This window comes from Stenella coeruleoalba (genome assembly GCF_951394435.1).
Source record: "Stenella coeruleoalba genome assembly, chromosome: 15".
In the NCBI taxonomy this organism is placed as follows: domain Eukaryota; kingdom Metazoa; phylum Chordata; class Mammalia; order Artiodactyla; family Delphinidae; genus Stenella; species Stenella coeruleoalba.
The window spans coordinates 57,661,269-57,805,447 of record NC_137161.1 but is presented as its reverse complement, the minus strand read 5'-3'; the positions used below and the strand labels follow the sequence as shown (position 1 = coordinate 57,805,447).

Sequence of the window (144,179 nt, the reverse complement as noted above, 5' to 3'; positions counted from 1 at the left end):
AAAATGCAAAGATAGTGTTGGACCCTGAGAGGTGAAGTGACTTGCCAGGATAACATGGCTAGTGGGAGATTTTTTTGCTGCTTGGCTACATGACTTGCTTTGCCAATGAAATGTGAGCATGCAGAAGCTTTTTATAGCCAGTGAGTGGTTCATCGTCTTATCTTCCTAATTCCCTGAGACCAGCAATGGTCCATATAGAGGCTGCTCCACTAGCCTGCCTCCAGAAGTAAAGATGATATGGACCCACGGTCAAAATCAACCCATAATGGACCTATATTGTGAGCAAGATATATCAATACTTGTGTTGCAAGCCACAAAGATCGTGGGATCATTTGTTATCATGCCATAACCTAGCCTATCCTGACTGATACAAAGTCTACAATAGAACCCAACCCCACCCCCCTCAAATTTAGCAGCTTAAAGCAACACACATTTAACACAGATTTTGTGGGTCAGGAAGCTGGGCAGGGCTTAACTGGGCCCTCTGCTTCAGTGTCATCAAGGTGTTGGCCACAGCTGGGGAAGGATCAACTGGGGAAGGATCTGCTTCCAAGATCACATGGTTATTGGCAGCATTCTGGTCGTTGGGGGCTGTTGGACTGAAGGTCTCTGTACCTGGACAGCTGTTGGCCAGAATTTCCCTTGGTCCTTTGCCTTGTGGGTCTCTCTAACATGGTAGTGTACTTCATGAAAGCATGCAAGCCTAGAGGGCCACAGAATGTGCTGGTGACACAGAAGTCATAGTTTTTATAACCTAACCATGGAAGTGACATCCCATCGTTTTTTCATTTTATTCTAGTCATGAAAAGTCATTACGCCCCACCCACTCTTAAGGGGACGAGAGTACACAAGACTGTGAACACCAGGTGGCAGATCACACGGGGCCATCTTATCTACCAGTTTGTTTGCAAAGGAAATGGTTATTAAATGGAAGTTAGTAAAACCCTTATCATCTGTGAAACTGACCCACCAACCAAAAGCAGTTTTCGCTGGTTGAATCACATTCATATTTGATCCATTCCCATCATGACTCTATGAATTTAGGTCACATTTTCTTTTAGATCTCCATCCTTTTTAACCAGAGCCCACATATTCTTCTCCATCAGCTCTTCTGCTACAACTCCAAGTCCTACTGGGCTGCCTTGAGGTTGGGGATCAGATTTGCCCGCAGGCATGGACATCCCAAGTCATTCTTTCTGAGAACAGAAAAGAGTCAACAGGAATAGGTCACAAGAAACTGGCAGAACCTTAAAACATTCAAGCCAGAAAGGACACACAGGAGACCACTGAGTTCTCAACCAACTTCTCTTTCCAACCCTGAACGAACGCCCCAGTCTTCTCCATGGCCTCCCATGCCTTCCTTACAGTTCTCTCTCCCCATATGAGATGATCCTTTTACCAACCAGCTACAGCTGTGAAACAGACAACCGTGGTGCCTCAATGACGTGCAAGAATAGACATCATTTCTCATTCATGTGTCTGCAGCTTGGCTGGAGCAGCCTGAGCCCCATATGGAAGTTCCGTGGGTCATGCAGGGAAGCTCTGCTCCCATGTCTCATTTTTCTGGGGACAATGGACTACTGGAGGTTTATTCTGCTTATACAAATGGCAAAAGCACAAGAGGGCAAGCCCTACCGCTCAAGCACAATCCCAGCCTTTGCATGTGTCACATCTGCTAATATCTCATTGGCCAAAACCAGTCACGTGGTTTAACTCAAGGCCAAGGGGGTGAGTATGCTCTCCTAGCCAGGAGATTATAGTTGCAGTGTGGATATACACTACTATATAGCGGGGCGAAGAACTGGGACCCAGAACTCAGTTGAACACACTCTTACTTTTCCCCCACACCATGTTGAGGATTCAAACTTATTACTGAAACACCAGGAGTGGGGATACAGTGGGTATAAGGAAGGTTTCTGCCTCCAGTCTTCCTGGAGAGACAGGTGTAGATTTGAAGAGAGAAAACTAAGAGGTGCAAGGAGCAGGTGAATTGCACAGGTAGGTGGGGCTCCGGAGAAGGTTTGGAAACAAATGAGAGATGCGATCAATCATTCCTTTCTCTGGGTCCTAGAGAGGCATCTTGGTGTCTGGCCAGGTTCTTCCTTGTGTGGGGCATGCCCCACCAGAAGGCAAATGGGAGGTGATTTTTGGAGGAGGAGGCATTGCCCAGCCTTGAATCATGGAGTGGGAACGTAATTCCCTTTTCCAGTGATCTTGCAATAGTTCTGATTAGAAGGAGAAAGTCTCCTTCTGTGCCTAGCGTGAGTCTAACACTCATCTTACTCTTGCTGATCTCCCTTTTTAATAGATCCTAAACCTCAGGTTCGTGGACTCTCTCAAGCAACAGTATCTGGTTAGAATGTACTCACACTGTTTTCTCTGGGTAGTGTTTATATTTGTAAGTTTGTCTTCTATTTTTGGTGGTTGGAATTGGTTTCCTGTTTACCGTGATGATATAGGGCTTCCTTTTTAAAAATAAATAGAGTTAAATAAATAGAGTTGACTTAAAGAAAAATATTAAGTGAATACTTGTTCAGGTGGCTAGTGGGTATGGTAGAAATTATGGCTTTACCCTGGTGAGCATTTTGTAAATAGGGATATAGTGGGAGGAGGAGAGCGGGGTTTGCCACAGTCAGTCTGACTTCGAATCCACACTGGATCCCTTGAATAGGGCCTTTGGGCGCGTTACTTAGGTAGCCTCTCTGAACCTTAGTTCCTTCATGGACTGTCGTGTTATATTGATGACAGTATTTGTAAAGTAACTGGCACAGAGTGAGGGCTCAGCAAACGGCAGAAATCCACCTGCTGCAGCCTCTACCTGGACTGTCCATTCTGGGAGAGACTTTTGGGTTTTCTCTGTCCTCCAGGTGGCCATGGGACAGGCAGGCATCACTGTCCCTGCTGGTGGGTGGGCCCTGCATGGCCCTCCTCTGCAGCAGCCAGACCCCACTCTCCTCCCCTTTTATGTGGGGTCTCAGTTCAAATGAACACCTTCCTACCCCCTCTCCAGCCGTACAAAGAATCTCTTGCTTGGGAGATGAAAGTCTTGATTAGCCATAGAATTTCAAAATTAAAAGAGATGTGGCAGGTCAGACACTAGGCCAGCTGGGGAACCTCAAGATGGGGTGTGGGGTGGCCCTTTGGAAGGGGCCTCAAATCGCCTAAGGATTTCTAATTTAGACCCAAGGAGGCTCTCGCCTTGCAGACTTCCCCAACAGGATTGAAAAAAGACGCATCAGAAAGTTTAAGCATGGCGTCCCAGCCAGACCAGCTACTGCATAATAAGTTAGCATTTCTTAAAAGGGTTTCTAATTCTTTTGTTAGTAGCACAAGTCCATTGCCTTATATTTTGGGGTGTGTGCAAATAACATCACTGTGTTCAGTTAAAAGCTTAAAATATACTGTAATATGCTGTGGTCCTGTTTTGGAATTGCTTCAGTGTTTCAATACAGTAACTCCTCCCTCCCTACTCCACAGCCCCACAGATGGGGCTCAGGCCCCTCTGGTCTTTTCCCCCATCCCATAAGAACCTCCAGGGCAGATCAGCCCTCTCAGTTCCCAGATGGGGAAACTGAGGCTGGAGAGAAAGATATTTCCTTGTCTTTTGATGTCATTGCCAGGGACAGTAGATTCCAGAACTGCGGGGTCAAAAGATGGTTTGTGTGAGTGAGACCCTGGAGGAGTCCTAAGACTGCGTCCCTGGTTGCCCTGACACCTCCCACCAAGGCCAGAGACTCTATGTCGGCAAATAAAAATAACCATAGCTAAGATTAACTGAGCACTTACTATGTACCAGGCACCGCGCAGGTATGACACTTTCAGGCCTTACAACAACCCAAGGAAAGAGGTCCTATTGTGACTTCCATTTCCAGAAGGGGATACTGAGGCAGGCAAAATTAAGGAGATCACTAAGTTAAGAAAAGTGCCAGGGAAGGGGTTCTAAAGTAGGGAGTCGGATTCCAGAATACTCGTCCTTAACCCTTACCGGAAGGGAAGAGAAGAACGGGGGAGAAGAAGGGCAGGAGAGGAGGGGCAGCTGGAAACCCGTAAGGGCGAGCGCAGCGCGGAATGCCTTCCAGCTGCGAGGAAGCTCGGATTTCTCCCTCTTTCCCCAGAACTGCGCTACCAGCTCTGCCCTAAACTTGGCCCAAGTAGCGCAGGGAGGCGGGCTGGGGCTGGGGGCGCTCCCCAGGCTCCGGCCTTTCTCTCCAGTGTCCCCCACCCGCTTCCCGCGGTCCCTCCCACTCTGCTCTCCGGGCTCCTGACATCACGACCCGGGAGGCGGGGTCGGGGAAGGAGGGGGGACGTGGGGAGGCGGCTCGGCGCCACGGAGAGGGAGGAGGGAGGGCGCGCAGTCCCAGCCCAGAGCTTCAAAACAGTCCGGCGGCCTCGCCTCGCGCCCCAGCCCGACTGTCTGTCCAGCCGCCAGAGTCCGGTGAGTCGGGGTCTCGCCCGGGAGCCGCGCGCAGGTAGCGGGGGGCTCCGGGCTGCGAGCGACGGGGCAGCGGGGTCGCCAGCCACTGCACTTACCGGACCGAGAGAGGTCCCTGCAATTGGTGGCGGACAGGGAGGGGCCGAGGCCCCTCCCTGCCGAAAATCCACTGTTCCTCTGCCAGATTGCGAGGGCGCGGACTTCCCGCCTGCGCCGAGCTCGCTCGGGACCCCGAATTCCACCTCCCCACCCCCGGACTGCTTCCTTCGCCTTTTGCGTCGAGGCGGGCGGGAAAAGTTTGGGGAGGAGTCAGGGCGACTCCCCTCGCCCCCGCCAACTCCACTCCCAGGGTTCTCGGAGTCCCGGGTAGCCCCCCTCTCGTCGTGTGAAGTCCCCCGGCGCCTTGGCGCACGGTCCCCCGCCTCACGGAGCGCGCCGGACCCGCTGCGCCCTGGCTGGGTCATTGGGTCCCCTCTCGGCCCCGGCGGCGGCTCCGTTGCGCCCCCCAGCGGCAGGGAGCAACTGCCTTAGGTTGGACGAGCGGATGAGCTGGAGGCACTGCTTGGATGACGCCTGTCCCCTCTCCACTCCGGTTGAGCTTGGGGGGCTACGAGGGCCCCACCCATGGGTCCGGAGAAGGGGGAGCCTAGAGCTCGTATACAGGAGGACTACACACTCTCCCCAAATCCAGGGTCCTAAATATACCTCAGGGAGGCCCTAATTTGGGACTGACATGGGAACCTCATAAATGGGGGTTAGTTGGGGGCACCTGTGCCTGAGGGAGACTACAGAGAGCAAAGCCCTCCCTCCGGACTACAGGACCCACCTCTTACTTTGGAACAAGAATGACAGCCCAGTTTCAGGTTTGGGAAAAGGGGCAGTGCCCCCTCCCGAGCTGCAAAGATGTGTATGTGGGGTGAGGTGGGGTGATCTTTTAACTTAGTTGTGTCTAAAATGCAGAGGCCAGTCTAAAAAGTGACAGGCAGAGTGAGGAGTAAGGTAATGGGCTTGGAGAGGGTCTTAAGCAGCTGGTAGCCCCAATATTGTATGATTTCACTGACAGGAAGCACTTAGAATAGGCAAATTCAGAGCGTCAGAAAGTGGAGCAGAGGTACCTGGGGCTGGCAGAGAGGGATGGGGAGTTATTGCTAGTGGGTACAGAGCTGGGGGGATGAAAACATTTGGGGTATAGGGAGTGGTGATGGTTCCACGACACTGTAAGTGTATTTAATGCCACTGGATTCTACACTTAAAAGTGGTTAAAGTGCTCAATATTCTGTGATGTATATTTTACCACAATTAAACAGAGAGTGTGCAGCCACCTGTGCTTCAGTTTGATTCAGTTAGAAATTCCAGAATCCGCTCACGGTTGCTGGCCACCTCTCCCCAGAATTTGGCCTCAGTAAGGAAGTGGACGGCGGGTGAGGAAGGGACACGAGCCAGGTTTCCCCAGGAGGCTGGAAGGGACAAGGAAGGGGACAGAAGCGGATGGAGCCTCTGATGGAGCCGCTACAGCTGATGGAGCTGCCACAGGGGTCTGTGGCCACTAACTGTAAATACAGGGCACAACCATCCAGCCCTCCCCGCCACTCCCCTGCACACACAAGTAGTGTCTAAGGCCCTTTGTTTCTGGAATGGAAGTGAGTGTTTCACCTAGATTTCCTTTCTCTGCCGTGCGCATGATATCTTCAGGGCAGGAACTGAAACCACAAGTGTGTGCGCACGGACTCTCCATTTTCCAGCAACAGGTGATTCACAGGGAAGCTCAGCTGGCCTTTCTCTTCCCAGGCCCATGATGACGCTCCATCAGCCTCTGAGGAGCGCGCTGCCCCGTGCCCTCCAGCGTTCCTGGAAGCCTCCCCCTGCGTCGGCCCATCCCCACTCCTGGGCTGCAGGTGGGGAAAGCCAGGTCAGAGACCTTAAGTCAGTTTCTCAAGGTCCCTGAGCGAGTGACGTGCCAAGAGCCAGGCTTTGAACCTCCATGCGCTTCCCCACAAGCCCTCCCCATTTTTCCACCCGGAGATGCCCTGGTGGGTTTTGAAGAGTCAGGGGGAGACCCTCCTGGGGAAATCAGGGCCCAGACACCCACGGGGCCCTTGGCAGATACCAAGGCCACAGCAGAGGGAGGGGCGTGGGGGTGGCAGGAGGGTGCGGAACCTGTTTTCCCACTGACGGTTTTTGGATCAGCTGCCTCCAGCCCCGCCGGGAATTGGGGAGGGGAGGCCGGGCGTGGGCCGCATAGCCTGTAGCCGCCTCTGTCCCTCCAGTGGGGAAACTGAGATTCACCCAAAATCTGGGGACAGGTGTTCGTGTTGGAAGCCGCAGAGGTGTCCCACGGTGGGGGGGGCGGTGAGGGCAGGGCCAGCCGGGTGGGGCTGACACTGCACTGCCCCACCCAGAGGGGAGGGCCCGAGCCCTCTTCTGGCTTCCCGGCCCCAGTTTAGGGCACAGCTCTTGAGGGGCTGAGGGGTCTGCGGCCACTAACTGTAAATACAGGGCACAACCATCCAGCCCTCCCCGCCACTCCCCTGCACACACAAGTAGTGTCTAAGGCCCTTTGTTTCTGGAATGGAGGTGAGTGTTTCACCTAGATTTCCTTTCTCTGCCGTGCGCATGATATCTGCAGGGCAGGAGCTGAAACCACGCGTGTGTGCGCACGGACTCGCCATTTTCCAGCAACAGGTGATTCACAGGAGGCTCAACAGGCCAATTTCTCACCCCAGGCGCGTGCTGACTCTCCTGCCCTCTGCGGCCTTCCTGGTTGAAGGGGGCACAGCTGAGGCCGCCTCTGTGTCATAGTAAACTCTGCCAGACATGACCAGGAAGGGAAGTCTGTCGAGACAAAAATACATGAATGCCTTTCCAGGCCAGATGGGGTGGCGGTAGATTGCTGGCTGCTTGGCGGGATTCGTCTGGAGGGCAGGAGTGCAGCCGCTGTCCTGGGGAGGTGCACATAGTTGTGTGTGTGTGTGTGTGTTGCAACATGCGGCCGCTGCCCAGCTCTGTGGACAAGTGAGGCCTCTGACATGGGCTTCGGGGCCTAAGGCGGGATGGGGGTGGGCTCCCCAGCTACGGGGTGGTGGCAGCCATCCCCCAAAGGTGGGGTGCGGTCCCAGGCATTGGGACTGCGGAGCAGAGTCCTTCCAGAAGAAGCAGTTAAAGGTCGGCGACAGGACTCCAGTGCAGGAGGATGGGCTCCGGGGACGTCTTACTGGGCTTAGGCAATTGGCAGCAGCAGCTGGAACAGGGAGCGAGGGCAGCTGGCACCTTAGACAGAACTGGAGCCTGACGCTTGGATGTTGGCTTCATCTTGTCCAGGGAAGGATGGGGGTAGGAATAGGGGTGGTGGGAAGAGGAGGCTCCCTTTCTCACCCCAGGAGCGATGGAGTCTGCTCCCTGCAGGAGTGACCCAAAAGTGCAGTTTTGGCAGGACTGACCCATGGGGCGAATTGTCAGATGTATCTGGCTCTTGTTAGGGACAGGCCGAGGGGGGAGTCTAAAAATATCCGAGACAGAGCCGCTACCCAGGGAGAGTGCCGGCCTGGTAACCCAACACCCGTGGCAGCACTAGCTCTGCTCTGCTCCAGCCACTGGGGCTCTTCCAGGCAGCCAAGCCTTGGGCAGAGGGTGGGAGGGGTGAGAGCACTCTGCATTCAGGGCAGCCATGGACTAAGATTTTCAGGGACAAAAGGGCCTTAGAAAGTCCCAGTTTGCCAGCTAAGGATGCTCAGAGAGGTGGAGTGACTCACCCGAGGTCACTCAGCAAGTTGGCGGCAGTACCTGGACGAGATCTGGGTCTGGGGACTCACTGCTGAGGAGCTTGATGGCTGGGAGTGGTCAGTGGGTTTCCAGGCCAGGTCCCCAGGGTCAGGGACCCTTATGGCATGTGTCGTCTGTCTGGTATGCTGATCGGGGAAAGGTGGGCCGGGAGCCATGCTCAGGCAGTGGGTCACTTCCCACTGGCATTGGGTCGCTCCCGGCCACAGCTGTCGGGCTCTGACGATGTCGTCCATCCTGGGGGCGGGGGTGAGTAGGAAGACGGAGGCTGGAGGAGGACCGTCTTCCCATCCGAAGACACGTGGTTTGTTCACGTGGTATCTCAAGGGTTTAACAAGGAGTTGTTGACCTGAATAGTTGAATTTCCAGGGCTCTCACTTTCCTGGGGAGGCTGGGTTTCTGTTGATCCAAAAGGGAACAGAGGGTGAAGAGATTGCCCAGCTTCCTGCCCTCCTCAGACAGGTTGGATGACATCAGCTTCTAGAAGCTTCCTAGCACTCCTGGGTCTAGAGCTGAGGGAGCGGTCGCCGGTGTGATATTTGGCGTCAAGATTGTTCTGAGAAATGTGGATATGAAACATCTATCACCCTGCAGGATGCAGAGATGGACAAGTTAAGTCCCTCAGTGAAAATTGCTTGTAGCCTAAGAGCAAGTAAGTTTGCCTGATAGAGAAGTCGCTTTGAAGGTTTCTCTTTCTGGCGCTTCTGATCACAAACTTCTCTGGAGGGCTCGCTTTCCTTAAAATGAAATTAGTTTAAAAATTTTGCAGAGAATAAATATGACCCAAAGTCTCATTCATCTTATTCTAATGAACGTTTCCCAAAGCGTGTTATCACTGGTGGTAACCAAGATCGTTTTAAAAAGTTCACAGCTGAACATGAAACGAAAAAGAATAATTATGTCTTTTTCTCAGTTGGTAGTTGGGAAAAAAACACAAACAGCACACAGACCCATAGTTTCACTACTGTGTAGGGTGAAACTTAAGTTGATATTTTAAACTTTAAAAATTTTTTTAAGTAATGGGAGGGTATAATTAATAAGCACAGGTGATCCTTGGATTTGGCACAAACCTTAGTGCAGGAGTAACTGACTGCCTTTTGGGAGTTCGCATAACTGAGGCTGAGATGTTCATCCTTTTGACAACATGACTAAACCTGAAATGTCTGTAAGCTCCCCACCCAAGCTCGTCTTCTGCAAAGAGGCCCCGAGGTTCAGCTTCAGACCAAACCCGCCACTCAGTTTCCAAGGGAGTCCTCCCCATCTTTGATGAGGGTCATCGTGCTGCCTGGATGACCTTGGACGGTTGTTCCAGGATTCGGAGGAGTCGGTGTATTGATGTATTATACATGGAAGTGGCTTGAGATATTTGTGGTTTGCTTGAACCAAAGGAAAGCCGAGGGAGGGGCTGGCTTGCCCACTCTCATCTTGAGGGCTGCTATTAAGTGACTGGGCAGTGAGCTGTGTAGGCAAAGGGGGATTTCCCTCTATTCAAAGCAGGTTACAGTCCAGCGAAGAGGATGGTGGGTCCAAGGATGTAGGCGCCAGGACCGGGGTCACGAGATGGGGTTTCAGGGAAGCCCATGTCGTGGTGTTCAAGAGTTTCCTTAAGGCTGTAGGACTGGAGATGGACTCGGAAGAGTCCCTAGAATTTCCCTGGGCAGTGATGTTTCCGGGTTTGCAGAAGGGAGGGAAAGAAAAGGCCGAGGTTGCAGGCGGGAGCCCTGCTTGAGAAGCCTTGAGCGTCCAGTTAGCCTGCAGTGCAAGGTGCGGGAAGGGAGCGCAGGGCTGGGGGGCAGAGCTGGGAGGGCGAAGGGGAAGGGGGCTTCCCTCCACATCCCAATGAACCTGGCTAGGGAGGCAGGCATGATGATGTTCACACAGCAATGTTGGGATGAAAAAGAGAGAGAAAAAGGAAAAAAGTGGAAATAACCTAGAAGCAACTAATCCATCAGTCATGTTACAGAAGTTAGAAAGAACAAGGTGCAGGGTGGGTGGGAGGGGCAAAATAGGTGAAGGGGATTCAGAGGTACAAACCTCCAGTGATTAAGCCATGGGATGTAATATATTGAACCACTAGACTTGGGGAGATGATTTCGAAATGTGTGCAAAGGTCAAATCACTAGGTAGCACACCTGAAACTAACATATCGTATGTCAACTGTATTTTCAATAAAAATTTTTTAAAAAATTTGGATCACAGAGAAAAAAACCTCGAGGTTCGTCTCTGTGTACCAATATAGAAAAACCTATAAGACACTATTGAACTAAAAAAGAAAGCGCAAGTAGCGAAACAACATATGAAGAAATAGGCTATTTATAAATGTCGCTGCATTCCTGTGGCCTCGTACCTATTACATGTGTGCAAGAAAAGTGGCTGGAAGGATACATCAGAATCGATCAGTGTGGCTGCCGTGGGGAGAGGGGAGAGGAAGGAATGGGCCACGGGACTCCAGTCTTGTTTGTAACAGAGAGAATATATTCACGGGTTACGTGTGTACATGAAGTTCAATAATAATGAAATAGTCTTCCCTGAATTCAGTAAGCAGTGCGAGTTTTGTAGGTTTTGGGGCGGGGAACTTTAGGAGTGGGAGGACATGGTAGACAGACTAGGTGGCAGCAGTGCAGTAATTCAGGGGCAAGGTAACCGGGACGTGTACCATCCAGCCCCCATGGAACATGCCTCTTGAAACATCCCTTTGTGGACCCCTCACGGGCGTGATGGGTTTCCTGTCTGGGTGCTGTTAACAGACAAGGGGTGGTTTGGGGAGGGGGCAACGTGGTACATTTAAGGTGTGTTAATAGGGCCATTATGAGATCTCTGGAAAGGTATCAAGGAGACCATTGAGAATGGGAGTCTGGGCCTTTGAAGAAAATTCAGAGAAACACATAAAGACCTGGGTCAGGAACTGTGCTTTAATTTTTTTGTTTTTTTTTGCGGTACGCGGGCCTCTCACTGTTGTGGCCTCTCCCGCTGCGGAGCACAGGCTCCGGACGCGCAGGCTCAGCGGCCATGGCTCACGGGCCCAGCCGCTCCGCGGCATGTGGGATTTTCCCGGACCGGGGCACGAACCCGTGTCGCCTGCATCGGCAGGCAGACTCCCAACCACTGCGCCACCAGGGAAGCCCGGGAACTGTGCTTTAGGTTGGTGTTTGAGAATAGGAGAAAATGACTTACATTTTGCCAGTCTTAATAGCAATAATTTACCATTGCTCTTAGTATAGCATTTATAGGTGCAGAGCAGCTTGGGCCATGTGCATTACATCCTCCATCTCATTTAAAATGAACAACAACCATATGAGGTAATGACTACCCCTGCCCTATAGATGAAGAAATGGGGTCTTAAAAATTGGGGGTTAGGATTGAACCCAAGTCTCATGGACCCCACAGACCCTGCTCTATTGGATGGATATATCCCATCAACATCCCTCTTCTTCAATACAGATATATGCGTCCTCTTGAAACAATCCTGCCCCTTTGGGCCAAGAAAGTACCTTTGCTGCAGATGTGCCAGTGGGTGTCTTGGAGGCCGGTGTTCTTCCTCCAAAGTCAGCTTTCTCAGTCCTAAGGGTGCTGGACCACATGAGGGTCTTTTGCCCTTAACAGCCTGGTCACAGAGAACAGAACTCATGCCCACCCCTCCCCTGGGCAAAACCATCTTGATTCCTGTATTTCACATGTGTGTGGAGTGGAGAAGGGTGTTCTGGGAACTCTGCTTTGGACAGGAACCCTCTGTCTAATCGGTAATCACTTCCATTACTTCTGATGGTCTTTGTTTGAGGGACCGGATCTGTTGAGTTCCCTGGGGTAACACCAGCATCCAGCCCAGAGCTAAGGGTGCCGTAGGTGCTCAATATATCTGTTGCATGAATAGCTGAGAGAGGGTGTCCTCCCGGCTTCCTGCTTTTTAGCCCACCCCAGGGAGGGCTGGCAGAAGGGGGGCCCTCACACCTTGGGTGAGGAGCCAGCTGTAGGTTGCAGGGGTGGGGTGGGGGAGGGGTGGGGGAGGGGCTTGGGCAGCAGCTCCCTCCCCCTCCTGTAGTTGGTCCTGCCTGGAGGGCATCAGGCCCAAGTGGCACGGTCAGCGTCCCTTTATATGAGCGTGACACGGGGTCACATTCTTCTAGGCCGGAGCCCAGAAGAGACTTAATCATCCTCCCGCCCAGAGTGTGGTCTGCACGCCCACAGGCATTTGGAGATGATTTCTGTAGCATACAGGCAAGGTTACAAACTGTAATACGCTCATGTTTTTTTTAAAGTGTATTAGTAAAATGTCAGTCTCTTGGCAAGTGACACCGATTTTCCATTTATGGTATAATACACATTGAAAAATTAATCAAGTGAGTCTCGTGGTTGGTTTGGTTTTTTTTGGCTGGGTTGGGTCTCCGTTGCTGCGTGTGAGCTTTCTCTAGTTGCAGCGAGCGGGGGCTACTCTTCGTTGCGGTGCGCGGGCTTCTCATTGCGGTGGCTTCTCTTGTTGCGGAGCACGGGCTCTAGGCATTCGGGCTTCAGTAGTTGCAGCACGCAGGCTCTAGGGCGCACGGGCTTCAGTAGTTGTGGCACATGGGCTCAGCTGCTCCACGCATGGGATCTTCCCAGACCAGGGATCGAACCCATGTCCCCCGCATTGGCAGGCAGATTCTTAACCACTGCGCCACCAGGAAAGTCCGAGACTCGTGTTTTAAAGACAGTGTGGGTCATGAATAGTACAGGTGGGACACAGGGCAGAATGATGGTGGTAGTGTTGACACCATTGGTGACCCATCCAGGTCCCCTTTACTGGATGATGTGCCCGCCCCCAGCTGCGGTGAGTATTGGCTGCTAAGGACTCGCAGCTTCCCCTTCTCCCCAGGAATTTCGAGAAGTCTGGAGATGCCTGGGAAGTTATGCTCCCCATTCCCTGGGCTCACGGCCCCAGGTGTGCCCCGGAGCCTGGCCTGAGCCCCCCCCAACCTCACCTGTGTTGTCCCAGGTGCTTTTTCTGCAGTTTGCAGGCAGGGGATGAGGGACCTCAGAATATTCACGCTCCTGCCCTCAGAGATGAGCCGGAGGCCGTGAGAATCCCGAGGGACAGGAGGGTGCCGAGCCTTCATCACCAGTGAGGGCCCCTCACTGGACACTCTCCCGGTCATCACCTCCTCGCTGCTCTGGGCCTTCCGGGTGAGGCCTGAGTCGGGAGGAGAGCACCTGACAGGTCACCATCCCTCGAGCCACCGTGTGCCAGGCACTGTCACAGCAGGGACAAAACAGACGTAAGCCCCTGCCTGCAGTCAAGAGGGATGAGACAGAACAAAAGAAGGGACTAGAGATCAAGAAGGAAACAGCAGGTGATGTGCAGTGGTTTAAGGAAAATAAAACAGGGTCACTTATCTTGGATGGTCTGGGAAGGCTTCTCTGAGGAGGGGGCTTTGGAGTTGAGGCTGGATGAAGGGAAGGAGCCATTCACCCCCAGATCTAAGAACTTTCTAGACAGGGAACAGCTCGTGCAAACATCCTGGTGCCCTGGGTGTGGGGGGGGAAAGCAAGCTCAGTCTTCTTCCCCCCGACCTTGGGGAAGGAAGGGCACAGCTTGGGGTCCTGACTCATCCCGCTGGCTCTTTGGGGCGCTCTGTGAGGGTCAGGACTGAGTGAGTGGTCCATGTGCTCATGTCCTCGAGTGGCACCTACTGTATGCTCGGGACGGCTGGGAAATGGGGTCACATGCTCCCCAACTCTTGGGGTGTCCTGGAAAGTGAGGGGCTGGATCAGTCTCAGCTAGGGGGTGGGTGGTCAGTTGTAGGTGTGGGATGGTCACCTTTGGGCGCCATGGTGGGTGGGGTGGGACTTCTCGCTCAGACCAACTCGAGGCCTGGGGTCCTGACCCATGGTTTCTACCCTCCGTCCCACCTCAGGGGCCACAGAGGGCTCTTAGGTGTCCTTGTGTCAGACCCAGGGGGTTGGGGGTGTTGAAATACCAGCCTCCAGTGGACTCAGAGCTCTCTCATTGTACTTCTTAAAATCTCTTTCTTAATGAGTTTTTAAAAGTACAGTTCAGTGTATATTAGTATATCCACAGATATGTGCAACCATCCCCACGGTCAATTTTGGAACATTTCACCACGGCCAGAAGAACACCCCCGTACCCTTTAGAGATCACCCTCCTATTTTCCCATCCCCCTGAGCCCTAATTAACCACAGATCTGCCTTCTGTCCCTCTTGATTTGCTATTCTGGACATTTTGTGTAAATGGAATCGTACTCTGTGTGATCTTTTGGGTCTGGTTTCTTCGACTTCGCATAATGTCTTCAAGGTTCATCCGTGTTGTGGAGTCTATCAGTACTTCATTTCTTTTTATGGCCTAATAATACTCTGTTGTGTGGATATAACCTGTTTGGTTTATCCATTCATGAGTTGATGGACATTTGGGTGGTTTCCACCCTTTGGCTATTGTGAATAACGCTGCTGTAAACATTCCTGTACGTTTCTGTTGCTCATGTGTTTTCGTTTCCTTTCTAAAAATTTTTTATTGAAATATAGTTGATTTACAATGTTGTGTTAGTTTCAGGTGTATAGCAAAGTGATTCAGTTATTGTGTGTGTGTATATATATATATATATATATATATATGTACATATATATATTATTTTTTAGATTCTTTTCCATTGTAGGTTATTACAAGATCGTGAGTATAGTTCTCTGTGCTAGTGTTTTCATTTCTCTTGGGTATTTACCCAGGAGTGGAATTGCTGACTCCTACGATAACTCTATGTTTAATCGTTTGAGGACCGGCCAGACTGTTTCACAAAGTGGATGCGCCGTTTTACACTCCCAGCAGCAGTGGATGAGGCCTCCAGTTTCTCTGCTTCCCCAGGTTTTAATTCACTGTCCAGTCCTGTCCTAGTTTCTGGCTCCTAAGAAACTTCCACTGGTGAAATTCCTGTAGATCTAGAGCAGGTTGCTGGGGGCCAGGGCCCCTGGGGCTAAGCGAGGCTCCTAGGTCTGGGACAGGTTGGGCCCACCTGAGTAGGCTGGGGGATGGTGGGAAGGACTGAAGGGCACATGGGGACCACCTGAGAGAGAATTGGAATCCGCGGAAGGCAGAGCCTCCGTAAGGCTGTTTTCTGCACGATGCTAGAGTGATTTTAGGTGCTGCTGGATACGACATTAAATGACATTAAATCACTCAATGACAAAGTGGTTCCCTTTTCAATGTTCTCTCAGCTCTTGTGATTCCATCAAGGGGAAGATACCTCTTCGACTCTAGTTTTCCTTTTTCTTTTTTTTTAAAGCTATATTTTTTATAAGTCGCAATGTCACAGGCAGTATGCACTCTTTGAGTCTGGCGTCTTTCACTCAGCATAAGGTTTTGTGAGTCATCCATGGTGTTGTACATGTAGTGTGTTGTTCCTTTTGTTCCTTTTCATTGCTGAGTAATATTCCATTTTATGGCTGTCACACTCTGTTGTTTTTGTTCCTTTTTTGGGGGGTGGGGCGGGGGCACGCCACATGGCTTGTGGGATCTTAGTTCCCTGACCAGGGATCGAACCCAGGTCCATGGCAGTGAAAGCACTGAGTCCTAACCACTGGCCGCCAGGGATTCCATCAAGAAGACGTCTCTTCGACCTTACTTTTCCTTCTTTAACCAGACAGAGCAGGTCTTCGCTCAGCCCTTTGGTGGACAACAGCATTGAACCAGAACTTGTGAACTTTTTTGCAGGGGGTGGCTATTAATTTTCACGATCAGTCTCTGTGGCAGGTCATGCTGATTCTCCATTCCCAGGAGCAAAATATTTCTTCCTGAAATACATGTATTTCTGTTAGAGAGTGGGTTTATTTAATGACAGAGATGAAGTGAAATCTCACGGTGGTACTCAGGAAGGAGGTAAGCCAGTGACTGAAGTTTGGAAAACCTTCTTCTAATGTTTAGGGCCCGATTATCAGGTGCCGTGTCAGGAAGTGGTGAGGTCTCCATTCCTGGGGCCCATACAAATGGAAACTGGTTGCTATAAAAATAATCCAGGCAGAGGCTGGGGCAGGGGTGGTTCTGCATGATCACACAGTGCCTTTCAGCTAAGACTGCATGAGTCTGCAGTTCTCATTGTGTGGGGTCTGTTTCCCAATTCCACGGCTGGACTGTGTCATAGCTGCAGACACATGTCATCAGAGGTTCCCCAGTCGGAAGGGCAAGAGGTTTGGGGGCCTGCCTTTCTTTCCAGCAGGGCAACCTCACAGTCCCCTGGGCCATGCTGGTGGGGAAATGTTAGAGTGTCATTTCAAGTTCATGGGGATGGCTCCCTAGCTGGCTCAGCATCTGCCTGATCTTGGGTGTTTAATAGAGGGCATCCCTTCCTGTTATTGCCCCCAAACCCCTAGTTAAAGGACATGACCTGCCAGCTCTCAGGTTAGTGAGTCTGTATGGGCTGGGTACCCCAATAGAGAGACGCTGTGTTTAAGCAGGGTTCTCCCAGAAATAGAACCAATAGGATGTGTGTGTATATGTGTGTGTGTGTGTGTGTGTTTATAGAGAGAGAGAGAGGGGTTTATTTTAAGGAATTGGCTCACGCAGTTATGAAGGCTAGCAAGTCCAAAATCAGCAGGGTAGGCTGGTAGGCTGGGGACCCAGGGAAGAGCTGATGTTGCAATTCAAGTCCGAAGGCTGCTCGGGGGTGAGGGGGATGTCAGTGTTTTGTTCTGTTTGGACCTTCACCTGATCAGATGAGGCCCACCCACATTATGGAGGGCAATCTGCTTTACTCAAAGCCCACTGATTTAAATCATCATCTCATCCAAAGACACCCTCACAGAAACTCTGTGACCCAGCCAAGTTGACACAGAAAATTAATGACCACAGATACTTCAGGTGGACTAGATACACAGCATTAAATAAGATAGAATCCCTTTTAAATCATTCTCTTTTAAATTCCCTCCCAACCCTCCAAGGAGAAAATCTCAGTTTTGTGCTAACATGTCTTTAATAAAACTTCCCAAACACACGTGACATCCTGCTTCAGCAAAGGGAAAGGAAGCTGGCCTTGGACTCAGAGTCTTGAGCAGCAGCAGTTTCTAGCTCGAATTGAATAACATTGTTCTGTTTTCCTTGTATTTCTTTCTTCCCAGCACCCTCTATTTATGGCAGGCAACTGCTAACTTTCCATTTCGGTTGTGATATAAGGTTTCTTTTTATAAAAATGTAAGTTTAAAAAGTGAGTAGGCTACTAGTAACACAGGTGGTACGTGGATATACCTGAGATTCTGCAGGTGGTGCAGGAATGGCTGACTGGGGGAACATTGACGCAAGTACAGTGAGGACGGTGCCTGAAATATCCCCTAACTGTCCACATGCCTTGAGCTGCCTGTTGTCTGTTTGCACTTCTTCCCCTCTGGAGACAGCTGGGTGATTTATTTCCGCTTGATGACTGCCACCTGAAAGTGGCAGTGGACAAGGAGAGAACTCTGTGGGGAGGGGAAAGGTCTGGACGTGGCAGTTCTAAGAAACGCCTTGACCGTGATGCTGGTCATGATCGGTGCATGTACAAAGCACTTGCTTTGTGCCAGATGCTGTTCTAAGCACTGTCACTCTGTTATCTCCCAATGGTCCTAGGAGGTGGGCATACCATTGTCATCCCCATTGTACAGATGAGGAAACTGAGGCACTGAGCTGTTAGGCTGCTAGACTGCGGTCCAGTCTGGCTCTGTCTGTGCTCTTCTGTGTTTTGCATGTATTACTTCCTGCTGGTCTTCTCGCCTTTGTCCCCTTCATGGGTTAACTTACCTGGAGGTGGAGGCCTGGGTTCCTGGTCCTGGGGCCCCTTGGGTCTGGCTGAGTTGTAGGCAGTGATTCCCAGTCCCTAACTTGCTGGCAAAGTTCACCCACAGAAATGACAGTTTAGGAAAGATGAAAAGGCTGCTAAAGTGAGTGCCTCTGATCTCCTGAGGGTTACTTGAAAGTCACTAATACGAGATGCTCTGTGAAGGGAAGAGCATTCCTAACCAAATGGCTGTGAGGACGGCAAACACCCCGAGTCTGACACCTGCCTCACCTCAGCCACCTAATCTGAATGACATGTTGAGTGCCTGCAGGTCCCAGCCTTCTCTGGGCCTGGGGTGTGGGTTTAGTGGGTGGCGTAATTATAGGGAGCTCCTTGGATGACAGCAGCCATCAGGGAGCTCTTTAATTGATGGGGTCAGACAGCAGTCATTGGCGGAATGGCGGTTGGTAGCTCTTCCGCCAAAGCCGTGCAAACTAGCAGGCATTCACCAAGTGTTTGCTGAGTAACCTTGGGCACTGGGGATGAGTAAGACATGGTTTCTGTCTTTGAGGAACTCTGAATCTAACAACGCAGAGTTTCCCCTGTGTCAGTTGGCTCTTGCTGTGTAACAAACCATCCTGAAATGCACAGGCACATTTCGTTTTATTGCCCCTTCTCTTGACTGCACTTTGCAGATACTGCGTTTTTTATAAATTAAAGGTTTGTGGCCACTCTGCTTCGAGCAGGGCTACTGGCACCATTTTTCTGACAGCATTTGCTCACTTTATGTCTGTCACATTTTGGTAATTCTCACAACATTTCAAACTTTTTCATTATTATTTGTTATGTGATCTGTGGTCTTTGATGTTACTACTACAATTCGCTGAAGGCTCAGATGATGGTTAGCAATTTTTATAGTAAAGTATTTAAAAATTAAGGTGTGTACATTGTTTATTTAGACATAACGCTATTGCACACTTCATAGACTACAGTGTAGTGTAAACGTAACTTTTATATGCACTGGGAAGCCAAAAAAGTCACATGACTCACCTTATTGTGATATTCGCTTTACTGCGGTGGTCTGGAACTGAACCTGCAGTATCTCCGAGGCTGTAATGGCTTAAAAGAGAAAACATTTAGTTCATTCTGTAGGTGGGCAATATGGGCTGGGCTTAGCTGGTCTCTCTCATGTCTCTGTGGCCAGCAGGTGGGTCAGCTGGGGGCTGGCTGGTCTTAGGTGGCCCTTGCTGGAGAAAAGCTCATCTGTGCTCCATGTAATCTCCTACCATCCAGCAGGCCAGGCTGGGCTCGTTGGCGTGGTAGCTGAGCAGACAGGAAGTGTGTGAGGCTTCCTGAGGCCTGGGCTCAGAATTGGAACTTTTGCTGCCTTCTATCGATAAAAGAAATCACAAGGGCAGCCAGGTTCAGTGGGTGGGGAAATAGATTCCACTTCTTAATAGGAGGATTCAATTTGCTGATGACACTTTGTTAAAACCTTTTGCAGGTATGAATATAAGAAATCCTGGTCTGTGTTTTTCCTGTCTTTGGAACGCCGTGCCTGGTTTGGGGATCAGGGTGATGCAGGCCTCACAGGATGGGTTGGGAGCCGTTCCCTCCTCTTCGAGTTTCTGGAAGAGTGTGTGTAGAGTTGGTATTATTCTTCCTTAAATGTTTGGCAGGCTTCACCAGTGAGGCCATCTGGGCCTGGAGTTCTCTCTCCGGGAAGGGACTCCAGAGCTTTGATAAATATTTCTTTCTTCTTGTATTGCCAAACTGGAAGGAAAAGTCTGGCTCCATTTCTTGACTCCTTTTTAATTTATTTTTCAACATTAAAAAAAAATGAAGTGTAGTTGATTTACAATGTTCGTTAACATTTCTTGACTTCTTTAGCACTTTAGCCCCTTGAAATCTGGCTCCTCCCTCCCTCCCTCCCTCCCTCCCTCCCTCCCTCCCTCCTTTGCTTCATTCATTCAGCACATTTGTTGAGCACCACCTATAAACTAGACACTGTTGTAAGTGCTGAGAATACCGACCTGCAGAACCTGCCAGGTCCCTGACACTGTGGCCGGGGGGGAAAGTTAACCCCCAAATGACAACTACAACGTAACATCGGGCCATGAGAGGTGCTAAGAGGAGAAAAATAAAGAAGGGCTTTAGTTTACTTCACTAAAATTGTTATTACCAAGTTGGCCAGTGAGCTAATTTTCCATCCTGATTCCTTTTTCCTACTCTGTCTCTCTCTCTCTGTCTCTGTCTCTCTGTCTCTGTCTCTGTCTCTGTCTCTGTCTCTGTCTCTGTCTCTCTCTCTCTCTCTCTCTCTCTCTCTCTCTCTCTCGGCTTTGGGGTCCCACCATCTGCTTTTGGTTTTCCCCCGACCGCCCCTCTCTCCCAGCCCTTTCTCCCTGGTGCTGTTTCATAGTTACTAGCGGCTGTATCTCACATCCACACACCCACGACACAGGGATTTCTGTGCCCAGCTCCTGTCTCCTCCTGGGTGACAGTGCCGCCCATATTTCCAGTTGCCCGGGAGCATCTTCACCGTTGGTAACCAGACATGTCTAACGCCGGTGAACTGTTTCCCTCACCCTTCAAATATGCTCTTCCAAGCACGTTAATGGAACCAGCGGCCACTGTGAGCCCCCAGAATCCTTTGCCCGACGCCCCACCCATCCCCGGGTCCTGCTGATTCTCCTTCTGAAGAGTCTCCGTCCCGCCCTTCTGCTCACCTCCCAGTTTTCACCTTCATCTGAACCCTCTCCTTTTCTCACCAGGGCTTCTCTGACAGCTTCCCCCAGTTCGTCTCCTTCTAATCCATCCTCCTGATTGTGGCCTGTTTCTCTTCTACAGGCAGATCTTATTCCTTTCCTGCTTCAAAGCCTTCCCCCTCTCCCCACTGCCCCCAGGATAACACTCAAACGTCCAAGGCCCATCGAGCTTTTCACCTGGCCTAGAGTTCTGGCTCAGCCCCGGGCCCTGCCCAGCTCACCCCCTGCTCACAACTGGTAATGCTTCTGTGCTTCGGAGCATCCCGTTCCCTTTGCCTGCAACACCCTGTCCCCACGGCTCTGCCTGGCAACCCGCCCATCGTTTGAGACCTAGTCCAGATGTTGCTTCCTCCATGGAGCCTCTGATGCTGCCCTGACCCCAGCATGGGGCTAGTCACACTTTTCTTTACGTTCTCACAGCACGCATGTCATCACATCATGTTTATGTATTTATACGCCCTTGTTCTTTATGTACCTGGCAGCTCCCATGGGACGTGGAGCCTGCCTTACTCACCCACGTGTCACCAGGGACTGGTAAGCGGTGGGCGCTCAGTGAGTGCTTGTTGCCTGACATGTAGTGATGGCCAGATCCAAAGCCACATGTGGCCCCAGGACTTTGGACCCATCTCCTGATCAGGCCGGAGGATGACAGGATCCCAAAAGGGAAGAGAAATTCGGATTTAAGGTGGGCAACATGGTGGCTTCTCGGATGGCAGATTGTCTAACTTCAAATCCCAGCTCCAGCCTTTACTAGCTGTGTGGTCTTAGAGGAGTTGCTTAACCTCTCTGAGCTTTATTTTCTTTACCTATAAAATGAGGCTAACTATAGCACCTACAGCATAGTGTTTTTGTGAGGAATGCATAAGTTAGTACATGTGCCTGGCACATACTAGGCAATAAATGTTGGCTATCATTATTGCTGATATAGTAGTTATTATTATTACAGTGGATTGAAAGACTCAGACAGAATCGTCCTCAGTGGCTTCTGCCCTGGAGCACTGCCAAATCCCAGTGTCCATTTCCGGACAGAGGCAAGCATTGGCTCTGTGCCTAGAAGCCCCAGACGCGGTGAGCACAAAGCTGGGCCACCCAGGGCGAAGGGCTTCCATCATCCCCAGGGCATCTTGGACGCCTGGCCATTCGGGCTGGTTGGTGTCCAGATACCAGGGCAGGAAGGAGGCTGAGCTGACCTCTGCCTTCCTGAAAACAGGCCAAAGCCACTGTCCCTTCTGAGTGCTGTGGGTGGTATGTGGTGGAGGTGCGGGGTCTCAGCCAGCCTGGGGCAGAACCGCCAGCTCTAGAGCGGGCCTTGGAGTCCCTCTAGCCGTGGGGCCTGGGAGACTGCTTACCAGCTGGCCTTCCCCAGGCTCAGCGCCCAGAGCCTCCCTGGCCTTCTGAGCGGGGAACTGTGGGTGGAGCCCTTCTAGGCTGGGGAAACCTCAGACACCAAACATCTCAGGTCTGTTTTGAAAGGTTCTAGACCTCAGGATTGTCCGTTTGCTTACAATTCCGGGAAAAGGCTCCGACTCAGCTGAGAATGGGCCGTGGTTTAGATTGCAGGGAGAACTCCCGAGGGTGGGGTTAGAATCAGGTGGTCGGGTGGTCATCCTAACAGCCGCGCGAAGCAGCTGGCTCACTCTCACTCCCCTGCACGTAATGGAACGTGGCCAAAGCAGCTTCCTTTCAGCAACAGCAGGCAGGGGCCGGGGCTCCCTGTGGTGGGGATTTGTGTTTTTCTGAAGGGAAGGAGAGGAGGGGACACTCACATCACCCGTGGGAAGGTCCCTTGGCCTTCTCTTCATGTGTAAGACCCTACTGGTGATGTCCCACCATCAACGACAGATCAAAAGTTGCTTCTGGGGGAGGGAGGGCCAGTGAGTCGCCAGCAGGACTTTCTCCACACCCAGTGCTAGATGTGCAGCGTACACACACACACACACACACGCACACACGCACACACACACATTTCAAGCAAACATTGGACCAAGGTGTATTAGGACAGCACTGCTACTTAGGAGGCAGCGAGGAGATGCCAGTTCTTGGTATATCCTATTTGTCACCGGAGGTCTGGGTGAACATTTCTGGGAGTACCATCCCTTATCCCAAACCATCAGCCGTTTTTTTTTTTAACCATCAGCCTTTAGAACTTGAAGTTCACTGAACCACGAAAACTGCCTTCTGTGTGCAGAATTTCCATAGCCCCACCTACACCTCCCAGTGCCTCGCCCCCTCCTCCCCGCTCCCCTACTCGCTCCAGGTCTGATACCCAGAGGGTTCTTGCTTCTGCTCAAGGAAACCCATTTGCTGCTCCTTCTACTCCAGCTACTGATTCTTCTTCCTTAAAAAGAAATCTTAAGTTCTAATATTCTGTGTTCTCTATTATTTTACGTGATTATTTTTATGGGTATTTTATAGAATAGGGAGTATTTAGGCCTTCGGTCTGAAAATGCTTTACCACGATTCCTACAATGCACCTAAATTAGGGTGGCGAGATCCACCTGAGTTTCTGGGTGGAAAGGGGGTGCATTGTGATAAATTTAGAAAACAGAACTGAGTCCATTCTATTGTGTCTGAATAAATCCTTTTAGTGATCAAGGAAAAACTCTACCCAAAGTCCAAACCAATCTCAGAGTAGATCAGTAAAGACAACACATGCTTCAGCTGGGCCGGTGAGCTAATAGGATTAGAAATGCAAGAAATTCTATTTTTAGTACAAATGATGACTAAAGCATAGATTTTAATGAAGTCCTCTCTTAATTAGCCCAGTCATATCTCAACTTTAGCTAATGGCCAGGGCAGAGAGACGCTGCCTTCCCAAATCCCCCCTGCCTGGTGCAAAGCTTGAGGGAAATCCAGCCAAAGGTGAAGCATGACTTGATGCTGCCTGTGCCCTCTCGCCTGATTTTCATTAGGCTCTAAGCATGGGAGCAGGAAAGTGGGTAGTATAAAAATGTCCTGGATTTGGAGTTGGAAAACCAGAGGTTAGAGTCCCAACTCTGTGAACTTTGGCGAATCATGTGATGTCTCTGTGAGCCTCAGTTTTTCATCTGTAAAATGGGGATAATGATACCTTGCCCTGCCAGCTTCATAGGGTTGACTGAAGATCCAACACAAGATACGCTGTGTAAACTGCAACTCGACCTTTAATCACGAGGAGTCTCCTTTCTTGTGGGATGACCCCCTCTGAGCACCCCCCCCCCCCCCAGGGATCTGCTTTGTCTCCTCCCTGTCTCGAGGTTATGCTGGCATCCTGTGCCCTGGTCACAGTTAGGGGCAGATTTGCTGGTCTTGCCTGAAGAATATTTGTCTTGCTTGTCCTGTGACAGCAGCAGTTGCTGAGGCTGCGCCTGGCAGAGAGCAGGGGAGGGCAGAGTTAGAAGAGAAGGACTGGCTTGAGACAGTACACTGCAAAGGAGGAGTCTAATTACAGGCTTGCGACTGCAACTGTGCATTGCTTTGCATCTGGGGTTCTGCAGTAGAAGTCCTGGAGTGATAAGAAGTTTGGAAAGAACTGAAGAAATGGGGAAAATAGACAGAGCCACAGAGAGAGCAGAGAAAAGACAATTAGTAATGCTAGGGAAGAGAAGAGTTTTTAAGAAAAAAGTGCAGTCATAGTACACTATTGGGCCCTGCAGTGTGCAACATTTGGATGGTCATAGCGTAAATGAGAATTATCGATGTGTGATAAGCCTATATTGGGGCGGTGGGAGTAGGAAGACGGACAGTGATGATGGTGAAAGAAACTCTTCCTTAGGCAGGAAGTCAGTAATGTTTATAATAGATGAATCAGGAAAGAGAAATATATGAATATTGTTTGGACATATGGAACTATGGGGAAAATAAACAACTGAAAGTGTTAAAAGAGATCGCTTCCGGGGATCAGGACTGTAGGGCAGAGGCTGTGGTTTTCATCATATGCCTTTGATTCTATTACCTTCTTTTTTCTTTTTCTTTCCTTTTTTTTTTTTTTTTTTTTGCGGTACGCGGGCCTCTCACTGTTGTGGCCTCTCCCGTTGCGGAGCACAGGCTCCGGACGCACAGGCTCAGTGGCCATGGCTCACGGGCCCAGCCGCTCCGCGGCATGTGGGATCTTCCCGGACCGGGGCACGAACCCTTGTCCCCTGCATCGGCAGGCGGACTCTCAACCACTGCACCACCAGGGAAGCCCAACCTTCTTTTTTCTTAATCATCGCATGTATTATGTAGATCAAATCATATTTTTAAAAGAGAAGTTCTGCAAATCATAAGACTTTGATTTCTAGACAGGAACTTTAAAGCTCATCTAGTGCAGTCTCCCACCTTCAGACAGGGCAACACCCCAACCCAGGTGGCCTCTCAGAATGTCCCGCTCAGCCCCTGAAGAAATCAGCAAAGGAAAAACAACGCGATTCGGACTGCTCGGTGAAAGTTGTGCTTGAAAGTGACAGAGGCTTTTGGGAAATGGTTGTTGAGTATTGAAAGATTGCTGTGCACCCTGTGAGGGGTCTCCCACTGAGGTCAAAAGGGCAATTGGAGTGGGGGCCGGGAGACCCCCTAGTCCTTCTCTTGCTCCTGCTTTGCTGTGGGATCTGAGCGTGTCATGGCCCTTTCTGGCCTCAGTTCCTGCCTCTGGACAATCAGGGCTTTGAGTTTTCCCAGAGCCTTTATAGTTCTACATTCCTAGAACTAGAAATGACAGCAAATAGCTTTCTGTGCACCCAGCACAGCAGAGAAAGAGGGGGAATGGATAACAATCAAGTGAACAAATAAGATGCTTTCTGACAGTGAAAATCTTCCAAAGAAAATAAGCCAGGGGGATGGGACAGATACTGATGGGATACACAGTACCGGAGGGGCGTGGCTACTGGGTGATCAGGGCCGCTTCTCTGAGGAGGGGATGCTTGAGTTGAGACCTGGACAGCGCGAGAGAGCCAGCTGAGGGTGGAAGGGACAGGGTGCTCCCGGAAGCTCAGCTCCAAGGAACTGAGACCAGACCTGGCTGGCAGAGCACTGAAGCCCACAAGGAAAAGGGGAGACGAAAGGGATCAGCATTCAGTATGACATTTTTGGAAGGGAAAAGAAATTTCTGTGAATGGCAAAGAGGAATTTGATGCCACCCTGGGTTTTTTGGGCTGGCCTTCATCCAACATCTATAGCCCAGGGAGCTGTCTGTTCTTCAGTATCTCCAGAGAGGGTCCACAGAGTCCCAGTGCAGGAGAAAACATGGGAAGGAGAGAGCACCGCTGGGAAGAGCCACGGGGATGACAGAGGCTAGTCTGTATAGGTCAGAATTATACTTCTGGGGGAACTAAGGGATGTTATTAACTCAGAAAACATGACATCAAGGCTTGTCTACCTAGCCAGTCCATACATAACAGTTGGTCCAGTGCTTTATACCCTTTGCAAACCCTCTGAAGATCAAGGCTGCCACAGCACTAAGTGTCCAGTTTATGCTTTGCAGTAAATTAAGTTTGAATTGAATTGAAAAATTAAAAGTAAAATAAATTAAATGTACTTATCCTTTGACCCAGCACCTCTACTTCTTGGAATCTGCCCCTCAGAAATACTAACACAAGCATGCAAAGAAATAAGTGCAAGGATGTTCACTGCAGTGTAGTTTGGAGTAGCAAAAAGTCTGGAAGCGCCCTAAATGGCCATCAGTGGGGAACTAGTGGAGTAGATCGTGGCATAGCCACCCAACCGAACACCAGGCAACCATCGCGAGAATGAGGTGGATCCAGATGCTGGAAAAGAATGATCTCTAGAGATGCTGGAAAAAAATGATCTCTAGAGAGATTATCAAGTGAGAAAAGCTGGGTTGGAGGATGGGCTCTTAGCTCCACACCCCTGCCCGCCAGGAGCCCCTGGACCCCTAAGCCAAGGGAAATTGGGGCTCTGGCGGACAGACACACCCACTCGCTGTCTAGGGAGGAGGTGTGGGGAAGGACAAAGAAAAAGCGCTGCAAGGTGGCCTCTCAGTGGTTGAGCTCCACCAATCCAGAAAGTGGACACTGATGCACCCTCCAGTCAGGATCAAAGGAGTGAGTGAGGGGCGGGACCTGAGGCCAGGAGTGTTACCGTGGGGCAGCTCCCTCCACGTGGAAACCTGGAGAGTGTGGAGTAAGTGTTCCCACCTAAGAAATATTTCTGGAAAAACGCACAGGAAACTGGGAAGAGTGGGTCACTAAAGGAAAGGAACTTGAAGAGTGAGTCAGGGATAGTGATGAAGGGGAACTTCTTTCGGTATAGAGATGCAAGGGTAGAGGATCATTTTTAGTCTCTTAAAAGTTCATGGGGGGGCTTCCCTGGTGGCGCAGTGGTTGAGAGTCTGCCTGCTGATGCAGGGGACACGGGTTCGTGCCCCGGTCCGGGAAGATCCCACATGCCGCGGAGCGGCTGGGCCCGTGAGCCATGGCCGCTGAGCCTGCGCGTCTGGAGCCTGTGCTCCGCAATGGGAGAGGCCACAACAGTGAGAGGCCCGCGTACCGCAAAAAAAAAAAAAAAAAGTTCATGGGGTCTTCTGTGTTTGTGAATAATTGACTCCAAACCCACTGGTGAGGTTACGAGCAATGCCTTAGGTCTGAAAGTTCCGTCGCTGATTTACCTCATTTTGTTTTTCACTGGGGATCTGAATTCCAGACACCAACATGGGAGAGTACTAAGTAGGTGACATGTCTGTTTTCCCTAATTTTCCTGGACTCCTAATGGTTCAAATCAAGCCACCCTTGTATGCCTCTAGACTTTTCTCTTACACTGAGCTCAAGACCTTACTTGACCTCTCGTAAAAACTTACTCTTTTCTCTCCAGGGGTTTATTTCTAATGTCTGGAATTCCAACTGGAATCACTCCCATGTGTGAAAGCAGTGTTTCATTCCAGCAGAATTCCAGCAGAATTCCAGCTGGAATCACAGACACTAGGCATTTGAGAACCACCGTCAGGATTTTTGCTGACATTGAAGACCACCTGCCCTTTTATTTACATAATATTTGTCTTAAATGACTTTTAAAACTTCAATAAAGTTGTTTTAAAAGGCGACTTTCTATCACTACTATAAATGTTATTACTTCTTATAAAAAGAAAGAACCTCAAAAAGAAATATAATAAAATCTAAACAGCCTTGTTAAATTCTGGCTACGCACTGTGACCCATCCAGAGTTCTGCTTTTTCTTTTGGTTTGAAAGAAAATTGCTAAGTGTTAGAGACAGTCTAGCACCCCAGGGTCTTTTTCCTTGATGGACTTGGAAGGATTAGAATGGGGACTTTCTTACTACGTGGTTCACTGTTCAGTGGTTCACTGTTATTTAATACCATCAATGCACCATCCCAAATCATGCCTTATAACATTTGAATTCCACACTTTAGGAAAGAGTTAGTTAAAGCCTTTCTTTCCTTTTCTAGAAAGTTTTAGTTATGTGTCCTTACGTATCTGTGTCATCCGAGCTGGACAATATGTGAAGCTATTATCACCCTGTAGTTATTGGCACTGCCTGTGATGCTCGCGCTTTGGCATTCCAGCTGATATTAAAGTAACGTGGCATTCAGTGTGGTAATGCACCTTTTTTTGTGAGGGTCAGAAACGCATCTATTTGGAGGCAGCATGGCATGGCAGCTAAGAATGACGCAGACCTAAACAAAGGGGAATTTGTCCTTTTTAAAAGAATTGGGAGAATCTGAGCTGATTCACTGGGTTCTTCCAAATGATGCGCAGAATTGCGGCTGGGACCGCCCAGGCTGAGTCACTCTGAAGCCACATGGCTCCTGGCTCATGGTTAATGAGTCCTGGGTCTCAAAGAGGGGCCCCTGTGTGAGCTCACGAGCCTTGTTCAGTCTCACGAGGGAATAATGCGTCCCACGAGTGGGAGTGAGCCTGAGTGAGTCAGAGAAAGGGTGGAGGGTTTGGAGGGTTTTGTGCAGTGCAGCTCTCTAAGTGGGAGAGTTGGTATCAGAAAAAGGCTATTTTATTCTTTTTAAAAAAAAATTATTGAAGTATAGTTGATTTACAATGCTGTGTGAATTTCTGCTGTTACAGCAAAGTGATTCAGTTATATGTACATATATATATATTCTTTTTCATTTTCTTTTCCATTATGGTTCATCACAGGATATTGAATATATTTCCCTGTGCTATACAGCAGGACCTTGTTGTTTATCCAGTCTATACATAATAGTTTGCATCTGCTAATCCCATACTCCCAGTCCTACCATTCCCCACCACGCCCCTTGGCAACCACAAGTCTGTTCTCTATATCTGTGAGTCTGTTTCTTTTTCGTAGATATGTTCATTTGTGTCGTATTTTGGATTCCACATGTAAGTGGTATCATATGGTATTTGTCCAAAAAGTCGATTTTAAATTATTCTATTTCAGAAATACCAGTGGATGCTCAAACTATTGGGGTGACATTTTGATGAGAGATTAGATCTTTACATCATCTCAAAATATCTCCCTACATGTGCTGAACCTTGAAAACACTGCTGAATAAAAGAAGGCAGACACAAAAGGACAAATCTTGTGTCATTCCGTTTCTATGAAATGTCCAGGATACGCAAATCCATAGAAGGAAAGCAGATTAGTGGTTGCCAGGGGCCAGTGGAGAGAGGAATGGGGAGTGTCTGCTTAATGAGTACAAGGTTTCCTTTCAAGGTGAGGAAGTGTTCTGGAACTAGATAGTGGGGATGGACGTACAACATTGTGGAAGTACTAACTGTCGTTAGTAGTACATTTTAAAATTATGTGCATTTTATCACACTAAAAAATACCTCCCCAGAGATTACTTTTTAATTACAAAGGAAAAATGCACAATGGAGAAATCTGGTGAACCTTAACCCCTTAATCAAAGTTAACATCACCAATAATGGACAACCTGACATCCTATGCCCCCTGGTGGGACACACTAAGGACACATGAGTATGGAGTATTCTTGCCAAGAAATCATACCCTGAATCTAATCGTTAGGAAGCATTAAACAAATGGAGGGACTTTCTACAAAATAAATGGTCAGTACTCTTACATAATATCAATGCCAGGAAAGGCCAAGAAAGGCTAAGGAACCATTCTAGATTAGATTAGATTAGATTAGAATCTAATATGTTGTGATAACAAAATGCAGTGCGTTATCTTGGATTTGTCCTGGACCAAAAACATAGCTAAGGCCGTTACTGAGATTATTGGAGAAATTTGAATATGGACTGTAGGTGAGACAAAATATTGTAAAATGTGAAATTTTTGTGATTATCATGCTGTGGTTATGTACGGGAGTGTCCTTGTTGTTCAGAGACGCACACAGAAATATCTAGACGTAAATTATGGCTGAGGCAACTTACTCTCAAATGGTTCAGAAAAAATGTGTGTGGGGGGGTGGAGTATTTGGAGGGAGAGAAAGAGACTGTTAACAAATAAAATCAATCCACTTAAAACTGGTGCTATAATGTTATCATCAATAGTGAAAACAAGGTCTGATTTGGTTTTTAAAAGTGAAACTAAAACTTAGTTTTATGTTACACAAAATTTTAGTAATAGTAACTGGTCACAAATTATTGGAATGAAAGAAGAATGAATCAAGTGTTGATTTGGGGAGTTAGTAGCATTCACTCGTCCAACAGGATTTGTTGATGTGACTTTTTTTTTTTTTTTTTGGTACGCGGGCCTCTCACTGCTGTGGCCTCTCCCGTTGCGGAGCACAGGCTCCGGACGCGCAGGCTCAGCGGCCATGGCTCACGGGCCCAGCCGCTCTGCGGCATGTGGGATCTTCCCGGACCGGGGCACGAACCCGTGTCCCCTGCATTGGCAGGTGGACTCTCAACCACTGCGCCACCAGGGAAGCCCCTGATGTGACATTTTTGCTTGACGTTTGCGTGTCGTTTGACCAAGACGATGGTCATTTTTGCAAAAATGTTCAAAGACTTCATCAGTTTTCCCAAGTGTCGCTGTTTATCCTTCGATATTCAAAGCATTCTTTTGAATGCTTGCTTTCTTTGCTTTCTTCCTCTTCTTCTTCTCCTCCTCCTTCTTCTTCCACTCCTCCTTCTCCTTTTTCTTCTTCTTCTACATCATTCAAGTTTATTTTTTTCCTCTTTTATTGTTAACTAGTTCAGCTTGGACAAGTCTTCATGTGTTAACCCCTTCGGTGCCTTTTGACCGGTTCTTCAGTGTCACTTTCATCAACCTGATATAACCCTAGTTCTTTTGCAAGATTTCCAATGTCACTTTGTTATCGCTTTCTGTTTTCTATGATTAAGACTGTCCAACCATAGTAAAAAAAGTTTACCCTGGAATCTCAGTGGTTTAACATCCAAAGGCTTATTTCCCAATCACAATATCTGTCCAAAGTGTGAGGCTTCAACATATCACGGCTCCACCATCCCAACTACTTCATCAAGGAGACGGAGCATGGAGAACTCACGCCTGCTCTTCAGCCCGGAACTGCTTCAGCCTGGAAATGACATAAGCCAATGTTGCTTACAGCCCATTGGCCAGAATTAGTCACAAGGCTCCGACCTAACTGCAGGCGAGGCTGAGAAATGCAGTCTTTTCATGTGCAGAGAGAGGAAAATGAAACTGCGGCTGTCGGCCACACATTGTGTTTGCCTTTTGTGGTTGGATGTTATTCAGATGGGGTTAGATATTGAGGGGTGTTTGAGTGGGGATGAATTTTTTAATTTTTAATTGAAGTATAGTTGATTTACAGTGTTGCGCTAGTTTCTAGTGTACAGCAAAGTGATTCAGTTATATATATATATATATATATACACACATATACATATATTTTCTTTTTCATATTCTTTTCCACTATGGTTTATTACAGGATAATGAATGTAGTTTCCTGTGCTATACCTTGTTGTTTATCTATTTTATATATAGTAGCTTGTATCTGCTAATCTCAAACTCCTAATTTATCCCTCTCCCACCCTCTTTCCCCTTTGGTAACCATAAGTTTGTTTTCTGTGTCTGTGAGTCTTTCTGTTTTGTAAATAAATTCATTTGTATCATATTTTAGATTCCACATTAAGTGATATCATATGATATTTGTCTTTGACTTACTTCACTCAGTATGATACTCTCTAGGTCCATCCATGTTGCTGCAAATGGCATTATTTCATTCTTTTTTATGGCTGAGTAGTATTCCATTATGTATACATATATATACCACAACTTCTTTATCCGTTCATCTGTCAATGGACGTTTAGGTTGATTCTATGTCTTGGCTATTGTGAATAGTGCTGCTATGAACATTGGGGTGCATGTATCTTTTCAAATTATACTTTTCTGTGGATATATGCCCAGGGCTGGGATTGCTGGGTCATATGGCCATTCTATTTTTAGTTTTTTCAGGAACCTCCGTACTGTTTTCCATAGTGGCTGCACCAACTTACATTGGGATTAATTTTATAAATGGTCAGATCATTAGGAAATATTTTCCTATTTGATCACTTTTGCTTTGTTACGCAGCAGGGCAGCAGGGACTGTGATAACGAATACTCAGACAGTGAGCTTACTCTGGTGCTGTGAAATCCCCATGGCATTGCCTGGTGGGTGGGGGATCTGGAACAGCATTTTAGCACACACAGAGCTACTCTTTCCTGCCCTGGTGCCCGCGGTGTGCTGCTTCGAAGAATTGCAATGCTTTTCTAAATTAGGGATTTTAATTGGTCCTCACCCCTCCTCCTCCACAAGAATATCTGGCGTCCGGATGCAACAGAGAAGAGCTTCTCCTGCCAGACTTTGTCCAGTAAAGTCTCTAGGCAAATGAAAGATGGGAAGAGCTGTTTAAGATTTTCTAAAACCCCATGAAAAGTTGCTTATTTTTCATTTTCCTAGTGCTTTGTCACTGACAAATTTGAATTTCTTTCAAATTTGTTTTAGCGCATCTCCTCTGGGCTTTAAACGCTACTACTCCGTGCGCCACCGTGCCCCGTGAAAATGTTGGTGCTTCTGGCTTTCATCATCATCTTCCACATCACGTCTGCGGCGTTGCTCTTCATTGCCACCATCGACAATGTAAGTTCCCTTTCCTTTTGACCGTCCCAGAACCTCTGGATCCTAGAGTCAGTAGAAGTAGGATTGAGAACTCCCCCAAGGTGATTATAATTTGGAGTCATCCTCCCTACGAAGCACACCCGTCTCCTCAGGCTGGGCCCGAGGACTCTTGGCCTAAGGGTGGTGGCTCGAAGCATCGCATGTGTCTGGACGGGCAGGGACCTGGGTCCTCTCATCCCTGAGTCCCCCACAGAGCCTGGCAAGATGCCTTGGCCGTAGGAAGCCCTTTGAGGATGTGGCTTAACTTCAGCTCATGCAGGTCATTTTCTTAACCGTGGCACGGTTGTCACTTCGGGCTGGATCACTCTTTTTGTGGACGTTTAGCACATCGTGGGATGTTTAGCAGCATCCCCGGTCTCTACCCGCGTGATGCCAGCAGCACTCTAGCCCCTAGTTGTAATGCCCAAAAATGTCTTCAGATATTGCCAGGTGTCCCGTGGGAGGCAAAATCACCCTTGGTTGAGGACCATTGCCCTAGATCTCCCAGATGACCCATCCCAGGTGATCTTTGCCCCCTCCTGTCTCTGACATCTCCTTACTGACAGGATCCCTTGTTGCCAGCCCACCTGGCCATGCCCTTCCCGGCAGAGCTCATGCTTGGAACTTTCCCCATTCTGCCCATGAGCCCATGACAAATTTTCGTTCTTTCCTTGAGTGTCCAGCTCACAGCCGTATAGCATTTGATAAATAACCTACGGGCATAGATTAACATCCCTCCTGGCAGGAAATGAAGCTTTTTACCAGAGATGCCCTATGGCCCACACCCTGATCCAAAGGCCTGGCTTCAATCCTGATGGTTTCAGACTGTGGAGACATTCAGAGTCAGAAAGTCTGCTCAGAAATCCAAAAAGTGCACCTACAAGCAACCATCCAGTCTGGCTGCATATAGACTCCTGTCAATTAATCATCAAAATAACAGCAACGCGGACCAGGACAACACCTGTCACTGAGGGAGTACTAACCCTGGCAGCACCTGTGCTCGGCCCTTTTATGTGCATCATCTCATCTAATCCTCCCCTCAGGTCTACAGGATAGGTCCTCTCCTGGCACTATTTTATGATGAGGAGACTGGGCCTCAGGGCATTTAGGGAGCCTGCTGGAATTGACATGGCAGGAAAGTGGCAGAGCTGGGATTTGAAGCATTCCAGAGGCTCCTGGCTGTACTCCTGTAAGGATCCTGTAAGGAGTGCAGTGATTGGCTCTGGGTTCCTGGAGGTTCTGGAAGAGCTGTCATGAGTGGCCAGGGCAGGGACCACATTGATGCTGTGAGTTAAAGTCCTGGGAACCTACCATTATCCAAAGGACCCACTCTCTGTGAACTAAGTGGTTTTGAATGTTCTTTTAGAATCTTCTGTTGCTTTCATCTAGTCCCTTGGGATCCTGAAAAGGTCCCAGACATAGTGAAAGGGATAGATTAACATTAAGGGCAGAAAAGCCATCAGCCACAGCAACAGCTAATCCTGTGGGTGTTTCTGTTACCATGGCCCTTACTGAGAAGACACAGGTGGGCATTTTTGCCAGTCAGTGAGTCATGCAGTGAGTTAGGAATCGCGCTTGGCACTACCCTTAGGCGCGTAGTGGGAGCTCAGTGACCGACTGTTGCCTGGATGGGGGTGGGGGGGGGAGATTCCAGTCTTCGGGTGGACGGAAGGCAGAAGGAGGCCCATCTGGGGGCAAAGAGCAGCAGGAGCACAGAGAGAAACAGAAGCATTTGGATGGAAAGCAGGAGAGCCTTTTGTCTGATTATTTCATCCGAAACAGGCTCTCCCCGCTAGATCTCATCCTTTCCCTCCTCCCCTCCGGCATTGCCCCTGCAGTTCTGTTGGAATTCACCACCGGCTGCTCTTATCACCACCAGCAGAGCCTCACCTCCTCACCCACGTCCTGGGAGGGCCTGGACCTTCCCTTTCAGCAGACTAGTGGAGTGGGCATCACCTGGGAGCCTGTTAGAAATGCAGACTCTCAGGCCCCACCCCAGACCCCTTGAACCAGAATCCGCATTCTAACCAGATCCCCGGGTGACCTGCATGCACACCGCAGGTTGAGAAGCACTGGTCCCGAATTTTCATCTACTCCTGTGCCTCACCTGATTAGGGGCCCGTGTTTTCATAATGAACGAACAGCCTTTCCCTGTGTTTCCGTTTCGTGTTACAGGCCTGGTGGGTAGGAGAGGAGTTTTTTGCAGATATCTGGAGAGTATGCGTCAACAACACAAATTGTACAGAAATCGATGACTCCATTCAAGGTGGGTGTGAAGCTGCTGGGAAAGCACTGAGTGACAAAAGATCCCTCGGGAGAAAGGCTTCCCTGTTGTATGACTCCTCACCCCTCCTTCATCACAGCCTGTGCAGAGAGGGGCCTGGCTGCTGCTCAGGGCATGCTGAGCAGGGGTCAGCATAAGCTGGGGACGGGAGCGGGTGGGGAAGCCAGAGGCCAGAGGGCACCAACTCCAGGAATGCTGGGCCCCACCCTTCTCTTCGCTCTTTCTTGGCCAAGCAGAGCTTCCCTCCCTCACCCCTTCTCAGCTTCTGCCCTCATCTAGAATCTTCTCCCCACCCCTCTAAGTAGGCTCAGAGACATCTGTGTTACTTCCCTGCATCTGAGCAGCCTAATGGGCAGAAACCTGAGAGCCGGCTCCTTTAAGAGCTGTGTGACCTTACCTTGGGCAGGTCACGTGAGTGCTCAGACTCTCAATAGCGTCAGCTGTACATGCAGGTGACAGCAGTGCCTGCCCCTGTACAGGAGCCACAGTAGACAAAAGGGCTTTGCAGATACAGAGAATCGCACCTAAAAACATGCCAACCCCTCTCCACTGTGGAGTGAATGGGTTGGTTTTCTGTTGTAGAACTGATAGAAGAGGCATTTTGGCTCCCAGTGCCTGATAAAATACTGGATGCCCAGTTAAATTTTATATCTCACATAAACAACTAATAATTTAGTATAAGTATGTTCCAAATATTACATGGAACATACTTATACTAAAAAAATTGTTTTTGTTTACCTGATCTTCAGATTTAATGAGCATCCTGTTTTTATGGTTTTTTTTCCTGGAATCCTATTTAGAGAGCAAAGGACCTTGATCACTGGGTCCTAAAGTCTTGCTATTCCAGCAATAACAATGTCAACATTCATAATAAAAGCAAAAATACCAATAGAAGGCATCATTTATTGAAGGTTTACTGGGAGGCATTGGGCTAAGTCCTTTACGTAAGTGATCTCCTGTCCCTGTCTGCAGGGACTGTTGGCCCTGTTTTAAGATGGGGAAACTGAGACACAGAGAAGAAACCCAAGTTCACAAAGTCAGGAGTAAATGACGGAGTTAGGATTCCAGTCTAGACATGACCAACTCTGAAGCCTGCATTCTAAAACACATAATGCAATCCACGCCACCTCCCCTCTGGGTCTGTTTCTCTGCTGTGCTAACCCTTGACCCTGGAAACAGCAATTCTTCCCTGTTGGAGCCCCACCGTTGCCAGGGTGCCTGGTCAGCTGGGAGCACTGGCTGTGCTCTGAGGCAATGTCTCCAAGCTTCTGTCATTTGCATACAACATCCCCTGTGTGCATTTCTTACCGCTTATTTTTCTTTATTTTTTTAAATTGAAAAAAAAATTTTTTTTGGCTGTGCCACACAGCTTGCAGAATCTTAGTTCCCTGACCAGGGGTCGAACCTGGGCCCCCTGCAGTGGAAGCGCGGAGTCCTAACCACTGGACCACCAGGGGATTCCCTTATTTTCCTTTAAAATAACTAGCTGGCAAACTACCAGCCAGATTCAGTCCAATGAGCTAAGAATGGTTTTTATATTTTTAAAGCATTGTAAAAAAAACAAGCAAAAAACCCCAAAAATAAGACAACGAACAAGGAACTGTATGGCCACAAAGCCTAGAATATTTACTGTCTGGCCTTTACAGAAAAACCATGCCAACACCTGCTTTAAAACAATTCACTTTTTCCCTACATAAATTTATTTTAAAGGGAACTTTATCTGCCTATTGTAAGTGATACACTGGTATGACTTACCATAAAAGAAAGAAAACATTAAAAAAAAAACTACATTGAAAACCAAATGATGTTATTGAATTCTGAACAGATGCACTTGCCTTTTGATGGCTTTGAATCTGTTTCTGGTTCTTTCCTGGTTAAAAACCAAAACCACCACCAGCACCCAGATACTGGCAGGTGTTACAAAAGTGCAAAAGCACCAGGTGCAGAGCTCCTCTTCCTCCTTGGGGGTCCTTGGATGAATTTAAACACGAGCAGAGGGAACATTCCTCTCTTTAGGTGAGGTTTGGTTGTTCAGTGACCTGGTTGGGTTCCACCTACGTTCATCTCATCAGCCGACAGTGGTACATGCTGCACCCACCCCCCAGCTTTGAGAAACTCTGCTCTAAAAAAAATGAATCCATCTTTTTCATTAAAGCCTTTGTCTTAGTCCATTCGGGCTGCTAAGACAATACCATAGATGGGGTGGCTTGAACAGCAGATACGTATTTCTCACAAGGTGCCAGCAGATCCAGTGTCTGGTGAGGCCTCCCTTCCTGGTTTGCACACAGCCACCTTCTTGTTGTGTCCTCTCCATGCAGAGAGCAGAGAGCAAGACAAGTTATTGTGTCTCTTATAAGGGCACTCATCCCATTAATGAAGGCTCCACCCTCATGACCTAATCACCTCCCAAAGGCCCCCATCTCCTAATACCATCCCACTGGGGGTTAGGATTTCAACATATGAATTTTGGGGGGGATACAAACATTCAGTCTACAGCAGCAGCCATGTTTTCCATATTTGCCCCATCACCTGGGTTACTTGCTAAAAATACAGATTCCTGGTGCCCATCCCAGAACGACTGTACCATAATCTCAGGGGAAGAGGCCCAGGAATCTATTTTAAGAAGCCCCTAGGTGATTCCCGGATCGGGCAAAGTTGGGAAGCTCTGCTCTAAGCCAGAGGGTCACAACCTTGGCCCCACGCTGGAATTCCCTGGGGGACTTTACACGCCCTGCCCCACTTCTTGTCTGATCCCAACACCAGAGATTCTGATTTATTTTACCTCAGGGTAGCCTGCAGGATTTTTATTTTTAATGGAGCTATAATTTACAAACAAGGAAATGCACACTTCTTAAGGGCTCAGTTCAAAGTTTTGACAATTATATATATATACCCATGTAACTATTATCCAAAGCAAGATAGAGAACATTCCCATCACCTCAGAAAGTTTCCTTGAGCCCTTTTCCACTCACTTCCCACCACCCCCTGCCCCAAGGAGCAGGGTTTCTGACTTCTGTCACCATGGTTCTCTCTCTCCTACTCTTGGGCTTCATATGAAATCATATGGTGTGTATGTGTGGGGGTGTGGGGTTGGGGCTCTGGTTTCTGTTCTCACCGTAGGGAATGGGGAGGGGGCTAGATGCTCTCTGAGAGATCCAGTGGACCAGGATCCATTGCTGTAAATGTTGGATTAAGTACTTACAAATCATGCTTCCCTCCAGTCAGTTTCAGGTAAAATTGAAAAACAACAACAAAAAAGAGGATTTGTCCTTAGGTTTTCCTCTGCGGCTTTGGGCACTGTTCCCTCACCTGTCTTAGCTGCATCCTGGTGATAACATCCAGCCCTTACGCAGGACTCCCTTTTTGCTAGCACCGCCCAAAATCCTTACATAGTTGAGTTCATTCCATGTTCCCCCACTGATGAGGTGGGAGCTATTGCTATCCCCATTTTACAGGTGAGGAAACTGAGACCCACACAGGTGGCTCCAGTCCCTGCGCTTGACCCCTTCATAGCCTCACCTGTGTCCTTCCCACACGCAGTGCCCTCCACCCAAGACCAGCTCCTTTATTCGCTGAAAATTCCCGGTGCTGAGCCCCAAGCTCTCATGCCCCACTCACTAAGTCTAATCTGCAAAAACCCTCACTTTCCCTTTTCCTAAATAACAGTCACAAGGCTCACCCTCTTAGAGGGTATTTTGTGTCCACAGAACACTTCCAGAAGGTCCCTCAGCCCTGTGAGGCCTGTATCGCCAAGAATCCCTTTGGAGGTCTTTATACGGTGCAGACCCCAATCCTGACGCAACCCATCCCATTCCAGCCTCTTGATCCAGAATCTGCCAGGTTGGAACCTGAGGATTTGTACTTTAAATAAAAAACATGACCATGAGCCAGGCACTTGGGGGCAATACCCAAACCAGGAAGACTGCAGAGTGGGTGGTTCTTGCTCCATTTTCCAGATAAGGATGTTGGAGATCATCTGGTCAATTGCACAAATGGACATTGGAGGGAGGGGGTGTCAGGAAGACTCCTTGGCTGCCCTTGTGCTCATTCTGTGCAGATGAAAGCCTGGTGCCCTTTTGCTTCCCATCATCCCTGCTCTGGAGCTGGCACTGTGCACCCCAGGGGCCCGGGTGGTCTGTGGTCCTCAGTCATGAGCTCTTGCCCTTTCCCAACAGAATTCTCCACGGTGCAGGCGGTCCAGGCCACCATGATCCTGTCCACCATTCTCTGCTGCATTGCCTTTCTGATCTTCGTGCTCCAGCTCTTCCGCCTCAAGCAGGGAGAGAGATTTGTTTTAACCTCCATCATCCAGCTCATGTCATGTAAGTAAAAGGATGGACTTCTGGAGTAAACACTCTCTTCCCAGCCAGTCATGAGTAGAAGCTGGGAAGAGTGTGGCAGGTGAGGACTTGGAAAGGAGAGGTTGGCAGCTGTGCCATGATGGGATGTTTTATACTTCAGACTTCAGATTTAGTTAGGGGGTCAAGAAAGGCGTCCTGAAGACACGAAGCCTGAGCTGGGATCTCTAGGGTAAGTAGGAGTTGCTGTCTTGGTACAGAGGAGAGAAGCATAGGTCCCCCAAGGAAAATCTGGGTACTTAACCTCATCCTACCACTAATATCTGTGAGTGTTGGTGATTCAGTGAGGATGCTTTTGGCTGCAAGTAAGAGAAAAATCCAATTAGCAATGACTGGGGCTACAAAAACCTTTACTTTTTTTCTATAACAAATCGCTTAAAGGTGGAAGGTGTCAGAGTTGGTTTAGCAGCTCAGCAGCAGCATCAAGAAGCCCCACTCCTTCCATCCTTCCATGCTGTCATCTTCAGAGTGTCAGTGATGACCTCATGGCCCCCAAAAGGCTGCTGCAGCTCCAGACATTCATCCTGGCCTAACAGTTTCTAAAACAGTAAGCAAGGGAAAACACAGCAACAAAAAAAATGCTTTCTCCTCCCACATCTCCCTCTTTTCGGGGTATTATATTTTTCACGGAAGGATTTTCTGTGGCCAGAACTGGGACACATGGAACCATAAACTATAGCAAGTAAACAGGAACAGGATTGCCAAGAGGGGTTGGCAGACTAGGGCCCATGGGCCAAATCTGGCCCACTGCCTGTTTTTGCAAATAAAATGTTATTGGAACACAGCCCCGCCTACTCATTTGTGTATCATCCATAGCTGCTTTCATGTTGCAACAGCAGAGTCGAGTAGTTGCAACAGAGACCGTATGTGGCCTGCGAAGCAGACTACTTCCTGCCTGGCTGACCGATGGCTTGGACCAATTATGACCCTTTGGGCCGGGTAGCTGGCTGCCCAAACAACATTGAGTTCAGCTAGCAAGAATGGGAAGCAAAATGGCTACAGGGTAGTCAGCAATATTCTGCTACAAAATATTAGTTGTAATCTTTCCAAGAGACTAAAGTAAATACCTACTAATAACAAAAACTGAAGTTTGTCTTCAGCTCTGACCATAGTCCCCTCAGGTCCCTGGTGCGTGCTGTGGTCTGTGACTTATTTGGACCTTGGCTTTCTTCCGACAGGCCTGTGTGTCATGATTGCAGCTTCCATTTATACAGACCGGCGCGAAGACATTCACAAGAACAACCCAACACTGTACGCCCTGACCTCGGACGGCAGCTACGGCTACTCCTTCATCCTGGCCTGGGTGGCATTTGCTTTCACCTTCATCAGCGGCCTCATGTACCTGATACTGAGGAAGCGCAAATAGAGCCCAGGAGCTGGGTCGCTTTCGCTGCAGTACAGAATCCACGTTCAGATAACCGTTTTGTATATAATCAATTTTTTTTTTGTGGTTTTTCTAGCAAACACATTGTTTCCTTTAAAAGCCAAAAGGAGAGAAGAATTTTTGCATTCTTGAGATCAGAGAATAGACTATGAAGGCTGGAATTCAGAACTCCTGCCCATCCGAAAGACTCAACACAACAAAGCCAAAAATCCAGCAATGCTCAAATCCAAAAGTGTTCAGCAGGATCTTTCTTAACCATGGGGATGTAATGTGATGTGACAAGAGGCCAAGAAAGCCAGGTCTCGGGGGACATCTTCCCCTAGGTTTGGGCTACGCTGAGCCTCCCTCACCTCAGCTCTTCTTCCTGAATCTCTCTGTGTTAGTGGTAGAAGGTGGAGTGAGGGGGGTCCAGGTAAGGGAGGAAACCTCCTCAGATGTTTAGCCAAGTTCCACATGAGAAACAGGTATAGCCCCTGGTGTTCTGTCTACATCCAGACCAGAGCCCCGACCCTCCTGTAATGGGCTGGGTCCAGAAAGTGCCACCCAGATTTGCTGACAAAGTCACCTGCTTGCCTTAGGGAAGGTGAGCTTTAACCTGGGTTTCAGATTTCGGCTCACCCTAATCTCAGCATGTGACCCCTAGTAAAATGCAGGCTATCAGGGTCCCTCCCTAGACCTACAGAATCAGTCTTCAGGGATGGGGCCGGGGAACATGCATTTCTAACAAGCTCCTTGGTGATGCTCAGGTGCCTTAAGATTGAGGACCACGGTCCCAGGGCCAGGTGAGCAGAGCTGCCTCACAAATGTTAACGATCTCATCATGTCGAGATGGGGAGGTGGGTCTAGACGCCACTGGAGGCCCAAACCTTGGCCTCCATCAGCTATTCATTCTTCACTGTCTCTTGCACAGCTGCTCACATCTGGACCATCCAAACTCCAGTCCCAGGCCTTGATCCCGATAGCCAGACACCCTGGGATGGGGGTGCAGCCTCCTCCCTACCCGAATTCAGAAGGCCTTTTCCTTCTCTTCCTGGCCTGCCTTCAAGACTGCCTGGCCTCTACTAACCCCCATTTCTGGAGCCTCAGAGGACCGTTCACCATTCCTTCGTTCATCCGTCAACATAAATGATGGGATGCTTATGCCAGGCACAGGGGAAACCATGTCGAGACAGTCTCTCTCCTCGTGGGGCTCATTGTCTAGCAGAGGAGACAGATTAAAAACCAATTAGAAAAATGAATTACAAAGAGCAGTGAAGGCTGCAGAGAACACAACCAAGGATTCAGAAGAGAGGCCCGTGGGTGGGCAGGAGGGAACCTGCCCTATGCCTGCCTGTTAAAAGCATTTAGGATTTAGATCAGCCTAAATATCTCACTCCACTCAGCCCGAACAAGGTGGCACTGATGGGGCGGTGCTGTGTGCATTACACCCGGAAAACACTTCCTTCCCTGGAGGGGCCCAGGGTCCTGACAGCAAACGAAGCCCTGGGAGGGTCCCAGATTGCCGTGGTTCTCAAACTTCAGTGGGTACAGCATCTCTCGGGGGATGCTGCCTGCTAGGGTCTGGGTAAGTGCCGCCAGGGATTCAGAGACTGTACTGAGGGGTAGGGCTCTGGGGAGCTGGTCCTCAGTGCTGTGAGGTTTGTGGCAACGCGGGGACCTCGGGAAGTGCCTACGGGAGAAGCTCTTGGCACCTCACTGTCTTTTCCCTTGTGTGTCGTGAGCCTGCTGCCGGGAGGTGCGCCTGGGACCCGTCTGCGCATGTCAGCACTGGCACCATGTAAATGACCTTCTGCTACGTGGGGCAATGGTTTGCCCTCAGTGCAATTCCAGTGGAGCTGGGGAAATGCCTGGTTTGAGTCGTTTAGGGCCACCGTGGATACCTCTTTAGTGCAGGATTGGGTTTTCTCTCCATCTACCCATTCACTCATTCATTCATTCGGCTTCAACAGAATATTAAATGCTTACTGTGTTCCAAGCACTGTGTAAGGCTCTGAAAACACAGGGGCAAGCGAATCCAGACATCTTGCCTGAGACAGGGCCCCTCCCACAGAGAGGCCACCAGCACAGTACAGGGGGACGTGGGGCCAGAGGCAGGACAAATGGTCACTTCTTGCCTCAGTGGAAAACTGTCATTACTCCTGTTTTGGGTAGGAGTGCGGGTCACACCCCTGGAGTTGGCAGGATGCTATGTATACCTCGTGGAGGAAGGTGGTTCTAAGTGCCCCAAGCTTTCTGCTCAGGCGGCTTTTCTATAATTCCCTGGTAGTCACAATGGAAACAAACAAAACCCCTTAGAACCAGAAATCTGGAAAGCCTTATCCCCAAGCAATGCATGAATTTCCATCCCCCAAAAACTTCAGGAGTGGGTATCTGAAATGACCCATGGATTTTCCTGGCTGGTCTCCACTACTGTTTAGCATTCAGTGCCCACATCCATCTGTGATGCCGGGGCTTTTTGCGAAACAGGAGTGCTGCCTTTCCCCCTGTGGTGTGACGTGCCCTGGGGAGGTGGGAAAGGGGATGGCACGAGCGAGAAAATACCCAGCCTTCTTACCCGTCAGTAGGTTCAGCCCTCACTTGGTGCTTATGATCAGTTATTCACAGACAACAACAAAGACGATTAGCTAAGACATCCAAGAAGCAAGTATCAGGACCAAATATATTACTGGTAACAACTGCATTGGAGGGAACTGTAGTTTGCATATTTTAGGACATTTTTATAAAGTACTGTAATTCGTTCATTTGAGGGGCTATGGATGGAGACAGACTAACTCATTTTTGTTACTTGCATTAAAATTACTTCGGGTCTCTGTTCAAATGAGTTTGGAGAATGCTTGATTGGTTGCTCTGCGTGAATGTCGTTCATACCCGAATACAGGGAAATTGGAGACATCCCCCCACCCTGCCACACACTCTCTGCCATGGGTGTGTGCCTGTGCGCATCCCTAATCAGGCTGGATTCATAAGATGCTCTATATTCACTGGTGATGAAGAAACCGAGACCCCCAAGCCCGTACGTAAGCACACTAAACACGGTAGCTTGAATAGAAGCTGTAGCATCATTTAAAATCTGCCTGGGTGGGAATTACTAAACTTGCTAATAGTTGAAAGGTTACTTACAATACAGCAAGTTGGATAGTTTTGTCTATTGGGGGGCAGTGGTGATGGGGAGATGCTAGGGAAAGGCGTAGAGGTTAAGTTTGAATCTTGGTCGGGGGACAAATGTGATTTTAGGGTAGTTAGATACTTTCTACTTAATGTGCCTTTAAAGTAGTCCATTTTCTATGTTTTGTATAATCTGAAACTGTACATTGAAAAATAAAGTTTAAAACCAATTGCCCGGAGCAACAGACTCTAATGTTCCCAGCGGTGCCAGTATCTAGAGGAAGAAGCTGCTGTCTGGAGTGGCAAGGGGTCATTTGATTTCTCATCAAGATCATAACATGTGGCTTTTACAGTGAGCCAGGGATATCTGACAGTTGGCCATAGGACGATTTCCCACTCCCTCTGCTGCTTTCCCGGGCCAGCTTCCTGGACGAATGACTGGCAGTGGCACAGGAGCCAACACCTTGAAGGGCCCCATGCTTGGTTAATGATCTGCTAGCGCTGTCTTAAAACTCTTCATGATATTTGGACAAACAGCCCCACATTTGCATTTTGTGATGGTCTCTGCAAGTTGTGTAGCCGGTTCTGTTCTCCAGTTTGTATCTAATAAGACTTTGGCTTTAAAGAGTTTGGTGATGATGAAAATGAGACTATTGTAATAGCGCACTCTCCAGAAAAAAAAAAGAGAGGAAGGAAGGGAGGAAGGAAAATTCAACCAGAGAGAGAGAGAGCTTTCATTTTAACCTAAGGAATGCCCAAAGTAGTAACAGCTCTCTGTCTCGGGAACTCACACATTTCCTTGTCTCCACACAGGGGTTGCTGTCCATATTCTTCGTGTTTCTAGATTTTTTGGTTTTTTTTTCCATGTGGCAATTGGATAGTGATCACCCCAGAGCACTCAATTTTATATTTCTTCCAGTCAGGAAATTAACCTATCGTTCATTCACCAAATGTTTGTGGCGTAACATATGGTTTATCCAGGAGAATGTTCCATGTACACTCGAGAAGAAAGTGTATTCTGCTGCTGTGGGATGGAATGTTCTATCAGGTCCATTTGCTCTAAAGTGTAGCTCAAATCCAATGTTTCCATATTGATTTTCTGTCTAGATGATCTATCCATTGTTGAAAGTGGGGTATGGAAGTCCCCTAGTATTACTGTATTGCTGTCTAATTTCTCCCTTCACATCTATTCATATTGGCTTTATACAGGTGCTCTGATGTTGGGTACATAAATATTTATAATGATAAAGGGGTCAATTCATCACCAGGATTTTGTAAATATTCACCAAATATTTGTGTACAAATTATGACATAACCACTGGGCTAGGTGTCAGGTACATCGTGATAAACTTAGTCCCTGCTCTGATCTAGCCTATTTGAGTCCCAATTTCCCCCCAAAAAAAGTGACAAGAAAAATAGTAGTTGGTGACACATGAAAATTATATGCAATTGAAATGTCAGTGTCCATAAAGAAGGTTTTGTTGGAACACAGGCACGCCTGTTTGTTTAGATACTGTGTATGGATGCCTTCACGCTATAGTGGCAGAGTTACCACCCAATTCACATGGTCTGCAAAGCCTTCAGTACTCTCTGGCTAGGAGAAAATGTTGCCATCCATCCCCTGGTTTAATCAGGTAAGAAGGAACTGTCTTTTTTCTAGTTGTTTTTTTAGGAACAAGAAGAGATTTCCCAGAAGCCCTTTAGCAAACTCTCCCTGGTGTCATTGGCTTGAGGATTCCAGTTTTCAAGCTTAACCCAATCACTGGCAGAGGTAATTAAATTACCATGCTTAGCATTGACCTCCAAGCTGGGGGTCAAATTCCTTCAGTGAGGGATAGACTTATGAACCACACTATTAGGAAAGAAAAGCGGGATTGACTGTGAGCTGGGCAACCAAATTATCTGCTCAAGTCCGTCCCTTTGCTGTCTAGATCCATGCACAACTTTATAAGAAGTTTAAAAATTCTTATACATTCATGAAATGAACCAACCCCTTCCTGGGAGGTACACACCCTAAAGTCACAACCACTCCAGGGTCGCTTGGTGATGTGTTAATATCCTCTCATCAGGCCCAGTGTGTCTCCTCATGGCGCAGCAACCTATGAGTAAAAGTTATATACTCCCAAAGGCACCCAGTATAGAATGGAGGAAAAGGAACAGGATTCCTACCATAAATGTTCCCCTTCGGAAAACGGATAAGCAGAATGAGCATCAATGGCCAGTGGCCCACATTTTGTGCTGGGTACCAACACCAAGAACTCCCTTCCCTGGTCGGGAGTAAGATCAGGGGTTGGTCAATGCAGGGCCCTTGGTTCCGCTCAGAGGGACGATCTCTCTAGTCCGCAGTCCTCCAGGGTTGTATCTAAGATGGGCGATGGGGAGGAGGCCCTTCCCTCCTTCCTGTGGTCATGAAGCCTAGGGTCTCAGAAGTACCTCAGGGTTGGCTAGTCACAGGAGGTTCTCGGTTCCTTTAGCCATGGAAGGCCAAGCCAGCCAGAGCTCTTATCTGGACTCTTTTTTGGTTAAAACAACAAACATTTATTATCACACGAATTTTGACAGTCAGGAATCCAGTAGCAGTGTATTAGGGTGGTTTTGCTTTACAGTCTTATATGAATGAGGTGGACCTCATCTTTGAGCCTGAGAATTCCTGCCTCCCAGTCTTTTTTTTTTTTAATTTATTTTATTGAAGTATAGTTGATTTACAATGTTGTGTTAATTCCTGCTGTACAGCAAATGATTTAGTTATACATATATATACATTCCTTTTCATATTCTTTTCCATTATGATTTATCACGGAGTATTGCATATAGTTCCATGTGCTACATGGTAGCACCTTGTTGTTTATCCATCCTATATATACTATTTGCATCTGCTAATCCCAAACTCCCAGTCCACCCCTCCCCCACCCACCCCTCCCCTCTCCCTTGGTAACCACAAGTCTGTTCTCTCTTATGACTCTGTCTCTTCAAGCCCTCGAGCCAAGCTATGTCCCCAGGCTGGTCCTTTGTCTGGTGAAGAATGCTTGAGGATTTGGTATATCTTTTCCTGTCATCCCATATGTCTTTGCTAAGCTTTTTGCCTCCACACCATGGATCCTTAGTCTAGAGCAGGGCTTAGCAAACTCCTGGCTTGTTAGCCAAAGCCCTGCCTTTTTTATGGCCCTCAAGCCAAGAATGCTTTTTCATTCTTTAAGAGTTATTTTTAAAAATGCAAAGAAGAATATGCAACAAAGACCTTATGTGGCCTGTAACAGTTAAAATACTGGCCCTTTACAAAGAAAGTTTACCAGCCCCTGCTTCAGAATTTGACTTGCTTTTCCCGGCAAATCTCCAAATCATTGGATTCTCCACCAATTTAGATTGCAGGCCTCAGGCAGAAAGAGTCTCAACAAAGCCATGTTTTCTTCCATTTTTGTTGTTAAATGGACCATCTTTGACCCAAGATTGACTTTTTCTTGTAGGAACTTACTCAAGGCTCTAAGAAGCTGAACATGGCAACACCCTGATGTGTTTCTACAAGTTTTTCTGATGCTTACAACATCCATGGGTACGTGGTTGGCAGGTGACAGTTTAAACCAGGGTTAAACCATGGACCAAGGGCCAAATCCAGCCCACCACCTGATTTTGTAAACAAAGTTTTATTGGCACACAGCCACAACTACTGATTTACATATTGTTCAAGGCTGCTTTCAAAGGCAGAGCTGAGTAGCGGCAGAAGAGACCACATGACCTAAGCATGAAACATTTACTAGCTGGCCCTTTACAGAAAGTTTGCCAAACCTTGGTGTAAACCAAATGTTTTGCAATAGCAATGTCAGGGCCACTGCTTCCCAGCATGGGAAGCGGGTCACAGCTGCCCTCTGCTCTGCCACCTGTCTGTTGCTTGTAGCACCCACATTCTGTATAAATCAGGGTTCTTAGTTGCAAGCAACAGCGACTGGTCGATTTAAATAGAAAAGGAATTCATTAAAAGGAAATCAGGTAGCCTTCTCCCCCACAGAGCACAGTTTGCTGAGGAAACCACTGCTGTCACCACAACATGACACCAAGTTCTTGCACGAAGAACTTGATCTTATGGAAAGCATCTGTGCTGCCCCTACTTCTTTAGATTTGGAGCCGGGCATGGTGCATCTGATTGGTGAAGGCTGGGTCACGTGACCATGGCTTTACTGCAAAGGAGGCTGGGAAATGATTAGCAAGCATCTTCAGTTTCTACAGTGGGAGGTAAGTTCTGCAGCCCACGGAGACTCAGAAGGAAGGGAATGCCCCAAACGAAGGAAGGACACTCAGATACTGGGCAAACAGAAAGGCCAATGCTTGCTGAATCCCATCAGAAGCCCAGTTCCCTACTGACCCACAGCCAGGCTAGTGCTTCCCAAACTTTATTGATCCATGGCCCATCCACATGCTCTTTGCTCATATGTACGTACATACTACACTATTATTCACTGAACATTTTTCCTTAAATCAACTCTTTTTATATAAATACATTTATTCAGAAGAAAAACTAAATTTATGATTTTTTGAAATTTCAGATTTCTGGAGTAAGTTGGAGATTAGCATCCGTTGTCATTAGTGACCCAGTTTAAAAATGAGATATGATTGGGCTTCCGTGGTGGCGCCGTGGTTGAGAGTCCGCCTGCCGATGCAGGGGACACGGGTTTGTGCCCAGTCCGGGAAGATCCCACATGCCGCGGAGCGGCTGGGCCTGTGAGCCATGGCCGCTGAGCCTGCGCGTCCGGGAGAGGCCGCAACAGTGAGAGGCCCGCGTACCGCAAAAAAAAAAAAAGAAGCAGCTGAGGTTTCTGACTCATTGCCCAGGGGGCAGGAGCTTTCATCTGCCTTTTTCTGTTCTGATCGCTGCTTTTCTTGCCCCTACCCAAGGCCGTGACCCAGGACTTCTGCGACCGACCAAACCCTCCCTGGGAGGCAGTGTAAACCACAGTTCCAATCCAACTCTGCAATTAGGAGCCAAGAGGCTTGAGTAAGCTACTTAGACTCTTTAAACCTCGTGTTCTAGTCTGCAAAACCAGGGTAATGCTTACTCCATTGGTCTCCCCTTCACCCAATGTTTGTTGAGCACCTACTATGTGCCACACATTGGGCTAGGCACCAGAGACACAAAGATGTACCAGACAGAAGAGTCCCATGCGCTCACGGAGCTTACATTATAGTGGGGGAGAGGAGCAGACAATAGGCAAGAAAAAAGATAAATAAAATTACAAGTTGGGATATCATCTGTGAAGGAAATACTGTCATGTAAAGAGAGCAACATAGGCCATGTGGGATGGACTCATTGATGAAATGACATTTAAGCTAAGACCTGTATCAGGACGGCTGAGAGCAGGAAGGACTGGGCAGCAGGGCCAGTTAGGATACATGGCTGTAAGGATTAAATAAGGTAATGCATACACAGGACCTGGCACCATGTAGGGAACATTGTGCTTCCAGAGATACCCAGAACTTCAGTTTACAAAGCACCTTCATGTGAATTGTATCATTTAATTTGATTCTCATGACCACTCACCAAATAGGGCAGACACTGGTGTGCCCAGTTTATTGATGGGAAAGTGATGGGAAGAACAGTTAAGTAGAGCAGGGAGGCAAAGCCTTTCCCTTTGGTCTCTCGGATCCCCAAAAGTCACCTCCTTTGATCGACAGTGGATGCTTGTAAGACAGCAGCTGGTGAGTTAGCTACTGCTGGGTAACAAATAGCCACAATGCATGGCGGCATACAACAGTCAGTGTTCGTTGTTCACATGTTTGGGATCAGCTGGAGTCTGGATGGGCAGCCCTGCTGACCTTGCTGGATGTGCTCACAGGTCTGGGTGTTGGCTGATAATGCCCTTGGCTGAAGCAACTCAACCTTGTTCATATGTCTCCTGTCCTGTATCAGACTGACTCGGGTATAGTCTCATGTGATGGCAGAGACGCAGGAGAGCAAGTGGAAACATAAGGCCTCTTAAGGGCTAGTCTTGCAATTAAGATACCATTACTTCTCTGCCTTCTACTGGCCAAGCAGTTTACAAATCTTACCCAGGTTCACAGGAGGGGAAATCAACTCCCTCCTTCAGTGAGAGGAACACAAGGAAGGGGATGGGGAGGTGAGGGTGGGAGCAGATTAGGGCCATTAATGTAATCTATTACTGCAGGCTTCCAATTAGGGCCATGCAATAGAGAATAGTGTGTGTGTACATGTGTGTGTGAAACAGTTGAACCATTTAGGGCACAGATGGAATACTTGTGAAAGTGCAGATTTTAAACCTGTTAAATCTCTAAGGGCATGACCCAGAATCTGAACTTTATAAGCCTTTCAGTTTATTCTGATGATCACAAAAGTTTGCAAACCATCATTTTAAGGGATCAGACCTATGTACAGATGGGTTTTCATTTTACATTTGGAGGTAAACACTGGAACAAGAAGTATATTATGTATGGACATGAATATGAATCTCTACTCCCCCCTCCAAAACATATGTGTCCAAAAATTAGCCTGCTTCCAATGCATTTGCTTTACGGGCATTGAAAGGCCAAGTGCCCAGGTAGTGAAATAGAAGGTAATACTACCGCCTCCTAGTGGTGGTGTGTGGCAACACAACAGAGCAATAAAGCACCGGAGCAAAGATTTTTTTCTTTCACATACAATTCAGCCAAATACAAGAGAGCTAATAAGAGCTAATTTGAGTTATTCCTCACTGCTTTAAAGTTTAATCTATTACTACCAGACATGGCTATGTAGCTATTTTCGTTGAGCTCAATTTATTAATTTTCAGCTCAGTTTTAAAATTTGTATTCTTGTTTTCAGCTAGTAGACTATTACATTGAGAGGGATTTACAGTTTGCAGCTGGATGTCAGTGTAGAATTTACTATTCTTGCATGAGAAGAAGAATATATTTTAAGTGCAAAACCACTTTGAAGCCATTTTGAGTAATTGTATTATGAAAAGTACTTGTGAACGTTTTTTCTCAAAATTTTTCCTTGAAAGAGCTTCATATTATCTGTCAGGGTTTCTCGACGCTGCCACAATCGACATTGGGGGGGCAGATAGTTTTCAGCTGTGGGGGTCTGTCCTGTGCACTGTAGGATGTTTAGCGGCATCCTGGCCTCCACCCACTAGATGCCAACTGCACCCCTCGAGTGTGACAACCCAAAATGTCTCCAGACATTGCCAGATGTCCCCTGGGGAGGGGAGGCAAAATTGCCTCCAGCTGGGAACCTCCACTTGTAGGGCTTTATATACCAGGAAATATGGTGATTGGCAACCATGAGGAGGCCACCAGGGTCCACAGCAGGTCATGCCACTGGGAGAGGAAACAGGGAGAAGCCAGTGACAGCCCACCCCACCGTGGCCCCTGGCCCGTCTCTGAACAGCACAGGATGTTCCTGGTCCCAAGGCTTAAACGGCATATTAGCTCAATATTTGTCATCAACTAGAACAAACAGAGACCGGAGGAACCAGGAAAGACTTGCCTCTCCGTGTTTGTAGAAGGACAACAGTGTAATTTCACGGGGGACTTGGACACATGTGAGGAAAGAGAGGTATGACTTAACCTTGGCACAGGGTTCCCTGAAATAACAGCTATCTTTTTTTTTTTTCTTTTTTGCCATTGGGGGAAGTTAAATTGCCATGATGTGCTGCTGCCTCGTCCAGAGATGAACGCTGCTGGAGAGGACAGCCTGGCCAGGAAAGCATCCACATCCCTAGTCTGATGCTGAGCTGGTGATGGGGAACGGGGTGTAACAAGGCGGTCGCCATGCCTCTGTCCTCTTAGTTGTGCTTAGCTTTGCATTTTCCTGAAGCCCGCTTTCTCTCTTTGTCACCCTCTGTCTCCTGGGGTGGATGGTCTTTTGTCCTGAGAAAAAGGACCCTGAAAGGTCCCCAGACGTTCTCAGAATAAGGTGTGATGTCTGGAAATATCTCACTAGGACCAATGAGACCAGCACGCCAGGGCTAACTCTTCCCGGTGAGCTGGCTGCCTGCCTTCAAACCAGGTCTCAGCATTTTCCTGCTGTATGACCTCAGGCAAGCTGCTTGATTTCTCTGTGCCTCTGCTGCCTGTAAAATGGGAACAGCTGTGACAGCAACAGCAGGGGACCTACACCCAGCGCTCAGTGAGGGCTATTCATCTTTTATTATCATCAAGTCACTGGGCCAAGCCCACCTACCAAGTAAGCGGCAGACTTGAGGATTAAAATTAGATTTTCTGACTCCAAATCTTGGGTTCTCAACCTTGCCACATGCTGGAATCACTTGGGAGGCTTCTGAAGGCTGGATCCTGCAGAGGTTGCCATCTCCTTGGTCTGGGGAGCAGCCAGGTGTGGAGAGTGTTGAGGGTCTCCAGGTGATTCTAATGTGCCGCCTTATAACTCAGGTGAACGACACTCAGCCTCAGGCAGAATCTGACCTCCCAGGGCTGGCTTATCTCACTGAGCATAATGTCCTCCAGGTTCATCCCCGTTGTAGCGTGACAGGATTTCCTTCTTCTTCGTGCCTGAATAATATCCCATCCTATGTACATACCACATTTTCTTTCTCTGCTCATCTGTCATTTCTTTCCCCACATCAGCTGATACTGCTTACATGAGGTATTTAAAGTGGTCAAATTCATAGGAACAGAAAGTAGAAGGATGGTTGCCAGGGGCTTGGGGAGGGGGGATGGGGAGTTGCTGTTCAATGGGTACAGCGTTTCAGTCCTGCAAGAGGGAAAGTTCTAGAGAGGCTGGGCAACATAGTCCTTATAAGTAACGGTATAGTTCCATACACTTAAACTTTGTTAAGAGGGTAATCTCATGCTATGTTATGAAAATTTTTTTTTTTTTTTACCACAACTTAAAAAAAAAAAGACAGGCTCAAACGGGTGGTTCAGGGAAGTGCTGAAGGCTCCAGGGTGGGCAGAGGCTGAAAACAGGGGGACTGAATCAGAAGGGCTTCCTGGATGAGGAGCCTCCAGGCTCTTCCAGGAAGAGGCGGAAAATGTGGACCCAACATGTGGGGCAGCTGCTGGAGCGGAAGGCTTTCCCAAGGGATTAATGGGAGAGAAGGGCTGCTAGGAGATCCAAGCCGGGATCTGGAGCCTTCAGTGTGAACTGCAGACAGCCAGCCTCGGAGAATTGCCTCCGCTTGTTAGCAAGGTGTGGCCTGCAGCCTCCCTGCCCCTGGCTGAGTTGACGCAGTAACCAGCGTGCTTATTTAAAGGATGGATGACTCAGCCTCCAGTTCCAGCCTCCGTCTTGCTTGGCTTGTTTTCTGGCAAAGGAGGCAGAGAGCCAGCGAGCAAAACGTGTGATTTGCCAGATTTTGCCAGCAGCTCAACTGATTGCAAATTCAGCCTAAATTTCTGTCTCCTTGTACGTGAAAAAGTCTTTATAATTTGCTGGTGGGGAAGGGGTGGGGTAGGGGGCTGATTCTTAAAGTCTAGTCCAAGGACTTGCTGCCTTGGAACTCCCTGGGGAGCATGTTGAGAATACAGATTCCTGGGTCACACCCCAGACTTGTGGAGTGGGACCCTCAAGGGGTGGGACCCTGGAATCGGCCATCTTACCGAGCTCTCCAGGTATGTGGACCAAACGATGTTGGTGGATCACAGCTGGGAGTGTTTCATGGGATGCTTAACACTGAAAACCAGGCCAGACAGCCCAAATTAAGAGGTGGTCGTGGCCCATCCAACCTGAACTTCCTTTCTTCTCTGCTGGTTCTCTTCTTTGTCTCACTGAGCAGGATAAACAGACCTCAGAGGTGGTTTGGAAATGCAGTGACCTGCAGTCCAATCAAAACTGATAAATTTTAAAAAGAAAGGAAATCTCACTTCATGGTCTGCAGGTTTTCAAAATACCTGTGAATCGCGTTGACACGGATTGCTTTCTTTCTGGTCACCTAATATGCAGTTCCCCTTGCTTTGGTAGCAACACCCCAAATTCCTTTTGGAATCATCTCTCCCTCCCAGTGGGTGGGCAGGTCGATCCATCAGGGTGTCTGGTGGCACGTGACCCAAGCCAAGTCAATCAACATTTCTCTCCTAGGCTTGTGAGGGTGGAAAACCCAACCCTCAAACAGCTGCATCTTATTCTCTCCATTAGCTCCTGTTCCTTTGATTATTCTCTGTGCTCCTTTCTGAGCCTTCTCTAGCCTACAGCACAATTCTGTGGGCTACCCCAGGCACCGCCCATAAACCCCTCTGCTGCTGAAATTCTGGTCCGCTAGACAACTCTGGGAACTAAGGTTCTCTCTCTCTCTCTCTTTTTTTTTAAACAGATGCTAATGTTTTGCCTTCTTTTCTTTTTAAATTATTTTTGGCTGCATTGAGTCTTCATTGCTGTGCACGGGCTTTCTCTAGTTGCAGCGAGCGGGGGCTACTCCTCGTTGTGGTGCGCAGGCTTCTCACTGTGGTGGTTTCTCTTGTTGCGGAGCACAGGCTCTAGGCGCGCGGGCTTCAGTAGTTGTGGCACGTGGGCTCAGTAGTTGTGGCTTGCGGGCTCTAGAGCGCAGGCTCAGTAGTTGTGGCGCACGGGCTTAGTTGCTCCGCGGCATGTGGGATCTTCCCGGACCAGGGCTCGAACCCACGTCCCCTGCATTGGCAGGTGGATTCTTAACCACTGCGCCACCAGGGAAGTCCCAGGCTCTCTCTTAATCTATGTCCGCATGCTGCTGCAGAGTTCTGGAAAGCTTTGTCCTGTTTTGACTTGTCATGGGGAGAGGGGAGGAGCGGAGATGGGGCGGTAATGTGAGTCTTTTTTATGCTATACATTTTGCCACTTTCAATCCAGTCCCTCAGAAAAGCTTTACATTTTCATCACAGACAACTAAGGGTAAGTTGCTTCCAGAGCCTCACTGAGATCTGAGTGTTTTTTTACTTGCATTGGATTTTCAGCTTAAACTAACTGCCTCTAATCTACATCAATTCCAATTTGATGAAATGAAGTGAGGATGATAAAATCCACCTGCAAGGGCTTTTGTTTCTAAATGGAACTGAAGCTCTGGAACGGAGAACACAGTCAAGGAAGAGCTTCTGACTCTAAGTTTAGAGAAGCAATTCCAGTTAAAAATTTTGACTCAAGACTCAAAATCAACTGAGAATCAATGTGGAGATCTGGGAAGAAAGGGCTGTGCTGTACCTAAATATTAGCCAAAGTCTTGCTACACTGGCACCATATTTCAAATATGTTGTTTGGTAGTTTTGTGACAATCGATTGGTTTCAACACCAAACATGACAAAAAGCAGGTTTATTTTCAGTTTCAGAAAGGTGGAGAAGGGGCATTACCGCCACCTGGTGGCCAATTTTCCAAACTGTTCGTTCAGGTCTTGTAGGGATGAAATTTGCGATGTTGAAGGCCGGCAGTAAACCGCAAACATTCCAAAGCCTCAACATTTGGCTACTGACCTGCATATTATACATTTCTATATTCAATTACAATCCCAATCATAAACCAAAACAATTTGCTTTAGTCTGGTCAGATAAAATTTCCTTTTTTTTTTTTTTTTTCAAATCGTATATTCCCAAAGAAGAGAAATCGTTACAGTGATTCCTTTTGTGGTCATTCTACATTTCCTTCTGCCATGTTATTTTTTTCCCGGAGGAAGAAGGGTGTGCACATTTATTCTGGCTTCCTTAGTGGCATCGGGACAGAATAACTGGACCTTGGGGTCTGGGGCTGGTATGTGCATTGACGTTTCCCTGGAAAGGATTTGTTCTTCAGTTCCCCTTCCTCTGGACATCACTTCCACAAACCCAGTCCCAGATGCTGTCGTGTCACCCAGACCATTGTGATGGACTTGTAATTTGTCATCCTGGTTCCCCCCTACCCATCGCCCCCACCCCAGCCCCCAGCCCATTTTCTATGTGGCAGCCAGAGTGACCACAGCCTCCACTCTGGTCCTGTCATCCATCGGGCCTGAAGGCTTCAATGGCTCTCTGTTACTCCCAAGATGATGACCAAACTTCTTAACATTGACAACAGTCTCTAGCAGTGTCCCAGGTGCTGTTTTTGCCTCATAAACAAACCCCAAACTTAGTGGCTTAAAATAACTTTTTTTTTTTTTTTTTTTTTTTTGCGGTACGTGGGCCTCTCACTGTTGTGGCCTCTCCCATTGCGGAGCACAGGCTCCGGACGCGCAGGCTCAGCGGCCATGGCTCACGGGCCCAGCCACTCCGCGGCATGTGGGATCTTCCCGGACTGGGGCACGAACCCGTGTCCCCTGCATCGGCAGGTGGACTCTCAACCACTGTGCCACCAGGGAAGCCCAAAATAACTTATTTTGCCCACAGTTTTGTGGGTCCAGATCTGGATAGGACTCAGTTTGGCTATTCGTCTGCTCCACGTGGCTTCAGCTGGGGCATTTGCAATCCAGGATCTGCTCCAAAGATGGTTTCTTCACTCACGGGTCTGCCATCTCAGTGCTCCCTGGCCTGTCTCTTTCTTTCTCCCTCTCTCCATGTGGCATCTTGTCCTCCAGGGTCTCATGGCCTGGGCTTCCCACAGCCTGGTAATCTCAGGGTGGTTGCACTTCTTATGTGGTGGCTGGTGTCCAAGAGGCAGGAAGTAGAAGCCGCCTGGCTGGCTCCCAGAGCTGGCCCAGCATTGCTTTCATTGTATTCTATTGGTCAAAGCAATCATAGATCTCCCCAGAGGCAAGGAGGTGGAGAGAGAGACTCCACCTCCAGGCAGGGGAGAGAGGCAAGTGGCCTGGGAGGTACTAGGAGGTCTAGCCTCGTCCCCGCAGGCCCCAAACCAGACTGTCCAGAGCCACCTGCCTCTTGCAAATGTCCTTTCCTGTGCACTTAACCTGGTGAGTTCTACCCATTCTGCAGATCCCAGCTAAATCAGGATTTCTAGAGGGTAGTCTCACCTGACCCTATGTGGACTCTAAGAGACCATGATCCATTGTTTTGTCCCCCCACTGCTTATTTTGAAAATTTTCAACCTGCAGAAGTGTTGCAAGAATAACATTACTTAGATTCACCGACTATGAACATTTTTGTCACATTTACTTTTATCTTTCTCATTGTATGTGTGTGTGTGTGTATAAATATTTTATGAGCCATTTGTGTGTCAGCTGCAGACATCAAGGCACTTTGCCTCCAAGGACCTCGGCAGTATCTCCTAAGAACAAGACTGTCCTCCCACGTAAGCCCAATACGATGAATACGATGATCACTTTCAGGTGATTTCACACTATTATCCATAGTCAGAGTTCACCAAGGTCCAAATAATATCCTCTAAATCCAGGATCCACTGTGGGTCATGCATTGCATTTCATTGTCCTGTGGGATCCCCTCTTACACCCAAATCCTTTTCCTTCAGAGGACTTTCCCCATGTGCGTTAAGCTCCTTGGTCAGGCACAAGCCCTTCCCCCAGGCACTCTCATGCCTTTCTCTTTATCATCCCTCAGCTTAAGTGCTTCCTCTTCCAGGAAGCTCTTCTTGACCAGCCTGTCTCACATAACCTCACTGCCCCCATCATGCCCCACCATATCTCCCTCCTTATTTTCATATGGACAACATCACATTGCTTTCTGAAAATCTCATGTGTGTACTTTCCATTTGTCTCCTGTGTCCCCCACTAGGTCAGCTCCAAGAGGGCAGGGACAGTGATAAGTCTTGTTCTCCATGTTAGCACCTGGCACGGTGTCTGGAATCTGCTAGATCCCTTGATGAATGAACACATGAATATTTCACTGTGAAATTTTAACCAATGGGTGAAAATAGAGTTTTGGGTTGCTGGGGCTGATGTCTTTACCAAACTTTTACCATGTCGTAAACCTCTTAACACAGCTGCTAAGAATTTCTCCTGTGTCTTGGGCTACAATCCAGCCTACCTAAGCTTGGCCTCTATTTCGCTCAGACGAATAACCCCTGCCCACAAATTTACCAAATTGCATTTATACAGAGTCTATGTGGCCTGAAACAGGGCCCTCAGTCCTACTACTTAAACTACCCCAAATATCTCTGCTTGCTGCACATGGGTCCCAGTCTGTGAGCAAGACATGGGTGAGTATCCCCAGGCTAAGGGATAATTTTTTTTCCTGGAGAGAGAAGTGGTAGATAAGCACAATTAGCTCAAAAGGAACTGACCTCAAGCTGTGGAGGTGATGGGGGCAATTTGTGGGTAGTTCACACTCCCCATGATCCTTACCACCATGTGTGGTTTCCATGGTGGCAGAGTTTGCCACGGCCAGAATTGGCTGTTTGCTATCATTACAGAACCAGCTGTGCTGCATCTGTATCCTTCACAGGCACTCTGGACATCCATCCCACAGATTACTCAGATCTTTAGGAACCCCCCAAAACTCAATACTCTCTTTAAGGTGAATAGTTAAAACTCTGTATGGCAAAAATCAAATATGATCTGCCTTTTGTATTGTCTTGGCCCAAATTCCATCCGAACCTGTCCAACTGCATTTACTATATTCCCCTACAGCCAAAATCCAGGGAAACATAATTGGGTTAGAAATCGTTTTAAATAAATCTTGAGTGTAGAAAGATTTTCTTCATACATCAGATGTCATTTCCCTCTATCAAAGTAAGGAAGAGAAACTTCAGGTGTCTTTGCCCCTGTGGCCAGTCATAGCATCTACAGGTATGTTTTCTGATACCATCTTCATTGATCCAACTTACTGCAATCTTTAAGGTGTTTTATTTCACTGGCATTGACAAACAGCTGTCCATCTTGTTACTGAACTGAACTCGGGTTCACTTGCCAGACGCACAGAAAAGCCCATTTGCGGACACCAGGTTGTGGTGCATTGCACAGTGCCAAGCAAGAAGAACAGGCAGCTTATGCTCAAAAGACCCGAGCTCTTCGACGGGTTTTAGTGAAGGATTTTTAAAGGCAACGTTAGGGGTGAGGGTTGCAGGGTACATGATCAGCTCATGGATGTTCTTCTGATTGGTCGGTGGTGAGGTAACAGGGAGGTGTTTGGGCAATCTTAACCATCAGTCTTCTGACTCCAACCAATCTGGGGTCTACGTGCTTGTGGTCAGCAATTTCTATCCAGTGAGGCCCTGGTTTCTGTAAAACAACTCAAGGATATGTGTCCGATTGTTATCTATATCCCTTGAGGAGGAACTGAGGTCCTGTGACTCTGTTTTACGGCTGACCTATTGTTTAAGCTATCATTAATTTTCTTGCTGGACTGCTTTTCCTTTGTTTGTGCATTCCCTCACTTCTCTAATTAGTAACTGCTTGAGTCTGCTCTTTGGATCCTGGGGAAGGCCGAGGAGACTGAATCCTTTCTCCTACAAACAAGAAACAGGGGGCATCGAGGGATCTACCACCAGGAAGGCCCTGCAGGGTCCTGCTCGCTTTCAATCTCACAAAACCCTGGCCCTAGTTTTAAAATGATAAGAAATTTTCCTTTCAAAGAAATTTGAGAAAAACATCCTGGTATATGGATGATTAATTCATTGTCTATGTATAAGAGTTGTTGCTTGTTGACCAGTGATGGTCTGAGTTTTAACTAATGTTTGTTCTTTTCCACCATCTAAATAGCTAATCTGTTAAGCTCTCCCACCACCCATCGTAATTGCTGTGGTCTCTGTCGTCTCAGACTTTGCTTGTGTATTTGGAGGATTAGATCCCAGTGGGTGCGACTCTTTAACCCAACACAGTTCTACCACCCACAGTTCACATTGTAGAGGAAGAAAACTTCCTCTTCCCTTCTAGGGGCTATGAATGGAGCCTGTGAATTAAACTGACAAAAGACAGATTAATAGGAGAAAGGAATACAAATTTTAATATTTTTACATGCACAGAGGTTTCAGAGAAAACACGTGAAACCCCAAAGAAGTGGTTAGACCTGGAGGGCTTTAACAAAGGGCAATTAAATTATGGGGAAGTGACAAAGGAAAGGGATTTGGGGCTCCTAGAGGTGGTAAATTGTGGGAAGGTGACTAGGAAATATATAGCAGATAAAGGTTTGCTTAATAGGGTTTGTTATGCAGATTAATCTCAGGTCTTCCAGGTACTGGAGAGGGAAACCCCTTTACAGAGGGAAATTTATGTCACCTTTACAAGTGGAAATTTATGCCTTGATTTTAGGCAGAAAGGGGGAGCCAAGTGAACTCTTCCTGTGTCTTCGGTTTTCTCAAATGCGTTCAGCTCAACATAATCCTTATGCCAAAGTGGCATATTTTGTGGTGGCACGTTTTGATCCCTTTCAACACAGATAAAAAAAATCAAGTAGCCACATCCTCCCCCTGAGAAAATCTCAGGAGGCTGAAAGGTAGGAACTGACTGAATTACATTTGTCTGCACTGTAGGACTCCTGATTTTTAAAATTCAATGATTTAACTCTATCCTCTGGATTTGTGGTAACAGGTAATGTAAGTCTATCTCTGAGCATTTGCCACTTCAGCTGTGTCAAAGGAAAATAAGATGGAGTGAGTATTGCTAAGAGAGCTCTCTGGAAAGGAGCCAGGAGGCTGTCGAGGAAGTGGGATTCACGCACGTCTCATTCCGGGTGGAATCTGACCTTTGACCACTTAGTATCTTAACACGGGCATCCAGAACATCTGCACAATGTTCCAGAAGTTCAAGATACCTATTAGACCCTTACCCTAAATAACTCGTTTCAGCCTATCCCTTAAAGACAAATATTTCCTTTTTGCATCAGTCATAATTCTCGCCAGACCATAACCTTGTGGCTTTTGCCTTTATAAGCCCCTGATTCCCTCTTCCCCAGAATACTCTTTTGGTTTTACCTGAATCTGTGACTCCCGAATTGCAATTCTTAGGACCCCAAATAAGGCTCTTTGTTTTCTGAAGCCTTGATACTGATTATTCTTCAAGAGCTGCCATCTACCAGTTAAAGATAAAGCCACCATCTGATGTCACGATGTCGGGCACATCTCACTGACAGAAGACATTGTGAAATGATTGACAGAGGCTTTGCATCTTCCATGTTGGGGGCATAAACCCCCCCCCCCCCCGGCCAACATGAGTGTCTAGGAACACACAGGAGGCCCCACCTCCGCAGCATATGGGGTAAGGGCCAGGTGTCCACGTTTTGAACAAATCGTGGTCCCAGGGAAGAGTGCTTGTGTTAGTTTCCCTAGGGCTGTTGTAACAAATTACCACAAACTTGGTGGCTCAGAACAACAGACGTGTATTTTCTCATAGCTCTACAGACGTCTGAAATCCAGGTGTTGGCTGGGCTGTGCTCCCTCCAGAGGCTCTTCCAGCTTCTGGTGGCTCCGGTGTTCCTTGGCTTGTGGCTGCATCACTCCAATCTCTGCCTCTATCTCCATATTGGAAACGCGTTCACATTATGATTTTTAGAAGAATTTTCTTCTATCTCCATGGCCACCTCTGAGTGACATGCCATCTCCTGCTGACCCTTTGGCCCAGTAAATTAGCAGTTACCTCGGAAACAAGGTATTTCTAATTTACCCATCCCCAGCAAAGGTTTTACGTTTTTGCTTTCTACCATTTACTAATAAAGGACTTGCTTTGTCCTAGGTATTCTATGTTACATCGTTAACTCCTTACAATGACCCTGAATCAGGGCTCTTGAGCTCAGGCAGCAGAACCAGTTAAACAAGGAAAGAGAGGGAGAAAGAGGCAGAAGGAAGGAGTCAGCACTGCCTTCATTCTACACATTGAGAAAAAGCAGGCTCAGAGATGCTGACCTCACGGTAAGTGTTGGAACTGGCTTTCAGACTCAGGGTCTGTCTGTGAATTCCTTATCCCACGAGAACAACGTAGGAGACATTCAGTGTCCAGGACAGGTGGACAAGCTACTGCCCTGATACTCAATTCCCGGGGTGAGGATGCGCCTCCTCTGTCTGGGGGCCCTGTGGTCTTGGTGAGGAAGCCATCAAAACTATAGAACTTGGAACTGATTACAGGGGCTAGGCTTGGCCCAGTGTGGGAGAGCTGGTGGAGAAGCTTATGCAAAGTGTTCCCTCTGGGTCTAGTGTTGAGTCTGGAGTTGCCAGAGGTCAGCCAGGTGGCCGTCAGGAAGGAAGGAAGGAAGGAAGCGGACAAGTACGAACTGGAAGCACGTCTGTGTGTGACTACCTCCAGCCTCGAAGCCACAGGAAACACGGCCTATAGGAAAGGCACAGAGCAGCACGCAGAGGTGCCCTTCACTTGGCCAGGCACTTGGCAGGAGCTGTGGGTCTATGAGCCAGCAGAGCATAGAAGCCTCCACGCTCTGATGCCCCGTGTCTATCTTCAGAACATAAAACACAGAACTGATGTTTTGCTTCTGCTCCAAAATGCATGCAGTGTCACGTGACCAACGCTAAACTTGAACCAGCCAGGGAAGGACATCCTTGGAAAGGTAGTTCCAGCTTAGCGACATGGACATCATCCAAAGCCACTACACCTACCCTGAGTGTCAAGAGTAGCGGAGTATACCTCTCACTGACCAAAAATGCCAGAGGTTTACTTTCTTGTTCGCCTTGCAGCTTTGACACATGCCCTAGGATAAGCCAATCTGATATGTGTCTGGGCTTTGATTCTGGAACCACAAGGCAGCAAGGACAGTGGGAAAGGCTTTCTGTTCCGCCCATTGTCCCCACGAGGCCGCACAGCCTGTGTATACAGCCGGAACCCAGGACCAGGGCGCCGCATGTGAATGGGCTGGGTCTCTGTGACTCGGGCAAGCCAACTAAGCTCCCCGGACCTGTTTCCACTCTTTAAAATGGGCAGAAAATATCTTAACATATTATTATGGGGTATAAATTGCATAAACTGTCTCAGGTTTGAAACCTCATGGGAATTTGTTGCAAAGTATCTTTTTTTCCCCTTTCCTGTTTTCCAAGCCAGAGTCTCTCAGCTCCCTGCTGATTCCAGGAACGGCCCCACAGCCTTTTCTCAATATATTCAATTTTAGCTCATCAATCAGGAGTTTGGGTCTGTTGCTTCAAGGAGGCATAAAGGTTTCCCACCAAAAGCGCATGAAACGTTTCCTGGGTGGAGGTGGGGTGTTTACCTTGTACTATGTAACTGTACAGTCCTGGGTCTTGTTCTCAGGCCGGTTCTCTTCTGGTGTCCCTGATAGGTAACAGTTGAGGATCTTGCTCCTGCCCCTCCAAAAGGCAAGAAACATTAATGCTTTCTGGGCCACCAGCTGTAAGATGCTTGCTTGCTATCAGCGTTCCTCCTCATTCTACTATTGTGAAGAGCTCTTTTGCTTAAGACTTGTATACCTATCAACATTCCAGAAGATCTGCTGGTTGGGATGCAGTTTCGCTCTGCTGATGCACACCAAAGTCTTGGCTTTGGGCTTCGCTCAGTGAGTGAATGGCTAGTTGATGCCAACCCAAGGGTGCAGTTGTCCTCAAGTGAAGCCCTTGTCCTGTGCTGCAGGACACCCTCCACTGCTCCGAGCCTGAAATAGGACCTCACAGAGGGCAGCTCATCTCTTCAAATTCAGGTCAGAATTTGGCTCTTTCAGTCATAATGTTTTAAAAGGTAGACACAGGAGACTGAAAAATAACATCTTTATTTATGACTGAAGATGTGACAGCATTCACAAAATGCCAAGGAAAGCCATTCCTGTTCAATTTTTTAAATCTCAGAGCCTCTGAGGCCTGAACTTTCACTATATACCAGAAGAGAATGCCTCTCTTGAACAGACTTTCACACTAACTGTTATTTTTCTGTTTTCTCAGTGTCCTAGTATTACTCATCCATGGTTTGTCCCATTAGGGACTGACTTACACTTACCCAGTCTGCCCACCCGTCAAGTTTCTTGGGCTACTTGTAGGAGCCACAGCTCACATCAGTGTTCCCTCAGACAGAGGTAAGCAGGACATCTATGGGAGCCCCTTAGTGTTATGTTGTAAGTAATGACGGTAGCCAGGAAATAAGCAAAGGGTCTCATTAGGGAATCAGCAAATTAAAGCCTTAAATCTAAGGCAGACAACTCCATTTTCCTCCACTGAAATAGCAGGTTGGGTAATTTTTTATTTTACAAGAGATACTGTATTTTTTGTGTACACAGCATACATTTAAGTAGTTTTATTACATATGTAAGTATACAAACCGATTTCGGGAAAACCTAGACTATTTCCCTAAATGATTGACATGGCCTAAAACAAAAGGGGGGAGTAGGGAGGGGCACAAATTAATAGCCCTTAGAATTTGAACAGAACGGGAAGACATATTTTCATAAAATCTTGGTGTAGATGCACCCCAAGGATGATCTGGCCTCAGTAAAGAGCTGAATTTTCCTGTACCTATACTGACCACAAGCAGGTCACCAAAAGCTGATATTCAAGAGAGGAAATAGTGGTTGCTTGCATCCTAGGGCTTCTGATAGAAGCAGCAGCTCCATAGTTACCGAATGTATTGTAACTAACACAGCTTAGCGACATGGGTCCATGATGGTGTATGTCTTAGAACATATCCATTGGAAGTATTTATTGAATGCAAATCAGAAATTCATGAAACTAGAGGCCACTTACAACATAGGGAAGAGGACTGTCCCTGTATAAAGGGTTCACAATCTGAACTGGCCCTTTAAGACATTGAATAGGGTTAGAGAACCATTGTAAACAAACAACTGAAGTATGAAAAAAAAATGTAGTACAATATATAATTATCAAATACTTTTCTTACTTTTAGGTAAGATTTTCAGAAAACCCAGGAATAGATTTTATATCACAAAATGGTCCATATCGCCCAAAAATGTCTTTTGACTGGACAGTAAAATAATATTTGTTGGAAGTTAAAAAATGAGATAAAGTACAGGCCATTGGGAGTGGTAAAGCTTTAATTTCTCCAACTTTCTTCCAGCTCATCTTATTATTAGGGATGTCATGGCACAGGAAGATGTGGTAGCTTTCCACGGGGGCACACTTGGGATTGATTTTGGTTATGTTCCAAGTCAGGGCAATGCCCTTGGGTCTCAGCACCCGTTTTACTTTGAGCTCAGGCTTCTGGGGAGGAAGTGTGTCTCGGATTTTGTCTACCAGTTCGGGTAGTAGTGGTGGTAGTTCTGGGAGAGGTGGCAGGTGCTCAAAGGATTCAAGAACCTAAAACACATTTATAAAAAGTTTAGCAAGCTGAATTGGTGGGTTCTGATTTTTTTTAAGTGGTCAGCTGCAGTTCTACAATATATATTTCCCATTCCTCAATCCATTTATCAAAATCATAAGAACAAAAGGATGCTTCAAGGATACGTGAGGCTGGATCCAGTTTCTTTCAAGCATAAGCTTCTTTAAGAGTTAAGATCTCTACACTCTGGAATATCACTAATCCAGAATGGGTTAGGGCCCAGACATTCTGGAGAAATATTCCATCTCATTTCCAAACCTGTGTTCCCAAACATGAAAAGTGTGAGTGTAGGAGAACACCCATTTCCATCCACCTTCATCAACAATGGTTATTATTCTTAAAAATCTTTTCCAATTTGTTGGACTAAAAAATGTAGTTGTTCTAATTCTGTAGCTTCTGGAAAATTCAATTAAATTATTTTAATTGAGTAAATAAGTAGACTCACAATAGCACATTTGAAAAAGCATATTAAAGTGCTTTCTAAGATGAAATGTAACCCAAATGTTTCTTTATGAGTAAAATGGATACTTCCACTCAATTTGGAACGAATATCCCTTACAGAACATTTCATATCAGTACCTGGGCTGCATTTTGTGCCTCTGGGGTTGTCTCTTTTGAGATTGAAATAGCTTTCGTAGGTGACTCAAGCATGGATACTGGACTTTCTGTGAACAACAGAAGGTTTAAAAGTAAAATGTATCTACAATAATCAGTCCCATAGCCTTTAAAGCAAACAGTAGTTTACATCTTGGGTAGTAATTAAATGTGAACTAAAATTATAAAACTGTGAAATAAGAAGATAACTTTTGATATGCAAAGGTATCAAATATAGAGAATTTTTCTTTAATGTGACAAAAATTCCTCAAGGTAAACACTAATGTCATGATGCAACTGGGAACTAGGAAAAATTACCCATGGTAGAGGGATTCCTGCTTAGCAGTCTTAGAGGCAGATTTTGCTCTGTTAGGTCAACAAGGATGTTTGCAAACACAGAACTGTTTACAATCCTATAAGAATGTGTGATACAAACAAGGCCTGGGAATTCAAACTAAAACTCATGCAGGCTGGGGTTGGAGGTATCCCATGGTAGCCTAGAGGGAATTAGACATCAATTGTGGACTGCTGAAAGGGAGGGGAAGGGAGGAGAGACAGAAGAGAGAATGGAAGAAAGAGAGATGGTTAGAAGAAGAAAAGGAGGAAAATAGAGAAAATGGTGTGAGGGAGAGAAAGAAGGTTTAGTAGGCACAAGAATGGTTTGAGGACAACTGGGGAAAGTACCATGGGGATAGTAAGAAAAGTGCCTCCATGGTGGAAAGTAATAGGACCAGACAGCTAAAAATTTCAGAAGTTTGAACATATCTAATAAGCAGCAAAAATCATTTTTAATCCACTGTGTGTGCAGTGATATAACTGTTTAACGTACTTTAAGAATCTCCCCCAATAAAATTTTTTACTTGTATTTTTCTTTTAACTGACAAGGATAATTGAGATTCTACACTGTTTCAAAGATAACTTATTAATCGCTTTATTTACTGGTGTTAAAATACGTTTTTGTAAAGGTAATGATTTTACGCTTTTAATTGTAAGAGAATCGATGCATGAGAGATTGGTTCAAAATGGCAGAGTAAAAGGATGTGTGCTCACTCCCTCTTGCGAGAGCAGCAGAACCACAACTAACTGCTGAACACTCATTGACAGGAAGACACTGGAACTCACCAAAAAAGATACCCCCACATCCAAAGACAAAGGAGAAGCCGCAGTGAGGCGGTAGGAGGGGCGCAATCACAATAAAATCAAATCTCATAACCGCTAGGTGGTGACTCACAAACTGGAGAACAATTATACCACAGGAGACCATCCACTGGAGTGAAGGGTCTGAGCCCCATGTCCAGCTTCCCAACCTGGGGGTCTGGCAATGGGGGGAGGAATTCCTAGAGAATCAGACTTTGAAGGCTAGTGGGATTTGATTGCAGAATTCGACAGGACTGGGGGAAACAGAGACTCCCCTCTGGAGGGCACACACAAAGTAGTGTGCACATCAGGACCCAGAGGAAGGAGCAGTGACCCCACAGGAGACTGAACCAGACCTACCTGCTAGTGTTGGAGGGTCTCCTGCAGAGGCGGGGGGTGGCTGTGGCTCACCGTGGGGACAAGGACACTGGCAGCAGAAGTTCTGGGAAATACTCCTTGGCATGAGCCCTCCCAGAGTCCACCATTAGCCCCACCAAAGAGCCGGGTAGGCTCCAGTGCTGGGTCGCCTCAGGCCAAACAACCAACAGTGAGGGAACCCAGCCCCACCCATCAGCAGACAAGCAGATTAAAGTTTTACTGAGCTCTGCCCAACAGAGCAACACTCAGCTCTACCCACCACCAGTCCCTTCCAACAGGAAGCTTGCACAAGCCTCTTAGATAGCCTCATCCACCAGAGGGCAGACAGCAGAAGCAAGAAGAATTACAATTCTGCAGCCTGTGGAACAAAAACCATATTCACAGAAAGACAGACAAAACGAAAAGGCAGAGGACTATGTACCAGATGAAGAAACAAGATAAAACCCCAGAAAAAGAACTAAATGAAGTGGAAATAGGCAACCTTCCAGAAAAAGAATTCAGAATAATGATAATGAAGATGATCCAGGACCTCGGAAAAAGAATGGAGGCAAAGATCCAGAAGATGCAAGAAATGTTTAATAAAGACCTAGAAGAATTAAAGAACAAACAAACAGAGATGAACAATACAATAACTGAAATGAAAAATGAATTAGAAAGAATCAATAGCAGAATAACTGAGGCAGAACAGATAAGTAACCTGGGAGATGAATGGTGGCATTCACCGCCATGGAACAAAATAAAGAAAAGAGAATGAAAAGAAATGAAGACAGCTTAAGAGACCTCTGGGACAACATTAAATGCACCAACATTCTCATTATAGGGGTCCCAGAAGGAGAAGATAGAAAGGACCCGAGAAACTGTTTGAAGAGATTACACTCAAAAACTTCCCTAACATAGGAAAGGAAATAGCCAGCCAAGTCCAGGAAGCACAGAGTCCCAGGCAGGATAGACCCAAGGAGAAACATGCTGAGACACACAGTAATCAAACTGACAAAAACTAAAGACAAAGAAAACTTACTGAAAGCAACAGGGAAAAATGACAAGTAACATACAAGGGAACTCCCATAAGGATAGCTGATTTCTCAGCAGAAACTCTACAAGCCAGAAGGGAGTGGCATGATATATTTAAAGCGATGAAAGGGAAGAACCTACAACCAAGATTACTCTACCCGGCAAGGATCTCTTTAGGTTTGATGGAGAAATCAAAAGCTTTACAGACAAGCAAAAGCTAAGAGAATTCAGCACCACCAAACCAGCTCTACAACAAATGCTAAAGGAACTTCTCTAAGTGGGAAACACAAAAGAAGAAAATGACCTACAGAAACAAACCCATAACAATTAAGAAAATGATAATAGGAACATACATATCAATAATCACCTTAAACGTGAATGGATTAAATGCTCCAACCAAAAGACACAGGCTCACTGAATGGATATAAAAATAAGACCCATATATATGCTGTCTACAAGAGACTCACTTCAGACCCAGGGACACATACAGACTGAAAGTGAGGGGATAGAAAAAGATATTCCATGTAAATGGAAATCAAAAGAAAGCTGGAGTAGCAATACTCATATCAGATAAAACAGAATTTAAAATAAAGAATGTTACAAGAGACAAGGAAGACACTACATAACAATCAAGGGATCAATCCAGGAAGAAGATATAACAATTTTAAATATATATGCACCCAACATAGGAGCACCTCAATACATAAGGCAACTGTTAACACCTATAAAAGAGGAAATCGACAGTTACACAATAATAGTGGGGGACTTCAACATCTCACTTACACCAATGGACAAATAATCGAGACAGAAAATTAATAAGGAAACACAGCTTTAAATGACACATTAGACCAGATAGATTTAATATATATTTATAGGACATTCCATCCAAAACCAGCAGATTACACTTTCTTCTCAAGTGCACACGGAACATTCTCTAGGATAGATCACATCTTGGGTCACAAATCAAGGCTCGGTAAATTTAAGAAAATTGAAATCATATCAAACATCTTTTCCAACCACAATGCTTTGAGATTAGAAATAAATTACAGGGAAAAAATGTAAAAAAACACAAACACATGGAGGAAAAACAATACATTACTAAATAACCAAGAGATCACTGAAAAAATCAAAGAGGAAATCAAAAAATACCCAGAGACAAATGACAATGAAAACATGACGATCCAAAACCTATGGGATGCAGCAAAAGCAGTTCTAAGAGGGAAGTTGATAGCTATACAATCCTTCCTCAAGAAACAAGAAAAATCTCAAACAATCTAACCTTACACCTAAAGGATCTACAGAAAGAAGAACAAACAAAACACAAAATTAGTAGAAGGAAAGAAATCATAAAGATCAGAGCAGAAATAAATGAAATAGAAACAAAGAAAACAATAGCAAAGATCAATAAAACTAAAAGCTGGTTCTTTGAAAAGATAAATAAAATTGATAAACCTTTAGCCAGACTCAACAAGAAAAAGAGGGAGAGGACTCAAATCAATAAAATTAGAGAGGCTTCTGGGAAGATGGCAGAAGAGTAAGACGCGGAGATCACCTTCTTCCCACAGATACACCAGAAATACATCTACACGTGGAATAACTCCTACAGAACACCTACTGAACGCTGGCAGAAGACCTCAGACCTCCCAAAAGGCAAGAAACCCCCCAGGTACCTGGGTAGGGCAAAAGATAAAGAATAAACAGAGACCAAAGGAGAGGGACCGGACCTGCACCAGTGGGAGGGAGCTGTGAAGGAGGAAAGGTTTCCACACACTAGGAAGCCCCTTCGCGGGCAAAGACTGCAGGTGGCGGAGGGGGAAAGCTTCAGAGCCGCGGAGGAGAGCACAGCAACAGGGGTGCGGGGGACAAAGCAGAGAGATTTCCACACAGAGGATCAGGGCCGACCGGCACTCACCAGCCAGAGAGGCTTGTCTGCTCACTTGCTGGAGCGGGCGGGGCTGGGAGCTGAGGCTCGGGCTTCGGTCAGAGCCCAGGGAGAGGACTGGGGTTCGCGGTGTGAACACAGCCTGCAGGGGGTTAGTGCACCACGGCTAGCTGGGAGGGAATCTGGGAAAAGTCTGGACCTGTCGAAGAGGCAAGAGACTTTTTCTTCCCTCTTTGTTTCCTGGTACACAAGGAGAGGGGATTAAGAGTGCTGCTTAAAGGAGCTCCAGAGATGGGCGCGAGCCGCGGCTAAAAGCACAGACCCCAGAGACGGGCATGAGACGCTAAGGCTGCTGCTGCCGCCACCAAGAAGCCTGTGTGTGAGCACAGGTCACTATCCCCACCTCCCCTCTGGGGAGCCTGTGCAGCCTGCCACTGCCAGGGTGCCGGGATCCAGGGACAACTCCCCCGGGAGAACGCACGGCTCACCTCAGGCTGGTGCAACGTCACGCCGGTCTCTGCTGCCGCAGGTTCCCCCCACACTCCATGGACCACCCTCCCCCTGGCCTGAGTGAACCAGAGCCCCAGAATCAGCTGCTCCTTTAACCCCGTCCTGTCTGAGCGAAGAACAGATGCACTCCGGCGACCTACATGCAGAGGCGGGGCCAAATCCAAAGCTGAGCCCCTGGGAGCTGTGCGAACAAAGAAGAGAAAGGGAAATCTCAGCAGCCTCAGAAGCAGCGGATTAAAGCTCCACAATCAACTTGATGTACCCTGCATCTGTGGAATACATGAATAGACAACGAGTCATCCCAAATTGAGGAGGTGGACTTTGAGAGCAAGATTTATGATTTTTTTCCCCTTTTCCTCTTTTTGTGTGTATGTGTATGCTTCTGTGTGAGATTTTGTCTGTATAGCTTTGCTTCCACCATTTGTCCTAGGGTTCTATCCATCCATCTTTTTTTTAAAATTCTTTTCTCTTAATTATTTTTTATTTTAATAACTTTATTATATTTTATCTTACTTTATGTTACTTTATCTTCCTTCTTTTTTTCCTTCCTTCCCTCCTTCCTTCCTTCCTCCCTCCCTCCCTCCCTCCCTCCTTTCTTTCTACTTCTACTACTTCTTTCTTTCTACTTTTTCTCCCTTTTATTCTGAGCCGTGTGGATGAAAGGCTCTTGGTGCTGCAGCCAGGAGTCAGTGCTGTGCCTCTGAGGTGGGAGAGCCAACTTCAGGACACTGGTCCACAAGAGACCTCCCAGCTACACATACTATCAAACGGCAAAAATCTCCCAGAGATCATCTCAACACCAGCACCCAGCTTCACTCAATCACCAGCAAGCTACAGTGCTGGATGCTGGACATGCTATGCCAAACAACGAGCAAGACAGGAACACAACCCCACCCATTAGCAGAGAGGCTGCCTAAAATCATAATAAGTCCACAGACACCCCAAAACACACCACCAGACGTGGACCTGCCCACCAGAAAGACAAGATCCAGCCTCATCCACCAGAACACAGGCACTAGTCCCCTCCACCAGGAAGCCGACACAACCCACTGAACCAACCTTAGCCACTGGGGACAGACACCAAAAACAACAGGAACTATGAACCTACAGCCTGCAAAAAGGAGACCCCAAACACAGTAAGATAAGCAAAATGAGAAGACAGAAAAACACACAGAAGATGAAGGAGCAAGATAAAAACCCACCAGACCTAACAAATGAAGAGGAAATAGGCAGTCTACCAGAAAAAGAATTCAGAATAATGATAGTAAAGATGATCCCCAATCTTGGAAATAGAATGGACAAAATGCAAGAACATTTAAAAAGGACCTAGAAGAACTAAAGATGAAACAAACAACAATGAACAACACATTAAATGAAATTAAAAACACTCTAGATGGGATCAATAGCAGAATAACTGAGGCAGAAGAACAGATAAGTGACCTGGAAGATAAAAACAGTGGAAATAACTACTGCAGAGCAGAATAAAGAAAAAAGAATGAAAAGAACTGAGGACAGTCTCAGAGACCTCTGGGACAACATTAAACACACCAACATTCGAATTATAGGGGTTCCAGAAGAAGAAGACAAAAAGAAAGGGACTGAGAAAATATTTGAAGAGATTATAGTTGAAAACTTCCCTAATATGGGAAAGGAAATAGTTAATCAAGTCCAGGAAGCACAGAGAGTCCCATACAGGATAAATCCAAGGAGAAATATGCCAAGACACATATTTATCAAACTGTCAAAAATTAAATACAAAGAAAACATATTAAAAGCAGCCAGGGAAAAACAACAAATAACACACAAGGGAATCCCCATAAGGTTAACAGCTGATCTTTCAGCAGAAACTCTGCAAGCCAGAAGGGACTGGCAGGACATATTTAAAGTGATGAAGGAGTAAAACCTGCAACCAAGATTACTCTACCCTGCAAGGATCTCATTCAGATTTGATGGAGAAATTAAAACCTTTACAGACAAGGAAAAGCTGAGAGAGTTCAACACCACCAAACCAGCTTTACAACAACTGCTAAAGGAACTTCTCTAGGCAAGAAATATGAGAGAAGGAAAAGACCTACAATAACGAACCCAAAACAATTAAGAAAATGGGAATAGGAACATACATATCGATAATTACCTTAAATGTAAATGGACTAAATGCTCCCACCAAAAGACACAGGTTGGCTGAATGGATACAAAAACAAGACCCATATATTTGCTGTCTACAAGAGACCCACTTCAGACCTAGAGACACATACAGACTGAAAGTAAGGGGATGGAAAAAGATATTTCATGCAAATGGAAATGAAAAGAAAGCTGGAGTAGCAATTCTCACATCACACAAAATAGACCTTAAAATAAAGACTATTAGAAGAGACAAAGAAGGACACTACATAATGATCAAGGGATCGATCCAAGAAGAAGATATAACAATTGTAAATATTTATGCACCCAACATAGGAGCACCTCAATACATAAGGCAAATACTAACAGCCATAAAAGGGGAAATCGACAGTAACACATTCATAGTAGGGGATTTTAACACCCCACTTTCACCAATGGACAGATCATCCAAAATGAAAATAAATAAGGAAACACAAGCTTTAAATGATACATTAAACAAGATGGACTTACTTGATAATTATAGGACATTCCATCCAAAAACAACAGAATACACATTTTTCTCAAGTGCTCATGGAACATTCTCCAGGATAGATCATATCTTGGGTCACAAGTCAAGCCTTGGTAAATTTAAGAAAATTGAAAGTGTTTCAAGTATCTTTTCCCACCACAATGCTATGACACTAGATATCAATTACAGGAAAAGATCTGTAAAAAATACAAACACATGGAGGCTAAACAATACACTACTTAATAACGAAGTGATCACTGAAGAAATCAAAGAGGAAATAAAAAATTACCTAGAAACAAATGACAATGGAGACACGACGACCCCAAATCTATGGGATGCAGCAAAAGCAGTTCTAAGAGGGAAGATTATAGCAATACAATCCTACCTTAAGAAACAGGAAACATCTCAAATAAACAACCTAACCTTGCACCTAAAGCAATTAGAGAAAGAAGAACAAAAAAACCGCAAAGTTAGTAGAAGGAAAGAAATCATTAAAATCAGATCAGAAATAAATGAAAAAGAATGAAGGAAACGATAGCAAAGATCAACAAAAATAAAAGCTGGTTCTTTGAGAAGATAAACAAAATTGATAAACCATTAGCCAGACTCATCAAGAAAAAAGGGAGAAGGCTCAAATCAATAGAATTAGAAATGAAAAAGGAGAAGTAACAACTGACACTGCAGAAATAAAAAAGATCATGAAAGATTACTACAAGCAACTCTATGCCAATAAAATGGACAACCTGGAAGAAATGGAAAAATTCTTAGAAATGCACAACCTGCCAAGACTGAATCAGGAAGAAATAGAAAATATGAACAGACCAATCACAAGCACTGAAATTGAAACTGTGATTAAAAATCTTCCAACAAACAAAGCCCAGGACCAAATGGTTTCACAGGCGAATTCTATCAAACATTTAGAGAAGAGCTAACACCTATCCTTCTCAAACTCTTCCAAAATATAGCAGAGGGAGGAACACTCCCAAACTCATTCTATGAGGCCACCATCACCTTGATACCAAAACCAGACAAGGATGTCACAAAGAAAGAAAACTACAGGCCAATACCACTGATGAACATAGATGCAAAAATCCTCAACAAAATACTAGCAAACAGAATCCAACAGCACATTAAAAGGATCATACACCATGATCAAGTGGGGTTTATTCCAGGAATGCAAGGATTCTTCAATATACGCAAATCAATCAATGTGATACACCATATTAACAAATTGAAGGAGAAAAACCATATGATCATCTCAATAGATGCAGAGAAAGCTTTTGACAAAATTCAATACCCATTTATGATAAAAACCCTGCAGCAAGTAGGCATAGAGGAAACTTTCCTCAACTTAATAAAGGCCATATACGACAAACCCACAGCCAACATCGTCCTCAATGGTGAAAAACTGAAAGCATTTCCACTAAGATCAGAACAAGACAAGGTTGCCCACTCTCACCAATCTTATTCAACATAGTTTTGGAAGTTTTAGCCACAGCAATCAGAGAAGAAAAGGAAATAAAAGGAATCCCAATTGGAAAAGAAGAAGTAAAGCTGTCACTGTTTGCAGATGACATGATACTATACACAGAGAATCCTAAAGATGCTACCAGAAAACTACTAGAGCTAATCAATGAATCTGGTAAAGTAGCAGGATACAAAATTAATGCACAGAAATCTCTGGCATTCCTATACACTAATGATGAAAAATCTGAAAGTGAAATCAATAAAACACTCCCATTTACCACTGCAACAAAAAGAATAAAATATCTAGGAATAAACCTACCTAAGGAGACAAAAGACCTGTATGCAGAAAATTATAAGACACTGATGAAAGAAATTAAAGATGATACAAATAGATGGAGAGATATACCATGTTCTTGGATTGGAAGAATCAACATTGTGAAAATGACTCTACTACCCAAAGCAATCTACAGAATCAATGCAATCCCTATCAAACTACCAATGGCATTTTTCACAGAACTAGAACAAAAAATTTCACAATTTGTATGGAAACACAAAAGACCCCGAATAGCCAAAGCAATCGTGAGAACGAAAAACGGTGCTGGCAGAATCAGGCTCCCTGACTTCAGACTATACTACAAAGCTACAGTAATCAAGACAGTATGGTACTGGCACAAAAACAGAAAGATAGATCAATGGAACAGGATAGAAAGCCCAGAGATAAACCCACGCACATATGGTCACCTTATCTTTGATAAAGGAGGCAGGAATGTACAGTGGAGAAAGGACAGCCTCTTCCATAAGTGATGGTGGGAAAACTGGACAGGTACATGTAAAAGTATGAGATTAGATCACTCCCTAACACCATACACAAAAATAAGCTCAAAATGGATTAAAGACCTAAATGTAAGGCCAGAAAGTATCAAACTCTTAGAGAAAAACATAGGCAGAACACTCTATGACATAAATCACAGCAAGATCCTTTCTGACCCACCTCCCAGAGAAATGGAAATAAAAACAAAAATAAACAAATGGGACCTGATGAAACTTCAAAGCTTTTGCACAGCAAAGGAAACCATAAACAAGACCAAAAGGCAACCCTCAGAATGGGAGAAAATATTTGCAAATGAAGCAATTGACAAAGGATTAATCTCCAAAATTTATAAGCAGCTCATGCAGCTCAATAACAAAAAAACAAACAACCCAATCCAAAAATGGGTAGAAGACCTAAACAGACATTTCTCCATAGAAGATACACAGACTGCCAACAAACACATGAAAGAATGCTCAACATCATTAATCATTAGAGAAATGCAAATCAAAACTACAATGAGATATCATCTCACACCAGTCAGAATGGCCATCAAAAAATCTAGAAACAATAAATGCTGGAGAGGGTGAGGAGAAAAGGGAACACTCTTGCACTGCTGGTGGGAATGTGAATTGGTACAGCCACTATGGAGAACAGTATGGAGGTTCCTTAAAAAACTACAAATAAAACTACCATATGACCCAGCAATCCCACTACTGCGCACATACCCTGAGAAAACCATAATTCAAAAAGATTCATGTACCAAAATGTTCATTGAGGCTCTATTTACAATAGCCCGGAGATGGAAATAACCTAAGTGTCCATCATCGGATGAATGGATAAAGAAGATGTGGCACATATATACAATGGAATATTACTCAGCCATAAAAAGAAACGAAATTGAGCTATTTGTAATGAGGTGGGTAGACCTAGAGTCTGTCATACAGAGTGAAGTAAGTCAGAAAGAGAAAGACAAATACTGTATGCTAACATATATATGGAATTTACGAAAAAAAAAATGTCATGAAGAACCTAGGGGTAAAACAGGAATAAAGACACAGACCTACTAGAGAATGAACTTGAGGATATGGGGAGGGGGAAAGGTAAGCTCTGACAAAGCAAGAGAGAGGCATGGACATATATACACTGCCAACTGTAGGGTAGATAGCTAGTGGGAAGCAGCCGCATAGCACAGGGAGATCAGCTCGGTGATTTGTGACCGCCTGGAGGGGTGGGATAGGGAGGGTGGGAGGGAGGGAGATGCAAGAGGGAAAAGATATGGGAACATATGTATAACTGATTCACTTTGTTATAAAGCAGAAGCTAACATACCATTGTAAAGCAATTATACTCCGGTAAAGATGTAAATAAAATAAAATAAAATAAAATTTGAAATGAAAAAGGAGAAGTTACAATGGACATAGCAGAAATATAAAGCATCATAAGCGACTACTACAAGCAACTCTATGCCATTAAAATGGACAACGTGGAAGAAATGGACAAATTCTTAGAAAGATATAACCTTCCACGACTGAACCAGGAAGAAATAGAAAATATGAACAGACCAATGACAAGTAATGAAATTGAAACTGTGATTAAAAATCTTCCAACAAACCAAAGTCCAGGACTGTCCAGGACCGGATGGCTTCACAGGTGAATTCTATCAAACATTTAGAGAAGAGCTAAGACCCATCCTTCTCAAACTTCCAAAAAACTGCAGGGGAAGGAACACTCCCAAACTTATTCTACAAGGCCACCATCACTCTGATACCAAAACCAGAGATACTACAAAAAAAGAAAATTACAGACCAATATCACTGATGGATATAGGTGCAAAAATCCTCAACAAAATACTAGCAAACAGGATCCAACAACAAGTTAAAAGGATCACACACCATGATCAAGTGGGATTTGTCACAGGGATACAAGGATTCTTCAATATAGGCATATCAATCAGTGTGATACACCATATTAACAAATTGAATAAAAACCATATGATCTCAATAGATGCAGAAAAAGCTTTTGACAAAATTCAACACCCATGTATGATAAAAACTCTCCAGAAAGTGGGCATAGAGGGAAACTCAACATAATAAAGGCCATATACAACAAACCCATAGCAAACATCATTCTCAATGGTGAAAAACTGAAAGCATTTCCTCTAAGATGAGAAACAACAAATGTATGTCCACTCTCACCACTATTATTCAACATAGTTTTCGAAGTCCCAGACACAGCAATCAGAGAAGAAAAAGAAATAAAAGGAATACAAATTGGAAGAAAAAAGTAAAACTGTCACTGCTTGCAGATGACATGATACGAACATAGAGAATCCTAACAATGCCACCAGAAAACTACTAGAGCTAATCAATGAATTCGGTAAAGTTGCAGGATACAAAATTAATGCAAAGAAATCTCTTGCATTCCTATACACTAACAACAAGAGATCAGAAAGAGAAATTAAGGAAACAATCCCATTTACCATTGCAACAAAAAGAATAAAATACCTAGGAATACACCTACCTAAGGAGGCAAAAGACCTGTACTCAGAAAACTATAAGACACTGATGAAAGAAATCTAGGATAACACAAGCAGATGGAGAGCTATACCATGTGCTTGGATTGGAAGAATCAGTAGTGTGAAAATGACTATACTACTCAAAACAATCTACAGAATCAATGCAATCCCTATCAAATTACCAGTGACATTTTTTACAGAACTAGAACAAAAAATCTTAAAATACGTATGGAGACACAAAGGACCCTGGATACCCAAAGCAGTCTTGAGGGAATAAAATGGAGCAAGAGGAATCAGACTCCCTGACTTCAGATTATACTACAAAGCTACAGTAATCAAGACAATATGGTACTGGCACAAAAACAGAAATACAGTTCAATGGAACAGGATAGAAAGCCCAGAGATAAACCCATGCACCTATGGTCAACTAATCTATGATAAAGGAGGCAAGGATACACAATTGAGAAAAGATAGCCTCTTCAATAAGTGGTGCTGGGAAAACTGGACAGCTACATGTAAAAGAATGAAATTAGAACATTCCCTAACACCATACACAAAAATAAACTCAAAATGGATTAAAGACCTAAATGTAAGACTGGACACTATAAAACTCTTAGAGGAAAACATAGGAAGAACACTCTTTGACATAAATCACAGCAAGGTCTTTTTTGACCCACTTCCTAGAGTAATGGAAATAAAAACAAACATAAATAAATGGGACCTAATGAAACGTAAAAGCTTTTGCACAGCAAAGGGAAGTATAAACAAAACGAAAAGACAACCCTCAGAATAGGAGAAAATATTTGAAAATGAACCAACGGATGAAGGATTAATCTCAAATATATAAACAGCTCATGCAGCTCAATGTTAAAAAAACAAACAACCCAATAAAAAAATGGGCAGAAGACCTAAATAGACATCTCTCCAAAGAAGACATACAGATGGGCAAGAGGCATATGAAAAGCTGCTCAACATCACTAATCATTAGAGAAATGCAAATTAAAACTACAGTGAGGTATCACCTCCACCAGTTAGAATGGGCATCATCAGAAAATCCACAAACAACAAATGCTGGAGAGGGTGAGGAGAAAAGGGAACGCTCTTGCACTGTTGGTAGGAATGTAAATTGATAGAGCCACTATGGAGAACAGTATGGAGGTTCCTTAAAAAACTAAAAATAGAACTACCATATGACCCAGCAATCCCACTACTGGACACATACCCTGAGAAAACCATAATTCAAAAAGAGTCATGTTGCTCCGCAGCGGGAGAGGCCACAACAGTGAGAGGCCCGCATACCGCAAAAAAAAAAAAAAAAGAGTCATGTACCACAATGTCCATTGCAGCTCTATTTACTATAGCCAGAACATGGAAGCAACCTAAGTGTCCATCGACAGATGAATGGATAAGGAAGATGTGGCACATATATACAATGGAATATTACTCAGCCATAAAAAGGAATGAAATTGGTTCATTTGTAGAGACATGGATGGACCTACAGACTGTCATACAGAGTGAAGTAAGTCAGAAAGAGAAAAACAAATATCATATATTAATGCATATATGTGGAATCTAGAAAAATGGTACAGATAAACCTGTTTTCAAGACAGAAATAGAGACACAGATGTAGAGAACAAACCTATGGACACCAAGGGGGGAAAGTGGGGGGGTGTGGTGGGATGAACTGGGAGATTGGGATTGACATATATACACTAATATGTATAAAACATAATAAGAACCTGCTGTATAAGAAATAAATTTTAAAAATTACAAATTGTAGGAGAATCTATACACCCTTTTTATAACTGGTTAATTAGAACTAAATTTGTGAAATCATAATCTGCAGCTTAATCAATGCACAAGAGCTGATACAAATAACCTCCTTTAAATTTTCAAGTGAACAGTTTCATACAAAAAAAAATTCTAATAGATATAACTTCCCATAACTAACATTCCTTCTTTCAAGGTAGTAAGTCAACAAGCCCTTGGCAAATTAAAACAGGCTAAGACAGAAACTCAACTTTATGATAAGAGATAAAACAGGATTTTTATCCCAAACCAGTTTATGTTTAGATCCTTTGTGTCACCAATGTCAATGTCTTGTAAATACTCTGCAGCTTTTACCCTTATCTATATAAAAATGAGTAACGGTTACTTTTTTAAATTTTATTTTATTTTTTTGGCTGTGTTGGGTCTTGGCTGCTGCGCATGGGCTTTCTCTAGTTGCAGCAAGTGGGGGCTACTCTTTGCTGTGGTGCGTGGGCTTCTCAGTACGGTGGCTTCTCTTGTTGTGAAGCACAGGCTCTAGGTGCGCAGGCTTCAGTAGCTGCAGCACATGGGCTCAGTAGTTGCGACACACGGGCTCTAGAACGCAGGCTCAGTAGTTGTGGCGCACAGGCTTAGTTGCTCCGCAGCAATGTGGGATCTTCCTGGACCAGGGATCGAACCCGTGTCCCCAGCATTGGCAGGTGGATTCTTAACCACTGCGCCACCAGGGAAGTCCAGTAATGGTTACTTTAGCACTTTGTATTCTCAAAGCAACAGGAGCCAGTACCCGATTATTTTAAAGTTCCTCCTCATTAAACTGCTAGGTGAGAATTGTGGCCTCTGGTCTCAACTTACCCCTTTGGTGTTTGACCTTTCAGATCCTTTGCTGCATGTATATGCACATGTAGACGCACGTTCACTTATGTAAATATTTATATGATAGACATGATTTTTAAAGTTTGCATTTAAAAATTAACTATTCAGATATAACTTACATACAATAAAATGTACCCATTTTATTTTTTTAGATTTTTTTGGTGTGGACCTTTTTTTTTTTAACATCTTTATTGGAGTATAATTTTGCTTTACAATGGTGTGTTAGTTTCTGCTGTATAACAAAGTGAGTCAGCTATACATATACATATATCCCCATATATCCTCCCTCTTGTGTCTCCCTCCCACCCTCCCTATCCCAGCCCTCTAGGTGGACACAAAGCACCGAGCTGATCTCCCTGTGCTATGTGGCTGCTTCCCAGTAGCTAGCTATTTTACATTTGGTAGTGTATATATGTCCATGCCACTCTCTCACTTTGTCCCAGCTTACCCTTCCCCCTCACCATGTCTCAAGTTCATTCTCTACGTCTGCATTTTTATTCCTGTCTTGCTCCAATTTCTTCAGAACCATTTTTTGTTTTTTTTTAGATTCCATATGTATGTGTTAGCATACGGCATTTGTTTTTCTGTTTCTGACTTACTTCACTCTGTATGAGACTCTAGGTCCATCCATCTCACTACAAATAACTCAATTTCGTTTCTTTTTATGGCTGAGTAATATTCCATTGTATATATGTGCCACATCTTCTTTATCCATTCATTTGTCGATGGATACTTAGGTTGCTTCCATGATGTGGACCATTTTTAAAGTCTTTCTTGAATTTGTTACAACATTGCTTCTGTTTTATGTTTTGGTTTTTTGGCCACAAGGCATGTGGGATCTTAGCTCCCCAACCAGAGATCAAACCCACACCCCCTACATTGGAAGTTGAAGTCTTAACCACTGGACCACCAGGGAAGTCCCCAAAATGTACCCATTTTAAATGTGCCATTCTTTGGGTTTTGACAAATTTACAGTTGTGAAACCACCACCAAAATCAAGACAGAATGTTTTTATTACCCCAAATAGTGTCCCTTCTGGTAATATGGAAGAACAAATCTGACTCCACATTGGATCTGTTTCTTTTACTTTAACCTTTGTATTCTATTGATTTTGCTACAAGTTAAAAATGTTGCCGGTAGCCTGAAATATACAGGATAGCTCTTTCTCAAGGCCCTGACCTTAAAAGGTATAACACTTATCCATTTAAATAGAGGTAAAAAGTTGTAGAACAGAGAATAACATTTGTCTTGTTGGAAGTTTATAGCAACATTGTGAAATGACCTACTGGACAGCTAGCTGCCAAGAACGAAGGATTCCAGCCCCAAGACGTTTGTAGCAACCAACCACACACCCTTCCTCTTTTAGTATAAAAGAAGCCTGAATTCTAATTCGGAGAAGATGGTTCTTTGGGACACTAGTCCACCATCTTCTCGGTTTGCTGTCGCCATTCCTTGACCCAACAATTCTTCTCTTGATTTATTGGCCTATTGTGCAGCGAGCAGTATGAACTTGGTCTTGGTAACATTCTCAATCCCTCTCACCGCTGGCCCCATGAAATCACAGGTCTGTTGTCACTATAGATTGGCCTTTTCTAGAATTTGACATAAAGCAAATCACACAGTATGTACAATTCTTTTGCCCAACATTTTGTTTCTGAGATTCATCAATGTTGTTGCATATAATAATATTTTGTTCATTTTTATTGTTGAGTAAGTAGTACTTAGCTGTAGAGATAGATATGCCACAACCTATTTATCTATTGATGGACATTTGGACTGTTTATAGTTCAGTGCTATTATGAATAAATTGCTATGAACATTTGTGTAAAAGTCTTTGTGTAGATGTAGGTTTTCATTTGTCTTGGATAAATACCTAAAGGTGGAATAATAGTGTAGTAATAGTATAGCTAATGTTTTGAGAAACTGCCAGACCACTTCCAAAGTGATTTCACCATTTTACACTCCTACCAGCAAAACATGAGAATTCCAGGTAACTCCACATCCTCACCAACACTTTGTATATTTTCAGTTGTTTTCATTTTAGCCATTTTAGTGGATGTGTTGTGGTATCTCATTGTGGTCTTAACTTCCCTAATGAATAACAATGTTGAGGATGTCTTGTGTTTATTTGCCATCCCCATATCTTCTCTAGTGAAGTGTCATCTACTTGCTTTGGGTTTAATTTGCTCTTTTTAATGTAGAATCTTAGATTATTCATTTTAGACTTTCCATTTTTCCTACTATAAACATTTAATGCTAGCAATTTCCTTCTAAGCACTGCTTCAGCTGCATTCCTCAGATTTTGATATGCTGTGTTTTCATTTTCATTCAGTTCAAATTTTTTTTTTTTTTGCGGTATGCGGGCCTCTCACTGCTGTGGCCTCTCCCGTTGTGGAGCACAGGCTCCGGACACGCAGGCTCAGCGGCCATGGCTCACAGGCCCAGCCACTCACGGCATGTGGGATCTTCCCGGACCAGGGCACGAACCCATATCCCCTGCATTGGCAGGCAGACTCTCAACCACTGCGCCACCAGAGAAGCCCCAGTTCAAAATATTTTTAAACCTTCCTTTTGATTTCTTCTTTGACTCATGGGTTATCTAGAAATGTAATCTTTAGCTTCCAAATATCTAGGGATTTCCCAACTAGCTTTCTATTACTAATTTAATTGTATCTGTAATCATACAGAGTATGTTCTCTAAACTTTTACATATACTGAGACTAGTTTTGTGGTCCAGAACCTGATATGTTTTATATGCACTTAAAATGAATGTGTATTCTTTTGTGGCTGGGTTTGAGCGTTCTATAAATGTCAAGTAGGTTAAGTTGGTTGATAGTATTGCCCAGGCTTCCAAAATTTTACTGACTACATATTATATCAATTACTGAGAAGGCAGTGTTGGAACCTCCAATTATAATTGTCTACTTATAATTTCAGTCCGATCAGTTTTTATATCAGGAATTTTGAAGTTCTACTATTATATGCATAAACGTAGGTTTAGTGTGTCTTTCTGATGAAATGATTGCTTTACTGTTACGAAACAGCCTTCTTTATCCCTGGTAATATTCCTTGTTCTGAAGTCTATCTGATAATAATATAGTCACTCTAGCTTTCTTATGATTAGTGTTTGTATGCTTCTTTTTGTTTTTTGCGGTACGCAGGCCCTCACTGTTGTGGCCCCTCCCGCTGCGGAGCACAGGCTCCGGACGCGCAGGCTCAGCGGCCATGGCTCACGGGCCCAGCCACTCCACGGCATGTGGGATCTTCCCGGACCAGGGCACGAACCCGTGTCCCCTGAATCGGCAGGCGGACCCTCAACCACTGCGCCACCAGGGAAGCCCTGTTTGTATGTTTTTGCATGGCTTATCTTCTTATGTCCCTTTAATTTTAACCTATCCATATATTTATATTTAACATACATCATGTAGTTGTCACATAGTTGGGTCTTGTTTTGTTACCCAGTCCAACAATGTGTGCTTTTTAATGGAGTGTTTAGACCCTCTATACTTATTCTAACTATCAATATGGTTGGGTTTAAATCTACCATCCTGTAATTTGTTCTCTATTTAGTGTCATTTGTTCTTTGTACCTTCTCTTGGATTGAGTATTTTAAAAATTCCATTCTACCTCCACTATTGGTCTATCAGCCATACTTGCACTTAAAAAAATATTGCTCTAGGCACTGCCGTATGTATGTATCTAGTATCTTTAATAACGTATAGTCTATCTTCAAATAACATTATACTACGCACAATGTAACACCCTTACAGCCAGCATACTTCCATTCCTCTGACCATCTTTCACACTACTGTTGGCATACATTAGCTTCTACATAAATTATAAACTCCAAAACATACTGTTACATTCCTCTGTGTAGATCCACTTTCCATCCTATATTTTCCCTTTGCTTGAAGAACTTCCTTTATTTTTGACAGTGAAGGTCTGCTGGCAACAATTTTTGTTTATCTTAATAAACAGAAGTCTTAATTTTGCTTTCGTGTTTGTAAGTTATATTAGCTGGATATAGAATTCTAGGTTGACAATTATTTTCCCCCAGCCTTTTAATAATGCCATTTGATTTGTTTTGCATAGTTCCAATTGAGATAACTGTGCATTCTTTGTTCTTCCCTATATATCTTATATATATGGTGTCTTTCTGATTGCTCTAAAGTTGTTGCTGTTAATCACTGGTTTTCAGGAACTGATTATGATGTTCCTCGATGTGGTTTTCTTTGTATTTATCCTGCCTGCAGAGTACTGAAGTTCTTGGTTATGGTGGGCTTGTACTTTTCATTAAATTTGTAAAACTTTTGACCATACATGTATGTTAGACCACTTGATATTGTCCCACAGTTTACTAAAGGTCTGATTCCTTTTTCCCAGTCTTTTTTCTTTTCTTTTCATATTCTTTCTTTAATTTGTATAGTTTCTTTCCAAATTATACAGTCATGTACTATTTCTTCCAGTATACCAATTTGTTTTTCTTTCTCTGGTGTTTAATAATATTTATTAAATATATTTATTAACATTTAATTAATTAATGTTTATTAATATAATATTTATTCCATTCACTGAACTTCAAGTATTTTTATTTCATTTGGTTCTCTTTTATATCTTTTATTTCTCTTATTATGTTCATGTTTTCCTTTAAATCTCTGAGTGTACTTCTATCAGTTCTTTTAAGGTCCTTGTCTGTTAATTCTGTCAACTGTCATTTCTAAGTTTGTTTCTTTTGACTGATTTTTCTCCTGGTTATGGATTCCATTTTGCTTCCTCATATCTCGAGTGACTTTTTAAAATTGGATGATGGATATTATGAATTTTACATGGTTGTGAGTTGAATTCTGAGTTTGGTTTTATTAGGGCAATGCTAGAGTTGCCTTTGCTCTAAGATGAGTTTACACCCGTATATTCAGTAAGAATCTACCACAATGGCTGGTCAGACCTGAAACATTTCCCGCTGCTGTTTGAGCTCTGGAAATTGTTTAGTGTAAAGGTCCTTGGTCATTCTCTGCCCAGACTCATGCAATTTCACTCTGCATGTGTGACTTAATATTTCCGCAAAGACTCAAAAGGACTCCTATGCTAACCTCTTGGAGCTCTTTCTCCAAGTGGCTTCCTCATCTGATAGTACTCTTCCCCTCATTCCAGTTGCCTCAGCCTCTCTGAATGCCAATCTCTCTTTACCTCAGCAAGACAGCCATTCTCTGCTTGGGATCTCCATCAGTGCACCACAATCTAGGAAGAAAGCTGGGGCAGCCCATAGGGCTCATCTCATGCATTTCCCTTCTCTCAGGGACTGCAGTCCTGTACTGCAATATCTAAAAAATTTTTTCTTATATCTTGTTTAGTTTTCTACTTGTTTACTGAAGAAAAGTTAAGTCTGAGCCCACTTACTCCACCATGACTCTACATATATACTTTTATAACTTTTTTCTCTTGTTATATTATTAACATGTTTACATCAATACATATACTTCCTCAACATTATTTTTAATGGTTGAATATGGTTGTACCATATAAATCTAATTTTTGTAATTAATTCCTTATTCCTAGAACTTTAAGGGTTTCCAAAGTTTTATATTTCATGAATAGCACTGCAATGAACATTTTCGTATTCCCCTATACTTTATTTTCTTCAGGTAACTATTCAAAGAATTGAGTCACAAGGCTTGCATATTTGTAAAGTTTTGATATTGACAGAATGTCTTCCAGAAAGATTAATTTACACTCCTATTCACAGTATATAAACTTACATTTCTTTTAAAACTATTTAGTGGAAAATCTGCATTAATTCAACCCTTTTTTTTTGGAACATATGTTGTGTGCCAAGCACTGTGCTAAAAAGATGAAAACATACAGATTAATAAAAACATTAATGCTGCTGAAACGAATTTCAAGTCCTTTTAGGAAAACAGATATGTACAGAAACAATGAAATAAAGGTATAATATAGGCATGCACAAAATACCAAGGGTAAGGAGAGCAAAGATGACAATTTCTGCCAGAACAGTTTGTCACAAGTGTCTAAACTGAATATTGAAGGATGAGAAGTGGGGTCATCAGACAAGCCTGGGGAGGTACAGAGGGGAGAGCACTCCTGGCAAAGAGAACAGGATATGTGGTGATGGCAAGGAGAGAAGAAGCACTACCTACTGAGAAGCCATCAAAGAAGAGGTAAGGAATCTGTAGAAGATAAATCTAGAAACATTTTCAGGGTTTAAGTCATTAACAATTTTGTATATCTTGTTAAAGAATTTGGATTTTATCCTAAAGACAAAAACATAACCAGATTTGGATACAGGAAATAATATTTTAGTGGCAACTTAGAAGATTCATTAAAAGCAGTAAGTTAGGACAGAAATATTAGTTATTAAGTTATGGCAATAGACTACAGATGATAGAATTCTGAAATAAGGAAATATATGGACTACATCTGTTAGCTTTTCGGGAGACAACTGATGAGCTTGAAAGCTGACTACACAGTGGAATGAGGCATATCTATGAGTCAAAAGTGACTCTTACTTCCGGCTTGAGAAACTGGATGAGTTGGTGATACCATTCATCAAGCCTGGGAATATGAGAAACGTTCCAAGTTTCATCTGACTAACTAACTATACCCTTATTCAGAACTGAACATTTTACAAAACAGATTCACATTCACATTATCATGAGTTAGCATCATGAATTGGCATGATTTATCTTTCCAACTGCTCGATTTCAAAGTGAATCCCCCCTCAACCCCATTACAGGTATAACTTATTTTATCAAGCACTGAATGAATCTATGTTTTTATTTTACTGCAACTCGAATACTGTATCATGTACTTTAAAAAATATTTAGTAATCTTAATTGTTAATATTAATGTTAAAATTGTTAATCATTAAGGATACTTCATTATGGACTCCAATTTCATTTTTTAATTCATTCTAATCTTCATGAAATTGGAAACTGAAGGGTTTTTTGATTCAATCATGGGGTGCCTAAAGATTCCAATGGTTCCAACCTTTGTTTGGATCCACAGTTGAGATCAGAGAATGAATTGGACTATATAGTTCCTGTAGTAATCTCCATTTTTAAATATTAATTTACTAATGCTAATAAGTGGAATCAAATATTTCATCAAGAGTACCATAAACATTCAAGTGCAATTAAGAGATGAAACCTTATGATTGATTACCAGCCCCAGAAGACTCTATTTTACTTCTTTTTGTTTAAATCTGAGAAAGAGGGCACTGCTGTCACTCTCCCTCTGCATTTTCATGTTATGCCCTAGCATCCTCTCACAGCCAGTATTGCTATGGTTAAGGAAAAAAGTGTGTCTCACAGGTAGAAAAGAGATTTCTAATAGTCCCAAGCAACCCAGATGTCTTTCAGTGAGTGAATGGATAAACCATTACACATCCACACCATGGAATGCTAGTCAGCAATAAAAAGGAATAGTTACTAAACAACTTGGATGACCCTTGGGGGAAATTAAGCTAAGGGAAAGAAGCCAATATCAGAAGGATACATATTACATCACATTTATATAACATCCATGAAACAACATATAATTATAATAGTGAGGAACAGATTAGTGGTTGCCAGGGTTTAGGGACTGGGAACAAACTCTTAAAAAAATCCTATAAAGGGATAGCATGAGGGAACCTTGTAATGATAGAACAGTTGTATAAATTTGAGTGTGGTGGCAGTTACATAAATCTACACACGTGATAAAACTGCATAGAGCTACTAAATACACACACTAACACACACAAAAAAACTTCATAAATGGGTCAAATGTATTTTGAGTTGTTACCCTTCCCTCTTTCTTGAAAAAGACAAATCCTTTACCTGTGTTGCAGTGTGACAGGCCTTCTTTCGTTAGATCAATCACAGAATCAAGTTTCTTCTCTTTAGCCTGAAAAGTTGTTAAAAAAATAAGATTTTGCCTCAACAGAAAATGTTTTTAAAAAATAAAACACGTATCATTTAAAATTACTATTTAGAAGCTAGAGATTGAACATTCTATAAGTCTTACAGCTTAATTTAACTCTACTATGAAAGAGAAGCTCGTGAAATACTATATGGTTTCTGTGACTATAACTAAGCAGAGTCTAAATGAGTTAATTTGGTAATAAATATGGTTGTGAAATATGTTTACCATTAGCTGTTTGCTTTTTAATGTTTAAGCTGGACTGAAACCTGGTCATGCTAACTAGGAGACATTAATTTCTCAGAGAATGAATCTCCCAAAGAATGAATGACAAAGATGAGTCATCCAACATGTAGCAACACTAAAGTTCCTAGAACTAACGTATTCAAATAAACAATATTCAGAGACAATATTTAATACCTACCATAGCTTCAGTTTCAGCATCAGGTGAATTGTTAGAATTTCCTGATGTAATTTTTCCAGTATCTGAAAGAAAATTATTAAAATATGAACATTTGACAAGTTTATTAACTATTAAATATTTATGGACTTTATAATATGTGAATGCTGAAACAATAATAATGGGGATGCTACTTAACCATTATATAATCATGGTTGTAACTCAAAAATGTAACTCAATCGACTTTACTTATTCCAAAGACCAATGAACCAGTCCAAAAAAAGCAAACTCTAATTTTGGTTCAAAAGATTTTTTCCTTCTCTAACTTTACAGCTATATTAGTAACTCTTTTTTGAGTATCTATCTGTAAACCACTATAGCATTTGAGGAAATAACTTGGAAATTTACACATTTTTTATTCATAGTATCTTTAGACTAGACCACCTGAGATGGCTGAGGAGGATTCTTCACAGAACCAGTAAAAGCCTCAGATAAATGCTTAATATCCCTTAACTATCTGATTTACAATGTTAACAGCCCAAATCATAGTGGCAATTAAGTAGCTATATAAGTGCAGACAAAGCTTTCTGAAATTAAGATGCAAATTAAAGTCTCTAATGTATATTAAAAATGAAAAGGAAATGGGGAATTTTGAAGGAGAAATTATGAGGCAAAAAAGATAGCTATTTTAAGGGAAAGGAAATTTATTGGAAATCTAAGGTTAAAGATTTTTACATTAAGTGTAATGAGAAACTCTAAATTTAGAGTAACAGAAGTATTATTTATAAAAGTTTAAAAAAATCAAAGATACTAAAGATTAGACAAACTAGTAGACTATAACTCGATAAAACAAAAGACAAACAAAAAATAAACCATCACTATCAGCAACAAGACCAGAGTAAACAAGTACAAATAACGGATATGAAAGGTTAAGTAGTTTTATAATTTACAAAGCCATTAAACACAGTAAAGAAACAAAAGGCCATAAATTGATAAACACAAAGTTAACAAGAAACCTCAATTTTATTAAGCAATCACTGATTTATTCAGGTAATATTAATCACAGATATAAATTAAACATTTTTGAGAGTAGAATTAAAACTTTTATTTTATTAAAAGATAATATTCAATTCTCTATTTTAAACAAATACTGATTTGAGGCTTTCTGATTTGCTAGGTCATATTTTAAGATACCTGTTGGATCTGATGTAATTGGAGTTGTCAAATTAGGACTTTCCACAGAAATCAACATGATATCATCTTTACTGAAATAAATAAATAAATAAATAAATAAAATAAACGTGATTATGCTGAGATGTGCAATCAATGGTTTTAATTCTTCTAATTTAACATTTCATAACTGATATGTTTTAACCTAACAATGGGGAGGATGTGGAATGAGAATGATAAAACCAAGTACCCAAGAAACCCTGTGTATAGCCAATTATTTATATGACCGAAAGTTCATGATATACAATAAACATAGACCCTTAACAGTAGAGGGCTTCCCTGGTGGCGCAGTGGTTAAGAATCCACCTGCCAATGCAGGGGACACAGGTTCGAGCCCTGGTCCGGGAAGATTCCACATGCCACGGAGTAACTAAGCCCATGTGCCACAACTACTGAAGCCTGCGCACCTAGAGCCTGTGCTCCACAACAAGAGAAGCTACTGCAATGAGAAGCCCATGCACTGCAATGAAGAGTAGCCCCCACTCGCCACAACTAGAGAAAGCCCGCGCACAGCAGCAAAAGACCCAATGCAGCCAAAAATAAATAAATTTATTAAAAAAAACTTAATAGAAATCCATTTACAATAAATCCAAATGTATGAACTATAAGTATTCAACATATATAAATGTACAAAATATACAAAAGTCACTCTAGCACATATACTTGCCTTCTTGAAAATGAAACAATGTATAAAAGAAACTGATTAAAACCTTGTTACTGATGTAGAACTATAAAAAATAAAGATATTAAAAAATTAATTCTGCCACTACTCTATATCACTATAGTAGCAATATTTACTATGCAATGATGATAAAGGATGCTGATTATGGTTACAGAATATTCTGAGTCATGAGACTGTCTTTTGCTCCCATTTGACCCCGACTCCACTTTTTTGAATGTGACATTTAAAATCAGAATTTTTGTTAAGAAAACCTTGACACAAATTTCAGTAAGCCCATTTAATTTGCTACATGAATTTTCTACACACAGGGTTGTACCATTTTCTCATAGATGTTTTTAATTTTTAGCCTTTGTATTTGGCCTATGATCCATTTCAAGTTATTTTTGTGTATGGTGTAAGAGTTGAGGTTCACTTTTCCCCTCTGGTTATTTCAGCAACAGTTGTTGAAACAACTCTCTCTTCCCCATTAAATTACCTTGGCATCTTCGCTGAAAACCAATGGACTCTATATATACTCTCTAATTTGTCCATTGATTTATATTTCTATCCTTATGCCAACACCATTCTCTTAATTACTATAGCTTTATAGTAAGTCTTGAACTCAGGTAGTGTATGTCTTCCAACATTGTTCTCTTATAACACTGTTTTCACCTTCTAGGTCTTTTGCATTTCATACAAGTTTATGATCAGTTTGTTACTTTCTACAGAAAAGGATGCCATGATTTTGTTTAAGGGTGCATTAAATATACAAAACAATTTGGGTGAAGTGATATTAACAATGAATTTTCTGATTTGTAAACATGGCATATCTCACCATATATTTATGGCATATCTCACCATATATTTATATTTCCATTAATTTTTCACAGCAATATTTTGTACTTTTAAAAATTATTAATTGGGTTTTTTTTTTTTACAGCAGCTTTAGGTTTACAGCAAAATTGACTACAGCGTTTTCCCATATACCCCCTATCCCTCCCACACACAACCTCCCACACAATCCTTTGCCAGTGGGTACTGCTGTTACAACTGATGAAACTACGTTAACATCATTACCCCCAAACTTCATAGTTTACAATAACATTCACTCTTAGTGTTAGGATATTCTGTGGATTCTGACAAGTATATAATGACGTGTAGCCACCATTACAGTATAATAAAAAATAGTTTCACTGCCCTAAAAATCCCCAGTGCTCTGCCTATTCATCCCTCCCCACCAACCTCTGGCAACATTTGATCTTTTTACTATTTCCACAGTTTTGCCTTTTCTAGAATGTCATATAGTTGAAATCATACAGTATACAGCCTTCTCAGATTGGCTTCTTTCCCTTAATAATATGCATTTAAGTTTCCTCCATGTCTTTTCATAGCTTGATAGATCATTTTTTTTTAAGCACTAAACAGTATTCCATTGCCTGAATGTACTGGGTTGGCCAAAACGTTTGTTCGGTTTTTTCCGTAACATGGATCTAGTAGTGCTTAGATGTCTTTAACTTCATTCAAAACAATTTTGTTAGATTGTATTGTGTCACCTGCCATATCAGCATGCATTTAAAAAAACTTATCAAAATTGGTAAATTTATGTGAAGCCATTTTGATATTGATGGAAGAAAAAAGCAACATTTTCGGCACATTATGCTTTATTATTTGCAACTGAAATGCAAAAAAAGATTTGTGCAGTGTATGGAGAAGGTGCTATGACTGATCGAACACGTCAAAAGTGGTTTGCAAACTTTCGTGCTGGAGATTTTCTTGCTGCACGATGCTCCACGGTTGGGTAGACCAGTTGAAGTTGATAGAGATCAAATCAAGACATTAATTGAGAACAATTAATATTATGCCAGGCAAGAGATAGCTGACACACTCAAAATATATCAAGCGTTGAAAATCATTTGCACCAGCTTGGTTATGTTAATCGCCTTGATGTTTGGGTTCCACATAAGTTAAGCAAAAAAAAACTTCTTGACCACATTTCCACGTGCGATTCTCTACTGAAACATAATGAAAACATTCCATTTTAAAAACAAATTGTGACGGGAGATGAAAAGTGGATACTGTACAACAATGTGGATGGAAGGGATCGTGGGGCAAGTGAAATGAACCACGACCAACCACACCAAAGGCCAGTCTTCAACCAAAGAATGTGATGATGTGTATATGGTAGGATTGGAAGGGAGTCCTCTATTGTGAGCTCCTTCTGGAAAACCAAACAATTCCAACAAGTACTGCTCCCAATTAGACCAAAAGAAAGCAGCACTCAATGAAAAGCATCCGGAATTAGTCAACAGAAAATGCATAATCTTCCATCAGGGTAACCCAAGTCCACATGTTTCTTTGATGACCAGGCAAAAACTGTTACAGCTTGGCTGGGAAGTTCTGATTCATCTGCTGTATTCACCAGACTTTGCACCTTTGGATTTCCATTTATTTCACTCTTTACAAAATTCGCTTAATGGAAAAAATTTCAATTCCCTGGAAGACTGTAAAAGGCACCTGGAACAGTTCTTTGCTCAAAAAGGTAACAAGCTTTGGGAAGATGGAATTATGAAGTTGCCTGAAAAATGTCAGAAGGTAGTGGAACAAAATGGTGAATATGTTGTTCAACAAAGTTCTTGGTGAATATGAAAAATGTTTCTTTTATTTTTACTTAAAAACCAATGGAAACTTTGGCCAACCCTATACCACATTTGTTTACCCATTCACTTACTGAAGGGCATCCTGGTTGCTTCCAAGTTTTGGCAGTTATGAATAAAACTACATTTTATATGATTCCATTTTCTCTCCTTTCTTAGCAAACTACACTTCTGTATTTAGTGGTTGCCCCAGAGTTTGCAATACACATTGACAACTAATCCAAGTCAATTGTCAAATAATACTATACTGCTTCACAAGTAGTACAAGTACCTTATAATAACAAAATATTCCTAATTCCTCTTTCCTGTTCCTTTTCAATCATTGCTGCCATTCATTTCACTTATATATAAGTGCGTGAATGCAGCATGCACACACACACACACACACACACAAGCATACATAATCAAATACATTGTTGCTATTAATTTGAACAAACTCTTGTCAGTTAAATCAATTAATAATAAGAAAGATAAAACATTCTATTTTATCTTCACTCATTCCTTCTCTGATGATCTTCCTTTTCTTTATGTAGATCTGATTTTCTGACATACTATTTTCCTTCTCTGTGAAGAATTTTTAACATTTCCTGCAAGGCAGATCTACTGGCAACTAATACCCTAAATTTTTGTTTGCCTGAGAAAGTCTTTTTCCTTCACCTTTGAAAGATAATTTCACACTGTAAAGAATTTTAGGTTGGTAAGTTTTGTTCTCGCAACACTTTAAATATTTCACTCTACTTTCTTCTTGTTTGCATAGTTTCTAAGGAGAAGTTGAATGTAAGTCTTACCTTTGCTCCTCTACACGTATGGTGTTTTTCCTTGGCTTCTTTCAAGATTTTAGCTTTGATTTTCTGAAGTTTAAATATGATATGTCTAGGTGTACTCTTTTAGGTATTTATCCTGCTTAGTATTCTCTGAGCTTCCTGGATCTGTGGCTTGGTGTCTAACATTAATTTGGGAGAAATTCTTAGTCACAGTTACTTCAAATATTGCTTTTGTTCCTTTCTTTTTTCTTCCTGGAATTCCCATTATGCATATATATCCCTTTGTAGTTGTCCTAAGTTTTTGGATATTCTGGGTTGTTTTTGTCTTTTATTTTCTCTTTGCTTTTCCATTTTGGAAGTTTCTATTGTCATATTCTTAAGGTTGGTGATTCTTTCCTCAGCCATGTCTATTCTACTAATGAGCCCATCAAAGGCTTTCCTCATTCTGTTAGTAGTTTTGATCTCAACCATTTCTTTTTCTTAGAATTTCCATCTCTCTTCTTACATTACCTAACAGTTCTTGCATTTTGTCTACTTTTTCCATTAAAGCACATTAATCATAGTTTAAAAAAATTCCTGGTCTAGTAATTTGAACATTCCTGCCATATCTGACTCTGGTTCTGATGCTTGCTCAGTCTCTTCAAATTGTGTTTTCTGGTTTTTAATATCTCTTTTTTTTATAATATGTTTTTAATATGTAACTTTTTGTTGAAAGGTAGACATGATGTACTGGGTAAAAGGAACTATGGTAAACATGCCTTTAGTAATGTAGTGGTAAAATGTGGGGGAAGGGGAAGCATTCTACTAGTCCTATGAGTAGGTCTCAGTCTTTCAATGAGCCTGTGCCCCTAGAGTATGAAATTCACTAATGCAGCCCAGTCTCCATACCCCTCTTAGGTGGGACAGGATGGCTAGAGGGGGCTAGAGTTGGGTATTTCTCTTCCTCCATGTGGAAGGCTGGAGGGAGTAGGTATTAGATATTTCCTTTCCTCCAGGTAGGTTAATCTCTGGTAATACTTTCTCCTGATGGCAGGCCTTGTTAAGAACAGAGTGCTCTGGTGTATTTCAAAAGCTTCTTTTTATCTTGCCCCCTGCTGGAAGCATGAGAGGATTTTTCTTCAACATTCACTGCAAAGATCAGTAGAGCTCTAGAGGTAAAACTCACAAAATTGTGCCCCTCCCTTACCTGGACCCCCCCCCCCTTGGAGTTTTTATCTCTGAGATTTATTTACTCTGAGCCTCCAGCAATTACAATTTAGGTTTCCCTACCCCAGCAGTGGTTGCCACGGAGGTTTTTGCTCCACTTCCAGGGCGTTTTGATTCTGTTTCCACCTGTTTCTGTCTCCAAATTGGGTGTCAGTAGTTTGCTCTATGACCTTACTTCTCTGGTGGATCAAAGAAGAGTGGTTTTTTTCAGTCTATTCAGCTTTTACTTGTTAGTATGGAGTGATGACACCTTACAGGCTGGACCAGAAATCTTGTTTTGGAGTTAGGTCTTATATGTATTTTGGTAATTTACCCCTATGAATATCATACTCTGATATTACTGTAAATGGTATTAATTTAAAATTCCAACTGTTTGTTGCCTGTACACAGAAATACTACAGACAACCAGTATTATAACATATATATACACACCACATAGTACAAAGGAATAGTGTGATATATACATACATATATACCCTATATAGAAACAATAAAATATTTTATATTTATCCACATATTTATAATTTCCAGCACGCTTCATAACTTTACCTTTGTATAGATCCAGATTTCCATCTGATATTATTTTCCGTCTACCTGAAGAAACTCCTTTAGCATTCCCTGTAGTGCAATTTTGCTGCTGATGGATTCTTTCACTTTTTTTGAGTATGAAAAAGTCCATTTTCTTGTACACGTCTGAAAGATATTTTCACTGAGTGTAGAACTGTAGAAACTGTAGACAGTTCCTCTTTTAATGATTTAGAGATGTCTCTCCATTTCAGTACTTTAGAGATGTCTCCTTTTCGACATCTCTAAAGTTTGAATAGTTTACAGTGAGAATTCTCATCTTATTTTTTGTTCCTTTCTATGTAATGTGTCTTTTCTCTCTGGCTGCTTTTAAGATTTTGTCACCATTGATTTTTAGCAGTCTGGTTATGATGTGTTTTTCCTTTATGCTTCTGCTTAGCTTTGTTAACCTTTCTTTCTTCCTTTCTATTTATGGGTTTAGAATTGGACAAATTTTAGATATATTTTCCTGCCCCCCTGCCTAGTGATGACTTCAATGATATATACATATATTAGACTACTTGATACTGTTCTACAAGTCTCTCATGCTCTGTTCATTTTTTTGTTAGCCTGTTTTCTCCCCATGCTTTTGTCTGAACAGTTTCTGGTATTTCACTGATTTTTAAAAAGCCAGTAATTATTCTGTTATTAATCCTATCCAATGTACTTTTCACTTTATTGTCTTTCTCATCTCTAGAAGTACAATTTGGGTCTTTTTTTTTACATCTTCCATTTCTATCACGTTGACATTCTCCTCTATGTTGTTAGATATGAATAATATACTGATAATTGCTATTTTATGTTGTCTGCTAAGTCCAACAACCATATTAATTCTGTTTCTATCATTTTGGTTTTCTCCTTGTTATGGGTTACTTTTCATATTTTGCATGCTTGGTAAGTTTTTATTAGATGTCAGACATTGTTAAATTCACACTGTTGGATGATGTTTCGTTCTATCAGAGTGTTGGACTTTGTTCTGGCATACAGTTAAATTACCCATGATTAGTTCTGACTCCTTTGAGTCCTTTTAGCTTTCTGGGGTAGGTCCACTGGAGTCGTTTAGTCCAGAATTAATTTAGCCTCACTACAGCTATACCCATCCAAGGACTCTACCTGTTGGTGCATGCTAAGTCTCTTCACTACAGCCAGTGAGAAAGCAAAATGTTCCCAGCCCTGTGCAACCTCCAAAAAATGTATGGCCTTCTTCTTTTCAGTGGTTCTTGCCCCAGCCTCTTGTAGTTTCATGCTTTGCACATATAGATCTGTATTCAGCCAATGATTCAAGGGGTTCCCTTTGCAGATCTCCAGAGCTCTACCTTTATGCAATTACCTCTCTTGCTTTGCCTCACAAATTCTAGATAATTCATATTCTCCAATATCTGATCTAAATGCACCAAGACCAGCAGGCTGTTTGGGCTCCTCCCACCCCTGCTTTTCAACTTGGGAAATGCCTCCAGGCAGAACTGGCACAATGGTAGGGTGCATTTCTTTTGTTTCTTTTCTCACAGGGATCATAATTGTGTGCTCCCTGTTGAACAATGTCTAAACACAATTTCTTTTCTTTAGTCTAGTTTTCTGTTTGTTTACAGCAAAAGAACAATTCTTGTGCAGTTAATACTTCATGAGAAGGATACATTTCCCACACACTGATTTCCATTTTGTGAAATCAACTGTTTTTCATGTGCACTTTTAAACAAATTCAATAATTTTTTCCATATCAAATTTATCAATAAAAGATTCTGACAAAAGCTATTATTTCTAAGTTCAATTAACAACAAAAAAGTTCAGATCTAAATTTTATCAATAATATTTTACTCTTCTACTCATTTTTGGCCTTTAACACAGCTTACAAAGTTTATTTTGTATATACTTTTTTCTACTAGTATTCAATAATAGTCATATAGTGGATGAAAGACTAATAGCTGTATTTATTTTGTTGCTTAACTACAACTATAAGCAACTCTTTTCATTATACTATAGTCAAAATCTCTTATCAATCTCAAAATTCTTCATTTAATATTTCTATATTTCTAATGTTTTAAATATCTTTATTTGCTGCTACAGTATATCAAATATAATGTTATTAAGGAGTCTAAGACATTAAGCAGAAAGACTAAAAATCAGAGTGAAATTTTTGGCAATCTCATTGGAATTTTGGGCTGAGGAGGTAAAGGTAAAGATTTAGAAGCCACCGAGGCGGAGAGGCCCTGGTGAACACTCCAAGCTTTCAGCTGGAATCCACTAAGGGCTACATCTTAAAAGCCAGAGTGAAGTAGATATAGGAGACTTACCAAAATAACAACAGGCCTGAATTTATACCATTACCTGAGCAGATTAGGTGACCAGGCCCTACTCTACCTGCCAGAGAACAGAATAAATCTCGTCTATAGAAAGATATTATTCAGAGCCTCACCAATTCTTCAGAAACTATCAAGCACACTAACAGACAGAATCAAATGACTAGAAACAGAGAAAAACAATAAAAACATATGTACAGATGATTGAGGTACTGGAGTTATAAAACGAGGACATAAAAAAAAACTGGGCTTCCCTGGTGGCGCAGTGGTTGAGAGTCCACCTGCCGATGCAGGAGACACGGGTTTGTGCCCCTGTCCAGGAAGATCCCACATGCTGCGGAGCGGCTGGGCCCGTGAGCCATGGCCATTGAGCCTGTGCGTCCGGAGCCTGTGCTCCACAATGGGAGAGGCCACAACAGTGAGAGGCCCACATACCACAAAACAAAACAAAACAAAACAAAAAAACGCCAAAAACTATGATGAATAGTTTTAAGAATACTGAGGAAAGATGGGAAAATAGTCAAAACCAGATGGAACATTCATCAGAAAAGCATAATCTATGAAAAAAAAGACTACACTGAAATTAAGAAGAGTCAATACATATAAAGGCACTATTATGAAAGTGGAAAGACTTGGAATGGGAAAAGATACTTGTTGTCAATATATCTGATAAAAAACTTAAGACAGGCAACTCAAAAGAAAAACATGCAAAAGTCTTAGAGAAACTTTATGAAAGAAGATATCCAAATGACTAACAAATATAAAAAAAGTGCTTAATTTCATTATTAGAAGGAAACAAATTAAAACGAATACAGGCATACCTTAGAGATATTGCGGGTTTGATTCCAGACCACAACAATATTAAGCGAATATCTCAATAAAGTGAATCACTTGAATTTTTTAATTTCCCAGTGCATATAAAAGTTATGTTTACTATACTATAGTGTGCTGTATATTATAGTCTATTAAGTGTGCAATAGCATTATGTCTAAAAAAAAATACATACCTTAATTTTAAAATATTTCATTGCTAAAAAATGCTAACCATCATCTAAGCCTTCAGTAAGTTGTAATCTTTTTGTTGCTGGATGGTCTTGTGTTGATGCTGATGGCTGCTGACTGATCAGGGTGGTGGTTGCTGACGGCTGGGGTGGCTCTGGCAATTTCTTAAAATAAAACAATGAAATTTGCTGCATGAATTAACTCATCCTTTCACAAGTGATTGGTTTTCTGAAGCATGCAATGCTGTTTGATAGCATTTTACCCACAGTAAAACTTCTTTCAAAGTTTGAGTCAATCTTCTTAAACCCAACCACTGCTTTATCAACTAAGTTTATGTAATGTTCTAAATCCTCTGTCGTCACTTCAACAGTCTTCACAGGATCTTCATCAAGAATAGATTCCATCTCAAGAAACCACTTTCTTTGCTCATCCGTTAAAGTTTATCATGAGATTACAGCAATTCAGTCACCTTCAGGCTCCACTTCTAATTCTAGTTCTCTTGCTATTTCTACATCTGCAGTTACTTCCTCCACTGAAGTCTTGAACCTCTCAAAGTCATCCATGAAGGTTAGAGTAAACCTCTTCCAAACTTCTGTTAATGTCGATCTTTTGACCTCTTGCCATGAACCATGAAAGTTCTTAATGTATCTAGAATGGTGAATCCTTTCCAGAAGGTTTTCAAATTACTTTGCTCAGATCCATTGAAGGAATCACTATCTATGGCAGCAACAGCTTTACAAAGTACTTAAAATAATAAACTTGAAAGTTGAAATTACTTGACCCATGGGCTGCAGAAAGGATGTTGTGTTAGCAGGCATGAAAACAACAATAATCTCATTGTATATCTCCATCAGAGTTCTTGGGTGGCCAGGTGCATTGTCAATGAGCAGTAAATTTTTTTTTAAAATAAATTTATTTATTTTTGGCTGCATTGGGTCTTTGTTGCTGTGCGTGGGCTTTCTCTAGTTGTGGTGAGCAGGGGCTACTCTTCATTGTGGTGTGTAGTCTTCTCATTTCGGTGGCTTCTTCTGTTGCGGAGCACGGGCTCTGGGCTCTAGGCACGCGGGCTTCAGTAGTTGTGGGACACGAGCTTAGATGCTCCGCAGCATGTGGGATCTTCCCAGACCAGGGATTGAACCCGTGTCCCCTGCACTGGCAGGCGGATTCTTAACCACTGCACCACCAGGGAAGTCCCCTTTGAGCAGTAAATTTTGAGAGGAATCTTTTTTCTGAGCAGTAGGTCTCAAACATTCAGTTGAGTAAAATATTCAGTAATTCAAGCCTGGATATGCTGTCAGCCAGGCATTGTTGTTCTACTTATATAGCACAGGCAAAGCAGATTTAGCATAATTCTTAAGGGCCCTAAGATTTTTGGAATGGTAAATGAGTGCTGGCTTCAACCTAAAAGTCACCAGCTGCACTAGCCCTCAAAAAGAGAGTCAGCCTGTTCTTTGAAGTTTGAAGCCAGGTATTGACTTCTATGTAGCTATGAAAGTCCTAGATGGTATCTTCTTGCTATTTAAGGTTCTTTCTTCTACACTGAAAATTTTTTGTTTGATGTAACCACTTTCATTAATTATCTTTGGTAGATCTTCTGAATAGCTTGCTGCAGCTTCTACATCAGTATTTGCTGCGTTACATTGCACTTTTATGTTATAGAGATGGCTTCTTACCTTAAACCTCATGAACCAACCTCTGCAAACTTTTTTTTCTGCAGCTTCCTCCTCATCACTCTAAGCCTTCACAGAATTGAAGAGTTAGAGCCTTGCTCTGGATTAAGCTTTGGCTTAAGGGAATGCTGTGGCTGATTTGACCTTAAACTTTCTCTATATCAATAATAAGGCTATTTCGCTTTCTTATCATTCACGTGTTCTGGAGTAGCACTTTTAATTTCCTTCAAGAACTTTTCCTTTGCATTCACAACTTGGCTAACTATTTGGTGCAAAAGGCCTAGCTTTTGGCCTTGTCTCAGCTTTCAACATGCCCTCCTCACTAAGCTTAATTTCTAGCTTTTGACTTAAAGTGAGAGACATGTAGGTCTTCTTTCACTTAAACATTTAGAGACCATTGTAAGGTTATTAACTGGCCTAATTTCAATATTGTTATGTCTCAGGGAGTAGGGAGGCCTGAGGAAAGGAGACAGATGACGTCAGTGGAGCAGTCAGAATGCACACATTTATTAAGTTGCTGTCTTATACGGGTGTGGTTTGTGGCAACCCCCAAAAAGTACAATAGTGACATCAAAGATCACTAATCACAGATCACCATGACAAATCATAATGGAAAAGTCTGAAATATTGTGAGGAAAAAAAAATATTGTGAGAATTGCCAAACTGTGACACAAAGTGAGCAAATGCTATTGGAAAAATGGTGCCAACAGAATTGACGCAGGGTTGCCATAAACCTTCAATTTGTAAAAAACCACAATATCTGTGAAGCAAAATAAAGCAAAGCACAAAGAAACAAGGCATGCCTGTATGTGATGCTATAAACATACCAGTGTGGCTAAAGTGAAAAAGGCAGATAATACCAAGTGTTGGCAAGGATATAGAATAAGAAAAACCTCATATACTCTCATTGGGAGTGTAACTTGATACAACTTCTTTGGTATTTAGTAGTATCTATTAAACCTGAAAATACACATACCCTATGACCTACCAATTCCACTTCCAGTCAAAGGTCCAACAGAAATTTACCTATGTATATTCACCAACAAACACGTAAAGGAATGTTCATAGCAGCACTAATCATAATTTCCCCAATCTGCAAATAACTCAGATGTCCATCAACAGTTGTGAATGGAATAAGCTGTGGTATATTCATATGATGGACATTATATAGCAATGAGAATGATCAAATTATTGTTGCTAAGCAACAGCATGGATGAATCTCTTAACACATAAAGTTGGGCAAAAGAGGCAAGACACCAAAGAGTTCATTGAGTATGATTCCATTTATATAAAGGGGAAAAGTAAACGAAAACAACTTATGGTGTTAGAGGTTAGGATGATGTTTACTTAAGTCAGTGTGGTAGGGGTGGGACTTGTGACTGGCATGAGGCAGAACAGATGCCATTGGTGTTGTTTTTTGATCTGGGTGATAATTACAAAATGTGTTTACTTTGTCAAAATTCACCAAACTATACATTTACTGTTTGTGCAGTTTTCAGTAGGTATTATAGGTCAATTAACTTTATTTTAAAAATTATGTGTCTGTGTATGTATGTATGTAAAGCTGCTAATGCTTATCCTGAGAAATTCATTTATACATCTACACACTAAAGATTGGAATTCCACGAGCATTTAATGATACGTAACTTTCATGAAACTGTTCCACTGACTGCTTCCAATGATGGCTCTTTTTTTAATGAACCGTATCTGGGAGGAAAACTGAGGACACTGATGATTTTCGTGGTCTTCTAGATGCACCTATTTTTCTACTTGTATTCTACCTTGGAGAAAAACTTCTGTGTCTAAAATCAGTAATTAAAATTCTCCAGGTAACGTTATAATGTAGTACATAGTTCAATAATGGGATCTGGAGACAAAACTGTCTAGGTCTAAATCCTGGCTCTGCCATTTACTAGCTCAGTGTTTGGGGGACAGGAAACTTGGTTTCCTGATCTGTTAAAGAGGGATATGTCATAAACGTGAGATTAAACAAGTGTTAATAATGAGTAGGAAGGAGCACATGAAAAACAGTGGAAAATTTCTTATAATAATATGGCTGGTAACTACTTTTTTCTCCTTTGTATCTCTGTAAACATTTCTTCACATGCAATTCAATGCAAGACTTATTTTTCAGACAATATTAATGTTTCATTCCATCAACACTGGTGAAGTGGTCTGTTCTTGGGTGCCTTAGACCTTGATGCTTACTTTTCCTCTTTGGAAAAGATTGCATATGAAAGCCTTTTCTTTCTATTTAAGCAAGTTCCTTCATCAAATATGTGTTCTGGTCCACAGGCCTTCTCTTCTATGAGCTTCCTCAGCTCAGCTGTTACTGCCTTTCCCATTTTCTTCACATTCTAAAAAGAAAATGCTTAAACTTCTAAATCGAACCATGACTATAGACATAGAAAGTTAGTAGTGGCACTAATTCCTTCAACACTTGGGGTATCAGAAGAAACAATTATAAAGCCTCCTGGATTTCTCTAGAGTTATAATAATGGAGAGAAAATAGATCCAATGAAAAGAGGAGACTGGAAAATTAAAAAAACTGAAACTAAGAACTAAATACCTGAGTTTAACAGCCACTTGGATACAGCTAAAGAGAGAATAAACTAGAAAATTGTAGCAAATATCCAGACAAAAGCATGGAGAACAAAATAGATGGAGTGTACACAGAAGAGTATAATTGGAATACCAGAAGGGAAGAAGAGACAGAATGGTGCAGAAGCAATATCTAAAAAGATAATAGCCAAGAATTTTCCAAAGATAATGAAAGATATGAAGTCACAGATTCAAGAAAAACTATGAGCCCCAATTAGGATAAATTAATCCCCCCCACCGCCAGCATCACAGAATATACTGATGAAAACCAAAAATATATAGACTATCTTGAAAGCAGCTAGACAAATAGACACCATCCTCAAAGAAGGAACAAGAAGATGGATATCTAACTTTTCAACAGAAATTATAGAAGTCAGAAAACAATGTAATGACATCTTGAAAGTGCTAAAAATAACTGCCAACCTATAATTCAATACCAATGTTGAAATATCCTTTAAAAATAAAGACAAGGGCTTCCCTGGTGGCGCAGTGGTTGAGAGTCCGCCTGCTGATGCAGGGGACGCGGGTTCGTGTCCCGGTCTGGGAAGATCCCACATGCTGCGGAGCGGCTGGGCCCGTGAGCCATGGCTGCTGAGCCTGTGCCTCCGGAGCCTGTACTCCGCAACGGGAAAGGCCACAACAGTGAGAGGCCCGCGTACAGCGCAAAAAAAAAAAAAATAAATAAAAATAAAGACAAAATGAAGTTATTTCCAGACAAATAAAAACAAAGTTTATCCTGAGCAGAATTTTTAAAATAAATAATAAATGGAATTCTTCAGGCAGATGAAAAATTATCCCAGATGGAAATACAGGAAGAAATAAAGAGCAACAGAAAGAGTAAATACACTTGACCCTTGCACAATGAAGGCATCAGAAAATCCAAGTACAACTTTCGACTCACCCCCAAACTAGTAATAGCCTACTGTTGACTAGAAGGCTTACTGTTAACATAAACAGTCGATTAACACATACTTTGTATGTTATATATATTATATACTGTGTTCTTACAATAAAGGTAGAAAAAAATATTAAGAAAATCATAAGGAAAATACAGTTGCAGTAGTGTCCTCTATTTATTGATACTATAAGTTTATGCTGTCTGTTTACAAGATGAATCGTCTGTCAGTACCTATATCAATATTGTCCTAATGATATAAATACCATAGATGTTATATGTCTTACAAACATTAGACATCAAAAATGAAAAGAAAATGTGAAAAAGCAATTATTTGTTTATAGGTACTATATTTATTGGAAAAAAATCCATGTATACGAGTGGACTCGAGTAGTTCAAACCCTTGTTGTTCAAGAGTCAACAACTGTATTTGGGTAACTCTAAGTGAATGACTGTACAAAGTAATGATATTGTCTTATGAGATTTAAAATAATGTAAAACTTAAATGCATGAAACAAACAATGGGAGGGAGCACTAAATGGAGTTAAAAGTGTTCTAAGGTCAAGCATTGCCTATAAAATGGTAAAAGTAGCAATTCATATTAGACTCTAATGTTAGACTCAAGAATCCATAGCATGATCTTTAGGATAACTTCAAAAGGTACAATGAAAGATGTATAATTAATGAGGTAATGGGGAATGGGAAAAAGAAATCCAAAAGAAGGCTAAAATAAATAGAGAAAAAAACAGACACAGATAAGGGAAAAGGACCATAAAATAATGTAACAAATAGAAAACAAGTATTAAGATTATAGTTATGAGCCCACATATATCAGTAAGATTACATTAAACATAATCTAAAATTTCCAATTAATAATTATTTTCAAATTGGATTAAAAATACATATTCAGCTTAATAAATAATTATAAAGCTAGCATCCATGTAGCCACTACTCAGATAAATACATTTTAACCTTTTTTTTTTTTTTTTTGCGGTACGGGGGCCTCTCACTGCTGTGGCCTCTCCCACCGCGGAGCACAGGCTCCGAACGCACAGGCCCAGCGGCCATGGCTCACGGGCCCAGCCACTCCGCGGCATGTGGGATCTTCCCAGGATCTTCCTAGACTGGGTCACGAACCCGTGTCCCCTGCATCGGCAGGCAGACCCTCAACCACTGTGCCACCAGGGAAGCCCCAGATAAATACATTTTAAATTATCAGCACTTCAGAAACCCACGTGCCTCCATCCTGAATCATAAATCTCCTCCATAAATAGCATTTGTGGTACTAATCCCCTTGTTTTACTCTTTAGATTTACCATCTAGCTTTGAATTCATAAATAATGTACTTTTTGCTGGCTATTTCTGAACTTCATTTGAATGGAATCATACTATTCCTTGTGTCTGCCTTTCAGTAATGTTTTTTGTGGGAGTAACATACTGTTACATGTGACTGTAGTTCCTTCACTTTCATTAATGTACAAAATTCTACCGTATGGACTTACAGCAATTATTTTTCTGTTCAGCTGTAGATGGACTTTTTTTCCTCCTGGTTTTTGGCTATTATGGAAAATGCTGCTAATAAACATTCCTCTAGATATGTCCTATTGCACATGTGAACATGTCTCTAGCTAGGGTATATACCAAGGGATAGGACCGCTAGGTCAAAGGATATTCAGATCTTCAATATTTCTAGATAATGCCAAATTTTTTCTAAAATACTATACCAATTTACTCACCCAACAAAATATTAACTAAAACCAATTCCTTTTATTTCAAAACCTCACCAATACCTGGTATTGTCAGATTTTAAAATGTTTTACTTTTCCTTACCTGATATGAAATGGTATATCTCATTGTGGTTTTAATTTGCATTTCCCTGATTACTAGTGAAGATGAGCACCTTTTCATATGTTTATTTGCCATTTGGAATTCCTCTTTTGTGAAGTAGATGTACAAGTCTTTTGCCCATTTTTCTTTTGCATTATCTGGCTTTTACTCATTGATCTGTTGAAGTTCTTTATATATATTCTGGGTACTAGTCCTCTATAGGTTATATGTGCTGCAAGTATCTTCTCCCACTTGATGGCCTGTCTTCTCACTATCTTTATAGTGCCTTTTGAGAAAAGAAGTTTCTAATTTTAATGTGGTAAAATTGATCTTTTTTTTTCTTTTATGGTAAGGGTATTTGTGTCTGAAGATATCTTTCCTTATCCGAAGTTCATGAAGACATTTTATGTTACCTTCTAAAAGCTTCATAATTTTCCTTTAGATATTTAGTTCCTTAATTCACTTGAGATTGATGTACAGGAATTGGACTCAGGGATCCAATTTCTTTTATATTTCTCACAATATGAACAGCAATATGAATTTACTAAAGTCAATCATTTCCCAATTGATCTGCCATACAATCTCCAACACAAATCACATAATACATTATAGGTATAGGTTTCCAGACTCTCTGTTACACAGCTCTGTTGTCTAGCACTTGCCAATATCACATTATCCTAATTACTGCAGTTTCATAATGTCCTGACATCTGATGGCAAACTCCTTCCATTCTGTTTCTCTACTTAAAGGGTATCTTGGCCTCTTAACCCATTGCATTTATATATACATTTTCGAATGAAATCAGCTTGTCAAGTTCCATAAAATTACACACTGGGAAACTGACTGAAACTGTCCTCTATAAATTAATTTGAACAAAAGTAAAAGCATTTTTAATACTGTATTGTCCAAACCATAAACATAGTACGTTTCTCCCATGAATTCTTCTTCAATATCTCAAAGTTTCGAAATTTTCTTCAGTTATTACATGCCTCGTTAATTGTATTTCTAGGTACTTGATACATTTAATACTATAATATGTTTAAAAAATTTTCATTTCCGAATTTTTTATATCTTATAGGAATACAATTGATTTCTTATATGTTTGAGTTTAGCAATCTTGCTAAACTCTTATTAATCCTAATAATTTATCTGTAAATTCCTTTGGATTTCCTACATATATACCCCCAATCATCTAGGAATAGTAATAATATTTATTGTTTCTTCTTTTTGAATCTTTTATATTTTTCTTTCTTTTGTTTTTCTGATTTTTGCATTAGCTAAGATATCCAGTATAACCTTAAAGTGGTAACAGCAGGCATCCTTCTATTTTTATCTCAAAGGGAATATTTCCAATATTTCACTATCAGATTTTAGGGTTTTTATAGATACTTTTTATCAAATTAAGGAAGGTACCTTCTTGGCAAGTTTGCCAAGAATTTTTTTTTAATCATAAACATGTATTTTATAAAATCCTACATCTATTTTGAGCTGATGATGACTCTTCTCCTGGCACATTATGCAAGTTGACTTGCTATTGTTAAACCAATGTTGCAGCATTCCTGGAACAAACTCAACTTTTATAGACTGTTGAATTTGGTTTACTAGTTTCTGTTTAGGATATCTGCATCTATTTTGTGGGTAAAAGTAAACTGTAATTTTCCATTTCTGTAAAATTTTTAAATTGATTTTATTATCAAAGTATCAGAGTTATACCAAATTTTAGCATCTAGTCTCATAAAATGAAAAATATTCCCTCTTTTTTTATTCTTTGGGATAGTTTGTTTAAAAATGGTATTGTTTCTTTCTTAAATGTTTTATAAAATTCACCACTGAACCTACCCATCAGGGTCAAGTTACACAATTGTTACACCTATTCTCACACTCACCATGGGCTGAAACAGTTTCATAAATTGCACATTCTTCCTTCATTATAGAGCATGAGGTGAATTGTTCATATCATGGGTATAAGCCACTGATAAAGTTAACATATCAGTCTATAAAATGTTACTTTAACGGCGCTTTCACTTCCATCAACAGCATTTTTCTTTTTTGTCACTTTATGAGTTTCAGCACAGGCATCAAGTAAGTGGTAACAACAAACACTCACTGAAATGTGACTCTTTCCTTTGTCAACTAAATAAGTGCCTTCTTCACAGCAGCTTCCTGGCTCAAAACTAAAATGCAGGCCTCAATATCATGGAATATTAGGGTTTCTTCTGAAGAGCCAGAACTGCATGTGAATTCCCAAATACCAAGAATCTCCTGTAAATGGTGTCGATCTGTAATGCTTCTCTTTCATTTTATAGCATCCTTGAGTATGCATAGTTATTTGGGGGAAAGAGTGGTGTTCTCCAAACAATGGCCATCATTTAATTCACTTATTTTTAGTTATAAATTTTCCTCTTTTTAAAAGCTGACATATAACTTAACATATAAAAGCAAAACCATAGGACATTTTAGGGAGTGAAATGTTAAGAATAAATAATATTATAAAGCTCCAAAACTGTTGAGAATCACCAGTCAAGAGAATTCATTAAAATGTCCCCATCCCCCTATCCTTGAACATCAATCCAGGCCAGGATCACCAATCAAGGGTCTTTGTTAAACTAAACTATTTCTTCCCTATCAGCCCCAAATCTTCTATTAGACTAGATTGGAGATTAGGTGTCTCAGCTGCTTTGTGATCAATCAGACAAATAAGTTAACCTATTCATTATAGTTTGAAGGTATCATGATACTACTTTCCACATTCAGGGAACTAATTTTAGACACTTTTCTCCTAGTCTTACTCCTCTGTGTAATTCTTTAAAACCACTGTTTCATAGGGCCTTGATTCTTCCATGTGTAGAAGTGGAAACTACTGGAGTGATCCAGTTGATCACTCCAGTTGCCATATCAAAGATGGAAAGCATCACAATGAAAAACCTGCTCACCTAACCAATTCAAAAGTTTATTTAGTACAGTTAAAACAACAATAAAAGCTTTTGAGAACCAATTTCTTCATAATGGACAAAAATAGCATTCATATAAATATGAAGCTTTAAGGTATTTTACGCTTGAGTATATGTGTTTACAAACATATTTAGATAAGTTTATGCATTTTTATAGAAATGCCTACCTTTCAGAAACAGCCTCATTATGTTCCCGTGACAAATTAATCTTTTCACTTGCTTTTTCTGAAGGGTTAGAAGGTTCAGAGTTCACAGAAGTTTTTCTTTCCTGTGGACTATTAACTGACTCTGGATTCTTATCCAAATTCATAGTCTCTGAATTTGCAACCTGTTAGTTGGGTGAGGAAAAAGCAGTTGAGGGGAGGGTTACCAATTGTGCTCTTCCAACAAAATTGATGATAGGTTAAAATTCCACTTGGAAAGTGTTCTCAAAATATTCTTGCATACACACAGTAAAACATATATTAAATTATATGTATATCAATGGCTGATGACCATGATTGCAGTTACTCTGCCAAAATGAATTTTAAAAAATACTTCAAAAGAAATAAAAATAATGACAGCACAAATCAACTTCCTAGCTTGAACGGAAAGAAGGAGAAACAAATACCTAAGTACTTAGACAACATTTTATTCCTATTATACTAAACTTTAGGTATAAACATTAGACTTCAACAAGGAAACTTTTACTTTTGTTATACTTCTAATAAGAGTGAAGACCAGAAATACATCAATTTTCCAAGTTGCTCTTCTAGTTGATGAGTTTTGGATAGGCTAAGAACTTCCCCAGTCAAATCCTGGTTCCTTTTTGCTAAAGTTTCTCCTTCAATTTATCTCTTCTCTCTCACATTTTACTGTAAGAAGCCAGAAACCAAGCCAAACCTTCAACATTTTGCTCCAAAATCTCATCAGCGTAATAAACACGCAAGTTTATCATTTACAAATTCTGCTTTCCATATCACTGTAGGTAACATTTCAGCTAAGCTTCCTGCCACTATGTAAGAAGAACCCCATCCCCTCCCCAATTTCCAATAACATGTTCCTCTTCTGAGTCCTCACCAACAGTGCTTTTAAATATCCGTATTTCCGCCAACAGTTTATGAAGATTTAGGTATTCTCTTAGACTATACAGGGTTTCTCTACAATGTTCCTCATTTCCTCCTGAGCCCTCACTTGCAGACTTCATCATCTATATTTCTATAATACTAAGAGTCTGTTCAAGGCAATCCAGGCTTTTGAAACATCATGCGCCTTAATATTTTTCCAGCCTCTACCATTCCAAATCCACTTCCACATTTTTAGGTATCGGTTACAACAGCATGCCATACTTCCTGGTACCACATTCTATATTAGTTTTCCGAGGCTGCGATAACAAATTACCACAAACTGGGTGGTTTAAAACAACAGAAATTTATTCCGTCACACTTCTGAAGGCCAGAAGTTTGAAATCAGTTTCATTAAGATCAAGTTGTTAGCTGGCTGCATCCCTTCTGGAGGCTTCAGGGGAAAAATCTGTTTCCTTTTTTCCAGCTTCTAGAAGCTGCCAGCATTCCTTGGCTTGTACCCCTTGCCTCCATCTTCAGTGCAATCATCCAGCCTCTGCTTTCATTGTCCCATTTCCATCTTGTCTTTAACCTTCTTGACTCCTTTTTATAAGGACCCTTGTGATTTTATTGAGCCCACCAGGATAATCTTCCCATCTATAAGCTTCTTTTAGCACATTAAGTAACATACTCACAGGTTCCAGGGATTAGGTCGTGGACATCTTTTAAGGGCCATGATTCACCACTATCAACCATCTTGACACAATTAGCACAGAAGTGACATTTATAGAATATTATACCGAATATTCTTTTCAAGTATACATGAAACATTCAACAAGGGAAAGCATATCTTGGGCTATAAAATAAGTGTCAGTAACTCTCAATGTTGCAATTTTACACAGTATGTTCTCTGACCAAAATGAAATTAGATATCTATAAAAATAAGATACCTAGAAATGTGTGGAAATTAAACATATCCTTCTAAATAACCCATGGGTCAAAGAACAATACCATAAGGGAAACTGGAAATTATTTTCAACTGATGGAAAACAAAAATACAATATAATACAGATTATATTATACTCTCTACACTGAAAAGTACATAATATAAGCATTAAGAAGATGCTTAGAAGGTGCTTAGAAAGAGCAGTGCTTAGAAGAAAATTTATAGCTTTAAATGTTTTCTAGTAGAAAAGGTTAAAAATTAATGCTCTTTGTCTCTTAAGAAGCTGGAAAAAGAAGAACAAATTATATCCAAAGTAAGACTGATCAAGAAAAAAAGGAGCCACTTCAGTTTTAATCAGAAACTGGCTGAGGTTGAGTCCAGATCCTAAGCATTTTAAAGCCTAGTTATTCAGAAGCCAGATACACCAGAAATACATCTACACGTGGAACAACTCCTACAGAACAACTACTGAACACTGGCAGACCTCAGACCTCCCAAAAGGCAAGAAACCCCCCCCCCCCAAGTACCTGGGTAAGGCAAAAGAAAAAAGAATAAACAGAGAAAAAAGGATAGGGACTGGACCTGCACCAGTGGGAGGGAGCTGTGAAGGAGGAAAGGTATCCACACACTAGGAAGCCCCTTCACGGGCGGAGACTACGGGTGGTGCAGAGGGAAAGCTTCGGAGCCGCGGAGGAGAGCACAGCAACAGGGGTGCGGGGGGCAAAGCGGAGAGATTCCCACACAGAGGATCGGGGCCGACCAGCACTCACCAGCCCGAGAGGTTTGTCTGCTCACCTGCCGGGGCGGGCGGGGCTGGGAGTTGAGGCTCAGGATTTGGTTGGAGCGCCGGGAGAGGACTGGGGTTGGCAGCGTCAACACAGCCTGCAGGGGGTTAGTGCACCACGGCTAGCCGGGAGGGAGTCCGGAGTCCAGGGAAAAGTCTGGACCTGCCGAAGAGGCAAGAGACTTTTTCTTCCCTCTTTGTTTCCTGGTACACGAGGAGAGGGGATCAAGAGCACTGTTTAAAGAAGCTCCAGAGACTGGCACGAACAGCGGCTAAAAGTGCAGACCCCAGAGACGGGCATGAGACGCTAAGGCCGCTGCTACCGCCACCAAGAAGCCTGTGTGCAAGCACAGGTTACTATCCACACCCCCCTTCCGGGGAGCCTGTGCAGCCCGCCACTGCCAGGGTCCCGTGATCCAGGGACAACTTCCTCGGGAGAATGCACGGCGCACCCCAAGTTGGTGCAACGTCACGGCGGCCTCTACCGCCAGAGGCCCGCCCCACATCCACACCCCTCCCTCCCCGCAGCCTGAGTGAGCCAGAGCCCCCGAATCAGCTGCTCCTTTAACCCCGTCCTGCCTGAGCGAAGAACAGACGCCCTCCAGCAACCTACACGCAGAGGCGGGGTCAAATCCAAAGCTGAGCCCCGGGAAATGTGCAAACAAAGAAGAGAAAGGGAAATCTCTCCCAGAAGCCTCAGAAGCAGCGGATTAAAGCTCCACAATCAACGTGATGTACCCTGCATCTGTGGAATACATGAATAGACAACAAATCATCCCAAATTGAGGAGGTGGACTTTGAGAGCAAGATTTATGATTTTTTCCCCTTTTCCTCTTTTTGTGAGTGTGTATGTGTATGCTTCTGTGTGAGATTTTGCCTGTATAGCTTTGCTTCCACCATTTATCCTAGGGTTCTATCCATCCGTCTTTTTTTTTTTAATTTTTTTCTCTTAATAATTATTTTTTATTTTAATAACTTTATTATATTTTATCTTACTTTATGTTGCTTTATCTTCTTTCCTTTTTTCCTTCCTTCCCTCCTTCTTTCCTTCCTCCCTCCCTCCCTCCTTTCTTTCTTTCTACTTCTACTAATTCTTTCTTTCTACTTTTTCTCCCTTTTATTCTGAGTCGTGTGGATGAAAGGTTCTTGGTGCTGCAGCCAGGAGTCAGTGCTGTGCCTCTGAGGTGGGAGAGCCAACTTCAGGACACTGGTCCACAAGAGACCTCCCAGCTCCACATACTATCAAACGGCAAAAATCTCCCAGAGATCTCCATCTCAACACCACCACCCAGCTTCACTCAACGGCCAGCAAGCTACAGTGCTGTACATCCTATGCCAAACAACTAGCAAGACAGGAACACAACCCCACCCATTAGCAGAGAGGCTGCCTAAAATCATAAGTCCACAGACACCCCAAAACACACCACCAGACATGGACCTGCCCAACAGAAAGACAAGATCCAGCCTCATCCACCAGAACACAGGCACTAGTCCCCTCCACCAGGAAGCCGACATAACCCACTGAACCAACCTTAGCCACTGGGGACAGACACCAAAAACAACGGGAACTACGAACCTGCAGCCTGCAAAAAGGAGACCCCAAACACAGTAAGATAAGCAAAATGAGAAGACAGAAAAACACACAGAAGATGAAGGAGCAAGATAAAAACCCACCAGACCTAACAAATGAAGAGGAAATAGGCAGTCTACCAGAAAAAGAATTCAGAATAATGATAGTAAAGATGATCCCCAATCTTGGAAATAGAATGGACAAAATGCAAGAAACATTTAACAGGGACCTAGAAGAACTAAAGATGAAACAAACAACAATGAACAACACATTAAATGAAATGAAAAATACTCTAGATGGGATCAATAGCAGAATAACTGAGGCAGAAGAATGGATAAGTGACCTGGAAGATAAAACAGTGGAAATAACTACTGCAGAGCAGAATAAAGAAAAAAGAATGAAAAGAACTGAGGACAGTCTCAGAGACCTCTGGGACAACATTAAACACACCAACATTCGAATTATAGGGGTTCCAGAAGAAGAAGAGAAAAAGAAAGGGACTGAGAAAATATTTGAAGAGATTATAGTTGAAAACTTCCCTAATATGGGAAAGGAAATAGTTAATCAAGTCCAGGAAGCACAGAGAGTCCCATACAGGATAAATCCAAGGAGAAATATGCCAAGACACATATTTATCAAACTGTCAAAAATTAAATACAAAGAAAACATATTAAAAGCAGCCAGGGAAAAACAACAAATAACACACAAGGGAATCCCCATAAGGTTAACAGCTGATCTTTCAGCAGAAACTCTGCAAGCCAGAAGGGACTGGCAGGACATATTTAAAGTGATGAAGGAGTAAAACCTGCAACCAAGATTACTCTACCCAGCAAGGATCTCATTCAGATTTGATGGAGAAATTAAAACCTTTACAGACAAGGAAAAGCTGAGAGAGTTCAGCACCACCAAACCAGCTTTACAACAACTTCTAAAGGAACTTCTCTGGGCAGGAAACATGAAAGAAGGAAAAGACCTACAATAACGAACCCAAAACAATTAAGAAAATGGGAATAGGAACATACATATCGATAATTACCTTAAATGTAAATGGACTAAATGCTCCCACCAAAAGACACAGGTTGGCTGAATGGATACAAAAACAAGACCCATATATTTGCTGTCTACAAGAGACCCACTTCAGACCTAGAGACACATACAGACTGAAAGTAAGGGGATGGAAAAAGATATTTCACGCAAATGGAAATGAAAAGAAAGCTGGAGTAGCAATTCTCATATCAGACCAAATAGACCTTAAAATAAAGACTATTAGAAGAGACAAAGAAGGACACTACATAATGATCAAGGGATTGATCCAAGAAGAAGATATAACAATTGTAAATATTTATGCACCCAACATAGGAGCACCTCAATACATAAGGCAAATACTAACAGCCATAAAAGGGGAAATCGACAGTAATACTTTCATAGTAGGGGATTTTAACACCCCACTTTCACCAATGGACAGATCATGCAAAATGAAAATAAATAAGGAAACACAAGCTTTAAATGATACATTAAACAAGATGGACTTAATTAATATTTATAGGACATTCCATCCAAAAACAATAGAATACACATTTTTCTCAAGTGCTCATGGAACAATCTCCAGGATAGATCATATCTTGGGTCACAAGTCAAGTCTTGGTAAATTTAAGAAAATTGAAAGTGTTTCAAGTATCTTTTCCCACCACAATGCTATGACACTAGATATCAATTACAGGAAAAGATCTGTAAAAAATACAAACACATGGAGGCTAAACAATACACTACTTAATAACGAAGTGATCACTGAAGAAATCAAAGAGGAAATAAAAAATTACCTAGAAACAAATGACAATGGAGACACGACGACCCCAAATCTATGGGATGCAGCAAGAGCAGTTCTAAGAGGGAAGATTATAGCAATACAATCCTACCTTAAGAAACAGGAAACATCTCGAATAAACAACCTAACCTTGCACCTAAAGCAATTAGAGAAAGAAGAACAAAAAAACCCCAAAGTTAGTAGAAGGAAAGAAATCATTAAAATCAGATCAGAAATAAATGAAAAAGAAATGAAGGAAACGATAGCAAAGATCAATAAAACTAAAAGCTGGTTCTTTGAGAAGATAAACAAAATTGATAAACCATTAGCCAGACTCATCAAGAAAAAGATGGAGAAGACTCAAATCAATAGAATTAGAAATGAAAAAGGAGAAGTAACAACTGACACTGCAGAAATAAAAAAGACCATGAAAGATTACTACAAGCAACTTTATGCCAATAAAAGGGACAACCTGGAAGAAATGGACCAATACCTAGTAATGCACAACCTGCCAAGACTGAATCAGGAAGAAATAGAAAATATGAACAGACCAATCACAAGCACTGAAATTGAAACTGTGATTAAAAATCTTCCAACAAACAAAGCCCAGGACCAGATGGCTTCACAGGCGAATTCTATCAAACATTTAGAGAAGAGCTAACACCTATCCTTCTCAAACTCTTCCAAAATATAGCAGAGGGAGGAACACTCCCAAACTCATTCTACGAGGCCACCATCACCTTGATACCAAAACCAGACAAGGATGTCACAAAGAAAGAAAACTACAGGCCAATACCACTGATGAACATAGATGCAAAAATCCTCAACAAAATACTAGCAAACAGAATCCAACAGCACATTAAAAGGATAATACACCATGATCAAGTGGGGTTTACTCCAGGAATGCAAGGATTCTTCAATATACGCAGAACAATCAATGTGATAAACCATATTAACAAATTGAAGGAGAAAAACTATATGATCATCTCAATAGATGCAGAGAAAGCGTTCAACAAAATTCAACACTGATTTATGATAAAAACCCTGCAGCAAGTAGGCATAGAGGGAACTTTCCTCAACTTAATAAAGGCCATATATGACAAACCCACAGCCAACATCGTCTTCAATGGTGAAAAACTGAAAGCATTTCCACTAAGATCAGGAACAAGACAAGGTTGCCCACTCTCACCAATCTTATTCAACATAGTTTTGGAAGTTTTAGCCACAGCAATCAGAGAAGAAAAGGAAATAAAAGGAATCCAAATCGGAAAAGAAGAAGTGAAGCTGTAACTGTTTGCAGATGAATGATACTATACATAGAAAATCCTAAAGATGCTACCAGAAAACTACTAGAGCTAATCAATGAATCTGGTAAAGTAGCAGGATACAAAATTAATACACAGAAATCTCTGGCATTCCTATACACTAATGATGAAAAATCTGAAAGTGAAATCAATAAAACACTCCCATTTACCACTGCAACAAAAAGAATAAAATATCTAGGAATAAACCTACCTAAGGAGACAAAAGACCTGTATGCAGAAAATTATAAGACACTGATGAAAGAAATTAAAGATGATACAAATAGATGGAGAGATATACCATGTTCTTGGATTGGAAGAATCAACATTGTGAAAATGACTCTACTACCCAAAGCAATCTACAGATTCAATGTAATCCCTATCAAACTATCACTGGCATTTTTCACAGAACTAGAACAAAAAATTTCACAATTTGTATGGAAACACAAAAGACCCCGAATAGCCAAAGCAATCGTGAGAACGAAAAACGGAGCTGGAGGAATCAGGCTCCCTGACTTCAGACTATACTACAAAGCTACAGTAATCAAGACAGTATGGTACTGGCACAAAAACAGAAAGATAGATCAATGGAACAGGATAGAAAGCCCAGAGATAAACTCACGCACATATGGTCACCTTATCTTTGATAAAGGAGGCAGGAATGTACAGCGGAGAAAGGACAGCCTCTTCCATAAGTGGTGCTGGGAAAACTGGACAGGTACATGTCAAAGTATGAGATTAGATCACTCCCTAACACCATATACAAAAATAAGCTCAAAATGGATTAAAGACCTAAATGTAAGGCCAGAAAGTATCAAACTCTTAGAGGAAAGCATAGGCAGAACACTCTATGACATAAATCACAGCAAGATCCTTTCTGACCCACCTCCCAGAGAAATGGAAATAAAAACAAAAATAAACAAATGGGACCTAATGAAACTTCAAAGCTTTTGCACAGCAAAGGAAACCATAAACAAGACCAAAAGACAACCCTCAGAATGGGAGAAAATATTTGCAAATGAAGCAATTGACAAAGGATTAATCTCCAAAATTTATAAGCAGCTCATGCAGCTCAATAACAAAAAAACAAACAACCCAATCCAAAAATGGGTAGAAGACCTGAATAGACATTTCTCCAAAGAAGATATACAGACTGCCAACAAACAGATGAAAGCATGCTCAACATCATTAATCATTAGAGAAATGTAAATCAAAACTACAATGAGATATCATCTCACACCAGTCAGAATGGCCATCATCAAAAAATCTAGAAACAATAAATGCTGGAGAGGGTGTGGAGAAAAGGGAACCCTCTTGCACTGTTGGTGGGAATGTAAATTGATACAGCCACTGTGGAGAACAGTATGGAGGTTCCTTAAAAAACTACGAATAGAACTACCATATGACCCAGCAATCCCACTACTGGGCATATACCCTGAGAAAACCATAATTCAAAAAGAGTCATGTACCAAAATGTTCATTGCAGCTCTATTTACAATAGCCCGGAGATGGAAATAACCTAAGTGTCCATCATCGGATGAATGGATAAAGAAGATGTGGCACATATATACAATGGAATATTACTCAGCCATAAAAAGAAACGAAATTGAGCTATTTGTAATGAGGTGGGTAGACCTAGAGTCTGTCATACAGAGTGAAGTAAGTCAGAAAGAGAAAGACAAATACTGTATGCTAACATATATATGGAATTTACGAAAAAAAAAATGTCATGAAGAACCTAGGGATAAAACAGGAATAAAGACACAGACCTACTAGAGAATGAACTTGAGGATATGGGGAGGGGGAAGGGTAAGCTGTGACAAAGCATGAGAGAGGCATGGACATATATACACTATCAAACGTAAGTTAGATAGCTAGTGGGAAGCAGCCGCATAGCACAGGGACATCAGCTTGGTGCTTTGTGACCGCCTGGTGGGGTGGGATAGGGAGGGTGGGAGGGAGGGAGACGCAAGAGGGAGGAGATATGGGGATATATGTATATGTATAACTGATTCACTTTGTTATAAAGTAGAAACTAACACACCATTGTAAAGCAATTATACTCCAATAAAGATGTAAAAAAGAAAGAAAGAAAGAAAAAAAGGAAATACAGATTATACTAGTATCAGAAATGAAATAGAGTATATCACTACAGATCTACAAAGGTTAAAAGGACAAGGGAATTTTATCAATAACTTTATGCCAACAAAATCATCAACTTAGATGAAATGGACAAATTCCTTGCTAAGATAACTTACAAAACTAATACACAAAATGAAATAGGAAAATCTGAATTACTTTATACCTATGAAAGAATTACATTTTCAGGAAAAAGTCTTCCTACAAAGAAAGGTCCTTGCCCAGATTTCAGAGGTGGATTCTATCAAACATTTAAGGAAGTAATAAAAATCTTGCACAAACTTTCAGAAAACAGGGAAGGAAATGCTTCCCAATTGATTTATTGAGGCTAGCGCAAATATGATACTACAGGGAATAAAGACATAAGAAAAAATTCAGTGAATGTATACTTATGATTATTTTAAATTTTTTTTTTTTTTTTTTTTTGCGGTACGCGGGCCTCTCACTGTTGTGGCCTCTCCCGCAGAGCACAGGCTCCGGACGCGCAGGCCCAGCGGCCATGGCCCACGGGCCCAGCCGCTCCGCGGCATGTGGGATCCTCCCGGACCGAAGCATGAACCCGCATCCCCTGCATCGGCAGGCGGACTCTCAACCACCACGCCACCAGGGAAGCCCTATTTTAAATTTTATATAAAAAATATAAACAGATACTAAACTCTACTTAATGATACCCATGCTGAAATATTTTGGAAGTGTACACTGCAAAGTGTATTTTGATACAAAATACGTTAGTACTTATGAATGTACCAAATATGAACATGGCTTAGGGGATGGGTAGGCTGGCAGATACATAACAAAAATAAATTTATTAAAAGAGTAAAGGTAGAAGTTAGACGTTGATTATACAAGTGTTCACTGTAAAATTCTCTCAGCTTTTCTATGTTTGAAATTTTTCATCATGATAAAACGGCGGGGAGGGAGGCAGTACAGGCAATCACAAATCACCTCTCTACTCACTTTATGAAATAAATACAGGTGGCATTTACTTTTGGCTATCTGAGGGTATCTTCTCCAGAGATAGAGTCAGAGGAACATTCTAAGTATAAATTTATTGTCTTTTAAACCTATGTCTTCGTTGGAAGTATATTCTATTCTGCTCTTACAATCCAACTACTTATAATGTGGGGCAAGTAAGTTATTAAAACTCCTATACGTTTATACCAACCTTACAAGCTGTATTGCTGGATACCACGTTTGGTTCCACACAATTCCTTCGAGATAACATTACTGTTCTAATACGTCTTTGAAGTTTTTTTATTTTTGTCTAGAAGAGAAAAACAAATAAATACAAAACCAGAGTACCAAATAATATATCATATAGAGGTGGAGAGAAAAATATTTGCCAATGTAATTTTGTGAGACTTAGGCATCCACCAAATAAATGAGAAATTCTTATGTAAGCCAAACATTTAAATCAGGTTTGATCTACTACTATAAGATGTTCAAGAATAGAAGATTAAAAAAATCAAACTTCTAATTGGTCCACAATAAAATTAATGTTGGTAGAAACACCAATTAGCAAGTAACCCTAGAAGAGTAAAACAAAACAAAAAACCTAAAGAAAGTTTGAAACAGGTTATACAAGCTCTAATATAGAATATATTTTGAACTGACACAGAATGGCTGATGGTTCTACAAGTATTTCTCAAGGGCCAATACAGCTGAGATATAATAACTTATATTACCAATGGTATAGCACATCAGGGTTGTGGCCAGGGATCAGATTTGGGTCCACCTTTACTGTTTTCCTTTCCTAATATGTAAAATATCATTAACTTCTACTTTTTAAAAGGACTCAAATGAAATAAAATGAAATTAGAAACTTACAAAGAGTTCATCAGCTATTGCTTCATGTTTACTCCTGCACTGTGTCTTCCCAATGCGTTCAGTCAATTCTTTCAGTTTGTTATCAAATAGTTTGTAATTTATACTACAGATCTCCTGTCGAATCAAATGTCCGACCTAGAATGTTAAAATAAAAACCAAAACACTCCACGTTTCAAATTTAAAAGCAATTTTATTTTCTACTTCTTAAAAACAGCTTTGCTCTTTTCTGGATTTACTGTAACTAATAAAAGGTACTTTATTTATGTATTTATATTACTATGTCAATATGGTTTATAAAAGTTAAATAGCAAATTCAGCAGAACACATCTAATATTTAAATATATGGGTAAGTTAGAAATTAAATTTATTCTCCTAGTGCTAATTTTAGTTTCCTACAGTTTTGGTTGAATTCCATAATACAAATTAAAGGAATAGTAAAAGTCTATATATATCCCATTTATACTTTTTAATGACCATAGCTGAAACCTAGTATTCTATGAAAAGGGACTCCACTTATCTGAAAACCAGAGCCCAGTGAAAATGGTTGGTTGATCTGTAGTAGACAGAAAGGAAATTATGAAAATTTGAGCCTTGACCCCACCATTAACAAGCTATATGACCTTCGGGAAGTCACAACTCTCTGAGCTTCATTTGCCTGGTCCACAAATGGGTAGATGTCATACAATGTTGAACAAGTGATGCTCATAAGATTTTCATAAGAACAAAAAGATAATATGCATAAGAGCTCCATAAAATGGAAAACACTGAATTGAAATGAAAGAAATAAATATACAAGATAATCTCCTTTAGTTTTTTTTTGCAGGGGGAGGGGATGACTTATTGTTAAAGTGAAAAAAGCAATTATGTGACTAATGCTATCTGGCATAATGCATGCTATTCTATCAGACTATAGTAGTTAGCACATGAAACATTAATGAATTTCATTATCTGGCTAGTTTTCAGAAAATAGGTTGGCCTATTTTCAGGTAGCATAATTAATCTCAGTGCCTACTGATATTAATGGCTTTGCTGAGCCATACATTCAGAAATATCCACTGCAGGTGTTTGCTAAATGTATATGCCCCTTTTAGCAACTTTCACAACAGAGTAGGTAGTCTCTCTTAATAACAAATTCTGTCATGATATATTTAAGGTATTTATTAGTAATATTTATATCTTCCCATAATATCTTGTTTCTTGGTGCTCAAAACTGTAGCACATAGTTTCTATGTTAAACTCCTTTATACTGACGTCACCTAGATGATTAGTCATATTCAGTAATTTTATTTGATTATTCCCAAGGTTTTTCCTTTTCATTCCCTATTGTTCTTGATCTTCAACATTATCATCTACTCGATTTCTTCTGTAATGCTTCATTAACATTTATACAGTGGTTTCTCAACATTATTAGACATGATTGTCATTTGTACTCTCACAACTTTTAAATATCTGATTAATAACAGCTCAAAACATATGTATTATGTAAATAAGTGCTCAGAAAATCATACTATTTTTACTGACAGCCATTACCTGTCCCCATGTGTGGTTTTTATGGATTATTGCATGCTTGCCAGTTCACTGGCTGAGGTCAATACGTGAAGTTCATACCCTGATGAATCTTGGAATACAAATTTAACTGTTTTGAATACGGAAATACTGTTTTGCTAAGAAGCAAAAGCCATACAGTGTTCGTCAAACTTCCCTGGTAAGGAAGAATCATATGGAATACTTGTTAAATTCACAAATTCCTAGGACCTACCCTGATTCACCAATTTCCTGAAAAGAGGCCTGGCACCACTAATGATTCTTATCGGGTAAGTCTGAGAAAAGAGAAGCTTAAAACAATTAGTAGTGAGCTGAAGACACCACAATTTAAACAAGTACTCCTGGTGATTCAGATGGAGGCAGACTCTTAAAACTTGGTTACTTTGGATTAACTGCCCTCCAAGGCATGCGTCCTCTAGTGTAGAGTACACACTTGTTCTCATTTAGTGGTTATGGTCTTCATACAGAAGGAAGACACAATAACCTCCACCAAATACCTCATAAATATCTTCTGCAGATGGTAATGTGTCAAAAATTATGGAATCAGATGAAGTCCTAGCTACAATTTGCAGATGGTAGGCAAAGTGGCCTAAAGATTGGAGAAAAACTGGAAATTGTGTGTGTGTGTGTGTGTGTGTGTGTGTGTGTGTGTGTGTATATATATATATATATATATATATATATATATATATATATCTCCCCTATCTGCCTCAACTTTCTGCAATGGTGGGTAGCGTTAACAACTTGGACTTCGGAAGAAAACCCCCTCTACTTCAGTAATTTAATTGGAATCAACCAGGCCAAGATCCTTCTGAAACCTCAAAAGATAAGAGTTAACTGCTCTGGGACTCTCTCAGTAGGGAAGAACAATGTCAGAATGGGAGGCCCTATTCCGCTGGGATTCAAACAAGAAAAACAAACAGATGTGGTTTAGAGAGTTAACTGTTCAGACAGGAATTAAAATATCAAGTGAGGGAGAGCTAGTTACTGAGAGATAGATAAAAGATAGGAATTAGCTAAAACCCACGCTGTCACCCGACAATGTAAGAAACTTCTGGTGGTAGTGGTGGGGGAGGATAACAAATAAACTGCATTCCTTCAACCTCACTGGCAAGGACCATATTCTGTGTTAACTTGGACCAAGTATTTTGTGAGGTAGATAATAGTAGTGAATGAAAACCCTGATTTTTCTGTGCCAGTGAAATTAAAACGTTCAAAGATTAAATTTTGTATTTGTATGTCCATATCAGAACTTATTTCTGAAATCAGCTACTAATCACTGGGAGTAACACAGCTGCAATGCCCAACTTCTTAAGCTAGATCCATGTTTAACATAATTCCACTACCCCATCCCTGCAAACAATAGAATATTTACATATTTTTTATTAACGTCTCCTTTGGTCTTGCAGAAGAAAATAAGAAGTAGAAAGGGGAAGTATTGACTCACCTTTTTAGCTGATTCTGCATGAGTCTTTCAATGGTTTCCATTTATTATGTGAATATATGTTGATATAACATGTAACTATGTAATTGTAATGGCCTGTTTTAGAAACAGTGTTTTTGTTTCTGAAACAGCAGGATAGTTTGGATTCGGACATTTTTTGGTCCACTATAGCTGACGACAATCTATCACATAATGACTTTTAGTTGTGGCATTTCAGTGGTAATAAAATAGCAAAACATGATCATCAAAACAAGTCCTGATACAGGACATACTAAAATTGAAGCTCATTACACTTAAAGTCAGAGTTGATCAGACATTAAGGGAAACTGTAGTACAATGAGATGAAATGGGGCAAAAAGAAAAGGAAAAGTACACTTAATGATGCTATAAAAGCAAAACGTCAGATAATGCACCATATCTGTGTAAATTAGGGTAAGTAAACCTTTCCCTAATTTCTTGGAAATTAGGGCAAGTAAACCTGAATGTAGCAGGACTTCGTAATGAACTTCCGGGTTGCCTGGGTCTATGAAGTAGTGGTCAATTGTGATAATAAACAGCTATAGCTGCAGATCAAGAACGCCATGACCAGTACAAAAGAGACAGAATTGTTCACAAAGCTCAAGGTTATGTAGTGTCTGACTTGAAGAGATTTGAGCATAATATTGACTAAAAAGCCCATTCTCTTTCTACCACAGCACTCTACCTTCATGTGATTCTGTAGGTTACTCTGCATAGGATCATTTTGAAGGATCTAGAGATGTTTTGGTGATGTAAACAATTATTTTCCCCTAATATCTCCACCTGCTAATAATTCAGTTTTCATATACCTGCCCTGCATCATGAAAGTTATCTGTACTCATTGTTTAGATCAATTAACTTTTACCATTTTTTACTAATCAAAAGTAAAAGTTTCTGAAGCAAATATTTAAGCCCAATATTTTACCTGTTCCAGCAATGCTGTTTGCTTTCCCAGAGCTAGAGAAATATTTTCATTAACTTGCTCTGAAGTTTTCACACGCTTAACATTTTCTTTGTGTTCTGAAAACGTCCTCTTCTTTTGATTATGGCCTTGGGGAGACGGAAAGATGAGACAGAAAAATACTCCTTCTAACGAAGGAAACAGGGGAATTCTCTAATTTAGGGACCCCTAAGCAAATTAAAAAACTAAAATGTGACCACAGCAACATTTTTTAGAAAATGTATAAAAAATTCTGACAAACTAATCCTTAAAAAAAAAGAGTATTTTAGTCCTGGTCTCAGATATACTTTCCTTCCAGAGTATTTAATATACACTTAATACTAACAAAAACAATAAATTACAGCATTTGATCTTCTGTTTACAGTTATTTACTTGGTGGTCTTACATTATTTTTAGAGTTACTTAGGCAGTCCTACATATTTTTAATAGGTGATCCTACTATTATTTTTAAGCAATTTAAAATTCACCTTGTTAAATGATCACTCTGTAGCATACACAAGAAAACAAATACAATTTATCCTAGTAAATCAAGTTTTTCTTATATTTCATTAACCTACAAAAACACCCTTTTAATGAAATTTACTTGTGCTATTTTAATAACTTTATAACCCTAGAACTTCATTGGTTAATTATTTGATGTGTTTCTCACTCTACACACAAACCTGTATGTATTCTTATTATCTATCCGCTTACACTTGGCATGTGATATACAGGCTAATTCTATGGAAAGAAATGGGTTCAACTATTTAAAAAACCCACTCTGCCTTTCAACTAGCCTCCTTATTAATTTAATAAAACTTCAAAAAAAAGAAAAAGGTGTAAATGAAATAAACCAAGCAATTTCTATAAACCACCTTTTGATTTTGTTGTACTTTCAAAGGAAAGTGATTGATTCCTTCTTTGCCAGAATTTACTTCCCTTTGGACATAGAGGATACCATTCCCCCTCCCCGCCAAGAATGGTTCAGAAATAAGATACTCTGAAATAATTATCATTTACTGTTTTCCTGTTTATGTGTACTCTACTGTTTCTGAGATTATGAAACTGCCCAAAGCAAAGTAACTATTTTAACTTCTCCAAGAGAAACGTAAGTATGCACTTACTGTTATTACTATCAGTGTCAAATGAGGACAGCCACTTTGCATCTGTACTTTCACAACTTAAAATGCTGGAATGACAGGTTCTACAGGATTCTTCACTTTTCAAAATGTCAGCAGCACAGTTACTAGAAATGACTGAATTTACCAAGTTAGGTATTTTATCAACAGGCACAAAAGGGATATCTGAATTTAAAGTTAAAGTGTTATTTTGTCTTTTATCACGAAACTCAGAATTGGAGTTTGTTTCTAAATAGGAAACTATCTTGTCAGTTCTCTTATCATCCAAGGTATTGGTTATTGTAGACTTTGACATCTGAACTACACCACTCAATACACTGGATGGACAGCAAATGGATTTCAGATTACAATCCTCTTCACGTTCAAAAATGGATCGTGTTACACTTGCCTGACATTCAAAATGGCTTTCAGAAGTGTTTTGTGAATCTTTTGCATCTTGTGTGAAGAGTTTCCTGGGAGATTCTACTGTTTTACTTGGCTTTTCATAAGGGTACACAACTTGTTCTTCAATGTATTCTAATCTTGTTTTCGAATCAACAATTTCTAGTGGTTTTATTAAGTTCTGAGAAAATACTTTACTTTTTGGTGCACATACTGAATTTTTTATAGAGTCCAAAGAGGAAGCATCATTTTCAGAATGTCTACATTTGCTACTTATGACATCAGTACTTGAATTCTGATTACTACTTGACACATTATTCCCAATTGCTGCTGTTTTTAGTGCTTCAACATTCTTTGACTTATTCAGGATCTCTGCTTGCTTCCGGCAACTTGCAGGCATTGTTTTTCTTGCTTTTAAAATCTTCCGTTTACTTCTATCTGGACTTGCCATCTTTCATATCCTAGAATTTAAGATATCATATTTAAATGAATATCTCTAGCAGACAAAAGTTAACATTTACTTACAATATTAAAATAATGCCGAGACTAATCTTTCCAGATTTAGATAATTATTTTTATTGAAAAATATACCCATTTTCATCTGTCATTGATAATTTTAATTTTGTTCTATAACTCTATATAAAGTCAAAATTTATACTGTCAGTAAGCCTCTGTTTGATACTAAGTCTGATAATTTATCTGGCCACTTTTTGTTATATCACCTCACTACTATAACCATTAAGTTCTGATTTAAATAATCCAAGTAGGCCATACTTTAGATAATCTAAAGATTAAGTTGCATTTCTTCATAAAAACAAAAAACAATGTTTTGTGTGGAATGTTCCATTTTCTACATACCGTGGCACCTTTTTAAAGCTTTCCTAATGTTCAAATTTCCAAATTAATGGTACTGCACGAGTAATTCTCAACAATCATCAGTATGAAATGAGCACTAAAATACACAACGTGATGCTAGTTCAAATAAGAAAGCCAAGTTAGGTTTCAATACATCCTTAATTCTGAATTATTTCTGTTAATTTAAGAAAAATCTACTACATAGAAGGGAAAAATATTTTAATATTTATTTCTCAGTACCCACATCAAGCCTGATCTGAACCATAGGTAAGTAAATGGTTTAAAAGAAAGGAAAACTGCCAAATTACAAGGCACTTAAAGGCATAATACAAGCAAAAAAAAAAAAAATTATATAATACATGATAGACCAGTTACCTAACAAACTATAGAGCACTTATTAAACTCGAAGACAGAATCTAAGACATTTTAAGGTGCAAATAACCCAGTCAAAGCTACCTGAATAATCTGATTTATCCTTATCTGTTTTCTTACTCGAAGTTTTCATTTACTGTATTTTTTTCATTCACTATATCATTTGACCAGGAACAGTTCCAGGATTTGTTAGACTTGAAGGCTAAATAAATATTTATTTTATGTATACATAAAAATCAGGAAATCCAGAAAAACAGGACATTTTCATTAAGGGCCTGATACAAAATAGAACTCTATTTTCTCTATATGACTACATATTTGACAGCCTTTTCATGAATACAATATTTGTAATATTCCCCAAAGACAAACCAAATCTTTTCTCTAGCAAGGTTGATCAATTTTTAATTTTTTTATTTTGGGTTTTTTTTTCCCAAACATTTTACTGAAGTACCTACAGAAAAGTGCACATATCATGTGTTCAGTTAAAAGAATTTTCACAAACTGAATACACCCATTTAACCAGAATCAAGATCAATTATAATATACCACTCTGGTGGGGGATATACATAATGGGAGAGGTTATGCATGTGGGGGTCAGGGGATATATGAGAAATCTCTGTATCTTCTTCTTAATTTTGCTGTGAGTCTAAAACTACTCTAAAAAAATGAAGTCTGAAAAAAAAAAGAGCTATAGAAATAAAAGAATTTTAAAAAAAGAGAATAATTCCAAGGGTCAACTGTACTAGTAACTGCCTAAAAGGTGAAGAAATAGTTTATGTGTTGTAGTGAGGGTGAGTGAAATTTATTACTGGGAGCATAAAAAGCAACAACTCAGTCTAATTGGGGGATCACTGGCATCACCATCCTGACATTTAGACTTGAGTCCTTTGCTGCAAATAAGCCACATTTCACAGAGGTCTTTGGAATCGTGGTACTGTCCTGCAGCACAAGGTCAGAACGACAGGTCATCTACATTTTCTCAAGTCTTAAAGATTTGTCATTTATAATTTACATCCTCAATCCATCTAGATTTTAGGATATAGTTATAGGAAGGGATATAATTTTGCTTTCCCTCAGATGTATACTGGCATACCTAGGAGATACTGCAGGTTAGGTTCCAGACACTGCAAATACTGCAATAAAGTGACTCACATGAAGTTTTTGGTTTCCCAGGGCATATACAAGCTATTTATGCTGTAGTGTAGTGTACAATAGACTAAAAAAACAATATACATACCTTAATTTGAAAATAATTTATTGTACAAAAATGCCAAAACAATTCCAATAGGAACGTCAAAGACCACTGATCACAGATCACCATAGCAATATAATAATGAAAAGTTTTGAAATATTGTAAGAATTACCAAAATGTGACAGACACAAATGAGCAAAGGCTGTTAGATAAATGCTGCCCGCAGACTTGCTCAACACAGGGTTGCCACAACCCTTCAATCTGTAAAAAACACACTATCTGCGAAGCACAATAAAGAGAAGCGCAATGAAACAAGGTATGCCTGTAATTGTTTGAAAGCATCCTATTAATTTTAAACTGTAAAAACATAATCTGTCCCTTTTATTCTATTTTATCTGGTGATGTAACTCATGCTGAATATATTGTTGTTCACTCCACCAACTTTTTTTAGATGTCTCTTATAAAACCTATTGAAAATATTTTAAACTAATGAATGTCTTTTAATAGGAGAATTTAATCCAATTACATTTATTGTAAATGACACATTAAAGCTTTAGTTTACATTTGGTTTTATGCCCTCTGATTTTTATAACTTGTTATGTTTTACATTTTATTATTTATGTTTATCTCCATGTCATTTTAGTATGAAAATGTCTTTTTTTTTTTTTGAGGTACACGGGCTTCTCACTGCCATGACCTCTCCCGTTGCGGAGCACAGGCTCCGCACGTGCAGGCTCAGCGGCCATGGCTCGTGGGCCCAGCCACTCCGCGGCACATGGGATCCTCCCGGACCAGGGCACGAACCCACGTCCCCTGCATCGGCAGGCGGACTCTCAACCACTGCGCCACCAGGGAAGCCCTGAAAATGTCCTATTTTTTAAGGTCTACAAATGCTTTACAATTCTGTGGAGCCTAGTATATTTAAACATTCCCTAAAAGCATTTTTCAGCTAACATTTCATTAACCACTGAGGTCAAGAGATTTCTTTTCACTGAATTTAGAACTTTATATCCCAGGTTTTACTTTACTCTTACATTATATTTACACACACACACTTGATCCTTGAACATAGGGGTTGGGGTTCAACTCTTCGTGCAGTTGAAAATCCACATATAACTTACAGTTGGCCTTTCATATATGTGGTTATGATGCTTTCATATCCACAATTCTCCATCAGCAGATTCAACTGCAGATCATGTAGTACTATATAATATTTACTATTGAAAAATACCCACATAAGTGGATCTGCATAGTTCAAACTCATGTTGTTCAAGGGTAAACTGTACTTTCAAGAATAACTCTGGATATTCACATCTTGCTAAAGAACCAGATTTGGCTATTATAAATAATGCTATGAACATTCACGTATAAATTTTTGTGTGAACAGGTTTTCATTTCTCTTGGGTATATGCCCAAGGATGGAATTGCTGATCATACAGTAACTCTACATTTAACCTTCTAAGAAACAGACTGTTTTCCAAAGGGTCTGGACCAATTTACATTCACACCAGGAAAGTATGAGGGATCCAATTTTAGCACCTCTTCATCCATCAATACTCATTATCATCTGTCTGTTTTAGTATTGCATCTTGGTGTGAGTGATGACTTCACTGTCATTTTAATTTGCACTGCCCTTATGGCTAATGATGATGAGCATTATTTCATGAGCTTATTGGCCACTGGTATATTGTTTTTGGGGAAATGACTATTCGGCTCATCTGTCCACTTCAAAATTGGGTTATCTGACTTTTCATGGTTGACTTGTAAGACATCTTTATATATTCCAGATCTAAGTCCCTATAGACATGATTTCCAAACTTTTCCTCACATTTTGTGGGTGTCTTTTCAATTTCTTGATGGTATACTTTGAGAAACTAAAGTTTTAAATTTTGATAAAGCCCAATTTACTTTTTCATTTGTTGCTTGTGCTTTTAGTGTCATATCTAAAAAAAAAAAAAATCACTGCCTAATCCAAGGTCATGAAGATTTATCTCTGTTTAAAAATTTTATTGTTTTACCTTGGATACATTTGGAGTTAATTTTTATGTGTGTTAGTAATAAAGTGAGGGAGAAGGTCCACACTTATTCTTTTGCATGTGGACATAGAGCTGTTCCAGCACCTTTTGAAAAGGCCATTTCTTCTTCCTCATTGTTTTGTTTCTCTCATCAAAAACCAATTGCCTAGGACTTCCCTAGTGAGGCAGTGGTTGAGAGTCCACCTGCCGATGCAGGGGACACGGGTTCGTGCCCCGGTCTGGGAAGATCCCACATGCCGCAGAGCGGCTAGGCCCATGAGCCATGGCTGCTGAGCCTGCGCGTCTGAAGCCTGTGCTCTGCAACGGGAGAGGCCACAACAGTGAGAGGCCCGCGTAATGCAAAAACAAAAACAAAAACCAATTGTCTATATAAATGTGAAGGTTTATTTCTGGATTCTCAATTTTATCCCACTGATATATAGGTATGGCCTTATGCCTGTACCACACTGTCTTGATTACTATAGCTTTCTAGTAAGTTTTGAATTCAGGATGTATGAGTCCTCAATGTTCAAGACTGTTTTTGCTATTCTGAGTTCTCGGAATATCTATATGAATTTTAGGGCCAGATTAACAATTTCTGCAAAGAAGCCAGATGGCACTTCAATAGGGATTGTGTTGAATCTTTAGATCAACTTAGGGAGCAATTACCTTCATTCTATCAAGTGTTCTGATCCATGAATATAGGATGTCTTTCCATTTATTTAGACATTTAATTTCTTTCAATAATGTTTACTTTTCAGAGTTAAAGTTTTGCACTTTTCGATACTATTGTTAATGAAACTTCAGAATTTTTCACTGCAAGTACATGGAAATACAATAGAATTTTGTATATTTATCTTGCATCCTGCAACTCTATTGATCTTATTCTCATCTCAGAATAGCTTTTTGCAGATTCCTTAGGATTTCCTCCATACAAGATCATGTCATTTGTCAACAGTTTTATTTCTTCCTTTCCAATCTATTCCATTTTCTTGCCTAATTGTCCTGACTACAACCTCCTGTACAATGTAGACTAGAAGTGGCAAGAGTGGACATCCTTGTCTTGCTCCCTATTTAGGAGGAAAACCTTCAGTCTTTAATCATTATGCATGATGTTAACTGTAGATTTTTCACAGGTACCTTTTATCAGGTTAAAAAACATTTCACAACTAACCCTACTTCTTTGTTTTTTTTTTTTTTTTTTTTTTTACCATGAAGGAACCTTGGATTTTTGTCAGAATATGCCTTTTCAGCATTAACATGACCATATGGCTTTGTGCTCTATTCTATAGATATGGTACATTCATTAATATATTTTTGGATGTGAAACCAACCTTGCATTCCTGGGATAAACCCTACATGGTCATGACGTTGCTGGATTCAACTTGCTAGTATTTTGTTGACAATTTTTGCACCTATATTCATAAGAGATATTGTTCTGTCATTTTCTTACAGTGTCTTTGGTTTTGTTACCAGGATAATACTGGCCTCACAGAATGATCAGGGCAGTGTGCCTTCCTCTTCTATTTCTCTGAAGAATCTGTAAGAAATTGGTATTTTTACACACTTGGTAGAATTCAACAACAAAAACCATCTGAGTTTTTCTTTGTGTTCTAATTCAATCTCTTTACTTGCTTTTCAGATTTTCTATTTCTTCCTGAGTCAGTTTTGTTCATTTTGGTCTTGTTAAGAATTTGTCTAGGGCTTCCCTGGTGGCACAGTGGTTGAGAGTCCGCCTGCCGATGCAGGGGACACGGGTTCATGCCCCGGTCTGGGAAGATCCCACATGCCTCGGAGCAGCTAGGCCCGTGAGCCATGGCCACTGAGCCTGCGTGTCCAGAGCCTGTGCTCCACAACGGGAGAGGCCACAACAGTGAGAGGCCTGCATACCACAAAAAAAAAAAAAAAAAAAAGAATTTGTCTAGTTCATCTATAAAACTGATCAGTATATAAGTGAATCGTTCTATAGGAGTCTCTTATTATCTTTTTAACTTCTGCAAGATCAGTAGTAATGCACCCTTTCATTCCAAATTTCAGTAATTTGAGTCTTTTTCATGGTCACTCTAGGTAAAGGTTTGTCAATTTTGTTGATCTTTTTGAAAAACAACTTTTGATTTTATTAATTTTATTTTTTTCTTTCTTGACTTTACTAATCATTTCCTTCATTCTGCTCAGGTTTAGTTTCCTCTTTCTGCATTAAGATTAAAAGTCAGTTTATTGATTTGAAGTCTTCTTTTTAAATATAGGCATTTATCACAACAAATTTCCTAAGAAAAGCTTTAATTGCACCCAAAATGTTTTGTATGTTATGTCTTCATTTCCATTAATGTTAAAGTATTTTCTAAATTCCCTCATGATTTCTCCTTTGACTCACTCATTATTTAGGAGTGTGTTGTTTAATTTCCACATAGCTGTGAATTTCTCAAATTTCTTCTTCTTAGGTTCTAATTTCATTCCACTGTGGTCACAGAATGTAGTTTGTTGTGGTTTCAGTCCTTTAAAATGTGTTGAGGTTTGTTTTATGGCCTAGCATAATGTCTATTTTGGAAATTTTTCTATGTACATTTAAGAAGAATATAATCTGCTTTTGTTTGGTTGAGTGTTCAAAAGATGTTTCTTAGGTCTAGTTGATTTACAGCGTTATTCAAGTCTTTTCTAATTGATCTTTCACCTAGTTTTCCATTATGAAAGTGTTGTATTGAAGTCTCCAACTATTATTGTTGAAATTTGCTATTTCTCTGTTCAATTCTTGTCAATATTTGCTTCATATATTTTGGCGCTAGTTAGTGGCATGTTTGTAATTGTTATAACTTCCTAAGGGACTGCATCTTTTATTACAAAATGTCCCTCTTTACCTCTAATATTTATTTTAAAGTCTATTTTGTCTGAAATTAGTATAGCCACTCTAGTTTTCTTATAGTTGCTATTCACATGATTTTTTCTATGCTTTTACTTTCAACATAATTGTATCTTTCAATCTATGTGTGTCTCCTACAGACAGCATATAGTTGGATGCTATTTTTCCTCTGGTCTGACAATCTGGTATTTGACTGGATTGTTTAATCCATTCACACTTGACATTAATATTGATATAGCTGGATTTCTGGCTACCATTTTACTTTGTTTTATATGTTTCATGTCTTTTGCTCCTCTATCCCATAGGCATTCATTTTTTAATATTCATTTTTTAATACTTTCTATGTGGCATCACTTTAAAATTTCATTTTTCTGCCTGGTATCATATAGAAATACAATCAGTGCTTTTTTATTGATCGTATCTCCAACTAATTCATTAAATTCACTTATTAAACCAAGTAAGTTCTTTTGAACTTTCTATGTAGTGTCATAATTTTCTTGCTAAGCCTTATTTTTCTTATTGCACTAGTTAGAACCTCCAGTATGCTATGAATGGGTATGCTGTTAGCAGGCATCCTTCACTCATTACCAATCTTGAAAGGGGTGTGCAGTTTCACTAACACCACTATGATTTTTGCTATACGTTTTACAAATGCTCTATATTAGATTAATAAAATACCCTTCTATTCCCAGATTTTATCATTAATGCATTTTCAATTTTATCCTTTTCATATATATTTAGATAATATAATCTCATTTTTTCAATTAACTTCTATCATATTGGTTGATCTCTTAAAATACTAAACCTAGCTTATTTCTGAAAGAAACCTCAGTCAGTCATAATATGCCCATTTTTTTGCTTCATGTTTCTGTATTCAACTTGCTAACATTTTTTTAGGACTTTGTATCAATGTTATGAGAAAGATGAGTCATTCTTTTCCTTTATCAGGTTTTGAAATCAGGGTTATTTTGGCTTCATTAAAAAACTGGAAAGTCTTTTTCCATTCTCTGAAGAGTTTTTGTCTGCAAATAGTATTACTCCTTCCTTAAATGTTAGAAATAATTCATCATAATGCCATCTGGGCTTGGAGTTAACTTAGTGATAAAGGTTTTCAATTATGTTTGAATTTTTAAAAATAGATATAGGAATCATTCATATTTTACTTTTCTGTTAATTTTGTTTTTTTCACACAAAATTTCAAAATTTAACAGAATTTCAAGTTTATAAAGTTCTTCATAATATTCTCTAATTACATTTGTAATATATGCAGGATCTGTAGTGATGTCTCTTTTTATTCTTGATATTACTGACATGTTTTGTTTTTCTTTCTCTTGGTCACTCTTACTAGAAATTTATCCATTTAATCAATACTGTCAAAGCACTGACATCCTGACTTTCCTCTCTATTGTATGCAGTGTTCTATTTCATCATTTCCTGTTAGTTTTATGATTCAATTTTCTTCAGGCTTGATTTTTTGTTCCAGCTTGAGATAAAACTCAAATCTTTTTCAGTCCTTTTTGTTTTTTTGCATTTAAAGCTACAAAATTTCCTCTAAGTCCTGTCTCTTTGTCAAGTCTCACAAATTCTGATAAGCCCTCTTATTACTTGGTTCAAAATACTTTCTAATTTCCATTATAATTCCTTCTATGATCTGTGCATTATTTAGAAATACATTTATTTCCAGGCAATTGCAGATTTCCAAGTTGCAGTTTTGTTGTTGAAGGTTAGCTTAATTTAATTGCACTGTAATCAGAGAATGTCCTCTGAATAATTTCCATCCTGTATTATCTGTTGAAGCTAGTTTCAGAGCCAATTTTTTCAAAAGCTCCATGTGTATTTGAGCAAAACCTGTATTCCAACATTGCTGGGTACAGTGTTATTCTATGTCGACGCCAACTAATTCAAATTTCTTAGCTGTGTTGTTTATAATCTTCCAGCTATTAAAACAGGAGTGTGTTCAGAGTGATCCACTATGATTCCACAACTTGTCTATTCCACTATGATTTGTCTATTTCTTTTAACTGAATCACTGTCTCTCCCCCCCTACAGTATATAGTTTGAAGCCATGGGTACATACTGATTGAGTTTATTTTCTCTATTCCTGGTGCTGGACTGGTTTTTCTCATTACAAAATGTCTCTATCTCTAGTGATCCTTGTTGCTGAGATATTACCTTATTATAAATATCAATACTAAATAAAGCACAATTCCTGTTATATTTTACATTTACACCAAAACAAATCTAAGCTAGGTTGTATAACTTGTTCAGAAAAACACAGTTCAGAGCCAGTATTTAAACCCAGGATCGTAAGACTCAAATCTCATATCACAAGTACAAATCAGATATTATGAAGTAACAAGGTTACCTTTAAGGGATATATAGTGGTCAACAAAAGGACAAAACATGACCAACTTGTGCCAGGTGACAATCTTATAATGAGCATGAACTAATCCTTACTACTCTAAATGTGGTCCATGGACCAGCAGCATTAGCATCTTCTAAGTGCTAGTAGAATTTTGCTTTTACTTAAAAAAATTTTATCGACGTAGTGGTATAAAATTAAGCAGCATAGGGCTTCCCTGGTGGTGCAGTGGTTGAGAGTCCACCTGCCGATGCAGGGGATGCGGGTTCGTGCCCCGGTACGGGAAGATCCCACATGCCGCGGAGCAGCTGGGCCCGTGAGCCATGGCCGCTGAGCCTGCGCATCTGGAGCCTGTGCTCCGCAACGGGAGAGGCCACAACAGTGAGAGGCCCGTGTACCACCAAAAAAAAAAAAAAAAATTAAGCAGCATAAAATGCTCACAGTGAAATAAAGTAGTTGCTTGTCAACACTCAATGCCTAGTAACAATCATTTTAAACTAACTTTTTTTTTAATCTCAGTATTTTAAAATACATTCACAGTAGTATTTCTTGAATTACAAATTTTAGCCACTATCAAGGTCCTATACATACAGATGAGGATTTAGCTCTTTTCTATACCCTATACAGCTTTTCATCACATTTGTAATTAAATCAATACTTGAGTTGTTACAAGCAAATACATAACCAGAGAATCACGACTGCATTATCTTTTTTATATTTCCTTTTTCCTGAAGCTATTAAATTTTATCTCTGAATTTCCTATAAACCTATTCTTCACTTTTTTTTCAAATTCATCAGAACGGTCATATACCAACATTTTCCCTTATTCTCCACTCCTTCAAGGTCTCGTTTAAAGATCATCTCTTCAGAGAAAGACTTCCCCCAAGAGATCTACTTCCTTATCTGAATTTCCCATTAGAAATTTATATTTTAGTCATGATATTTGTGGGCAGAGACTTGTCTTACTTTTATATCCTCAGTGAGATGCTTTTCATGTAGAAGTTTTATTAAATGCTGCCTAAATGAATACTCAACTTATAAAAATGAACCTCTGGAAAGCCACCCAGGGTTATTTTTTCCTTAATAAAGAGTACCAGAACAGGCCTCAGCAACTTTTGCCATAGCTTTACCATAAGCTATTTCATATCAGCAGCACTATACACAGTAGAACTTCAAAGGTATACTAATGATACCACATTTAGTAGATACATATAGTGCCTCTATATAATTAATGGTTAAATTTAATAAGATCTGTACACAAACACCCCTTATATGCCTAGCAATTTAATCAGAAATTCAAAAATTCACATTATAACCAATTATCTCCCCTACCCAGTTATGTTTACTTCCCTCTAGATATTACCCGACTACAATCTTTCTGTCCTACTTAGATTGGTAAAGATAAAAAAAGGATACGAAGTTACCTGAGTCTATAGTAATGCATTTTAAAGGTATGGGTCAAGGTTTAATTAAGCTTTAGAGAACAGAATAAGTATTTAAACAATGTAAGGATATGAGACAAAATAAGATAGAAGAATATGTTTCTTTGTATTTTAATATAATCTCACTCAACTTAATGAGAACTAGTACTCTTGTGCATTTAAAATCATAGTTTATTTTTAACAAGTATCCAATATATTATTTAAAATTTGATATCAAATGAAATACATCTGTACACACCCACTATAAGAGAACTACATGATTTGCACATGCAAAGATGCAGGGATCATGCAATATTTTCATGCCAGAATTCAAGATATTAAGTAGCAAGGAAATACAGCAGAATTGAAGGTTGAGGTGAAGTACGAGCGAGCGTCAATAAGATAAACAGCTGAAAATTCAAGATGTACCTAGATACACCAGTTCTTAAAAGATGCAAATCATGCACTTCTGTTGAGGCAAAAGTCAATCTTAAGATGTAGTCTGTACAAATCTGCAGATAAGACTGAGAGTTAAGTAGATTAATTTGATTACGGTCAGACTCAACATTTCCAAAAATGTATTGGAGGATGAACGAACTAAGAAGACATACTTCACAAGAGCTGAACTCAATGTAATCAGTCCTTCAGCCAGATGCTTCATTTTTGTATTTTCAGTAGCTTTCCTGTGATATAAATTATTTTTATCTTGAACGTTCTTCCCCATTTGTTTTGCAAATAGTTGTCGCCAGTCATTTACTGGCTACAATATATGACAAAATCATAATAAAAGAGTATGAAATCCCAACCTAGCATAACAGCCCGTTTAAGTGGGTTTCACATAATTCTTCTATTTTTTAACATTTTATTCCTAATGAATTACTCAGTATGATCATCTTTTTCTAGGTCTTGACCATCTATGAGTCTCCAGAGCAGTGAATACCGGCTCGTCACAAAGCAAGCAACACGTGCTGGCTTACAATGTTGGAAACTTCATCTTCAACACAGTATCACGGAAAGGTGGAAGTCAGTTTTCCAAGCCAGTTTTCCAAGCACAGCAAGGTTGTAATCAGAGAGACAAAGCAAAATAATTGCTTCCTCTGTACAGGACACATTCTTGAACTTGCCAAAATTGAAAGTAGGTGAGGGAAGGGCGACAAGCAGGAAATGGTTTTTTTCTCTTTAACTTCCTCAAAAATAAACTGTGTTAAAGAACCACGCCTGCCGTTACACGGCTTTCATCCTTCAATCACAGCATCCCAACACTGGTGAGCTCCACAGGTGTACATTACACGTTTGTGCTCCAGGCGCTTTCCTTTAAAAAGGCATGTCGGCATTAAGGCTCGGAATTTTCTGTTTTCCCTGATGTTCTAGTACCTTCTGCATAAAATGTACATCAAGGAAAGCCTCCCCACCGCCTGATGAAGATCACTTAACTGTTCTGGCACCTGGTTTCCTCAGATAAATTACAACTGAAACTCCTGGAAATTTGGCGACGGAATCCCAAAGTTGCGCGGAGGACTACTACATTTTCTCCGTTAGTCTGTAAATGTAGTCCGGTAGGGCCCCACGCTTGCACTTACTTACTCGGCGAGTACCAAACCCTGAGGCAACGTCCCTCCGCGGCCCCGACTCGCCCGCGCCGCCGCCCACCACTCCTGCTTTGCCCGCCGCCCGCTCGGACAGCGGGTGGAGACACGTCCTTTCGCCCTTCGCCGTTGTCTTGCCGGCCGGGTCGGAGCCCCAACGACTCCGCGGACACATCTGAGTCAACCCCGCCGCAACCGCCCGGCTCGCGCGGCGCTCCGAGGCCTCCGGAGGCCGGCACTCAGGCGCGCGGCGCGCAAGAAACCTCCGTCCCGGCCAACTGTAGCTCGCGCAGGGTTCTCGCCCGGCCCCAACGTACCTAGAGCGGCGCCGCGCCAGCCGCTTCTCTCCCCACAACCGCCGACAACCGCCGACAACCGCTGCCGCCGAGCACAATAACGCTTCCGCGCGAACCAGCTGAGGTAAGTTTCCCTTGCGCCCAGCCCCGATGGACTTCCGGCCAATGGCAGCGCGCACTTGCGGCAGCCCAACCAATCAGAGACGAGCGGGTGAAGGGGACGGGGAGAACGCGGCGGGGAAGTGGAAGTCTGCTGAGGGGTGCGGAAAGTTCGCCTTCCTGCGCTTCTTTGTCAGGACGTTAGACCTACCAGCGGGTTACGCGACCAAGCGCCTGAGCTGGGCCTCTACTTTGAGCAACTGAAAGTTTTCCGAAAATCACTATTAAAAATCTGTATTTACAAAAACAGGCGGCCCGTCCGCAAGCACTGGCTAACCCATTTGAATTTTTAAAACACTACAATAAAATATAATTGATCTTGCTTTCAGAGGTTTGTGACAACTCCTTAAATTTTGCAACCCAGGCGAGTGGTCATGGCCCCATTGTGTTCTCTCGAGTTTCCTAAATCGACCCAGGGATCTGCCAAGCTAGGCTGCATCAGACTTAAAGAGACCTACTCTGCGGCCGAATAACCACACTTTTGGTGATTATCCTGGGTTCATTGAATAGTTAAGTACCCTCACTGTACCGGGTGCAGGAAATATCACCATCAGCTAGTTCGATTAAGGCCTCCTCATCATGGAGGGTGGAGCTGCCTGCCTATAACTACTGGCTACTAGAAAAATGAGCCAAGGTCGGACAATCTAGAAATAGGTCATTAACAGAAAAACCTACTCTAACCCAGTCTGTTCCCAAAATATGGTCCAGGGATCCCTGGAGGTCTACAAGGTCATTCTATTTTCATAACAATAGGAAGATGTTATTGGCCTTTTTCATTCTCATAGTCGCAAGTGTTCAATGGAATTTTCCAGAAGCTTCTAGAAAATTTACATGTCTTTTGCAACAGATTGAATGCAGAAACAGATGTGAGAATCCAGCTGTTTTACATCAAACACTAGGGAAAATGTAAAATGTTGCCAATCTTTGCACAATTTTTTTGTTTCGTAAAAATTTTTTCTCCCAGTTTTACTGAGATATCATTGGCATACAGCACTGTATACGTTTAAGGTGTACAGCATAATGATTTGACTTACATACATCATGAAGTGATTATCACAATATGTTTAGTGAACATTCATCATATATAAATACGAAGTTAAAGAAGCAGAACAAAAATTTTGTGTGTAATGAGAAATCTTAGGATTTACTCTCTTAACGTTCACATATAACATACAGCAGTGTTAACTGTGTTTAACGTGTTGTTATGTCACATTCCTAGTACTTGTTAATCTTATAACTGGAAGTTTGTACCTTTTGACCAGCTTCATCTGATTTCCACTGCTTCCCTCCGTGCCCAGCACTGCCCCCCCACACCTCTCTTAACCACAAATCTGATCTCTTGAGAAAATAACAATTTTGAATATAATTGAAGGGTATGTATAGGGTTGCTGAGAGAGAAGGATGGTGTGGGAGGGAGTGTGAGGCAAGTAAACTGGAGCCAGATAAGGAATTTAGACTTAATTCAGTCAATAGTGAGTAAGTAGCCTTTAGAAATATCATGCCTATTTAGGGTGATTGGGTATCTTGTGTGCCATTTTAATAAGAATCGATATTTACTGGGCATTATGTCAATTAAGTTCATTACATGCATTTTTCCCATTTATTTCCACATTTGATTGGACAATCTGTATTCAAAATTGTGCTGGGTTACTTATTAGCCATGTAGTCTTGGACAAGTTAGGTCACCTCTCAGAGCCACAATGATCTTGTCTCTAAAATGGGAATAATAACAACAAAGGATTTATTGAGTTCTTAATTGTCCTGGACACTGCACTAAGCACTTATCCATGTTATTTAAATTAATTCTCATAACTCAGTATATGAAGTACTATGAAGTCTCTCAATTTGCTATTTGATTTTTATATTATTTATTATTATTGATGTATAGTTGATTTACAATATTAAATGTTACAGGTGTACAACATAGTGATTTACAATCTTTAAAGGTTATACTCCATTTACAGTTCTTATAAAATATTGTCTAGGGGGCTTCCCTGGTGGCGCAGTGGTTGAGAGTCTGCCTGCCGATGCAGGGGACACGGGTTCGTGCCCCGGTCCGGGAAGATCCCACATGCTGCAGAGTGGCTGGGCCCGTGAGCCATGGCCGCTGAGCCTGCGCGTCCGGAGCCTGTGCTCCGCAACGGGAGAGGCCACAACAGTGAGAGGCCCGCGTACCGCAAAAAATATATATATATATTGTCTATATTTGATTTAAAAAAATACATGGGATAGTAGGGAGACACCTCCTTGAATATTTCCAGACTTATAGTAGACACTTGGTACATTGTAGTTATTATTATTAAAATTGATAAAGCTGAATAACATGGATGATCTTGAGCAAATCTCTTAACCTTTTGTGTTGGAATTTTTTTGTTTGATAGTTTCTTCCAGTGAGAATTGTGGTAGGCAGAATTCTGACTCCCATGATCTTTGTCCCCTGGTATTCTTCTCATGGTTACGTTACATCTTTGGCAAAAGGGATTTTGCAAATATAATTAAGCTTACTAATCAACTCACCTTAAGATGGAGGGATTAGCTTGGGTTTTTCAGGTGAACCCAATATAATCACATGAACCCCTAAAGGCAAAATAGCAGGTCAGAGAGATGCAGCAGAAAGGAAATTCATAAAGATTTCATACATAAGAAGGACCCAAACCACGGGTGCTGGATTGAAGATGGAAGGAACCACATGAAAACCACACTAAAGAAATGAATTCTGCCCACAACCTGGAACAAGCCTGGAAGCAGATTCTTCCCCAGAGTGTTGGCTGGCTGACACCTTGATTCCAGTCTTATGAGACCCTAAACAGTGCTCCCAGCTAAGTCCACTAGGCTTCTGACTTAAAGAGCTGTGAGATAATAAGTGGGTATTGTTTTAAGCCACTAAGTTTGTGGTAACTTTATGGCAACAATAGAAAACTAATAATAGCATTCATTCTCATACCCTTCTCAGCTCTCCCCAAGGCATACTGGAATCCTGGGAACTACATTTCCCAGATGCCCTTACCACCAGTGTTCTGGATTCATTTACATTTTGTCAAGTAGGATGTATTTCCTGAGATCTGGAAAGTGGCAGAAAGACATAAATTATTGCTCGGTGTTTTTTGCTTGGGCTTTGGCTTGCTTCCCTGCCAGTTTCTGCCTCAGTAGACAGTCAACAGTGCTTTTCTGAACTTTTCTGGCTTTTGGGTGGCAGCAGCAGCAACTTCTCTATTCTCTGGACCAACCATAGAAGCAGTGGCACAAATGAAAATTATTGTGACATTAGCTCCTTCAGCCCTTCCAAAGGCTTTTAAGCACCTAATTCTCTGTCCTAAATACCATTATGCTTGAAATACCTGGAGCAGTTTCTATTTTCATGATTGAACCCTACTTATAGACTTATCCATGCCTCAGTTCCCTCATCTATAAAGTGAAATTACCAATAATGCATGACACAGAGTAAAAAGTAGCCTCTTAGAATTGTTGTGTGGATTAAATTACATGGATAAATCCATTTTAAGTGCTGAATATTGAACACACAGTACGTGCTCAATAAATGGTTTTTACTATTTTATCTAAAGGGTTATTCATATGATTAACAAAATTGACACTACCAAATGCCAATTTATTGTACCGTTTTCCAAACCTATCATCGACATTCCTATCTTGAAAACACATACACATTGTCACTACTTTACCTATTGAGGAGTTTTAGCAGCCACAAAGTACCTTATAACATAAGAACTCAGGATTATATATAGTTCTCAGCACTGTCAACTGTGAAAAACAACTCTGGGGTTAGACAGTTGATTTTATACCAGTCTTTACTGGATCTTTTTCAAAAGCCATCGGAGAAGTCTGGAAGCCTGCAATGGCAGAGAGAAAAAACACTTTTGTGGTAACTCTCCAGGGAAGTAACCCCTGCCTAGCTAACCATTCTTATTTCTGCCCCCTTGATCTCCAGCCTTTCCAGAGGCTATATTATTATCGAGATAATAATACCATATTAAATCAAGACTTGGGAATTTGCATTTGTTGCATAGTTGCTCCAACTATTTGGAAAAGTCTTTTTCCTCGTCTTCACCTGGCTAATGTCTATTCACATGTTAAGTCAGGTGGTTCCATCTTTATCTACAGCATAACACTTTTTTTTTTTTTTTTTTTTTTTGCGGTACTCGGGCCTCTCACTGTTGTGGCCTCTCCCGTTGCGGAGCACAGGCTCCGGATGCGCAGGCTCAGCGGCCATGGCTCACGGGCCCAGCCGCTCCGCGGCATGTGGGATCTTCCCGGACCGGGGCACGAACCCGTGTCCCCTGCATCGGCAGGCGGACTCTCAACCACTGCGCCACCAGGGAAGCCCATAACGCTTATTATACTGTGTTTTGTCTCTTTTTTCATTTGTCTTTTCCCACTGCTTATGAGCACCTTGAGATCGGTGATCGATCTTTTATGTATTATATTAAATAAGATGTGCCTGACCCATAGTATGTAATTAATAAAAGTTTAAAACTACTATTACTAATAAAATCATCATTGCCACCCTCTCGTTATCATTATATATTCCTATTTCCATTATCTGGTACATAATAAGTGCTCATTAAAAGTCCATAAAATGAAAGCAAATGAATGAATTCATTCAGAAGGAATTTTTCAGCATAACATTTATGGTATCATTTCTGTTAGCATAAATCAAAATAGAACAACTAAATTTTATTTAAGGGAAAATGGAAGATTAAAACATTGCTGATTATGAATCCAACATTAAGTTATAGGATAAAACTATTATTATCTTGAATAATTTTTTGTTGGTGTGATTGTTGTGATGGTTAAATTTTATGTGTCAATTTGGCAAGGCTATGGTACCCAGTTGTTTGGTCAGACACTATAAAAGATGTTCCTGTGAAGGTATTTTGTAGATATGATTAACAGCTACAAATAAGTTGACTTTAAGTAAAGTCAATGTGTAAAGATGAAATTTGTGATAACAACAACAGATAGGGGGAGGGAAAGATCTGTAAAAGAGCAGGGTGTCTGTATACCATTGAAGTTAAAGTGGTATTAATACAAAATAGATTGTTATAAGTGTACGAGTCTAATTGTAATCCCCCAAGGTAACCACAAAGAAAATAACTTTTAAAATTTTCACAGAAAAG

The 144,179-nt window shown here is 41.9% G+C and overlaps 2 protein-coding genes across 7 annotated transcripts; one reads left to right on the top strand and one right to left on the bottom strand.

Moving 5' to 3' along the window:
- The first annotated feature begins 4,113 nt into the window (after nt 1-4,113).
- Nucleotides 4,114-44,055, top strand: EMP2 (epithelial membrane protein 2). 3 transcript variants are annotated; one of them, XM_079944330.1, is made up of 5 exons: nt 4,114-4,435; nt 32,541-32,675; nt 34,869-34,959; nt 39,153-39,299; nt 40,514-44,055. In XM_079944330.1, exons 2-5 carry the CDS (start codon nt 32,598-32,600, stop codon nt 40,699-40,701), a joined length of 504 nt encoding a protein of 167 aa, XP_079800456.1. In that variant the 5' UTR covers nt 4,114-4,435; nt 32,541-32,597; the 3' UTR covers nt 40,702-44,055. The 3 variants fall into 3 exon arrangements, with proteins under 3 accessions (XP_079800456.1, XP_079800458.1, XP_079800457.1); XM_079944332.1 differs by lacking the exon at nt 4,114-4,435 and adding an exon at nt 18,856-18,872; XM_079944331.1 differs by lacking the exon at nt 4,114-4,435 and adding an exon at nt 26,730-26,798.
- Nucleotides 44,056-62,065: 18,010 nt separating this feature from the next.
- On the bottom strand, nt 62,066-138,980 carry ATF7IP2 (activating transcription factor 7 interacting protein 2). Of its 4 annotated transcripts, none has more exons than XM_079946421.1 (11): nt 137,433-138,975; nt 125,534-126,390; nt 124,395-124,519; nt 120,463-120,597; nt 119,801-119,899; nt 109,216-109,376; nt 89,922-89,992; nt 88,752-88,813; nt 88,246-88,312; nt 65,413-65,498; nt 62,066-64,811 (listed from the first exon to the last, which is right to left on the bottom strand). In XM_079946421.1, exons 2-11 carry the CDS (start codon nt 126,378-126,380, stop codon nt 64,398-64,400), a joined length of 2,067 nt encoding a protein of 688 aa, XP_079802547.1. In that variant the 5' UTR covers nt 126,381-126,390; nt 137,433-138,975; the 3' UTR covers nt 62,066-64,397. The 4 variants fall into 4 exon arrangements, with proteins under 4 accessions (XP_079802547.1, XP_079802549.1, XP_079802548.1 ...); XM_079946423.1 differs by having other exon boundaries at nt 137,615-138,975; XM_079946422.1 differs by having other exon boundaries at nt 138,907-138,969.
- Nucleotides 138,981-144,179: the final 5,199 nt, after the last annotated feature.

Excerpts from the sequence above, each read along its gene's own strand:
- EMP2 (XM_079944330.1), top strand. The coding sequence starts at position 32,598 with ATGTTGGTGCTTCTGGCTTTCATCATCATCTTCCACATCACGTCTGCG. Across the intron at positions 32,676-34,868 it reads TCATTGCCACCATCGACAAT|GCCTGGTGGGTAGGAGAGGA; the intron begins GTAAGTTCCCTT and ends TTCGTGTTACAG. Across the intron at positions 39,300-40,513 it reads CATCATCCAGCTCATGTCAT|GCCTGTGTGTCATGATTGCA; the intron begins GTAAGTAAAAGG and ends TTCTTCCGACAG.
- ATF7IP2 (XM_079946421.1), bottom strand. The coding sequence starts at position 126,380 with ATGGCAAGTCCAGATAGAAGTAAACGGAAGATTTTAAAAGCAAGAAAA. Across the intron at positions 120,598-124,394 it reads AAACAGCATTGCTGGAACAG|GTCGGACATTTGATTCGACA; the intron begins GTAAAATATTGG and ends TTAACATTCTAG. Across the intron at positions 88,313-88,751 it reads ATGCTGAAACTGAAGCTATG|GCTAAAGAGAAGAAACTTGA; the intron begins GTAGGTATTAAA and ends ACAACTTTTCAG.